The sequence below is a fragment of the Macaca fascicularis genome, chromosome 1, assembly GCF_037993035.2.
Source record: "Macaca fascicularis isolate 582-1 chromosome 1, T2T-MFA8v1.1".
In the NCBI taxonomy this organism is placed as follows: Eukaryota; Metazoa; Chordata; class Mammalia; order Primates; family Cercopithecidae; genus Macaca; species Macaca fascicularis.
Genome location: NC_088375.1, coordinates 202612671 through 202736876, shown reverse-complemented (window position 1 = coordinate 202736876; position 124206 = coordinate 202612671). Strand labels below are relative to the sequence as shown.

General features: G+C 49.8%; 5 protein-coding genes and 1 long non-coding RNA gene across 26 annotated transcripts; 3 read left to right on the top strand and 3 right to left on the bottom strand.

Moving 5' to 3' along the window:
• The first annotated feature begins 3650 nt into the window (after positions 1-3650).
• Positions 3651-48053, top strand: HDAC1 (histone deacetylase 1). 2 transcript variants are annotated; one of them, XM_005544105.5, is made up of 14 exons: positions 3651-3796; positions 12397-12509; positions 29077-29194; positions 37947-38021; positions 41036-41174; positions 41633-41774; positions 43170-43262; positions 45009-45117; positions 45199-45339; positions 45907-46015; positions 46109-46239; positions 46519-46671; positions 47130-47178; positions 47448-48053. In XM_005544105.5, the coding sequence occupies exons 1-14, from the start codon at positions 3748-3750 to the stop codon at positions 47473-47475; spliced, it is 1449 nt and encodes a 482-aa protein (XP_005544162.1). In that variant the 5' UTR covers positions 3651-3747; the 3' UTR covers positions 47476-48053. The 2 variants fall into 2 exon arrangements, with proteins under 2 accessions (XP_005544162.1, XP_005544163.1); XM_005544106.5 differs by lacking the exon at positions 3651-3796 and adding an exon at positions 3820-4013.
• Positions 48054-48266: 213 nt separating this feature from the next.
• On the bottom strand, positions 48267-50640 carry MARCKSL1 (MARCKS like 1). Its single transcript, XM_005544104.2, has 2 exons — positions 50354-50640; positions 48267-49523 (listed from the first exon to the last, which is right to left on the bottom strand). The coding sequence occupies exons 1-2, from the start codon at positions 50438-50440 to the stop codon at positions 49023-49025; spliced, it is 588 nt and encodes a 195-aa protein (XP_005544161.1). The 5' UTR covers positions 50441-50640; the 3' UTR covers positions 48267-49022.
• A 17374-nt stretch (positions 50641-68014) lies between these two features.
• On the top strand, positions 68015-72092 carry LOC141408448 (uncharacterized). Of its 2 annotated transcripts, XR_012423273.1 has the most exons (5): positions 68015-68079; positions 68657-68747; positions 69356-69441; positions 71648-71703; positions 71956-72092. It is a non-coding gene; the product is annotated as an uncharacterized lncRNA (long non-coding RNA). The 2 variants fall into 2 exon arrangements; XR_012423272.1 differs by lacking the exons at positions 71648-71703; positions 71956-72092 and having other exon boundaries at positions 69356-69670.
• A 5558-nt stretch (positions 72093-77650) lies between these two features.
• On the bottom strand, positions 77651-78606 carry FAM229A (family with sequence similarity 229 member A). The gene is made up of 3 exons (XM_005544102.4): positions 78331-78606; positions 78103-78249; positions 77651-77913 (listed from the first exon to the last, which is right to left on the bottom strand). Exons 1-3 carry the CDS (start codon positions 78462-78464, stop codon positions 77811-77813), a joined length of 384 nt encoding a protein of 127 aa, XP_005544159.2. The 5' UTR covers positions 78465-78606; the 3' UTR covers positions 77651-77810.
• TSSK3 (testis specific serine kinase 3) lies at positions 77885-80663 on the top strand. The gene has a single exon (XM_074013671.1). It carries the CDS (start codon positions 80034-80036, stop codon positions 80613-80615), a length of 582 nt encoding a protein of 193 aa, XP_073869772.1. The 5' UTR covers positions 77885-80033; the 3' UTR covers positions 80616-80663.
• Positions 80664-81467: 804 nt separating this feature from the next.
• BSDC1 (BSD domain containing 1) lies at positions 81468-113277 on the bottom strand. 19 transcript variants are annotated; one of them, XM_005544094.4, is made up of 11 exons: positions 112937-113277; positions 112569-112629; positions 104858-104974; positions 101936-102154; positions 98687-98741; positions 96228-96343; positions 95723-95791; positions 95478-95556; positions 93809-94288; positions 84793-84896; positions 81468-83017 (listed from the first exon to the last, which is right to left on the bottom strand). In XM_005544094.4, exons 1-11 carry the CDS (start codon positions 113041-113043, stop codon positions 82985-82987), a joined length of 1440 nt encoding a protein of 479 aa, XP_005544151.3. In that variant the 5' UTR covers positions 113044-113277; the 3' UTR covers positions 81468-82984. The 19 variants fall into 19 exon arrangements, with proteins under 19 accessions (XP_005544151.3, XP_065390283.1, XP_005544154.3 ...); XM_065534211.1 differs by having other exon boundaries at positions 101936-102103; XM_005544097.4 differs by lacking the exon at positions 112937-113277 and adding an exon at positions 112893-112926.
• Positions 113278-124206: the final 10929 nt, after the last annotated feature.

Sequence of the window (124206 nt, the reverse complement as noted above, 5' to 3'; positions counted from 1 at the left end):
CTTGTCCCCCAGGCTGGAGTGCAATGGTGCGATCTCAGCTCACTGCAACCTCTACCTCCGGGCTTCAAGGAATTCTCCTGCCTTAGCCTCCCTAGTAGCTGGGATTATAGGCGCCTGCCACCATGTCTAGCTAATTTTTATATTTTTAGTAGACATGGGGTTTCACCATGTTGGCCAGGCTGGGCCCGAACTCCTGACCTTGGGCGATCTGCCCGCCTCAGTCTCCCAAACTGCTGGGATTACAAGCTTGAGCAACCATGCCCGGCCTCTAATTTTTAAAATATGCAAACAAAGGGCCGGGTATGGGGACTCATGCCTGTAATCTCGCAGTTTGGGAGGCCGAGGTGGGCAGATCACGAGGTCAGGACATCAAGACCATCCTGGCTAACACTGTGAAACCCCATCTCTACTAAAAACACAAAAAATTAGCCGGGCATGGTGGCGGGTGCCTGTAGTCCCAGCTACTTGGGAGGCTGAGGTGGGAGAATGGCATGAACCCGGGATGGGGAGCTTGCAGTGATCCAAGATGGCGCCACTGCACTCGTCTGGGCGATAGAGCAAGATTCCGTCTTAAAAAAAAAAAAAAAAAAAAAAAAAGCCGGGCGCAGTGGCTCACGCCTGTAATCCCAGCACTTTGGGAGGCCGAGGCGGGCGGATCACAAGGTCAGGAGATCGAGACCATTCTGGCGAACACGGTGAAACCCTGTTTCTACTACAAATACAAAAAAGTAGCCGGGCGTGGTGTCGGGCGCCTGTAGTCCCAGCTACTTGAGAGGCTGAGGCGGGAGAATGGTGTGAACCCGGGAGGTGGAGGTTGCAGTGAGCCGAGATAGTGCCACTGCACTCCAGCCTGGGCAACAGAACCAGACTCCATCTCTCAAAAAAAAAAAAAAAAAAAAAAATGCAAACAAAGAGCCTCTGAGTCATAACAACATAAATCTATCACCTGACTGACCTGCTGCCACACCTCATGATCTCATCTGATCCCCACACTCCTTCTCTTTGGGATACTGTGTGCTACCATAGTGTCGGTGAATTTTGTATTCCTATCCTCCCCATTTTTATTATTTTATTTTATTTCTTTTATTTATTTGAGACAGAGTCTCACTCTGTCATCCAAGCTGGAATGCAGTGGCCTGATCTCGGCTCACTGCAACCTCCACCTCCTGATTTCAAGCGATTCTCCTGCCTCAGCCTCCTAAGTAGCTGGGACCTACAGGCGTGCACCACCACACCCAGCTAATTTTCGTATTTTTAGTAGAGACGGGGTTTCACCATGTTGGCCAGGCTGGTCTCGAACTCTTGACCTCACGTGATCTGCCTGCCTCAGCCTCCCAAAGTGCTGGGATTACAGGCGTGAGCCACAGCAGCCGGCCTCCTCCCCATTTTATAACAAGGGAAATGGAGGCCCAGAACGGTTAAGTAAACCCACCCAGGGCTAGCTGAGAATTAGCAGCAGAGAACTCGGAGTAGAATTTGTTCCCTGGCCCTTTGCTGTTTCTATTATAGAGGCAACCAGCCTTAGATTTTGTGTTACCTTATAATTAATGACTTAAATGCAGTTTCTGAGTGAGAAACACAAGTCCCAAACACTCTTTAAAGAGGCATAAAGATGTATCTTGTTTTGTTTTGTTTGAGACAAGGCCTGGCTCTATTGCCCAGGCTGGAGTGTGGTGGTGTGATCTTGGCTCACTGCAACATCTGTCTCCTGGGCTCAGGCTATCATCCCACCTCAGCCTCCTGAGTAGCTGGAACTACAGGAGCGTGCCCCCACACCCGGGTAATTTTTCTATTTTTTGTAGAGATGGGGTTTTGCCGTGTTGCCCGGGCTGGTCTTGAACTCATGAACTCAAGTGATCCACCTGCCTTGGCCTCCTAAAGTGTTGGGATTACAGACATGAGCTTGCCCTGTCTCTTGTTGAATGTAGGACCACGAGTAGGTGGCTAACTTAGTGCAATGTTTGGCATATAGGAAGCACTCATTAAATATCGACATTATTTTAGTTATTTTAATAGCCCAGCATTGCACTTTTAGGTCTTTCCGCTTTCAGTGATGATCAGTTGATAATTGATGATCTGGTGGAGTGGTCCTCAATGGGAGAGTTGGGGGCAATTTTACACTCCCTTACACCCCACTAATCTTCCCCCCAATCCAGTGGTAAAGCTATTGCACAGTACTTGGCAATGTCTAGAGACAATTTTGGTTGTCACAGCCTGCGGGGAAGGTGCTACTGGCATCTAGTGGGTAGAGGCTAAGGATGCTGCTTAATTTTTTTTTTTTTTTTTTTTTTTTTTTTTTGGAGACAAGAGTTTCGCTCTAGTTGCCCAGGCACAGAACAGCTTCCTACAAAAAAGAATTACCTGGCCCAAAATGTCATTAGCTTCCAAGCTGAGAAACCTGCTCTTCTAGGCCAGGCACCATGGCTCATGCCTGTAACATTGGGAGGCCGAGGCGGGCGGATCCTGAGCTCAGGAGTCGGAGACCACCTTGACCAACATGGAGAAACCTCGTCTCTACTAAAAATACAAAGTTAGCCGGGCGTGGTGGCGCATGCCTGTAAGGCCAGCTACTCGGGAGGCTGAGGCAGGAGAACCGCTTGAACCCAGACGCAGAGATTGCGGTGAGCCGAGATCACACAGCACAGATCACACCATTGTACTCCAGCCAGGGCAACTAAAGCGGAACTGTCCTCAGGGAAGGGAAGGGAAGGGAGGGGAGGGGAGAGGAGGGGAGGGGAAGGGAGGGGAAGAGAAGGGAAGGAAAAAGGAAAGGAAAAAGGAAAGGAAAGGAAAGGAAAGGAAAGGAAAATCTGCTCTCCTATCATAGGATAATCCCATTTCTTCCTGTCTAAAGAGACTCCTACTTAAGTCATCCTGGGTGACTGCTTCAGGGAGGTAGGTTTTGGAGTCAGAAAGGCTGGGTTCTGTCACTTTGTTACAGTGCCTCTGGTGCAAAGAAGGCATTCAAAAAACCCTGTACAGTTGAAAAATTGAATTTAATTACTTTGTGTAACTTTGAGTAATTCACAGAAATCTGAACTTCTTTATCCTGTCCTGTAAAATGGAGGTAAAAAGCCCTTGGCCGAGAGGTGTTTTGAGGAAAAACTGAAATAACATTGGTAAACTGTCGCACAGTACTTGGCACACAGCAGCCCCTCGACAAACAGCTTTCTTTCCCTTTCTTGTCAGTTTCTTCCTCTCAAAACCAGCGTGTTGCTTTTCTTTTTAATTTAATTATTTTTCTGTAGCCCTCCTTTGCGATCACAAACTCGCTTTCTAACCCAGGTTCAGCCCTTTTATTGGCTGAGTGACCTTGTGCAAGTCACTTTTCCCCTGTAGGCCTCGGTTTATTCTCCGTAAAATCAGAAAGTTGGCCTCCGATCTCCAAGCACGCTTTTCACGACCAAGTGGGACTGTTAAGTTTACGGAGCTGCTTTCCTCCCCCGGGACTGATGGTACGGTCCCCGGGCGGCTCCCCACCCATCTGTCGCAGACCTTGGTACAGGCCCAGGGGGCCCTCGGCGGCCTCTCCGGGCTGCCCTTGCCCCCTGCCGAGTTCCGGGCCCGTGTCTGCGCAAGCTGATTGGCTGGAGCGGTGCCCGGGCTGCGCGGCTATAGGTGAGCTCAGGAGGAGACGGGCGGGGCGGGCCGGAGACCCGCCCCCTCCCCCCTGGGTCGGACGCTGAGCTGAGCCGCGGGCGGGAGGGCGGACGGACCGACTGACGGTAGGGACGGGAGGCGAGCAAGATGGCGCAGACGCAGGGCACCCGGAGGAAAGTCTGTTACTACTACGACGGTGAGCACTGTCCTCGCGGCGGGGGCGGGGCCGGGCCGGGCCGAACCGGGGACCTGGAGGCTGAGGCTGGAGCGCCGATGGGAGGCTGCGGGAGGCTGAGGCGCTGGGGAGAGGCTCGGAGAGGAGGCTGCGAGGGGGAAGTCGAGGCTGAGGGAGGAGGCTGTGAGGAAAGGAGATCGAGGCTGAGATCGAGGGGATCGCGTGGGGGAACCCTGAGGTAATCTTGGTGGGAAGATTCTGAGGAAGTCTGATGTGGAGAGTTTGATGTGGAGAGTTTGAGTGGGACTCCTAGAGGGGAGGGTGCGTCCGAGGAGGGAGGCTGAATCTGATGGAGACGGCTGCAAGGATACATTTTCTTGCCGAGAACCCAAAGCTCTTCCCTGCCCCGTCTCTTCCTCATCTTTTCTGGGAGAAGAGCCCTGCACGACTGGTCGCCCGCCTCCCCTCCCCCAGCCTCTGAGCGGGGCCTGCGGTTGCTACTGCGACGTGGGGCGCCAGGGGTTGCAAGGAGAAGGATGCAACCTGTTAAAACAGGCTTCTCACTTAATCTCTCAAGCAGGTTACTGTGTTCGAGGAAGTGTTGAGGGGCTGGGGCGGTGGGAATGATCGGGTCCCAGTGACCGAAGTTCTCTCCGTGTCAGAGCTCAGAGTGTTAGAGGAGCACAGAGAATAGGCACCGAACTCCACCTGAGGAGTCAGCGAAGGAGGGGACGTCTCAGGACCTGAAGAACAGGAGTTCTTAGCCAGGCAAAGGGAAGGCAAAGATAACAGCAAGTTTCAGAGGCAAGAGAGAGGACAGCACCTTTGAAAAACAGGCATTTGACCGGGCGCGGTGGCTCACGCCTGTAATCCGAGCGCTTTGGGAGGCCAGGGCAGGCGGATCACTTGAGGTCAGGAGTTCGAGACCAGCCTGGCCAACATGGCAAAACCCTGTCTCTACAAAAATATAAAAAGTAGCTGGGCGTGGTGGCGCGCGCCTGTAATTCCAGCTACTTGGGAGGCTGAGGCAGGAGAATCCCTTGAACTTGGGAGGTGGAGGTTGCAGTGAGATGAGATCAGGCCACTGGATTCCAGCCTGGGTGACAGAGCAAGACTCTGTCTCAAAAAAAAAAAAAAAAGGGAAGAAAGAAAAGCAGGCATTTGTTTTTTTTTTTTTTTTTTTTTTTTTTTTTTTTTTTTTTTGAGACGGAGTCTCGCTCTGTCGCCCAGGCTGGAGTGCAGTGGCGCGATCTCGGCTCACTGCAAGCTCCGCCTCCCGGGTTCACGCCATTCTCCTGCCTCAGCCTCCCGAGTAGCTGGGACTACAGGCGCCCACAACCGCGCCCGGCTAATTTTTTGTATTTTTAGTAGAGACGGGGTTTCACCGTGGTCTCGATCTCCTGACCTTGTGATCCGCCCGCCTCGGCCTCCCAAAGTGCTGGGATTACAGGCGTGAGCCACCGCGCCCGGCCAAAGGCATTTGTAACAGTATGGCTGAGACATAGATTTGGGGGCCTATTGTAGAAGGTGGGGACCCGGGGCGAGGGAAGTGTTGCAAATAATGTGGTTGCTGAAGTAAATGGAGACCGACCAGGTGAGGTGGCTCACACCTGTAATCCCAGCACTTTGGGAGGCCAAGGCTGGTGGATCATCTGAGGTCAGGAGTTCGAGACCAGCCTGGCCAACATGGCGAAACCCCGTCTCTACTAAAAATACAAAATTAGCCGGGCATGGTGTCGCGCACCTGTAATCCCAGCTACTCTGGAGCCTGAGGCAGGAGAATCCCTTAGAACCCGGGAGGTGGAGGTTGCAGTGAGCCAAGATCATACCACTGCACTCCAGCTTGGACAACGGAGTGAGGCTATGTCTTAAAAAAAAAAAAATGTAAACAGGGACCAGACCATGAAGGGCTGGGCATGCTGTCCCAAGGAAGTTGGACTTTATTGAGGGCACTTGTGAATGATTCAAGTTTTATGCAGGTTAGTGACATCATCAGGTTTATACCTTAGAAATTAAAGTCATGGGCTGGGCACGGTGGCTCACACCTGTACTCCCAGCACTTTGGGAGGCTGAGGAGGGCAGATCACGAAGTCAGGAGATCGAGACCATCCTGGCTAACTTGTGAAACCCCGTCTCTACTAAAAATACAAAAAAATTAGCCGAGCGTGGTGGCGGGCGCCTATAATCCCAGCTACTTGGGAGGCTGAGGCAGGAGAATGGTGTGGATGCGGGAGGTGGAGCTTGCAGTGAGTGGAGATCATGCCACTGCACTCTATCCTGGGCGACAGAGGGAGACTCCGTCTCAAAAAAAAAAAAAAGAGAAAGAAATTAAAGTCATGGGGTCCAGGTGCAGTGGCTCACGCCTGTAATCCCAGTACTTTGGGAGGCCGAGGCAGGAGATCACTCGAGGCCAGGAGTTCAAGACCAGCCTGGCCAACGTGGTGAAACCCCGTCTCTACTAAAAATACAAAAATTACCTGGGCGTAGTGGCACGCACCTGTAATCCCAGCTACTCAGGAGGCTGAGGCAGGAGAATCACTTGAACCTGGGAGGCAGAGGTTGCAGTGAGCCAAGATTGCGCCACCGCACTCTAGCCTGGGCAACAGGGTGAGACTCGATCTCAAAAAAATAAAAAAATTAGCCAGGTGTGGTGGCACATGCCTGTAGTCCCAGCTACTCAGGAGGCTGAGGCATAAGAATTGTTTGAACCTGGGAGGCGGAGGTTGCAGTGAGCTGAGTTCTCACCACTGCACTCCATCCTGAGCAAAAGATAGAGACTTGGTCTCAAAAAAACAAAAACGAACAAAAAAAGAAATTCAGATTTTAGGGGTAAGGAAGAAGGCATGGATCCCAAGTTCCTGGTGTGGGCAATACATATATATATAGAGAGAGAGAGACAGTGTCTAGCTCTGTCACCCAGGCTGGAGTGCAGTGGCATGATCTTGGCTCACTGCAACTGCAACGTCCATCTCCTAGATTCAAGGGATTCTCCTGCCTCAGCCTCCTGAGTAGCCAGGATTACAGGCGTACGCCACCATGCTTGGCTAATTTTTGTATTTTTATTAGAGATGGGGTTTCACCATGTTGGCCAGGCTCGTCTCAAACTGACCTCCAGTGATCTGTCTGCCTCAGCCTCCTAAAGTGCTAGGATTACAGGCGTGAGCCACACTTCCTGGCCTCTGGTGTGGGCAATTTGATGGTGAGTGTTTGGAGGTTTGGAGAATGCCATGTCAGTTGATAACTTTTTTTTTTTTTAACTTATAGAGACGGGGTCTCAATATATTGCCCAGGCTTGTCTTGAACTCCTGGGCCTGGCCTCAAGCAATCCTGCCACCTCAGCCTCCCAGAGTGCTGGGATTACAGGCATAAGCCACTGTTTTTTGTTGTTGTTGTTTGTTTAGAAATAACTATTGATAACTGTTAAGATGTTTGGGGGACATTCAAGTAGAGGCATCCAGTAGGTAGTTTAGAAGATAGAAATTTTTTTGGTAGTCATCAGTATCTTAGTCTGTTATAACAGAACACTGTTTATAAAGAACAGAAATTGCTGGATGTGGTGGCTCATGCCTATAATCCCAGTAGTTTGGGAGGCTGGGGCAGACGGTTCTTTTGAGCCCAGGAGTTTGAGACCAGCCTGGGCAACATAGGGAGACCCCGTCTCAACAAAAAGTAAAAAAATTAGTTGGGCATGATGACATGTGCCTGTAGAGAGGCTGAAGTGGGAGGATCACTTGATCCTGGGAGGTCGACTTTGCAGTGAGCCATGATTGCACCACTGCACTCCAGCCTGGGGGACAGAGTGAGACCTTGTGACAAAAAAAAAAAAAAAAGAGAACATAAATGTATTTCTCATAGTTCTGGAGGCTGAGAAGTCCAAGGCTGGAAAGGCCAAGATCAGGGTGCCAGCATTTGGTGTCTGGTGAGGGTCTGGTCTCTACTTTCAAGATGGTGCTTTGAATTCAGTGTCTTCTTATGACGGAAGGTGGAAAGGCAAAAAAGGATGAACTCTCTGTTTTTTTAATAAGGCCATTAATGTATTAGGATGGTAGAGCCCTTAAGACCTAAACACCTCCCAAAAGGCTCCACTTCCAAACACTGTTGGCACTGGGGATTATGTTTCCAACACATGAATTTTGGGGGACACATTCAGACCATAGCAATCAGCATGTGGATAGTTATTTTATTTTATTTTATTTATTTATTTATTTATTTATTTATTTATTGTAGAGATGTTGTCTCGCCATGTTGTCCGGGCTGGCCTTGAACTCCTGGGCTCAGGTGATCCTCCCATCTCAACCTCCCAAAGTGCTGGGATTATAGGCATGAGCCACCATTCCTGGCTGGTAGCAATTTTAATTATAGTAAATGTAGTCCTAAAGGATGCAGTCACCCAAGAAGTTATATAGAATTCCAGGGTGGAATTCTAAGGAAGTGGATTGAGGAAAAGTTTAGTGCCCCTCATGCTGTGTACTCCCTCACCATACTATTTGTCACTGTGTAGCGGAATTGCCCATTTACTTGGTCATATTTCTTGTAGGCAGGAGGCTCTTTAGAGAAAGGGGCCATGCCTTGTTTACCTCTGTATCCCCAGCACCAAAAACAATGCCTAGCTCATGGTAGGTTCTCAATAAATATGTGTTGATTAAATGTATAACGATATAGAGTGAGGGGCCAGAGAGGTAAGTGAAGCAGAAAGTACCGGGTTACAGAAGCTAAAGAAGGGAGGGATTGGGCAAGTGTTGGCAGCAATTGGGGCAGAAGCTAGATTGTGGTAGATTGCAGTACATGGATGGCTAGATGAAGAGGAGAGATTGGGTTGAACCCTTTTTTTGGAGACAGGGTCTCACTCTGTCACTCAGGCTGGAGTGCAGTGGCACGATCTCAGCTCACTCTTCCAAGTAGCTGGAACCACAGGTGTGCACCCTTTTTGTATTTTTTGTTTAGAAGACAAACGGTTGTCTTTTGTTTAGAGACAGGATTTCACCATGTTGCCCAGGCTGGTCTCAAACTCTTGAGCTCAAGTGATCTGCCCGCCTCGGCCTCCCGAAGTGCTGGGTTTACAGGCGTGAGCTACCATGCCCAGCTGGTTGAACCCTTTCAAAGGGAAGCTTGTGTGAGGTAGGGAGAGAGGATTATTGATAAGGGAGATGTAGTGGCTAAAAGTTGAGCATATTGAAATAATTCTTACAGAAAAGAGCCAGAAGAGAGGGAGAGGGTGAAGATACAGGAAAGGGACTAGTAGTGATGGAGTTTCCTGAGGAGACCAGGGGAAATGGAAACCGGAGCCCAGGTAGAGACACCAACCTTCAACAAAATCCTTTGTGATGCGAGGGTAAATGGCAAGGAAAAGTTCAAATGGAGGTAAGTTTGAAGAGGAGAAGATAAGGAGAAAGTTGAGGGAGTTCTCAAGGTGAGGAAAGAGAATATTCCTTTTCCTGAGGGTGGGGAAGGGCAGTTGGTAGATTAGGAATCTTGAAGAGAGGAGATTTAAATAGCTGTTGCAAAAGTTGGGGGCTAGGGAAAGAAATTTGAAAGGATTGCTGGGCAGTGATGAGAATCATTTTGAGGCTGGAACCTGTGATTTTTGTAGTCATATCATTTTGCACAGTTTTATGATAACATTTTATGATAACATTCTCAGTTTAAAAGAAGAAAAAAATGGGCCAGGCATGGTGGCTCACACCTGTAATCCCAGTAGTTTGGGTGGCCAAGGAGGAAGGATCACTTCAGGCCAGGAGTTCAAGACCAGCCTAGGCAACAAAATGAGACATCCCCCCCAGCTCTACAAAACAACACAAAAAAATAAGCTGGGTGTGGTGACACGTGCCTGTAATTTCAGCTACTTGGGAGGTTGAGGTGGGAGACTGAGGCAGGTGGATGGTTTGAGCCCAGGTGGAGCCTGCAGTGACCCCAATAATGGTGCCACTGCACTCAGCCTGAGTGACAAAGCAAGACCCTGCCTCAAAAAAGAAAAAGAAGAAAAGGTAGAAAGACCTCAGTCTTTAGATAAGGGAATAGACTTCTTTTTTTATTTTATTTTATTTTATTTTTTATTATACTTTAAGTTCTAGGGTACATGTGCACAATGTGCAGGTTTGTTACATATGTATACATGTGCCATATTGGTGTGCTGCACCCATTAACTCATCATTTACATTAGGTGTATCTCCTAATGCTCTCTCTCCCCCCTCCCCGCCACTTTTTTTTTTGAGACAGAATCTTGCTCTGTTGCCCAGGCTGGAGTGCAGTGGCATGATCTCGGCTCTCTGCAAGCTCCACTTCCAGGGTTCATGCCATTCTCCTGCCTCAGCCTCGCAAGAAGCTGGGACTGAAGGTGTGCGCCACCACACCTGGCTAATTTTTTGTATTTTTAGTAGAGACCGGTTTCACCGTGTTAGTCAGGATGGTCTTGATCTCCTTACCTCGTGATCCGCCCATCTCGGCCTCCCAAAGTGCTGGGATTACAGGCTGAGCCACCATGCCCGGCTGGGAATAGACATCTTACTCGAGAAACCGAGTTTTGCAGTGAGGTCATTACTTTGGGACTCAGATTTGGCTCTGCCATTGAGAAGCTTTGCAATACTAGGCAAGTCACCTTACATTTCAGATTACTCTCCTATAAAATCAAAATGATAGGAGTTCCTATTATGAGAACAATGATGGGAAAGCTCTTTAAGAGTTTAAAGTATGGCTGGCGCCAGGCTCACGTCTGTAATCCCAGCACTTTGAGAGGCCAAGGTGGGTGGATCATTTGAGGTCAGGAGTTTGAGACCAGCCTGGCCAACATGGTGAAACCCTGACTCTACTAAAAGTACAAAACTTAGGCGTGGTGGCACATGCCTGTAATCCCAGCTACTCAGGAGGCTGAGGCAGGAGAATTGTTTGAACCCGGCAGGCAGTGAGCCTGAGATCGCACCACTGAACTCTAGCCTGGGTGACAGAGTGAGACTCTGTCTCCAAAAATAAAAATAAAAATTAAGTCGTACCTAAATAAAAAGGACAATTTCTTTTAAAGTCTCTCAGCAACCTGATTAAGATATAGAGATATGTCTTTATTTTAATTATAGTAAATTTAGTCATGAAGGATGCAGTCACTCAAGAAGTTATATAGAAGAGGATCCAGGGTGGAATTCTAAGGAAGTGGACAGTACCCCTCATGCTCCGTACCACCCTGTCATAGCATTTGTCAATGTGTATAGGAATACACACAGCACGGTTGGCAAACTAATTAAAAACTTAGGAAAAGGATGGTTGGCCTGCACTATTGGAGGCTCACATCTGTAATTCCAGCACTTTAGAAGGCTAATCAGGAGTTTGAAACCAGCCTGGGCAACAAAGCAAGATGCCATCTCTACAAACAAGCAAACAAACAAAAACATCAAACAAACAAACAAAAAAACGTAAAAAGAAAAGGATGGTGTCTCAGAGCCCCACCCTGACTACCCTCACCTCAGGTACTCCCTTACCCTTCTGGATAAGGTATCTTAGTCCTCCAGGTCTGAGCCTTGACTGGATGCAGGCTTGATAGGCAAGGGAGTTGCTAGGGATCAAGGCTCATGCCTTTTTTTCACTGGGTGGCGAAAGCTCTGCCTCAAGCTAATAAACCTCTAAGGAGAGATCTTTGGGTGTATAGTTCACTTGATTTTGCAACAGTGTTCAAGGAACTTTCTACCAGGTAGATTTATAGGGCCCTCTAGATTAAGTGCAAACTAAAGTAGGTACCTGAGAAACCCAGTGTAGGGCCGGGCACAGTGGCTCATGCCTGTACTCCCAGCACTTTGGGAGGCTGAGGCGGGTGGATCACAAGGTCAGGAGATCGAGACCATCCTGGCTAACACAGTGAAACCCTGTCTCTACTAAAAAAAAAATGCAAAAAATTAGCCGGGCGTGGTGGAGGGCGCCTGTAGTGTCAACTACTTGGGAGGCTGAGCCAGGAGAATGGCATGAACCCAGGAGGCAGAGCCTGCAGTGAGCCGATATTGTGCCACTGCGCCCCAGCCTGGGCAACAGAGTGAGACTGTCTAAAAAAAAAAAAAGAAAAAAAAAAAAGAAAAAGAAACCCAATGTAGCTTTTAGCATATTGGATTTGGAGTCAGAAGAGTGGGCTCCAGATCATTCATTAGCTGTGTGATCTTGAGCAGGCACTTAACTTCTCTGAGACTCAATTCAATTCATTGAATCTTTATTGAGCCTCTGTGATATACAAGGCATATTAATCCTTGCCTTCAAGGGGTACCCAGTCTTGTGGATATAGTCATGTAAATAATTCAGATATAAAATAATCCTAGCACTTTCGGAGGCTGAGGTGGGAGGATCACTTGAGGTGAGGAGTTTGAGACCAGCCTGGCCAACATGGTGAAATCCCACCTCTACTAAAATACAAAAATTAGCTGGGTTTGGTGGCACGCACCTGTAATCCCAGCAATTTAGGAGGCTGAGGCAGGACAATTGCTTGAACCTGGGAGGCGGAGGTTGCAGAGAGCTGCCGAGATAGCACCATTGCACTCCAGCCTGGGTACAGAGCGAGACTCCATCTCAAAAAAAAGAAAAAAAAAATTCCTGGGTTCTCCTGGGAGTGTATGTCTAACCGTTTCGTGAAGCTGTCACTGTCTCTTCTTCAGGGGATGTTGGAAATTACTACTACGGACAAGGCCACCCAATGAAGCCTCACCGAATCCGCATGACTCATAATTTGCTGCTCAACTATGGTCTCTACCGAAAAATGGAAATCTATGTGAGTTACCATATGTGCTATTATTCCCTAACTGCATCTGCTCTGGTTCCCTATATGCCATTCATTATCTCATTTTCTCCACCACTCATTTACATGTTGACTGCTGTTACAAGGCAGGTACAATAAATGATAAAGATTTTTGGCTGGGCATGGTGGCTTACGCCTGTAATCACAGCACTTCAGGAGGTGGAGGCAGGAGGATCACTTGAACCTAGGAGTCCTAGGCCAGCCTGGGCAACATAGGGAAATCCTGTCTCTACAACAAAATTTGGCCATGGTGGCGTGTGCCTGTGGTCTCAGGTACTTGGGAGGCTGAGGTGGGAAGACTGCTTGAGCCTGGGAGGTCGAGGCTGCAGTGAGCTATGATTGCACCACTGCATTTCAGCCTGGGGGACAGAGCAAGACTCTGTCTTAAAAAAAAAGCTAGGCTGGGCATGGTGGCTTACGCCTGTAATCCCAGCACTTTGGGAGGCCGAGGTCAGGAGATTGAGACCATCCTGGCTAACACGGTGAAACCCTGTCTCTACTAAAAATACAAAAAATTAGCCGGGCATGGTGGCGGGCGCCTGTAGTCCCAGCTGCTCGGGAGGCTGAAGCAGGATAATGGTGTGAACCCATGAGGCAGAGCTTGCAGTGAGCTGAGATCGCACCACTGCACTCCAGCCTGGGTGACAGAGCGAGACTCCATCTCAAAAACAAAACAAAACAAAAAAACAAAGCCAGGTGCAGTGGCTCATGCCTGTCATACTAGCACTTTGGGAGGCCGAGATGGGCAGATTGCTTGAGCCCAGGAGTTCGAGACCAACTTGGTCAACATGGCAAGACCTCGTCTTTACAAAAAAGTAGCCGGGCATGGTAGCAAGTGCCTGTGGTCCCGGCTACTTAGGAGGCTGAGGTGGGAGGATCATTTTGAGCCTGGGAAGCAGAGGTTACAGTGATCCGTGATTGTACTACTGTGCTCCAGCCTGAGAGACAGAGTGAGACCCTGTCTCAAAAAACCTGTAATCCCAGCACTTTGGGAGGCCGATCTTCGAGTTTTTAAAGAGATGCTGGAAATCCAGATTATTATGTAAAATCTCCCAAGAAACCTTGTCTCTACAAAAAATACAAAAAAAAAATTAGCTGGCATGCTGGCCTGCACCTGTAGTCCCAGCTATCTGGAAGGCTGAGGTCGGAGGATCACTTGAGCCTGGGAGGTCAAGGCTGTGGTGAGCCGTAATTGCACCACTGCACTCCAGCCCAGGTGACAGAATGAGATTTTGTCTCAAAAAAAAAAGTTAACCCAGAGTTTTTGCTTTTTGGTTTTTATTTGAAGCATGTATTCAATCCAAACACATTGGCCGGGCGCGGTGGCTCAAGCCTGTAATCCCAGCACTTTGGGAGGCCAAGACGGGCGGATCACGAGGTCAGGAGATCGAGACCATCCTGGCTAACACAATGAAACCCCGTCTCCACTAAAAATACAAAAAAATTAGCCGGGCGTGGTGGCGGCGCCTGTAGTCCCAGCTACTCGGGAGGCTGAAGCAGGAGAATGGCGGGAACCCGGGAGGCGGAGCTTGCAGTGAGCCGAGATCGCGCCACTGCACTCCAGCCTAGGCGACAGAGCGAGACTCCGCCTCAAAAAAAAAAAAAAAAAACAAACACATTAGTACATCTGTAGACCAAATAGGTCCAATGGTTCCCAGTTTTAACCTCTCTGGAGACAGTGAGGAGGAACAAGTGAAGGGTTTTTAGTGAAAGAGGGATAGGAACAGGCATGCATTTTAGAAGCAGAGAGGCTAGGTGAGTGGCTGTTACAAGAGTCCAAATGAGAAAATAAAGAGGGACTAGGGTTGCATGTTGCCTTACAGCATAAGAATCTGTGGTTAAAAAGTCTGTTTCTACAGCTTGAGTAATCTAATAACAGTGGTATTTTTGTCACCCATTCCAGAGACTGAAAGAAGATTAGTGTTCTTTCCTAGATGGCCTTGTCATGTCTCTGGAGCCAGTGGAGGCAACTGGGGAAGCAAGGAAGGAAAGTAGAAGAGTAGACAGACCTTGGGACTACAGAGCTTTTTTAGGTGTGAAGGCAGCTGGGAATGAAAAACAGAAAAGGCAGAAGATATTTTTAGGTACTCTAGGGAGCAGACTATCTCTGCTCCCTAGAGCTCTGCTCCCTGCAGGCTGGAGTGCAGTGGGGTGATCATAGCTCACTACAGCCCTGAACTCCTGGGCTCAAGTTATCTTCCCACCTCAGCCTCCCAAGTAGCTAGGACTACAGGCAGGCACCACCATGCCTGTTTTTTTTTTTTTTTTTTTTTTTTGAGACAGGGTCTCACTTTGTCACCCAGGCTGGAGTGCAGTGGTGCGATCTCAGCTCACTGCAACCTCTGCTTTCTGGGCTCAGGTGATTCTCCAGCCTCAGCTTGCCAAGTAGCTGGATTTAAAGGTGTAAGCCACCATGCCTGGCTAATTTTTTGGTAGAAATGGGGTTTTACCATTTTGCCCAGGCTGATCTTGAATTCCTGAACTCAAAGCAATCCGCCTGCCTTGGCCTCCCAAAGTGCTGGGATTATAGGCGTGAGCCACCATACCCAGCCTCTCTCGGCTAATTCAAAAAAATTTTTTTGTTGAAACAGGGTCTTGCTGTTTTGCCCAGGCTGGCGTCAAACCCCTGGCCTCAAGAGATCTTCCTACTTTAATCTCCCAAAGTGCTGAGACTTTAAGCATCAGCCACCATGCCTGTATTCTTTTTAAAAAATTATAAAAATGATTTTTATTTTTTACCTGCAGTTCCAAGCACAGTATGTTTTAGTTTTATATGTTTGATTGTTATATAGATGGAGCCATACCGTATTTATTATGTGACTTTCTTATTTTTGCTAAATATGTTCTTGAGACTCACCCATGTTGATACATGTAGCTGTATTTATTTATTTATTTATCTATTTATTATTATTATTATTATTATTTTTTTTTTTTTTTTTTTTTTTGAGACGGAGTCTCGCTGTGTCTCCCAGGCTGGAGTGCAGTGGCGTGATCTCGGCTCACTGCAAGCTCCGCCTCCCGGGTTCATGCCATTCTCCCGCCTCAGCCTCCCGAGTAGCTGAGACTACAGGCGCCCGCCACCACGCCCGGCTAGTTTTTTGTAGTTTTTTAGTAGAGACGGGGTTTCACCGTGTTAGCCAGGATAGTCTCGATCTCCTGACCTCGTGATCCACCCGCCTCGGCCTCCCAAAGTGCTGGGATTACAGGCTTGAGCCACCGCGCCCGGCCTATTATTATTTTTTGAGACAGAGTCTCGCTCTGTTGCCCAGGCTGGAGTGCAGTGGTGCGATCTCGGCTCACTGCAAGCTCCACCTCCTGGGTTCACACCATTCTCCTGCCTCAGCCTCCCCAGTAGCTGGGACTACAGGTGTCTGCCACCATGCCTGGCTAATTTTTTCTATTTTTTAGTAGAGACGGGGTTTCACTGTGTTAGCCAGGATGGTCTCGATCTCCTGACCTCGTGATCCGCCCACCTCGGCCTCTGAAAGTGTTGGGATTACAGGCGTGAGCCACCGCGCCTGGCTGCTGTATTTATTTTTACTGAATTTCATTGAAATAAATGTATTTTAGTCTGTTATCTCATTGATGGGCATTTGATTTGCTTCTGGGGTTTGACTATTGCAAATACTGCTGCTATGAACTTTCTTGAACATGTCTCTTGATGCATATATGCTAAAGTTTCACTAAAGGATATACTAGGAGTAGAATTGGATCAGGACATATGCAAATACTCACCTGTATTAGATAAAGCCAAAATAGTTTCCAGTTGCCAGCTATGTAAGAATTGCAGTTGCTCTGAGTCCTTGCCAAAACTTGATTTTGTCAGATTTCAATTTTGTTGCTAATTTAGGTAGACATGAAATGGTATCTTACTATTATTTTAATTTGTATTCCCCAATTCCTATTCAACCGTTTTGCCCATTTTCCTATTTGGTTGTCTTTTTTTTTTTTTTTTTTGACACAGTGTCTCACTCTGGCACTCAGGCTGCAGTGCAGCAGTGCGATCTCGATCTCGGCTCACCGCGTCCTCTGCCTCCCAGGCTCAAGCCATCTTTCCATCTCAGCCTTCTGAGTAGCTGGGACCACGGGTGCATGCCACCACACTCGGCTAATTTTTGTATGTTTGTAGAGATGGGGTTTTGCTGTGTTAACCAGGTTGGTCTCAAACTCCTGGGCTCAAGTGATCTGCCCACCTTGGCTTCCCAAAGTGCTGAGATTACAGGCATGAGCCACAGTGCCTGACCCATTTCTTTTATATATTAAATGTCCATTTTTACTTATTCATTGCATATATACTCATCAGGCACCTATTTTGTGCCAGGCAGTATGTGTGTGTCTGGCTTTGGGCTCTCTGTTCGGTTGACTTGGTCTGCTTATTGACCCATATGCCAATACCACAGTGGCTTAATTACTTAATTTATATTATAGTAAGTCTTGTTATGTGGTAGCACAGTTCTCCCACTTTGTTCTTCTGAAAAAGTGATTTGGCTATTTGCCCTTTCACTTTGTTTTTCTTTTTCTCGCTCTTTTTTTTTTTGAGACAGAGTTTTGCTCTTGTTGCCCAGGCTGGAGTGCAATGGTGCAATCTCAGCTCACTGCAATCTCTACCTGCCGAGCAGCTGGGATTACAGGAATGCGCCACCATAGCCAGCTAATTTTGTATTTTTAGTAGAGATGGGATTTCTCCATATTGGTCAGGCTGGTCTCGAACTCCCAACCTCAGGTGATCCGCCCACCTTGGCCTTGCAAATTTTGGGATTACAGGTGTGAGCCATGGCACCCAGCCTCTTTTTCTCTCTTTTAGAGACAGTGTTTTATTCTGTTGCCTGGGCTAGAGTACAGTGGCACAGTCATAGCTCATTGCAGCCTCAACCTCCTGGACTCAAGTAATCCTCCCTCCTCAGCCTCCTGAGTAGCACTTCTTTTTAATTTAATTGTGATTTTGATATGCGTTTCACTAATTCACCAAGGTCTATTTAGAGCTGATTCTGTTGTTTGTTTTGTTTCTGTAGGATCCTGGACTGTGTTTCCTGTGTATTTTGTGATTTTGGACTGTGGGGTAATGCAGTAGCCCACTCTTATCTGAGCGGGGATACTTTCTAGTACCCCCAGTAGATGCCTGAAACCATGGATAGTACTGTACCCTATATATGTTATATTTTTTCCTGTACATATATACCTCTGATAAAGCTTAATTTTTAAATTAGGTAGAGTAAGAAATTAACAACAATAATAATAAACTAGGACAATTATAACAATAAACTGTTTGCAGTTTCATGCATAGAAGATTCATTCCTGGCCAGGCGTGGTGGCTCATGCCTATAATCCCAGTGCTTTGGGAGGCCAAAGCCAGTGGATCACCTGAGGTCAGGAGTTCGAGATCACCTTGACTAACATGGTGAAACCCTGTCTCTACTAAAAATACAAAATTAGCCAGATGTGGTGTCGCATGCCTGTAATCCCAGCTACTCAGGAGGCTGAGACAGGAGAATCATTTGAACCTGGGAGGCAGAGGTTGCAGTGAGCTGAGATCGCACCATTGCACTCTAGCTGGGGCAATGAGAAACTCCTTCCCAAAAATAAAAAAAAAGAAGATTCATTCCTACTGTAGATCTTAGCTCTTAGCAACTTCAGCACAGGATTTTTTTCTTTCCTTACTGTATTAAGAACTTCAACCCTTTCATATAAAGGAAGCACAGCACAGCTTCTCTTTGGCATATTGCCAACATCACTACTCTTGTACTTTGGGGCCATTATTAAGTAAAACAAGGGTTTCTTGAACAGAAACACTGCGATACCTTGATAACTGACCTGATTACTGAGAGATCTACTAAGTGACTCACAGGTGGGTAGTATACAGCGTGGATATGCCAGATAAAGGGATGATTCACACCCAGGGGACAGACCTGGATGTTACAGAATTTCATCATGAATGGCTCACAATTTGAAACTTATGAATTGTTTATTTCTGGCATTTTTCATGTAATATTTTTGGACAGTGATTGTGTGTCACTGGAACTGTAGAAACCACAACTGAGGATAAGAGGGCACTGCTGTATTCTTTGGAACTTTTTTTTTTTTTTTTTTTTGAGACAGAGTCTCGCTCTGTCACCCAGGCTGGAGTGCATTGGCGCGATCTCCACTCACTGCAAGCTCCGCCTCCCAGGTTCAAGCCATTCTCCTGCCTCAGCCTCCCATATAGCTGGGACTACAGGCGCCCACCACCGCGCCCGGCTAATTTTTGTATTTTTTTAGTAGAGACGGGGTTTCACCGTGTTAGCCAGGATGGTCTCGATCTCCTGACCTCGTGATCCACCCGTCTCGGCCTCCCAAAATGCTGGGATTACAGGCATGAGCCACCGCGCCTGGCCTCTTTGGAACTTTGAGTCCTGGGATGAAGATGGGTTGTTAGAAGGTGATTTGCTTTTACTTTGTAAAAGAGGTGGCATTTGAGATGAGCTCTTTCCTTCAGAGATTTGGGATAAGGGACGAATTTCAGATAATAGGAAGAACATGAGCACAAACACTGTTGAAAAGCTCTATAGCTCTCTAGGTCTTTGTTTTTTTTTTTTTTTTTTTTTTTTTGAGACGGAGTCTCGCGCTGTCACCCAGGCTGGAGTGCAGTGGCCGGATCTCAGCTCACTGCAAGCTCCGCCTCCCGGGTTCAGGCCATTCTCCTGCCTCCGCCTCCCGAGTAGCTGGGACTACAGGCGTCCGCCACCTCGGCCGGCTAGTTTTTTGTATTTTTTAGTAGAGACGGGGTTTCACCGTGTTAACCAGGATGGTCTCGATCTCCTGACCTCGTGATCCGCCCGTCTCGGCCTCCCAAAGTGCTGGGATTACAGGCTTGAGCCACCGCGCCCGGCCATCTCTCTAGGTCTTAAGGAGGAGTTGTTTGGAGTATAATATTTGTGAAAGAGAGTGGGGCAATTACATTGGGAAGGGAACCATGTGAAATTTCTTGATTGCTATATCAAAGAACTTAGAATCTTTACTTCGTCAACAGGGTGTCATTGAATGAGAGCAGTACATTAACATTTTAAGATTTTTGTGATACCAGTATGGAAGATGGAAGCTGATAAGGCTGGATAGAAATAGGACCAATTAGGAGGCCAAAAATACTCCAAGTGAGATTTAATTTATGTATGGGTTTTGTTTTTTTTTTTTTTTTCTTTTTACTTATTTATTTTTTTTTTGAGACGGAGTCTCGCTCTGTCGCCCAGGCTGGAGCTCAGTGGCACAATCTCAGCTCACTGTAAGCTCTGCCTTCCAGGTTCACGCCATTCTCCTGCCTCAGCCTCCCGAGTAGCTAGGACTACAGGCGCCCGCCACCATGCCTGGCTAATTTTTTGTATTTTTATATTTTTGTATTTTTAGTAGAGACGAGGTTTCACCGTGTTAGCCAGGATGGTCTCGTGATCCGCCTGCCCCGGACTCCCAGGCGTGAGCCGTGGCGCCCGACCTGTTTTATATTTTGAGATAGGGTGTTGCTCTGTCATCCAGGCTGGAGTGCAGTGATGTGATCACAGCTCACTGCAGCCTCACCCTCCTGGGCTCAAGTGATCCTCCCACCTCAGTCTCCTGAGTAGCTGGGACTACACTGTGTGCTACTATACCTGGCTAATTTTCATATTTTTTATAGAGATGGGATTTCCCCTTGTTGTGTAAGCTGGTCTCAAAGTGCTGGGCCCAAGCAGTCTGCCCCTCTTGGCCTCCCAAAGTGTTAGGATTGTAGGCATGAGCCACCACACCCAGCCAAGAGTTAACTGGTTAGGTCAACAGTTACTCATTGAGCAGCTGCTGTATGTCAGGCACCATGCTTGTTGCTTCAAATAAAGGTAGAACCTGCTCCTGGCCTCCCAGAGTAGACCAAGCAAACATGCAATTTCTATGCAGTTTGGTGAGTGAAATGATAAGGGAAGTACAGGCTTCTCAGGGTAACATTTCAGAGAGTTACTTAACTGAGATTCTGAGAGGTCAAGGACAGCTTTTTGGGGGAATTGGCTTTTCTTCTCTCTCTCTCTTTCTCTCTCTCTCTCTTTTATTTTAAGAGACAGCCTTAGGCCGGGTGTGGTGGCTCAAGCCTATAATCCCAGCACTTTGGGAGGCCGAGACGGGCGGATCACAAGGTCAGGAGATCGAGACCATCCTTGCTAACCCGGTGAAACCGCGTCTCTACTAAAAAAATACAAAAAAACTAGCCGGGCGAGGTGGCGGGCGCCTGTAGTCCCAGCTGCTCGGGAGGCTGAGGCAGGAGAATGGCGTGAACCTGGGAGGCGGAGCTTGCAGTGAGCTGAGATCTGGCCACTGCACTCCAGCCTAGGCGACAGAGCGAGACTCCGTCTCAAAAAAAAAAAAAAAAAGAGACAGCCTTGGCCGGGTGTGGTGGCTCACGCCTGCAATCCCAGCACTTCGGGAGGCCGAGGCAGGCAGATCACTTGAGGTCAGGAGTTCAAGACCAACCTGGCCAACATGGTGAAACCCTGTTTCTACTAAAAATACAAAAATTAGCTGGGCATGGTGGTGGATGCCTGTAATCCCAACTACTCGGGAGGCTGAGGCAGGAAAGTCGCTTGAACCTGGGTGGCGGAGACTGCAGTGAGCTGAGGTTGCACCACTGTACTCCAGCCTGGGCAACAGAGCGAGTCTAAAAAAAAAAAAAAAAAAAAGCCTTGCTTTGTTGCCAAGGATGGAATGCAGTGGCTATTCCTAGGTGAGATTATAATGCACTATAGCCTCAAACTCCTGTGCTCAAGTGATTCTCCTGCCTCAGCCTCCCAAGTAGTTGAGACTACAAGTGTGTGCCTGGGTTGACTTTTAATTGCAATCTAGAGGTTGAGTAGAGGGTGTGAAGAGAACAGTGTTCTAGGTCATAGCATGTATAAAGGCCTAAAGGTGAGAGAGATGGCCCTTGGGGAACTGCAAGCAAAATGGTGCTTGGCAGATTGGCACAGTGAATGAGATCAATTCAGCCTCTCAAACATGTTTTATTTAACTCACAAAGTATTTTAAGGGCTTTACGTTAGTGACCAACCTTTAAAAAATGAAATCTGTCCAGAAAGGATCTGGCAGTTGGGCTCAAATTCCCTCATGGCAGTCATCAGCTAGAGCTATGTAAATAAAGGCTGTCCTCTGCTCACCAGTGTTTTGTTTGTGTTTGTTTTAAGCACCAAGTTAGTTAGCTAAACTGACTGGCCCTTATGAGTGCTTTGAGTTTGGTGTTCCCTGGGATAGAGCACAAAATATTTAGGGGAGTGCAAGTAGGGTGAGCAGGCAGATTATTCTGGTTTTCCAAGCCAGGTTAAAGAGTTTGAACTTGATATTTTGAGTAATGAAGCCATTGAAGTGTTTTTAGAGGGGAGTGACGTGATTCAGTTTGCATTTTAAGACTGATAACTCTATAACAGGCACAGTGACACATGCTCGTAATCCCAGCTACTAGCAAGGGTGAGGCAAGAGGATCACTTGAGCCCAGGAGTTCAAGACCAGCCTGGGCAACATAGGGAGATCCTGTCTCTAAATAAAAAAGAAAAAGACAGGCCGGGCATGGTGGCTCACGCCTGTAATCCCAGCATTTTGGGAGGCTGAGGCGGGTGGATCACCTGGGGTCAGCAGTTTGAGACCAACCTGGCCAACATCCCCATCTCTACTAAAAAATACAAAAATTAGCCGGGTGTGATGGCGGGCGCCTGTAATCCCAGCTACTTGGGAGGCTGAAGCAAGAGAATTGCTTGAACCTTGGAGGCGGAGGTTGCAGTGAGCCAAGATCGTGCTGTTGCACTCCAGCTGGGTGACAAGAGTGAAACTTGGTGATACAAAGAAAAAAAAGGCCAGGCGCGGTGCCTCACGCCTGTAATCCCAGCACTTTGGGAGGCCGAGATGGGCGGATCACAAGGTCAGGAGATCGAGACCATCCTGACTAACATGGTGAAACCCCGTCTCTACTAAAAATACAAAAAAATTAGCCAGGCGTGGTGGCGGGTGCCTGTAGTCCCAGCTATTGGGGAGGCTGAGGCAGGAGAATGGCGTGAACCCAGGAGGCGGAGCTTGCAGTGAGCCGAGATCGCGCCACTGCACTCCAGCCTGGGTGACAGAGAGAGACTCTGCCTCAAAAAAAGAAAAAAAAAGAGAGAGAGAGAGAGAGAGAGAGAAAGGGGGAGAGGGAGAGAGAGGGAGAGAAAGAGAGAAAGAAAAAGAAGGAAAGAAAAAGAAAGAGAAAGAAAGAAGGAAGGAAAGAGAGAAAAGAAGGAAGGAAAAGAAAGAAAAGAGAAAAGAAAGACAGACAGAAAAGTCTGCCTGTAGTATTGAGCATAAATTAACAATGGTTAAGAGGGAGGCTAGGATACCAGTTAGGAGATTGTTGCCAGAATCCAAGTCAAAAAAAAATGGTAGCCCCGAAATGGAAGTGGACAGATTTGACAGATAATACATTGGTGGTAGTTTCAAGAGAAGCTGAATGTAGTGGATGAAAAAAGAAGAATCAAAGATGTTACCCCAGACCGGGCGTGGTGGCTCATGCCTGTAATCCTGGTACTTTGGGAGGCCGAGGCCGGCAGATCACCTGAGGTCAGGAGCTTGAGACTAGCCTGGCCAACATGGTGAAACCCTATCTCTACTAAAAATACAAAAATTAGCTGGGCGTGGTGGCGGGCACCTGTAATCCCAGCTGCTTAGGAGGCTGAGACAGGAGAATCGCTGAACCTGGGCAGCAGAAGTTGCAATGAACCGAGATCATGCCATTACACTCCAGCCTAGGCGACAGAATGAGACTGTCTCAAAAAACAAAACAAAACAAAAACAAACAAACAAAAAAACCAAAGGTGATGCCCTGGCTTCGATCTTGAACAGCTAGGTGGTTGGTGCTGAGAATAGGAAACCTGGGAAAGAGGGGCATAGGAAAAATAGGGTAGTAGATGCAATCAAGATTATGGAGGCACGAGAGAGACTGGCAATGGATTGAAATGGGAAAGCAAAAGAGGGCAGAGTTTAAAATGACACTTAGGTTTTCAGCCTGAGTAGACAGTTGGTATCATTAACAGAAATAGTGAAAGAGAACTTCTGGAAGTTAAGTGGAATTTGAGTGCTTCTAGGCTCTCAACAACAAATTGTTCAGTCCAGTTGAATTTGAAGTGCCTTTAGGATTTGTGGGTGGAGCAGACTGAGAAGCTATTGGACGTATGAATCTGGAGCTCAGAACTAAGATCAAAATGGAGTTTGTGCAGTCATCTGTGTAGAAGGGATAGCCAGACCAGAGTTTTGATGACATTAGGAAGAGGGTAAAGGGCTTAGTATAGTAAAAACAACTTGGTATTTGGAGCCAAGTCTTTTTTCTTTCACTGTAGGTGTTTTGGTTTGCCTTTTTAGAGATAGGGTCTCACTGTTTGCCCAGGCTGGTCTTGAACTCCTGGGCTCAAGTGATCCTTACATCTTAGACTCCTGAGCAGCTGGGACTACGGTGCATGCCACTGCACCTGGCTTCTCTATGGCTGTTTTTGATAAAACAGTATCTGTCGTTCAGTCTTGTATGCTGCATTAAATTAAGTGAGGATTAAATGAGAGTCAAAGTACCTGGAGCCAGATCTCTGGATTCCTTCCAGTTTACCAGCTGTGTAACCCCAGGCAAATTACTTAACCTCTCTCTTTTGTAGTTTCCTCCCTGTGAAATAAGGATAATAATAGTATGAATTTTTTTTTTTTTTTTTTTTTTTTTTTTTGTGATGGAATTTCACTCTGTTGCCCAGAATGCAGTGGTGTGATCTCGGCTCACTGCAACCTCTGCCTCCTGGATTCAAGCGATTCTCTGCCTCAGCCTCCCGAGTAGCTGCGATTACAGGCGCCTGCCACCAGGCTCGGCTAATTTTTTGTATTTTTATTAGAGATGGGGTTTCACCATGTTGGTCAAGACTGGTCTCGAACTCCTGACCTCAAGTGATCTGCCCCGCTCAGCCTCTCAAAGTGCTGGGATTACAGGCATGAGCTATTGTGCCCGGCTGGGAACTTTTTTTTGTTTGTTTTTTGTTTTATCAGATGGATTCTCACTCTGTCGCCCAGGCTAGAGTGCAGTGGCACCATCTTGGCTCACTGCAACCTCTGCCTCCCAGGTTCAAGCAGTTCTCTGCCTCAGCCTCCTGAGTAGTTGGGATTATAGGTGCATGCCACCATGCCCGGCTAATTTTTGTATTTTCAGTAGAGACGGAGTTTCACCATCTTGGCCAGGTTGGTCTTGAACTCCTGACCTCTTGATCCACCCTCCTCAGCCTCCCAAAGTTCTGGGATCACAGATGTGAGCCTCTGTGCCCGGCCAAACTTTTTTTTTTTTGAGACAGAGTCATGCTCTGTTGCTCAGGCTGGAGTGCAGTGGCACGATCTGGGCTCACTGCAACCTCTGCTTCCTGAGTTCAAGTGATTCTCATACTGCAGCCTCCCGAGTAGCTGGAATTACAGGCGCCTGCCACTGTGCCCGGCTAATTTTTGTATTTTTTGTAGAGATGGGATTTTGTCATGTTGGCCAGGCTGGTTTCAAACTCCTGGCCTCGGCCGGGCGCGGTGGCTCAAGCCTGTAATCCCAGCACTTTGGGAGGCCGAGACGGGCGGATCACGAGGTCAGGAGATCAAGACCATCCTGGTTAACACGGTGAAACCCCGTCTCTACTAAAAAATACAAAAAATTAGCCGGGCGCGGTGGTGGGCGCCTGTAGTCCCAGCTACTCGGGAGGCTGAGGCAGGAGAATGGCGTGAACCCGGGAGGCGGAGCTTGCAGTGAGCTGAGATCTGGCCACAGCACTCCAGCCCGGGCGACAGAGCGAGACTCTGTCTCAAAAACAAAAACAAAAACAAAAACAAACTCCTGGCCTCAAGCAATCCTCCCACCTCGGCCTCCCAAAATGCTGGGATTATAGGCGTGAGCCAACGTACCTGGCCATGAACTTTAAAAGGTGTTTTTTTTGTTTTTTGTTTTTCAAAGATGGGGTCTTGGGAGTCTGAACCTATTCTGGCTAGGAGAGGTTGCCCGATAATTTATTTTATTTATGTATTTTTTTGAGCTGGAGTCTCGCTTTGTTGCCCAGGCTGGAATGCAGTAGCATGATCTCAGCTCACCGCAGCTTCTGCCTCTGAGTTCAAGCAATTCTTCTGCCTCAGCCTCCTGAGTAGCTGGGATTCCAGGCACCCGCCACCACTCCCAGCTAATTTTTGTATTTTTAGTGGAGATGGTGTTTCACTATGTTGGCCAGGGTGGTCTCAAACTCCTGGCCTCAGGTAATCTGCCCACCTCAGCCTCCCAAAGTGCTGGGATTACAGGTGTGAGCCACTGTGCCTGGCCCTGATAATTATTTTAAAAAAGAGAAAAAGACAGGGTCTCACTATGTTGTCCAGGCTAGCCTTGAAGTCCTAGGCTCAAGTGATCCTCCAGGGCTTAGATCTTTAAAAGGTTGTTGTGAGAATCATATGAGGTAGTATTTAAAGTGTCTGAAAGAGTGACTGTCATAGAGGAAACAATAAATGTTGGCTGTGTATTAAAAATGCTTTATAAACTACAGAAAATATGGCAGGTTCTCAAATAACATCACTTCGCTCAGCATCATTTAATTACAACGTTGAGGAGAAAAATAACTGATATCTGGCGTGGCCACTATCTGTGTGGTGTTTGCACATTCTCCCCTTGTCTGTGTAGGTTTTCTCCGGGTACTCCAGTTTTCTGCCACATCCCAAAGATGTGCATGTGAGGTGAGTTGCCATGTTTTCATGGTCCTAGTCTGAGCAAGTGTGGATATGGGTGTGAGTGCACCCTGTGATGGAATGGCATCGTGTCCAAGGTTGGTTCCTTGTGCTGAGCTGCAGGGACAGGCTCTGGCCACCCTTGGAAATGAATGATTGAATTCAAATTATTGTCAAATAAAAATTCGTAAAGTAGATAATAATCATACAGATGCACAACAATAAAAGATGTGATACAGAAACACTCAGTGAGCCAGCCTGCCATATTTATTATTGTTCGTTTTTGAATTGCATGATGGTAGAAGGTTCTCCTTGCAATTTTCACTTTGCATACATTTATTTATTTATTTATTTTTATTTATTTTTTTTTGAGACGGAGTCTTGCTCTGTCGCCCAAGCTGGAGTGCAGTGGCGCAATCTCGGCTCACTGCAAGCTCCGCCTCCCGGGTTCACGCCATTCTCCTGCCTCAGCCTCCCGAGTAGCTGGGACTACAGGCGCCCGCCACTGCGCCCGGCTAATTTTTTGTATTTTTAGTAGAGACGGGGTTTCACCATGGTCTCGATCTCCTGACCTTGTGATCCGCCCGCCTCGGCCTTCCAAAGTGCTGGGATTACAGGCGTGAGCCACCGCGCCCGGCCTGCATACATTTATTATGTGATTTAACCCACCACCACCACAACCACCATCACTCACTGATGCACCAAAAATTGGGTAAATAATAATGTATATATTTTTTGAGACGGGGTCTTGCTCTGTTGCCCAGGCTGTAGTGCAGTGGCAAGATTATAGCTGACTGCAGCCTCGACTTCCCTGTGCTCAGATGATCCACCTTAGCCTCTTGAGTAGCTGGGACTATAGGCAAGTACCACCACATCCGGCTAATTTTTTATATTTTTGTAGAGACAGGGTTCACCATGTTGTCCAGACTGGTCTCAAACTCCTGGGTTCAAGTGATCCACCTGCCTCAGCCTCCCGAAGTGCTGGGATTTTAAGCATGAGCCACTGCACCCAGCCCAATAATCATCTTCCTTATTTTTATAAATCTTTCTTAAATATAGGGATAGTTCACATTTATTTCAGTATTTAATGTTTGAAGTGTTTTGGGTCTTTATTTAGAATTTTAGTGATGTTTTTGTGACAGAAATATGCTGTAGGAGCTTAAATTCTTGTTTATATCAATTATCCTGTGGTAAAATTGGTTTCTTAATACATTATTTTGCCTACAGTCACAATTTCCAGGAACCTGTGGATAACATTAAGTGAGGACTTTTGTTGTATTGGTAATTAGAGAGGCAGAGGGTCATCTCTGAAGAAGACCTACCTTTAAGGGATGGGAGGAAAAGAAGAGAATTTTAAAAAGAGGGAAGGAGGAATCAGAATGTTGGGATAACCAGGAAATTATCTTGTCAAGAAAGTGGCAAGGGGAGGATGTGATAAAAATTGTTGATGTGATGACTTATAAAGGATTTCCCATCTGTTTCAGTTGTCATTAGATACCCTTTTTTCATGAACTCTTGGAGCCATTTTGTCCATAATTTTATGATACATATATATACATATTTATTTTTAATTTTTGAGAGGGAGTTTCGCTCTTGTTGCCCAGGATAGAGTACAGTGGCGCAATCTCAGCTTGCTGCAACCTCCACCTCCTGGGTTCAAGCGATTTTCCTGTCTCAGCCTCCTGAGTAGTTGGGATTACAGGTGCATGTCACCACGCCCAGCTAATTTTTGTGTTTTTTGTAGAGACCAGGTTTCATTATATTGGTCAGGCTGGTCTTGAACTCCTAACCTCAGGTGATCTGCCCGCCTCAGCCTCCCAAAGTGCTGGGATTATAGGCATGAGCCACCACACCCAGCCAGTTTTATATAATATTTAATAATAAAAAGTAATAATTTTGTAGGCCGAGCACGGTGGCTCACGCCTGTAATCCAGCACTTTGGGAGGCTGAGGCCGGCGGATCACCTGAGGTCAGCAGTTCGAGACCAGCCTGACCAACATGGCAAAACCCTGTCTCTACCAAAACTACAAAAATTAGCTGGCTTGGTAGTGGGCACCTGTAATCCCAACTACTCGGGAGGCTGAGGCAGGAGAATCTCTTGAACCCGGGAGGCGAAGGTTGCAATGAGCCGAGATCGCGCCATTGCACTCCAGCCTGGGTGACAGATTGAGACTCTGCCTCAAAAAAAAAAAAACAAAAAAAGAAAACAGAAAAAAAAAGGCCTGGCGTGGAGGCTCATGCCCGTAATCCCAGAACTTTGGGAGGCCGAGGCGGGCAGATCGCGAGGTCAGGAGATCGAGACCATCCCGGCTAACACTGTGAAACTCCGTCTCTACTAAAAATACAAGGCGGAGCTTGCAGTCAGCCGAGATTGTCCCAGTGCACTCTAGCCTGGGCAACAGAGTGAGACTCCGTATAAAATAAATAAATAAATAAATAAATAAATAAATAATAATAATAATTTTGTGAAGCACCTTACAGTTTACAAAGAGATTTAACAACCTCTTCCGATTCTCTTAACTTCCCTGTGTGGTCCATGTTGTCCCTGTTTAATAAATGAGGAAATGGAGGTTCAAGAGATAGTAACTTGCCTAAGCAACAGAGCTTGAGTTACTCTAGGCCTTCTGATACTCTGTCTCCTTTGGTAATCTTGTTTGCCTAGTTATCTTGTAAATCTCTTGAGGCCTGAATCTAATCAGTTATTTCTTTTTATTCTTTATAGCACCTAGCTCCGTGCTGCGCAGGAAATAGAAATATTCAAACTAGATTGAGTGGACTGGCCGTGGTCAAAAATAACTTGCCCTTTCTCCCTTCTGCCCTCTAGCGCCCTCACAAAGCCAATGCTGAGGAGATGACCAAGTACCATAGTGACGACTACATTAAATTCTTGCGCTCCATCCGTCCAGATAACATGTCGGAGTACAGCAAGCAGATGCAGAGATGTAAGTCCATTCTTTTCCTCCACACTCCCAAGCCCCCAGTTGCATCTTACTTTCCACTGCAGAGGCCCGCTCTGCTGTCCTGGCACCTCCCATTCAGTGGACACCAGATTTCCCCTACCTCCTAAAGGTGCCAGAGTGCTTTTTCCCCTCAAGTCGGGTTTTTCATGTTTCCTGATTTGTGAACAATAGAGGTAGTACTTTTTCTGGTTATGTTCACAACACTGTCCCAAGAGTACTGTAATTATTGTAGTGGAAAAAGCACTGACCTGGGACGGAGAGACAGTAGATACAGTAAAATTTAACTCTAACTCTCAGCTGACTGGGCAAGTCACTTCTCAGATTTTTGTAAAGTGGACTGGGCCACGTGATCTCTGATTTCTGTCCAACTGTAACTGTTTTAACTTAGTGGGTATTGATTGAGAATTTAGAGGCCACTCAGGACAGATTCTAGAACAAAACTATCATACCTGACTTCCCCCTTGTGTTATTTTAGAAATTATCTCTTAGCACCTAAGACTTCATATAGTGTAACAGCATTGACCAGAAGAAGTTTTGATTAATTTATGACAGCTTAGATTGAAGTGTCAGAAAATATGCGGCACTTGTTTATTGCTGCTGACCACAAGGTAGTCTTATTCCCAAGGAAGAAAGGTATTTATAACTATTATTATAACTAATAATAACTGTACAGTGGTATTGATGACAGAACCACAGAGACCTTCCTTGAAGCATTAAGCTTCTTTGCTACTGACAACTCCAGGAGCTGCCAGCTGCTGTGAGTGAGGTGTTTGCTCTGAATTGCAGGGTCTTATTTCCCTCCAAGATGAGGCAAATTCATGCCTTTCCTGTAGATGGCTTTAGAGGTTTCCATAACCCATTTAGGCCAAGGATCAGGCTCTATTCTCAGCAGAGTGGGCTGTCACTAGAGAAGCAGCTTGCTATTAAAGTAAGAAAATAAGCTTTCATGTCTTAGTTTGAATCTTTGGTCTCCTGGCCCCTCTGGTGTTATTTCCCTGCCCCCTCCTTTTTTTTTTTTTTTTTTTTCCTGAGACAGAGTTTCACTCTTGTTGCCCAGGCTGGAGTGCAATGGGGCGATCTCTGCTCACCACAACCTCCGCCTCCCGGATTCAAGTGATTATCCTGCCTCAGCTTCCCGAGTAGCTGGGATTACAGGGATGTGCCACCACACCCGGCTAATTTTGTATTTTTAGGTTTCTCCATGTTAGTCAGGCTGGTCTCGAACTCCTAACCTCAGGTGATCCACCGGCTTTGGCTTCCCAAAGTGCTGGGATTATAGGCGTGAGCCACCGTGCCCGACCTGTTTTCCCTCTTTAAGAGGAAGACAGGACAGGCACAGCGGTTCATGCCTGTAATCCTAGCACTTTGGAAGCCCAAGGTGGGAGGATTGCTTGAGCCCAGCCAGGAGTTTGAGACCAGCCTGGGCAATATAGTGAGACCCCCATCTCTACAAAAAAATTAAAAAATTAGCTGGGCATGGTGGTGCACACCTGTGGTCCCAGCTACTCGGGAGGCTGAGGAGGGAGGATCTTTTGAGCCTGGAAGGTCGAGGCTGCAGTGAGCCGTGATTGTACTACTACACTCTAGCCTGGGCAACAGAGTGAGACCAAAAAAAAAAAAAAAAGACATTAGTGCCTATTTCCTAGTGAAGGATGAGGGGATAAGTGAAGATAATGTATTTATTTATTTATTTATTTATTTTATTTATTTTTTTTTTTGAGACGGAGTCTCGCTCTGTCGCCCAGGCTGGAGTGCGGTGGCCGGATCTCAGCTCACTGCAAGCTCCGCCTCTCGGGTTCACGCCATTCTCCTGCCTCAGCCTCCCGAGTAGCTGGGACTACAGGCGCCCGCCACCTCGCCCGGCTAGTTTTTTGTAGTTTTTTAGTAGAGACGGGGTTTCACTGTGTTCACCAGGATGGTCTCGATCTCCTGACCTCGTGATCCACCCGTCTCGGCCTCCCAAAGTGCTGGGATTACAGGCTTGAGCCACCGCGCCCGGCCAGATAATGTATTTAAAGTATCTACCCTCAATGAATTGCTTTTGATATCTTGCTGTTGCATAATTGCTTTTGCTATTATGACTTACTATTTTTATTATTTACAAACTCATCAAGGCAGACAAAATACTATGCCCTTAGGAGTGTGCAGGTTCTGCTCTGGTGCTCCAATTTTTCTGAATCCAGCATTCTAAAGTTGTACATTAAAAATTCAGTCTGGCTGGGCATGGTGGCTCACACCTATAATCCCAGCACTTTGGGAGGCCAAGGCAGGCAGATCACCTGGGGTCGGGAGTTTGAGACCAGCCTGGCCAACATAGTGAAACCCCATCTCTACTAAAAATACAAAAATTAGCTTGGTTTGGTGGTACATGCCTGTAATCCCAGCTACTCAGGAGGCGGAGGCAGGAGAATTGTTTGAACCCAGGAGGCAGAGGTTGCAGTGAGCTGAGATCGTGCCACTGCACTCCGGCCTGGGTGACAGAGCGGGACTCCATCTCAAAAAAAAAAATTTGGTCTGGGCACCTATAGTCCCAACTACTCAGGAGGCTGAAGCAGGAAGATTGCTTGAGCCCAGGAGTTCAAGGCTAGTTTGGGCAATATAGTGAGACCTGATCTCTAAAAAAAAATTTTTTTCTAATTAAAATAATTAGGTCTTGGATTTTTCTGTCATCAGAAATGGGGGGTAGGAAGAATAAGCCTCTCTAAGGACTTCAGAGTACCTCACTGAGTTGATTCATAGGGTTATGGAGGGTCAGAGTAGACAAAGACTTTAGATGTCACTTAACATAGTGCTTTATAACCTGCGGTATCTACGAAGACAGTAATGAGCTCTTTTTAAAAAAAGAATTATTTTTATTTTTATTCTTGTTTTTAGAGATAGTTTATCATCCAGGGTAAGTACAGTGGCAAGATCATAGCTCACTGCAGCCTCAAATTCCTCTTTTTTTTTTTTTTTTTTTTTTTTTGAGACGGAGTCTTGCTTTGTCGCCCAGGCTGGAGTGCAGTGGCGCGATCTCGGCTCACTGCAAGCTCTGCCTCCCAGGTTCACGCCATTCTCCTGCCTCAGCCTCCAAGTAGCTGGGACTACAGGTGCGCACCACCATGCCCAGCTAATTTTTTGTATTTTTAGTAGAGATGGGGTTTCACCGTGTTAGCCAGGATGGTCTCGATCTCCTGACCTCGTGATCTGCCCACCTCGGCCTCCCAAAGTGCTGGGATTACAGGCGTGAGCCACCGCGCCTGGCCTCAAATTCCTCTTACTCCTTAACTTGCCCTTCCTTAGAATATGTACCAATATCTAACCTAGGCGCTGGATGTAGTAGAATGCACCTGTAATGCCAGTGCAGGAGGGATAGCTTGAGGCCAGGAGTTCAAGACCAGCCTGGGCAGCATAGTGAGACCCCCATCTCTTTAAAAAAAAAAAAAGTAAAAAATTAGTTGGGCATGGTGGCACATGCCTGTGATTCTGGCTACTCAGGAGCCTGAGGCAGGAGGATCCCTTGAGCCTAGTTCAAGCCTGCATTGAGGTATGGTCTCATTTCGCCACCACACTCCAGCCTGGGCAACGTGGCAAGAACTTGTCTCGATTAAAAAAAACACACATGGCCAGGTGCGGTGGCTCATGCCTGTAATCCCAGCACTTTGGGAGGCCGAGGTGGGCGGATCACGGGGTCAGGAGATGGAGACCATCCTGGCTAACACGGTGAAACCCTGTCTCTACTAAAAAAAATACAAAAAATTAGCCGGGAGTGGTGGCAGGTGCTTGTGGTCCCAGGTACTCGGGAGGCTGAGGCAGCAGAATGGCGTGAACCTGACAGGCGGATCTTGCCATGAGCTGAGATCGCGCCACTGCACTCCAGCCTGGGTGACAGAGCGAGACTCCTTCTCAAAAAACAAAAACAAACAATCCAAAAAATAAACCACACACACACACACACAAAAACATCCCACACACCTAACCTAGGAAGTTATGCTTGTGATAAGATCGAGTAAGTCAGGTTTTCTTGCTTGTGGCTGAAATGTAATAAACCCTTTCTGGTCACCTTGAGAGCCTTGACCAGAAGTTCTGACCTAGTATTTAGCAAGTGAAAATGGGAACACAAATAAATGCACTTAGGGGGCTTATGGTGAAAACATGATAAAAGGGATTGGTAAAAAATTAGGAGACATTCTCATCCATTTTACAGACATGTAAACTTTCCCAGTCACACAGCAAGGTGATGATAGACTGCAGAATGGAACTCTAGGCCCCCAATTCTGGAGTTTTAAAAAATATAGTGTATATAAAATATTTTAGACACACAGGCCAGGCAAGGTAGCTCATGCCTGTAATCCCAGCACTTTGGGAGGCTGAGACAGGTGGATCACTTGAGGCCAGGAGTTTGAGACCAGCCTGGCCAGCATGGCGAAACCCTGTCTCTACCAAAAGTACAAAAATTAGCCATGTGTGGTGGCGTGTGTGCCTGTAATCCCAGCTACTCAGGAGGCTGAGGCATGAGAATTGTTTGAACCTGGAAGGCAGAGGTTGCAGTGAGCCAAGATCGCACCACTGCACTTCAGCCTGGGCGACAGAGCAAGACTCCATCTCAAAGGAAAAAAAAAACAAAAAAAACCAAACATATTTTAGACACACACAAAAAGCATAAAAAATAATATAATACACTTTGGGAGGTCAAGGTGAGCGGATCAGGAGATGGAGACCATCCTGGCTAACACGGTGAAACCCCGTCTCTACTAAAAATACAAAAAATTAGCTGGGCGTGGTGGCAGGCGCCTGTAGTCCCAGCTATTCGGGAGGCTGAGGCGGGAGAATGGCGTCAACCCAGGAGGCGGAGCTTGCAGTGAGCCGGGATGGTGCCACCGCACTCCATCCTGGGCGACAGAGTGAGACCCCGTCTCAAAATAAATAAATAAATAAATAATAATATAACGAACATCGGCTGGGCGCAGTGGCTCACGCCCAGCACTTTGGGAGGCTGAGGCGGATGGATCACGAGATCAGGAGATCGAGACCACCCTGGCTAACACGGTGACACCCCATCTCTACTAAAAATACAAAAAATTAGCCGGGCGTGATGGTGGGTGCCTGTAGTCCCAGCTACTCGGGAGGCTGAGGCAGGAGAATGGCATGAACCCGGGAGGCGGAGCTTGCAGTGAGCTGAGATCCCGCCACTGCACTCCAGCCTGGGCAACAAAGCCAGACTCTGTCTCAAAAAAATAAAAATAAAATAATAATAATAATATAATGAACATCCATGTGCCCACTACCCAGCCTGAGAAAGAAAACATTATTAATACAGTTGATGCCCCCTTGGGCATCTTTCCTTGATCACATACCCTTTCTCTCCCACTCCCCCAGCCCCCCACCCCATTACCAGCACTGCCAAGGTATAAGCACTATCCTGAGGTTAGTGTTTAATCCCCACACCTCTTTCTACAGTGAGCATTTGACTGCCTTCTCTGCCTCCACCTCTCACCCAGTATTGCTTCCCTTTAGTCTAAAACTAGCCTGAGCATGAGAAAAGTGTATATAGTGGAAAGAGAGAAACCCATAGAAAAGTCCTCCCTAGCCTCACAGATTAGCTCACATGAGTATCTGCTCTTCCATTTGCCCCCTTTCCATCTCTAATCACATAGTTTATTGACTGGGAATAAATGGGCTGGTCATTTCAGCCACATGTTGGTTTGGGGCCTGAAGAAAAATATTTTTTTTTCTCACCTCCAAAACACCCATTCCTTCCCATGGAGGCTCCATATCCCAAATAAGAGTATAAACAAAGCTTTGGAAACCCTGTGCAGGAGGAAGTGGCCAGAGAGGGAAATCAGTCGCCAATGGATAAACAGCTGGGGCCCAGGGACCAAAGTTCTTATTTACACAGTCTCCCAGCGTTTACCCAGGAAGTGAGGAAATGACCCACCCGCTGCACACTCCCTCATGCAGCCACGCTTCTGCAGAGCACCAGATCTTGGCACCCTCCAAGTTTAGGGCAGAACCAGAGCTGGTAACTCTTGTAGTCATTGTAGATCTTGAGCTTCAACTGTGTCTTGAGAGTTTACCAGCACGGTCCAAACTGGGCTCTTCTGCTGTCACCCCAGGGCTGCTCCTTCCTCTGCTTTTGGAATTCTTGTCAGTAACAGTGGGTACAGTAGAAGGCTGGGCAAGAGAATAAGTATGCAGGCCCATACTTCCTGCCTCTGACTTCCTGTAGCTCATCGATGTCTCAGCAGTTACTTTTTTTGTTTTTGAGACGGAGTCTCACCCTGTCGCCCAGGCTGGAGTGCAGGGGTACGATCTCGGCTCACTGCAACTTCCGCGTTTTGGGTTCAAGTGATTCTCCTGCCTCAGCCTCCCAAGTAGCTGGGATTACAAGCTCATGCCTGGCTCATTTTTGTATTTTTAGTAGAGATGGGGTTTTGTCATGTTGGCCAGGCTGGTCTCGAACTCCTGACCTCAAGTGATCCACCCACCTTGGCCTCCCAAAGTGCTGGGATTACAGGCATGAGCCACCACACCCGGCTGGCAGTTACCTTTTCTGTAAGAGGTTTGGAGCTATAAAGTTCCTCTAGGTCTGAGTCTACAAGCTCCAGGTGTGCTTTCCTTCCTGTTTTCATTTCATTTGCCTTGTTGTTTGCATATGTTTCCACATTATGTACTACTTGGTACTTTTACCCCATTAGGCTCAAAATAACTTTACTCCAGTTGTCACTGTGAATGTAACAGTAAGACACTGGACTATGGGAGTCAAGACACCGGGACCCTGATTCTGGTTCTGCTACTGCCTGGTTTTATAACCTTGGGCAAATCACTTAACTGCTCGGTATCTGTTCCTCCGCGCAGTGGGGTTGATATCTGTCTTGTCCAGCTCATAGAGTTGTGAGGATCACATGAGGTTGTATATGTGAAAGGACTTAGAAAAGGGCCAGGATATATTTTCACAGGCTTTTTTTTTTTTTTTTTTTTTTTTTTTTTTTTTGAGACGGAGTCTCACGCTGTCGCCCAGGTTTGAGTGCAGTGGGGCGATCTCGGCTCACTGCAAGCTCCACCTCCTGGGTTCACGCCATTCTCCTGCCTCAGCCTCCTGAGTAGCTGGGACTACAGGCGCCCGCCACCGCGCCCGGCTAATTTTTTGTATTTTTAGTAGAGACGGGGTTTCACTGTGGTCTCGATCTCCTGACCTTGTGATCCGCCCGCCTCGGCCTCCCAAAGTACTGGGATTACAGGCGTGAGCCACCGCGCCCGGCCTTTCACAGGCTTTTAAGACAGACAAACCAGCTGGGCGCGGCGGCTCACGCCTGTAATCCCAGCACTTTGGGAGGCCGAGGCGGGTGGATCACAGGATCAGTAGTTCGAGACCAGCCTGGCCAACATGCGAAACCCCGTCTCTACTAAGAATGCGGAAATCAGCCAGGCGTGGTGGGGGTAGGTGCCTGTAATCCCAGTTACTCCGGAGGCTGAGGCAGGAGAATCGCTTGAAACTTGAGGGCAGAGATTGAAGTGAGCCAAGATTGCGTCACTGCACTCCAGCCTGGGTAACAAGAGCGAGACTCTGTCTCAAAAACAAAACAAAACAGACAAACCAAAGCTTGAGGCTTGCATACTGCTTCTGCCATTTACTAACAGTTCACCTCTCTGAACCTGTTTCCCTACTTTTTTTCTTTTTTTTTTTTTTTTTTTTTGAGACAGGGTTTCTGTCTCGCCCAGGCTGGAGTGCAGTTGCGTGATCTCAGCTCACTGCAACCTGTGCCTCCTGGGTTCAAGCGGTTCTTGTGCCTCAGCCTCCCAAGTAGCCGGGATTACAGGCACCTGCCTCCACACCTGGCTAATTGTTATGTTTTTGGTAGAGATGGGGTTTCGCCATGTTGCCCAGGCTGGTCTCGAACTCCCGGCCTCAAGTGATCCTCCTGCCTCAGCCTCCCAAAGTACTGGGATTACAGGTGTGAGCCACTGTGCCAGGCCCTGTCTCCCTACTTATAAGATGGGACCAAATCTTACCTCAGAAGCTTGTGTGAAGATGGATGATCTCGGGTATTTAACGCATGTAGCGCAGTGTCTGACGCATTGTAAGTGCCCAGTGAACAATGTTCTCTGAGTCTCTGTTCTTGCCCCTTGTTTGTCAGCAGGCGTGAGGTCCAGAGGGTAAATTTTTCTCCCTCCAGAAATGAACCAACATTTTCCAAGTTGCTAACTGCTTCTCCATATTAGATTTATGTTAATTTTCTGACCAGTGGGTGAGTTTGGGATATCAGTACTGCTTGTTACAGATAATGGGCTCAGACCAGGTGTGCACATGCCTATTGGGAGGCTAAGGCAGGAAGACTGCATGAGACCCAGGGAACATAATGAGACTCTGTCTCTACAAAAAAACAAAAAAAATTAGCCGGGTATAGTGACATGCACCTGTATGTAGTCCAAAGTACTTAGGAGACTGAGGTGGAAGGATTTCTGGAGCCCAGGAGGTTAAGATCAAGGCTACTGCACGTGAACCATGTTTGCACCACTGCACTCCAGCCTGGGCAACAGAGCAAGCCCCTGGCTCTAAAAAAGAAAAAAATAATGATGGACTAAAGCGCAAAGATGTTAAACAACTTGATGCAGTCATATAGCCACTAAGTAGTAGAGCCTGGACTAGAACCCACACCTCCTGAATTTAAAGTCTATGTTTTTTTCCATCAGCTCATAAATATGTAAACTAAAGGAAATTGTGGAAACTAACCTTTTGCTTATTTCTTTCAAGTCAACGTTGGTGAGGACTGTCCAGTATTCGACGGCCTGTTTGAGTTCTGTCAGTTGTCTACTGGTGGTTCTGTGGGTAAGGAATATTCATCCTCCCCCCAGGGGTAGACTGGGTTGTTCTAGTGAGGTCTGCCTTTTAGGCTGCTATCCCAGTTGGCTGATCTGAAACCATGTAGATTGGTCCTGTGGTTTTTACTTAAGTCTCTAAAGTGGCTGGTGTAATGTCTCACACCTGTAATCCCAGCACTTTGAGAGGCTGAGGAGGAGGATTGCTTGAGGTCAGGAATTCAAGACCAGCCTGGGCAACGTAGTGAGACCCTCGTGTCTACAGAAAAATAAAGTAAAAACAATTAGCTGGGCATGGTGGCTTGTGCCTGTAGTCCCAGCTACTCAGGAGGCTGAGGCTTAAACCCAGTAGGTTGAGGCTGCAGTGAGTCGTGGTCACACCACTACACTCTAGCCTGGGCAACAGAGCAAGACTCTGTCTCCAAAAAAAAAAAAAAAGTTTAAAAAGTCTCTAAAATGTCCTTCTGGTTCAGTCCCAGCCCAAGTTCAATCTCTGACATGGTACTGACAGGTGTCCTTGACTGTCCTCTCCTACTAAGAGATCTTATGTACAGGAGTTCCCTGCAGACCTCCTGGGGTTGTTAAGATGCTGTATGTAAAAGCAATTTGTGAACTGCAAAGTGCTATAAAAATGGAAGTGTCATCATCTGTGAATCTGTCCTATGAAAAAGTATGGTCATTACCTTTAGAGGTCAGAAATACTCCCCACGTGTCTCCCACTTCCATTTGCAACTTTTGGGTTATCTCCAGGATGACTCCCTTTCTTAAATATTTATTTCCCTGTGATCCCCCACCAATATAATCATTGTGTCCACCCCCGCTGCCCGGCCAGTATAATCGCAGAAAACAAAGAAGTGCACAGAAAAAAACACAGTCACCCATAGTCCCAGGGTTGGTGGATAACCTCTGTCACCATGTTGGTGTTTGGCCATTCTTTGGTGTGTGTGTTTATATCTGTATAACACATATACAACATCTACATTTTACAAAAGTAGGTTATATACATATCACATATATATGGTTTTATGCCTGCATTTCCTACTTAACGAAATTGTCTGTAGTTTTCTACAGCTTGCTTTCTTGTGGCTCTATGATTATTCCATGTTGTGGATTTACTTGAGTTGATCTAATCTGTCCCTCTTCTTGATAATTTGGATCTATCTATGCTTTTATTGCTGTTAAAATCAACACTGCAGCCGGACACGGTGGCTCACGCCTGTAATCTCAATCCTTTGGGAGGCCGAGGCAGGTGGATCACCTGAGGTCAGGAGTTTGAGACCAGCCTGGCCAACATAGTGAAACCCCATCTCTACTAAAAAATACAAAAATTAGCCAGGCGTGGTGGCGCACGCCTATAATCCCAGCTACTTGGGAGGCTGAGGCAGGAGAATTGCTTGAACCTGGGAGGTGGAGGTTGCAGTGAGCCGAGATCGCGCCACTGCACTTTAGCCTGAGTGACAGAGTGAGACTCCATCTCAAAAAACAACAACAAAAAATTAACACTGCCGGCCGGGCGCGGTGGCTCAAGCCTGTAATCCCAGCACTTTGGGAGGCCGAGACGGGTGGATCATGAGGTCAGGAGATCGAGACCATCCTGGATAACATGGTGAAACCCCGTCTCTACTAAGAAATACAAAAAACTAGCCGGGCGAGGTGGCGGGCGCTGTAGTCCCAGCTACTCGGGAGGCTGAGGCCGGAGAATGGCATGAACCCGGGAGGCAGAGCTTGCAGTGAGCTGAGATCCGGCCACTGCACTCCAGCCTGGGCTACAGAGCGAGACTCCGTCTCAAAAAAAAAAAAAAAAAATTAACACTGCCACAAATGCACTTGCACACATGAGTGTGTATTTCTCTTTTACTTCTTCTGGGGCCTATTTGTGCTAATGCTTTTTTTTTTTTTTTTTTTTTTTGAGACGGAGTCTCGCTCTGTCACCCAGGCTGGAGCAAGGTGCCCGGATCTCAGCTCACTGCAAGCTCCGCCTTCCGGGTTCCCGCCATTCTCCTGCCTCAGCCTCCCGAGTAGCTGGGACTACAGGCGCCCGCCACCTCGCCCGGCTAGTTTTTTGTCTTTTTTTGGTAGAGACGGGGTTTCACCGTGTTAGCCAGGATGGTCTTGATCTCCTGACCTCGTGATCCGCCCGTCTTGGCCTCCCAAAGTGCTGGGATTACAAGCTTGAGCCACCGCGCCCGGCCGTGCTAGTGCTTTTTGACCTAGTGTATCGGCACTATCTTTGGTCATTTTTTTTTCTTCCTTTCTTTCTTTCTTTTTTTTTTTTTGAAGTAGAGTCTCCCTCTGTCACCCAGGCTGGAGTGCAGTGGCGTGATCTTGGCTCACTGCAACCTCCGCTTCCTGGGTTCAAGCGATTCTTCTGCCTCAGCCTCCCCAAGTAGCTGGGACTACAGGTGTGTACCACCACGCCCAGCTAATTTTTTTTTTGTATTTTTAGTAGAGACAGGGTTTCACCATGTTGGCCAGGCTGGTCTTGAACTCTTGACCTCAGGTGATCTGCCCACCTCGGCCTCCCAAAGTTCTGGGATTACAGGCGTGAGCCACCGCACGTAGCCTATCTTTGGTATTTTTTCAAAGTTCCTTGACCATGAGCCATAGTAAGAAATAAATTTACACATGCAATCCAGGATACATATAACACATATGCATGCATGCACACACTCACTCACTCTGAAGCCAGTTTTACAAAAGAGCAGTTACCTTTACTGTTACTCTGATATTTTTTTCTATGCTATTTCATTAAAAATATATATATACTAATAATGATGCACTAAATCAATTTTAAGGCCTGCTAATGGGTTACTACCCTCAGTTTGGAAAATAGTATTTTAAGAGTAGCCAGTGTCATGTTTATTTCCTGCTGGAGTAGGGTGGGAGGGAGGGGACTAATCTATGAATTGTACAATACAGCTGTTGAATAGGCAGGTCTTAACCTCTCACTTGGTTCCCTGGGCTTCTTGGAAGAAGGGGAGAGTGGCTTAGTAACCAGCTTATGTTCTCTCTTCCCATGCCCAGCAAGTGCTGTGAAACTTAATAAGCAGCAGACGGACATCGCTGTGAATTGGGCTGGGGGCCTGCACCATGCAAAGAAGTCTGAGGCATCTGGCTTCTGTTACGTCAATGATATCGTCTTGGCCATCCTGGAACTGCTAAAGTATGCCTGCCTGGCCTTGTCTCTTGGAAGAGCACCTTAGGCCAGGTTCCCATTTCCCTTTCCCCCTGGGCTTGCCTCCCTAGTTTGCTTTTCCTACCGATGTGCTGGCTAGGATGTGCTCGGTGAGTGTCTCTGGCCATCATCTCCTTGATGGGGTCTTGGTTTGAACTGAGCCACGGCATGATCAGGGGCAGGTGCTGCTCAGATCCTGCCTCCAGAGTGTCCCTGTGTGGCTGGAGTTGACCCTGGCTGTAGAGTAGGAAGATCGGACTTGGTCGGCTTGGTCAGGCCTCTGGAGACACCTGGCCGCTCTTCCACCTTCCTTCAGCCAGTTTCCACGTCTCTGGTGCTTAGAGATACCTGAGGGAGGCAGCCAGCCCGGTAAGCTGGGACCTGGCGCCCTTGGCGCGTCCCATCCCCAAAGAGCCCCCAGACCCCTGACCCCCTTCTGACCCTAGGTATCACCAGAGGGTGCTGTATATTGACATTGATATTCACCATGGCGACGGCGTGGAAGAGGCCTTCTATACCACAGACCGGGTCATGACTGTGTCCTTTCATAAGTATGGAGAGTACTTCCCAGGAACTGGGGACCTGCGGGTGAGAACGCCCTTTAGGAGCCAACCAGCTCACCCTCAGCTGGCAGCTCTACTTCTCTGTCCTATCTCATGCCACTAAAAACTGCTTCCTGCCTCTTCTGCCATTCAGAATACCATGTCCCAATCTGAAGCTCTTGCCCTGATCTCTTTCCCTTCTTTATTCTGGAGGAAGGGAATGATGGGACATAAAGGGCCAGAGAAAGGAGAAGGGGTCTCCTGACTCACTGTACTTTCCTCTTGGCCACAGCTAGGTTGCATCACACTATTCTTGTGTCTCATAAGCCTTGAGTTCGGGGGTAGGAATTGGGACTCTGAAGGACATCTCAGGTGTTCTTAATGTTTTTGGGTCACTTTCCCGTTTAGCCTTTTGACTGAAAACTATGGACTCTCTCTCCAGAAAAGTACTTGAGATCTTACATCTGATATAGAATAGGTAATAGACAAGTCCCCTTACTGAAGCCCATCCATGAACCTTAGGATAAGAATCCTTGGAAGCTACTTCCTTGAACTGTTCCATCTGCTTCTGTTAGCATGAATGTGGTGAAATCAGCTGCTTTGCCATGCCCAGTGGCCCTTGGGTAAAAAAGTGGCACTAATTCAGTTGTTTGCCATGGCAAGCGTTAGAATAAACGAGCATTCACTTTTGTTGTTGTTGTTGTGAGACAGTCTCTCCCTGTCACCCAGGCTGGAGTGCAGTGGCATGATCTCGGCTCACTGCAGCCTCCGCCTCCCGCCTCCACGCGATCTTGTGCCTCAGCCTCCGAATAGCTGGGATTTAGCTGGGATTATAGGTGTGTGTCACTCTGCCCGGCTAATTTTTGTATTTTTAGTAGAGATGGGGTTTCGCCATGTTGGCCAGACTGGTCTTGAATTCCTGACCTCAAGTTATTCACCCACCTCGGCCTCCCAAAGTGCTAGACTTACAGGCGCATTCACTATTTTGAGGTTACTGGGAAGGACTTTCTGACCTCTCTCCTTCCCTCCACAACACCCTAGAGAGGGAGCATGGGGGAAGAGGAGTGAGCATTAGAGCCCTCTGGAGTGGAAAGGGTTGTCAAGGATGGGTGTTATTTCTGTGACCCACCTGCCAGCCAGCTCTAACCCAATCCCAAGGTAGAAATCTTGTGCTATAGGGTAGGATATTCAATCTCTGGTCCCATCAACAGCTCGCAGCCTGGGTGTAGGCTGAACGCTATGTCCAGAGATGATTTGTCAGTGAAGTTAGATTTGCCAGTGAAGAGAATGGTACTAGCAAGATACCCCTGTTCTGCCTTGGCCCACATCATGGGCCTAGCTTGTCTCTCTTAGAACATCTTCCTTTATCCCTCCAGCCCCCATCCTTGACCTTCCTTCAAGCTTCATCCTTCAGTTTTACTTTAATGTCCTTCTTAATTAGGATATCGGGGCTGGAAAAGGCAAGTATTATGCTGTTAACTACCCGCTCCGAGACGGGATTGATGACGAGTCCTATGAGGCCATTTTCAAGCCGGTAAGTGGCTTTATCCACCCCTTGGGCTACAAACAGGGGATTGGTCGGCGGTTGGGGGGAGCAAAGCACCGCCACCATACCTCAGGAATCTCTCCTTACTAAAGCTGGTGGGGAGATAGAAGTGTTTGAACCCTGGATTTTTGTGTGTTCAGTTAGGGGAACAGACACCCATATTTGTTGTTTCCTTCTATGGGTCAGGTCTTCTGCTGGATACAAATATATCTAGACACGATCTTTGCCCTCATGGACTACAGTGGGGAAGGCAGGCACATACCTAGTAGTCTGTGATTAGTACTGTTTTTATATCTGTTTCTTTGGGCTACTGGGAGATTATTGTGTTCTTTTGGTTAGTGGTATGTCTCCTTGGTTTTTCGTGTTCCTCATTGCCTTACATTGATGTCTGCACATTTGAAGAAGTAAGGACTTACCCTAGTCTTTGCAGACTGGCTTTGTCTGGGAAAGCCCTTCACCAGTCAGCCCATCCAGAGATTCTGGAAAGGCTGTCTGGCATGTTCCATGGGCAGGCTGGCCTAGTGCCTGTGTTTCTGAGGGCTGATCAGAGGAATGAAAGACGAACTACTGCCTGGGCTGGCAGGAGGGTAGCCGGGGATGATTTCACAGAGATGCTGATGTTTAAGTTGGACTTTGAAAAACGAGGAGGTGCCCATGTGAAGAAAGAGGTGATGGCAGTAAGGGTGGCATTTAGTGGAAGGAACAGCACCAGCAGAAGTGCAGAGGTACCAGTGTGGCAGCATGTAGGCCAGTGTGGTATATGGGAGGAATGCTGAAGGAGGTGGTGGGAAGTATATGCTGGGCTCAGTATTTCAAAGGGAGCCTTGAATGCCATGCCGAGGAGTTAAATCTTCACTTATAAACAATAAGAAACTGGTTTTTTTGTTTTTTTTTTTTGTTTTTTTTTTTTTTTGAGGCGGAGTCTCGCTCTGTCGTCCGGGCTGGAGTGCAGTGGCCGGATCTCAGCTCACTGCAAGCTCCGCCTCCTGGGTTTACGCCATTCTCCTGCCTCAGCCTCCCAAGTAACTGGGACTACAGGCACCCGCCATCTTGCCCGGCTAGTTTTTTGTATTTTTTAGTAGAGACGGGGTTTCACCGTGTTCGCCAGGATGGTCTCGATCTCCTGACCTCGTGATCCACCCGTCTCGGCCTCCCAAAGTGCTGGGATTACAGGCTTGAGCCACCGCGCCCGGCCAATAAGAAACTGTTTAACCTGATAAGGTCAGGTAGTCATTCAGCAAACGCTGACTACCTACTACGTGCCTAGTATTTAATAAGGGCTACAGAAGTGGGAGTGTGGTCTCGGTCTCAGTAATATTAGACTCTGCTTGTGAGAATAAGATAAACTAAAAGTGCTTGCTCATAATGTAAGGCTCCAAGTCTGTAAAACCGAATGAGTAGAGTAGATGCAGCTAAGGGTCAGGAAGGCTTCCTGAAGGAAGTGGCACTAGAGCTTGGGCAATAGAAGAAGAGATATAGGGAGTTGACAGGGAGGCCATTCTAGGTTCAGTGTTACTAGAGTTAGAAGGGTCTTAGAGAACTTTTCAAATTGGAAAACTGAAATCCCAAGTGGGGAAGCAAGAGCTTCAGCCTGGCACTCCCTTTTCTCTCCCACGTAGCATGAGGGAGAGTGGAAAGGTAGGAGTGGGTGGGAAAGTGTTGCACCCACCCTTTCCACCCCAAGCCTCCTATTGCTTTCTTGAGGTTGGTGGTGACCAGGATGTATCATTTTAGGTCATGTCCAAAGTAATGGAGATGTTCCAACCTAGCGCGGTGGTCTTACAGTGTGGCTCAGACTCCCTGTCTGGGGATCGGTTAGGTTGCTTCAATCTAACCATCAAAGGTGAGACCAGGTAGCACAAGGATGGGTGGGCGGGGTCCTGCTTGGTGCTCCTGTAACTCAGCACCCCTTCTCCCACCAAAGGGCACGCCAAGTGTGTGGAATTTGTCAAGAGCTTTAACCTGCCTATGCTGATGCTGGGAGGTGGTGGTTACACCATTCGTAATGTTGCCCGGTGCTGGACATACGAGACAGCTGTGGCCCTGGATACGGAGATCCCTAATGGTAATAGCTGCAGGGCCAGGTTTGGCTGGGCTGGGTGGGAGCTGGAGCTCATCTGTCCTTAAGTTTATAACCCCTTCCCCGTTGGTCATATGACCACTGTTCTTCTGATACTAGTCACTGAGTCCCCTGCATGTCCTCTTGTGATCAGCAGACCATAACCATCACTTTTTCCCTAGTCCTTTTTAGCTCTGTCCCCTCTCCCTTCTGCTTTTGGTCTGGACAAAGTTCTCAGTGGTAATTTACAGCTTTGGAATTTCTGCTCTGTAGAGTAACTGGAGTAGTGAGTGAAGGGAGCGTTCATAATGAGCATGGGCTCAAGTGTCCTAAACCAGGAACATGGACCTTCTCCTAGCGACATATACACCACTGGTATAGACATAGAGTGATGTTAACAAGATGGAAATCCCATAGGTACCCGTGTCTCACCGTGTCTTGGAGGCATTCTCCTCTGTTTGACAGATGGATCAAGGGCCCAGAGAAACCTACAAATGCTTTAGGGTGCTTACGTGCAAATGGTTCAGGTGCGGTGGCCAGGTCTCTTAACGGTCTTCTCCCTGCCCCAATCAGAGCTTCCATACAACGACTACTTTGAATACTTTGGACCGGATTTCAAGCTCCACATCAGTCCTTCCAATATGACTAACCAGAACACGAATGAGTACCTGGAGAAGATCAAGTGAGTATATCCTCCAGCCACCCCTTGGTTGAACATTCCTGACTTTGGTTTGTCCCTGACCAGAGCCCTGCTACTCTCTCCCACTGGCCACAGACAGCGGCTGTTTGAGAACCTTAGAATGCTGCCGCATGCACCTGGGGTCCAAATGCAGGCGATTCCTGAGGACGCCATCCCTGAGGAGAGTGGCGATGAGGACGAAGAAGACCCTGACAAGCGCATCTCGAGTAAGACCTAGACGCAGAGCCCTATGCCTTCCACTCAGTAGGCAGCCCCCACTTCCACCACCATTCCTGGCTGCACACTCTCCAAGCTCCCCACCTTGGAGAAATCTGTTTCCAGTTCCAGTGCCTGTAGGAACAGGTTAGGGAGCCTGAGCTCCTCCCTCTTCTCTGGTTCCCTTTCCCTTGGTGTCTCTTGGAGGGCCTGCAGGGAAGCACTGGGCATAGATGCTGAGCTAGATCGGCACCCGCCTGCTCTCACCCATGCTTCCCACTCCCTCCCAGTCTGCTCCTCCGACAAACGAATTGCCTGTGAGGAAGAGTTCTCCGATTCTGAAGAGGAGGGAGAGGGGGGCCGCAAGAACTCTTCCAACTTCAAAAAAGCCAAGAGAGTCAAAACAGAGGATGAAAAAGAGAAAGACCCAGAGGAGAAGAAAGGTGGGTTTGGGTTCAGCCGGGACTTGGGTCTTGAGCCTGAGAGGATGAATCTATGTAGGGCAGTGGGAGGAGGGAGTGACTCAGGCCCTGCCAGCTCCTGTGGGGCTCTTCCTCAGTTCCTTGAGCCTTTCAGTGTCTCCCAGAAGTGGCAGGGCCCACAAAACAACGAACCTCTACTGGCCAAGCACGGCTCTCACATACCACCCAAGCCCTTTTCCCAGCACTGCACCCCAGTTTCCCAGGGGGCTGCCTCCGCCCACCAGATTCTGGCTGTAGCAGGCTGGGAAACCGGTCCAACCTGTTCTCTACAGGGCTCACTGGGAAGACCAGGGATGGGCTTTTCTCTCTTTTATGTCCAGTGAGCGTAGTGTTGGGGAAGGGGTCTCAGGGTAAATGAAGACCTCACGGGTCTTTCCAGAGGTGCTGCCCTTAGCCATCCCTGTACTCTTGTGTTCTAGAAGTCACAGAAGAGGAGAAAACCAAGGAGGAAAAGCCAGAAGCCAAAGGGTGAGGAACGAGCTGCCTGCAGCCATCTCCCTGGCATTGGAGCACCAGCCCCTTTGTCCCACTACTCTGAAGAAAGGCACAGGGACAGCTGGTCCAGCTTACAAAGGCCTCTTTCAGGGACCAGTCTGTCCAGCTCTGCAGTTCTAGGCAGAGCTAGGAGCCCCAGCCCCCAGTAGTCACCTGGGATCCTGTGGAAGTCACTGTGTCTGCACTTTTGCCCCGAGGCTCTGGGCTGGGTCATCTCATGCCAGTCTCTGCTCTCTCCACAGGGTCAAGGAGGAGGTCAAGTTGGCCTGAACAGACCTCTCCAGCTCTGGCTCCCTGCTGAGTCCCTCACCTTTCTCCCCCAACCCCTCAGATTTTATATTTTCTATTTCTCTGTGTATTTATATAAAAATTTATTAAATATAAATATCCCCAGGGACAGAAACCAAGGCCCTGAGCCCAGGGCAGCTGTGCTGGGTGAACTCTTCCAGGGGCCACGTTGCCACCCATTCTTCCCCAGTTCTTAACCTTGAACCATAAAGGGTGCCAGGTCTGGGTCAAAGGGATGCTTTTATGCAACCGTAAGACAAAATCCTGAAATGCGAAGTGCCTGCTTAGTAGCTTTGGAAAGGTGCCCTTATTGAATATTCTAGAAGGGGTGGCTGGGTCTTCAAGGATCTCCTGTTCTTTTCAGGCTCCTAAGGTAACATCAGCCATTTTTAGATTGGTTCTGTTTTCATACCTTCCCACTGGCCTCAAGTGAGCCAAGAAACACTGCCTGCCCCGTCTTCTCCTAATTCTGCAGGTGGAGGTTGCTAGTCTAGTTTCCTTTTTGAGATACTATTTTCATTTTTGTGAGCCTCTTTGTAATAAAATGGTACATTTCTATATCCTCCTGAGCTTGTTTCCTACGTGTCATTGGGTTGGTTTCAACTCTTACTTCCCTGCCCTTCTGGTGTCCATGAGTATTGGGGCAACCCCCTGAACAAGAAAACCCCATAAACTTACCTGCCTGCCTTAACTCCTCCCTTGAGGTTTGAGGTGAACTACTTTCCACCAATCTTCTCACCCTACCCCCAGAAGACCACTCATTAAAGCACCACTAAAGGGACGACATTTATTCCTTTTCCAAATGTTACAGTAAAACCAGGTGGAAGAGAATGGTTTTAGCAGTTAGAAAAAAAAAAAAAGTACAAATCTGGGGTTTGGCCATTAAAAGTTATTTACAACAATGGGAGAAAAAAAGACAACAAGAAGTTGTTTCACATTACAGACCTCCCCCCACCCCAAAGCCTAATACTTGCTTACCAAGTCAAAAAAGAGACACAGTTGATTCACAAGCTGGAGGTTTGAACTTGAGTAAGACATTTATAAAAACCTAGACGGGGCAGTGTCCTCCCCAGCCCAGGTGCCACTAGGCACAGCACAAGAGACTAAAAACAACAGGGGGAAGGCTGGACACTCAAGGTTTGGGAGTATAAGCACCCCACTTCTGGCTCAGGGATTTGGGCAGTAGGATAAACAAAACCTACTTGGAAAAGAATTGGGGAAGAAAACCAACAACTGCCTTATGCAGGGGTGGGGACAGGGAAGGAGGTAGGGCTAGGGACAGGAGCATTTCACATCACTAACCTAACTTGGGAAGCTGTAAGGGACCATCTTCAACTGGCCTTAGAACCAGATGGCTGATGGGAGAATCCACAGGAGGGAGAGGAGGAAAGGGAACGTGGCTGGGAGGAGGCAATAGCCCCTTCCTTTCTGGGCACAGGAAGGCAGCCAGGGCACCAGGTCCAGGCAGTGACCTCACAAGGACAGCACAGTTTTTGCAGCTTAGAGATCACCCACCTGCCCCCACCTAGCTACTCATTCTGCTCAGCGCTGGCTGGTGTAGGGCCACTCTCCGGCCCCGAGGGAGTGGATGGCTCTGTAGCCTGGGGCCCTGCCTCTTCTTCTGAGGCCGCACTAGCCTCTGCCCCCTTGGCCTGGGGTTCCTGGCTCTCAGGGGTGGCTGCGGCCTTCCCTTCCTGGGCAGTGCCCTCGTCGCTGCAGGCACCGATCTCCCCCTGCTCCTGCTCTTCCTCTGTGGGTGAGGAGGCAGAAGAATCACCCCCACCCTCCTTCCGATTTCTCTTGAAGGACAGGCCGCTCAATTTGAAAGGCTTCTTGAAAGAGAATTTCTTCTTCTTCTTGGGGGTCTCCTTGGGGGGGACCTCCCCCTTGGCCTCAGCACCCTGGCTAGGGGGTGCTGGCTCGATGGCATCGCCAGTGGCCCCGGCTGCCTCATCTGTTCCGTTCACGGGGGGCGACTCCCCTTCACCCTTGGGGGATAAGTCTCCATTGCTTTTCACGTGGCCATTCTCCTGCAGGGCAGAGGGGACAGCAATGAGGGCAGGGGCTCCCCCTCCCCCAGCCCGCTTCTGATCCCTTCTAGAGGAGGGGGTCCCCGATTCGATTCTACTGCAACCCGAAAGTATGGCCCAGGATCCCGTCAAACACCTCCCTCTCGCCCCTCACGGGCGCGCGGGCATCGAGCGCGCAGAGGCCGCGACCGGCAGGAGGCGCTGGGGTCCCGTGGCCCCCACCCCCGTCCCCCGGGGCGCGCTCTCTATTCCGCGCGGAACCGCTCCGGATCTGCTGTGCGGATCCCGGGCAGGCGGGCGAGCCGTTCCAGGCGACATTGGGCGGGAAGCCGCCCCGGGGCGCTGTCTCTCTGCACCTGGACGGCCTATTTTCCCAGCCTCCCGGAGGCTTTGTGTAAACGGCCCCCACCCACCCCAGGCTCTCCCACATCTCGGCTCCCCCTTAAAAAAAAAAAGACCATGGGCCACCGAGGTCGGGTCTGCGGGTGGAGTGCGCTCCCCGCCGGGCCCCAGCTCCGCGGCCCCTGGGCGCCCCCTTGGCGTGGCCCAGCAGCGCCTTTGTTCCCCGCGCGGCACTCGGGGCGGCCGGGGGGCAGCGCCGGGGGCCGGGGCCGTGAACAAAGAACGCGGCGGGGCCCGGCCGGCGCCCCCTCCCCGCCCCTCCCCTCGCTTCGCCCGCGGGGGCTGCGGCGCCGAGAACAAAGGGACCGGGCGGGGGAGGGGGCGCCGCGTGTCCCGGGCCGGACAAAGCGCGCGGCCCCGGCCCCGGGCCCTAGAGGGGGCGAGGTGCGAGAGGAGGGGCTGGGGCCGGCCGCGCCAAGCGTACCCACCTGGCCGTTGGCCTTCGCGGGGGAAGCGCCTGCTGCCTCCTCGGCGGTCACGTCGCCCCGGGGAGCCTTGGAGCTCTGGCTGCCCATGATGGGGGTCTGCTGGGGGGCGCTCGGAGCCGCCCCGGGCTCGCGCCGCAGGGGATAGTACGGCGGGGTTGGCCCGGCCGGCGGAGGGGTGGGGCTGGCGCCCGAGGGGGAGGGGTGCCGGGGGAAGCCGAGCTGCACCTCCGCTCCGCGGCCGACCCGCTAGCCGCACCCGCCGCCGCTCCGCTCCGCGCCAGAATGCCGCCCGCCGCCCGCCGAGCTCCCTATATATAAGCGCCCGAAGCTCGGGGCGGGGCCGGACATTTAAATGCGCGCCCAATCGAGGGGCGGAGGCGGGGTCGGCTCGCAGGCCCCACTTGCGCAGCAGGCGACGCTGGCGGTCGGGTACCCCCCACCCCTCCCGAATCCCAGGGGCAGGTAGAGTCCGGTGTGGGCAGGAGCGAGGCCGGTCCTTCCGCGAGCTGGGCGGGTCGGGTCGGGTCGGGGTGGGGCTGGGGGCCTAGAGGAAGGGGACGGGCAGTCATTCCTTCTTCTCCGCTCCACCTCTTAGGTGGGCGCCCCGGCAGCCTGGAGCGGCCCCCAACGCCTTGGTCCTGCAGCCGCTGTCAGTCTCCCCGCTTGAACCCTTCGAAGGGCTCACACGACCAGACCCGTCAGATGACTGGTCCTGAATTATATACTCTAGAAAATGTGGTCATAGAAGCCGCAGGGCCACTGCGCTGGGCTCGGCACCCGCTCCGGCCTGGAGAGCGGTCAGAGGTCCCACCCACGTCCCTGCCTGCCTGCCGTGGCCAGCCGTGGAGCAGAGGGCTGTGACTTGCCTTGGGGTCACTCTGGTCAGACTAGTGAGGACTTTCCCTCATTCTTCCTTTCAGTCCCTTGGTGGCCAGTCATTCTGAGTGGGGACAGACAGATTTGCCTTCAGCCCCTCCCACCCTCAGCTGGGACGCACTGCAAAGTCCCACGTGGGGTATTTTGTGACCTTGAAGGGCATCTCCATCCCCGTTGAAAGGCCAAGGCTTAGCGGCATTGACAACCTGTCTGGCCTGCTCTGGTCTTTCCTCTTTACCTCGACACACAACTCTGCTCCCCTACATCAGGGTGCCCCAGGCCGGCAGAGAAACCCCAGCCGGGGACTCAAACCTCAAAACACCCCAGTTTCTGAAGGGGAGGGATAGGATGCCACCAAGGGTCCCTCCAAGAGACAGCCCCTTGAGGACAGCCCTCAAAGCTGCCCAGCCCAGCTTCCCACCCTGCCTGAGAGCAAGGGAGCCTGGAGGCAGGATGGGGGTGGCTGGAGACTCCCTAGCTCTGGTCCTCTGCCACCTCTCCTTCCGCTGGCCTGGATAGGCTGGTGGGAACCCCAGAGTCCTGGGCGGCCCTGGATGTCTGTGTCCAGCTGCCAGCCCTCAGCCCCCAGGAGGAAAGGGATGGGGGCTGGAAGGAAGCAAAGTGTTGCAAATGCAAGGCTGTGTCCCAGCCAGCTCAGCAAGTCCCTCCCCTCCCTCCTACGGTGAAGCCTCCTGGGAGGCCTGAGGCTGTGAAGTGTGGAGACACCCCAGGGCCTGAGAACTTGGGAACTCCCCAGAGATCTGACCAACAAAGGGGCGGGGAGGGCTGAGGTGGCTTCTACATTCTGCACTCACTCCTGTATCCTCCATCCCCACCCCCACCCTGAGACTACAGAATACCCTCAGCTATCTCAGGTTCACTCGCCCTCCACCCCCCACCCCATTTCACAGACTGGGACACTGAGGTTCAGGAAGAGAAAGTGACATGCCCAAGGGCACACAGCAGCTACCAGTAGCTGAGGGTGAGAAAAGGTTTGGAGAGATTTGATAACATGGGCCAAGGGCTGTAAGGAATCCCCTGGCAGAATGTTCTGTTGAGATCTGGGGCTGCCTGGTCAGAGTGGGAGGCAAGGGCTACTTCTGGGACAGTGAGAGGCACCGTGCCCCCACCGCAGCTCATTGAAAGTACCGTGACTTCTCCACAGCTTGCCACTAAGGGACGGATGTCATGACCTGCTCTCTGTCTCAGCCACAATAGGGAACCCACAATGCTGCCAGGCGCTGCCTGCACCAGCTGGCTGGGCTCAGATGGAGGGAGGGTGTGTGAGTCTTGGAGGGGTTGGGGTCAGAGGTTAAGAGCAGAACCTAAGGCTTCTGATCTCCAGGCACTGCCTGGCGGGGATGAGAGGCAAATATTCCCAAGGATCCCAGGAGTAGCATCGAGGAGCATCAGGGTGAAAGACCCTGGGTCCCCAGAGCCCCAGAGGGAGCCTGGTCCCCGGGGGAGGCCCTGCATCCCCACCAGACATCCCAGGAGGCTGGGGAGGGGGCGCCTGGGAGCCTGATCCCTCAGCAAATCCAGGTCCCAGCAGAATCTGACTTCTGGAAGAGGCAAGAGGTTTAGGATGCTTTAGGGTGGGGGTGGGAGGGTACAGCAGCCCCATGGCCTCCTCGGTCCACACTGCAGCTCCTTCCTCCCCAGCTGCTGCCAACCCAGACAATGCGCCCATTGTTCTGTGTCTCCGGGAGCCTGTGTGCAACTGCGTGTATCTGTTTCTCTCTGTGGATGACTGTGTGTATTGCTCTGTGTCTGTGTGTGTGAGACTTTCTGGCTGTGTGTGTGTGTGCGCGTGTGCCCAGGTGTGCACGTTTGTGGTTGCATGCGTCTGGATCTTTGTTTGGCCCTGTATATTCAAGGGTGAAGGAGAGAGCCTGGTGATCCTGGTAACTGAGACTTGCTGAGTATGTACCTGCCCTTCCTTGAGACTTGGTGACTGTGTCTGACTGGGTGTGAAACTGTGAGTGTGTGGCTGTATGAGAGGATATCGATGGGCCGGGTGTGGTGGCTCTCGCCTGTAATCCCAGTGCTTTGGGAGGCTGGGGCGGGAAGATTGCTGAAGCCCAGAGTTCGGGAATATCTGAGTGTGTGGAGCAAAGAGCGGCTCCTTTATGTCTGGGTGAGTGTTCCTGAGGGGGGCTGTGTGTGCCTCAGTGTGTCATTGAGGCTGTGGCTGTGGTGGTTAGAACATCTGAGGTGTGGGCATTTGCCAGGATGGAGTGACAGGGAAAGGAGGAATGGGAAGGACAGGGTAACTCTGAAATGGATGGGGGAAGGGAAGCTGTAGAGACCAGAGACCCCGCGTTCACACAACTCCTCATCTGTCCCAGTTCTCCTAGTAAGGGCTGTGGCCCTGGCCCTGGCCCTGTCCTGAGATGCTCCCGGCCCCACCACGAATCAGGCAGGGACAGCAGAAGATGAATTTCCCTGGCAGGAAACCTGGGACCTCTAGAGAGATGCAGAGCAGGGCTGAAGATGGGAGGGGGCAGCGGAAACCAGTGCCCCATGAAGGAGGTTGGGGGGGCTACTTTGACGCCTGTGAGGCCCCAGAGCCTTGTGTTGAGGACTGGATTAGATGCCAGGGGAGGTGTGAATGGGCAATAAGTAGTCAGAGATGGAGGCGTGGGCCTTCCTAGCGGAGGGACCGGCATATGTAAAGGCCTCGAGATGGGAAGTGACATCATCAGAGGTTCCAACGGAGGCCCTAGGGAACGGCGACTTGGCACAGCCCCAGTCCCCATCTCCTAGGGAGCATCAGCTGGACCTGAGACCTCAGTTCTTGCCCCAGGTTGGCCTCTTCTTGCTGTCACCATCAGCCAGTCCTCTCTCTTTGGCCTCCGTTGCTTATCTGTACAGTGAGAGGTTGGGCTCTGTGACTCATAGTTGCAGATACTGACTGGAGTTCCTCCTTCTGCTCACACTTAGACGTCAAGAGTAAGTGGTGAGTCAGGCAGGGTCCCAGCCCTCAGGGGTTTCCCATGAGGGGAGGGAGAGAAGAGACAGGCCATATCTTAGGGAGAAGAAAGCCAGACCTAGCATTAGATGAAGGACCTGTGGGCTGCCTGGAGGAAGAAGAGCATGGAGAAGAGCTCAGAGCAGGACAAAGTGGGAACAGGAGTGGTAGGTGTGAGGGTGCAGAGGGAGGCAGAGGCCTTTTCTGGAGCAAGGTTTGGGAGGTGGGATCCCTAGGATTTGTTAACTGGCTGGGTGCAGGGACCAGATGCTGATGCCGCCCACTTTTCTGTTTGGGGTGACAGTGGGTGAAGTGGACCCGTCAACTGAGATAGGCCATCAAAGGGAAAAAGAACGTGGGAGGGAGTTGCTGAATCTAGTCCTGTTACATTTGCGATGTCCAAGGAAGATTCAGGGGGATGTCCAGAAGGCAGCCTGAAGTCTATATACTTCACGTAGACATGTGATCACATTTCCTGAGCCAAAGGCTAGAGCCTAAAGGCTGGCTAGTGACCTTACAGGGACAACAGACAGAAGGTTTTAAGTCAGGACTGACCCCTGAAAATCTAGGCCTCTGATTACTGCCAATAAGAGGGTAATGGCAGCCAAGTCATGCATAGGACGCCCAGGAGGTGCCTGGGTGGCAGGAGCACCGCATTGGTGGGCAGCAGCAGGAGAGGGCTCCGGGAAAAAGCCAGCAGCAGACTAGGGGCAGGAGAAAGCCCAGAGTGCAGACCAATGGGAAGAATCTTTAAAAGGCGGGAAGGGGGCAGGGTGCATCCCAGCACTTTGGGAGGCCAACGTGGGCAGATCACTTGAGGCCAGGAGTTCAAGACCAGGCTGCCCAACATGATGAAACCCCACCTCTATCAAAAAATACAAAAATTAGCTGAGTGTGGTGGTGCGTGCCTGTAGTCCTAGCTACTCGGGAGGCTGAGGCTCGAGAATTGCTTGAACCTGGGAGGCAGAGGTTGCAGTGAGCAGAGATTGTGCCATTGCACTCTAGCCTGGGTGACAGAATGAGAATCTGTCTAAAAAAAAAAAAAAAAAAAAAGGGAAAAGGCAGGAATAGGGACAGGGTGCAGTGGCTCACACGTGTAATTCCAGCACTTTGGGAGGCCAAGGCAGGAGGATTGCTTGAGCCCAGAAGTCTAAGACCAGCCTGGGGTGTAACACAGCAAGACCTCATCTCTACAAAAAATAAGATAGGCCAGGTACAGTGCCTCATGTCTGTAATCCCAGCACTTTGGGAGGCTGAGGCATGCAGATCACTTGAGGCCAGGAGTTCAAGACCAGCCATGGCCAATATAGTAAATCCCTGTCTCTACTAAAAATACAAAAATTACCCGGGTGTGGTGGTGTGTGCCTGTAATCCCAGCTACTTGGGAGGCTGGAGGATGGCAGGGTGGTGGAGGTTGCAGTGAGCTGAGTTTGCGCCACTGCACTCCAGTGTGGGCAACAGAGTGAGACTGTCTCAAAAATAAGTAAGTAAAAAGTAAATGTTTTTTTTTGTTTTTTTTTTTTTGAGACGGAGTCTTGCTTTGTCACCCAGGCTAGAGTGCAGTGGCCAGATCTCAGCTCACTGCAAGCTCCGCCTCCCAGGTTCACGCCATTCTCCTGGCTCAGCCTCCCGCGTAGCTGGGACTACAGGCGCCCGCCACCTCGCCCGGCTAGTTTTTTGTATGTTTTAGTAGAGACGGCGTTTCACCATGTTAGCCAGGATGGTCTCGATCTCCTGACCTCGTGATCCGCCCGTCTCGGCCTCCCAAAGTGCTGGGATTACAGGCTTGAGCCACCGCGCCCGACCTAAAAGTAAATGTTTTTAAAGGCAGGAAGAACAGAGAGTAATCACCATCATTGCTGCCGGCGTTGATTGCGTGCCTGTTGTATGGCAAGCCTTGTGCTGACTGCTTTCCATATGTTCCCTCTGACCCTGTGAGATGTGTCCCACCACTGTCCCCATTTCCAGAGCAGGAAACAAGGCCAGGACTAGGGGAAGGTGGTTTTTAAGAGCTCTGAGGCGTGTGTGGTGCTAGGGTCAGCTGGAGGCTTCCAGAGAGAGTTCTGAGCTCCAGGCTGAGAGGAGATGCCAGAGGTGCTGGCGAGGAAAGCCAAGGCAGCGGCAGAGTCTGCCCCAGGGGCTGGACACTGCAGAACCAGCGCTACTTCTCATGCGCCTGGGCTCCCTGGCTCCCGGCTTGGTTGTCAGCAAGACCCAGGTGTGCTGTGTCCCTGCCAGTGACAGGCCTTGAACCCTGCTCTGGATACGGGGACACCTCAGGGGCCCTTCACTGGGAGCTGCCATCCAGACAGTGACCAAGTCATAAGGACAGGGATTTCGAAAGTTCCCTTTCAGAATTCTAGGCCACCCAGACCTTTCATTTCTCCCTTCCCCTCCTGCTTCCCCTGGCTGTGTGTGTGTGCGCGTGTGCACACGTGCACACGCATGTGTATGTGTGGTGGTTGCATAGACTGGATGAGGCCCAGCCACTATCTGATAGAGCTGTCTCTCTGGGGCTCAGTTTCCCCAATAGCAAAGAAGCCTGTAATTCCAGCTTGCCTGCTGACCTCCCCCAGGCTTGATGAGGTCACCAGAAATTCAACCCAGTTTATCTGGGCTGCCCGGAGCCTACCCTCTCCCCCTTCTCCTCACCTCTTCCTGACTTTCAGTTTCTTTACAGATCCTGGGTACCTCTGGGAAAGGAGTGGCCAAATCAGTGGAATGCGGGTTGCTTACAACTTTCCAACCAAAATTCCCCACTTAGGGGAAGTCCCTTCAAAAGAGAAACTGGGCCGGGCATGGTGGCTCATGCTTGTAATCCCAGCATTTTGGGAGGCTGAAGCAGGCAGATCACCTGAGGTCAGGAGTTTGAGACCAGCTTGTCCAACATGGTGAAACCTCGTCTCTGCTAAAAATACAAAATTAGCTGGGCATGGTGGCATGTTCCTGTAATCTCAGCTACTCGGGAGGCTAAGGCAGGAGAATCGCTTGAACCCGGGAGGCAGAGGTTGCAGTGAGCCAAGATCACTCCATTGCACTCCAGCCTGGGCGACAAGAGCAAAACTCCGTCTCAAAACAACAACATCAAAAAGAGAAACGGAAACTCCCTCCTAGCCTAGTCCCCAATCCCACCCCTTTCTACATCACCCCAACCCCACCCCACTATCTCTCCTATTCTGCCTCTGCCCCCAGATGATCCGAGCCCACACTACTGCTGCCTTCCAGCTTTGCAGCCCTAGACAGGTCCCTTCCCCTTCCTAGCCCCACTCGCCCACTCGAAAATGAAGACACTGGGAACCGCTTCAGGTGGTTGTGAGGTTGGGTGAGGTATTCTTGTGTTGAGGTGGTGTTCATGGTAAAGAGCTGGCTCCATTGCCACTGTGTGACTTTAAACCCTCTCTGAGCCTCAGTATCCTCATCTATAAAATGGGAATGATAGGCTGGGCGCAGTGGCTGACGCCTGTAATCCCAGCACTTTGGGAGGCCGAGGTGGGCGGATGACAAGGTCAGGAGATCGAGACCATCCTGGCTAACATGGTGAAACCCCGTCTCTACTAAAAATACAAAAAAATTAGCTGGGCATCGTGGTGGGTGCCTGTAGTCCCAGCTACTCGGGAGGCTGAGGCAGGAGAATGGCGTGAACCTGGGAGGCGGAGCTTGCAGTGAGCCGAGATCGTGCCACTGCACTCCAGCCTGGGCGACAGAGCGAGACTCCGTCTCAAAAAAAAAAAAAAAAAAAGAAATGAGAATGATAATAGTACTCATTCTGTGGGGTTATTGTGAAATAAATGAATTGGAAGCATCAAGGAAAGACCTTAAAACAGAGTATCCTGGCGCGGTTGCTCACACCTGTAATCCCAGCACTTTGGGAGGCCGAGGCGGGCACATCACCTGAGGTCAAGAGATCGAGATCATCCTGCCCAACAAACCTCATCTCTACTAAAAATACAAAAATTGGCCGGGCGCGGTGGCTCAAGCCTGTAATCCCAGCACTTTGGGAGGCCGAGGCGGGCGGATCATAAGGTCAGGAGATCGAGACCACAGTGAAACCCCGTCTCTACTAAAAATACAAAAAATTAGCCGGGCCCGGTGGCGGGCGCCTGTAGTCCCAGCTACTCAGGAGGCTGAGGCAGGAGAATGGCGGGAACCCGGGAGGCGGAGCTTGCAGTGAGCCGAGATCGCGCCACTGCACTCCAGCCTGGGCGACAGAGCGAGACTCCGTCTCAAAAAAAAAAAAAAAAAAATACAAAAATTAGCTGGGCATGATGGCACGTACCTGTGATCCCAGCTACTCCGGAGGCTGGGGCAGGAGAATCGCTTAAACCTGAAAGGCAGATGTTGCAGTGAGTCGAGATCCTACCACTGTACTCCAACCTGGTGATAGAGGGAGACTCTGTCTCAAAAAACAAAACAAAACACACACACACACACACACCACAAAACCCGCGCATTTGAGGTGCAGACCACACTGGAAGATTTCAATAATGTTCCTCAGGGCTGTTACATAAAATTCCGGGGCAGGCGCCAGACACAAACTTGGTGCCCAACAGTTTTCCATTCTTGTCTTCTCTCTCTCCTCTCTTTCTGCCCTGGGGAGGGGAGCTGGGAGCCTAGGATTGCCCTGAATCAGCCCTGTGGCCCCTTCATCATCTTTCCTCTGGGGCAGGTGGTGAAGGCACTGACTGGGCTGTCCCAACGATGGGAATTGTTCAGGGGGGAATGTATTTGGCTTCAATAAATTTCCTTATTTCCTATCTTCTCTCCCTCTTTTTTTTTTTTTTTTTTTTTTTTTAACAGAGTCTTGCTCTGTCACCCAGGCTCGCGTGCAGTGGTGCCGTCATAGCTCATTGCAGCCTCAACTTCCCTGGGCTCAGGTGATCCTCTCACCTCAGCCTCCCAAGTAGCTGGGACTACAGGTACACACCATCATGCCCAGCTTTTTTTTTTTTTTTTTCCATAGAGACAGGCCTCGCCATGTTGCCCAAGCTGGCCTTAGAACTCCAGGACTCAAGTGATCCTCCTACTTCGGCCTCCCAAAGTGTTGGGATTACAGGCGTGAGCCACTGGCCTCAGTTAATTTCTTAATGAGAAAGGAATGTGCCTCTTTCTCAGAATCCTGAAGATTCTCTCCCTTTCCTTTTGCACCCCGTAAGTGTCCTCCTGGGACCTCCTTTTAGTACCTTTTTCCAGAGAAATATACTGTGGAGCGGCCCCCCACCTGCACCCAAACACATACTTCATCTTTCTGTCCCCTCCCAGCCCCTCCTTAAATTCCCCTTCTCTCTCTCTCTCTCTCTCTTTTTTTTTTTTTTTTTTTTTTTTGAGACAGAGTCTTGCTCTGGCACCCAGGCTGGAGTGCAATGGTGTGATATCAGCTCACTGCAACCTCCGCCTCCCAGGTTCAAGTGATTCTCCAGCCTCAGCTTCCCAAGCAGCTGGGATTACAGGTGCCTGCCATCATTCCCAGCTAATTTTTGTATTTTTAGTAGAGATGGGGTTTTACCATGCTGGCCAGGCTGGTCTTGAACTCCTGACCTCAGGCGATCCACCTGCCTCAGCCTCCCAAAGTGCTGGGATTACAGGCGTGAGCCACCGTGCCCGGCCTAAATTCCCCTTCTCTTCTGCTTACTCAGAGAGGTCTCATATCCCTGGCTACCCTTCCCCAGTGCCTCAGCTCTCACCACTGTTGCATTGGGGAATATGCCAGGAATATAACACATGCTTTTGGGGGGACACATTCAAGTCATAGCAATCCACTCGGCCTGCCGAGCTTCAACTCGACTGGCTTCTCAGTTCCTCTGAGTGCTGAGTTCTGTCCTGCCTCAGGGCCTTTGAACATGCTGTTTCCTCTGCCCAGCATTCCTCTCTGCTTTCTGAATTTCTACTCTTCTCTTTTTTTTTTTTTTTTTTTTGAGATGGAGTCTCACTGTGTCACCCAGGCTAGAGTGCGGTGGCACAATCTTGGCTCACTGCAACCTCTGCCTCCCGGGTTCAAGCAATTCTCCTGCCTCAACCTCCCGAGTAGCTGGGATTACAGGCACCCGCCACTATGCTCAGCTAATTTTTGTATGTTTAGTAGAGACGGGGTTTCACCATGTTAGCCAGGCTGGTCTTGAACTTCTGACCTCAAGTGATCCGCCCACCTCAGCCTCCCAAAATGCTGGGATTACAGGTGTAAGCCACTGTTCCCAGCCTACTCTTCTTTTAAAACCCAGATCAAACCACTCCCAAGGAGCTTTCCAGAGTCCCCAGGAGGAAGGACTGGCTCTTCCCACCACAGACGCCATTGCTCTGGGCTTTGGGCTCAGCACCTCTCACACCTTACTTACGTCCTCCACTGCCCAAGCCAGGAACCTGGACTGATCTCAGCTCATTGCTCCTCTCCATTCCGCACTGCGGAAGACCCTTCGTTCAACTGGGCTGGGCTATGTCATCTGCTTCTCACTGATCTCTCTGCCAACCAGTCCTGCCCCTCCAGACATTCTCCACTGTCTCAGGGTCACTTTCTTTTTTTTTTTTTTTTTTTTTGAGACGGAGTCTCGCTCTGTCACCCAGGCTGGAGTGCAGTGGCCGGATCTCAGCTCACTGCAAGCTCCGCCTCCCGGGTTCACGCCATTCTCCTGCCTCAGCCTCCGGAGTAGCTGGGACTACAGGCGCCCGCCACCGCGCCCGGCTAGTTTTTTGTATTTTTTAGTAGAGACGGGGTTTCACCGTGTTAGCCAGGATGGTCTCGATCTCCTGACCTCGTGATCCGCCCATCTCGGCCTCCCAAAGTGCTGGGATTACAGGCTTGAGCCACCGCGCCCGGCCTCAGGGTCACTTTCTAATAGAGGGTGCTCAGCAGCTATTTGTTGACAGACAAAGTAAACGACAGGAGGAATGAATGAAGGCGTGACAGAAATGTAAAAACAAATGTGCTCTCCTTGGATTTTAACCGTTCAGTGGTTCCCTATTGCTCTCAGGACCAAGCCCGAGCCTTACATTTAAGGTATTTGCTATCTGAGCCCCACAACACACTCTGGGCTTCTGGCCAGGCCATAACCTTGCTCTCCTTCCTGCCTTAGCACAGGCAGTCCCCTCTGCCTGGCTGTCTTTCCCTGCTATTGCAGTAATCGAGGCCAGAGATGATGGGGCCTGAACTCAGTGCGGAAGGGAGAGTTGGCCAGCACCCATGTGTCTTGAGCTCAGTGTTCTCCCTGCTCTCAGTGCTGGCGCTTAAGAGGGTAGCCTTGGAGTTGAAGTTCCAGTGCCTATTAGAGGGCCCATGGAGACATCAGGCTGGCAGTTAGTGGATATATGAGTCTGGACTACAGAGGAGAAGCCCCATAGTTTGGGGTGATCCCAAATTTGAAGCCAAAGGGCTCAACGGGATCCATTAGAGAGAAAGAGTGGCTCAAGAAAGGAAGGCAGAGTCAGGCTGGGTGCGGTGGCTCACGCCTGCAATCCCAGCACTTTGGAAGGCTGAGTCGGGAGGATTGCTTGAGCCCAGGAGTTCGAGACCAGCCTGGGCAACGTAGCGTGATCCCCATCTCTAAAAGAAACAAAAAAAAAAGAAGGCAGAAGACATTTAGACTCCCACTGGGGATCAGCTGATGACCAGTGAGCCAGGAGCAGGGGTGTCCTCAAGGCTGGGGGAAGAAACGCCTTCCGGAAGGAGTGAGTGATCCACCATGTTAAATACCGCTGAAAGGCAGAGGAAAGGAGGGAAAGGAGCACGGGGGACATTCAGGAGCAGCAGCCGCAGGACTCAGGGAAGGACTCAGTGTGGGATTGGGGAGGTCGGAGGGCTGAGGGGGACCGCAGGTCTGGCTTGGGAAAATGGGCGGAAGGGTGTGCCAAGTGCCATGGAGGAAGCCTGAGGAAGAGCAGCGGCGTGTGCGTGGAAACAGAGGGGTCGGTTTGGGCCAGGCGAAACTGAGGTGGCTTTGGGATGTCATTAGATCTATGGCCTGGAGAGAGAAGTCTGTGTTGGAGAGAGAGAAAAAATGAGACCCCCAACCACCCTCTCTCTCTCTCTCTCTTTTCTCTCTCCCGTATCTATGAGCTCATCTATATGCTACTCTGAAGTCTCTATCTCCAGCCTAGATCTCTGTCCAGAACTCCCAGTGAACTTGGAGGTCACCCTGGATGTCCCATAGGGACCTGTAAAACAGACAAACAGGCCCCAGTGGACACAGATCAGAGAGGACAGAGTTGGAGGCAGGAAACCCAGGGAAAAGTCAATTGGACTCGTCCAGACAAAGGACAAAGGCAATGGTGGCCTGAACTAGGCGAGGGAAGAGGGTAGAGGAGGAGAAGATGAAGTCTAGAGACATTCTGAGAGCAGAGAGCCCCAGAGATAGGGACTAGGTTCTGTGTGAAGGGAGAGGGGCTGGAGGAGGGAGGGACATGGTTGCTGCTCCAGAGAGCTGGGCATGGGGCTGCCCTGGAGAGCTGGGCATGGGGCTGCCCTGAGCTGGCCTTGTTTGAGGAGGAGCCCACCTGGCTGCCAATCTCACCTGTTTATTTGACTGAGAGCCCCGCAGAGGGCAGGGGATGGGTCATAAGGTTTTTTGTTTGTTTGTTTTGTTTTGTTTTGACGGACTTTTGCTCTTGTTGCCCAGGCTGGATTGAGGTGGTGTGATCTTGGCTCACCGCAACCTCTGCCTCCTGGGTTCAAGTGATTCTGCCTCAACCTCCCAAGTAGCTGGGATTACAGGTGCCCGACACCACACCCGGCTAATTTTTGTACTTTTAGTAAAGACAGAGTTTTGCCATGTTGGCCAGACTGGTCTCAAACTCCTGACCTCAGGCCATCTGCCTGCCTCGGCCTCCCAAAGTACTGGGATCATAGGCATGAGCCACCGCGTCCAGCCCATAGGGGGGTCTTATGTGGGTGGGGGAGGGGGGCTCCTGTTGAGCAGTGAGTGGATAAGTCAGGGCAGCTCTTCCTCTAGTCATCAGCAACCTCTGCCAGACCTTTGCACGGAGGCTTGGGGGGAACCCCTCCAGGCCACAGTCCTGGACAGGACCTGGGACAGTGGGTAAGAGAGGGTGCAAGGACAGCTAGGCCTCGGACCTAACTGAGGGCCGGGGACCAATCGCCAGGCCGCGTCCCTCCCCTGCTTTATTTATTTATTTGTTTATTTATTTATTTATTACTTTTTTGAGACAGAGTCTCGCTCTATCGCCCAGGCTGGAATGCAGTGGCGTGATCTTGGCTCATTACAACCCCTACCTCCTGGGTTCAAGTGATTCTCCTGCCTCAGCCTCCCGAGTAGCTGGAATTACAAGTGCATGCCACCACGCCCAGCTATTTTGTATTTTTAGTAGAGACGGGGTTTCACCGTGTTGGCCAGGCTGTCTCGAACTCCTGACCTCAAGAGATCCACCCACCCCGGCCTCCCAAAATGCTGGGATTACAGGCATGAGCCACCGCACCCAGCCCCTCCCCTGCTTTAAACGTGTTCATGGCTCCCTGTTTCTGCCTGGATAACCCCTTGTACTGGCTTTCAAGGTCTTTGAAGCGATGCCCTAACTGGCCTCATTTTAGGGAGAGCCCGCTTGGCTGCCAGTCTCACAAATCCCCAAACCTTTCTGCACGCTGCCCCCTCTGCCTGGAATGCGGCTCCCCGGGCATGCCAACCCCAGTGCCCGCCCACCTGTCAAGATCCAGCTCCAGGGACCCCTCCAGAAGACTTTCCTGACCCACTGTGCCCCAAACTAATGTCACCCTCCTGTGACACTGTACTCAGCTGGTGCATGTCTCCTCTTTCCGTGGCACTTTGAGAGTCAGGAGAGTAGGAACCAGGCCTCTTTCATCCAGTCTCCTCCCTGGGAGCTCACGGTTGGGGTGGGCACGGTGGAAGGTCAAGGGGTGATGGCAGAGGCTCTCCCAGCCCTGTAGGTTTGGCCAACTCAGTGTGTGTCAATGGGAAAAACCGAGATCATCCCCTCAAAGTAGAGAGAGCCAGAGTGAGGCCACGGCGATTTTATTTGGAGAATGAAGGGCAGAACCATAGAGATCTCAGGAAGGAGGGCAAAGGTAACTCATTGTCATCCACAGAGAGGGGACTCAGGATCACGCTGCGCATCCAGGCCGTCTTCCCTCTTAGCCCAGCCTTGGCACAAGTCGGCCCCAGGATCATCGTGCGATGGAGACTGAAGCCTGTCTCCCCAAGTCCCTGAAAAACACATCTGTGACACTCTTCCTGAATCCCAGGGCACAGGGAGTGTGGCTGAGCATGCCAGACTGCCTGGGCTCAAATCCTGTCCTGCCATGAACTGCCTGGGTGTCTTTGGACAAGTCATTTGACAGCTCTGAGCCTCCGCCTCCTCATCTGAGGATAATGGGAATAATGAGGGTACCCACCTCATGGGGATGTGATGAGGCTTAAAGAAGAAAATGCATGCAAAGTTTTAGCACAGTACCTGGCAGTGAGTAAATGTGCAATAATATTAATTATTACTATTTTATCAAGAGGCCTGGAATCTGGTCCCAGTTCTGCCACTGTTTTCTTCCCTAGGCCTGCCTGAGTTTCCATCTATAAAGTAGGTGTTAATTGATTAAATGAGATAATGGATGCCAAAGAAGCTTCTGAGATGAGTGATTATTTCTGCCCTTTGAAGTTCACTTCCCCGAAGCTGCAGGGTGTTGTCACCCCCACTCTGTCAGGTCTTTACTGGGCTCTCCGTCTAGGCAGGACCCGTTGCTGAAGGGCCAGCCCATCTCCTCCCTTCTGCCCACAAGGCAGAATGAGAGGAAAAGGCTGGGGTTGCCTCAGCAGGGACTGTGGTTAGACAGGACGAAGAACTTCCTTCCGGACTGCAGGATGCTGCCCTGGGAAGGAGCCAGAGGTCGTGGGACTCTTGCCGTTTGGGGGGAGGAGTTGCTTCCAGGAGAATGGCAAGGCCAAGCCAGTTAAGCCAGAGTTAGCCAGTGGGGTGATTCTACTGGGCAGTGACCTCACTTCCAGAGACGCTGATGGGGCCCTGTTTAAACTGGCCCCAGGGCTCCCAGGATCACAGAGACGACAGACAAAAAAGACACAGAAACACGATTCTCCAGGCACAGACAGCCAGAGGCAGTGGTTACCAACCAAGAGACTATACTGTTCCCTCCACCCAGAACACTCTTGCCAGGCTCTGGAAGCGGCTGACCGTCTTTCCTAGCCTCGTTTAAGACTTGCTTCCTCAGAAGTGACCTCCCGACAACGCATGCATTCTTTCAGCATTTGCTGTGCCCCAGCTATGTGTTAGGCACTGTTCTAGACCTGTGAACAACACTAAGTCCCAGCTGGGTGCGGTGGCTCATGCCTGTAATCCCAGCACTTTGGGAAGCTGAGGCAGGCGGATCATGAGGTCAGGAGATTGAAACCATCCTGGCTAACACGGTGAAACCCCATCTCTACTAAAAATACAAAAAAATAGCCGGGCGTGGTGGCGGGCGCCTGTAGTCCCAGCTACTCTGGAGGCTGAGGCAGGAGATTGGCATGAACCCAGGAGGCGGAGCTTGCAGTGAGCTGAGATCGTGCCACTGCACTCCAGCCTGGGCGACAGAGCGAGACTCCGTCTCAAAAAAAAAAAAAGACCAAGTCCCTGTCCATCCCATATCAAGTAGCACCTGACCCAGCCCTGTTCTTCTCAAACATAACACACTGTTTCTCTCTTCAGTTTATGGCCTGTCTCCCCACCAGAATGTATGTTCCATGAGGGCAGGGACCTCAACTGTTTGCTTCACCAGTGTAAACCCAGTGATTAACTCAGTGTATAAACCTGTCACAAACCACTAAAATAGGCCCTTGATAAATACTTGTCTTGTTTTTGTTTTTTTTTTTTTGAGACAAGGTCTGCTCTATTGCCCAGGCTGGAGTGCAGTGGTGCGCTCTTGGCTCACTGCAACCTCTGCCTCCTGGGCTCAAGTGATCCTCCCACCTCAGCTGGGAGTAGCTGGGACTACAGGTGCATGCCACCATGCCTGGCTAATTTTTCGTACTTTTAATAGAGACGGGGTTTCGCCATGTTGCCCAGGCTGGTCTAGAACTTCTGGCCTCAAGCAATCTGCCCCCGTCAGCCTCCCAAAGTGCTGGGATTACAGGCGTGAGCCACCACGCCTGGCCAAGCCCTTGATAAATATTTGTGGACTAAATATACACAGATATCAGAGGCAGAACACACAGAAACAGAACCACGCTCAGAGGCGGTACAGACTTTCAGAGATGCACTGAAATGTGAACACAGACACACAGGATGATTGCCACGACAGGGCCCTTCAAACTGACGGAGCCTCCCTTCCTTGCCTCCAGGCCCAGGGCTGGAGTGACCTTTGCCCTGGGGCTGACCCAGCTGGGGCCCACCCAAGTGCACCACTTTCCTGGTCCCCAACTCCTTGCACCGGGCACAGAGTTGGTATTACGTTTGGGGAGTCCTGTTTGGGGCTCCTCTACTTTTTTGGGGCATCTTCTGACGAACATAAATTTCAACATAGTCAAATTTGTCAATCTTTTTTTTTTTTTTTTTTTTGAGACGGAGTCTCGCTCTGTCGCCCAGGCTGGAGTGCAGTGGCCGGATCTCGGCTCACTGCAAGCTCCGCCTCCCGGGTTTACGCCATTCTCCTGCCTCAGCCTCCCCAGTAGCTGGGACTACAGGCGCCCGCCACCTCGCCCGGCTAGTTTTTTGTATTTTTTAGTAGAGATGGGGTTTCACCGTGTTAGCCAGGATGGTCTCGATCTCCTGACCTCGTGATCCGCCCGTCTCGGCCTCCCAAAGTGCTGGGATTACAGGCTTGAGCCACCGCGCGTATGTTTGTGTCGGCCCAAGAAGGGCAGGGAAAAATAACCCTGCAAAGACCACGCCCTGCACTCGGGGCCCCCACAGTGCCCTGGAGCCTCGCAGGCCGAGGCTGAGGCTGGCCGACCTCGTGCTCGGGCCTCGCCCCTCCCCACGCCTCTAGCTAGGCCCCGCCCAGACCCGCCCCTCCACGAGGCCCCGCCCACCGACCTCGCCCCCTGTGGCCCCGCCCCTCACCGGCTCTCACGGGTGCAAGGGAACTAGATGTCTCTTCCTTTTGCCCAGAAAATAGTAGTTAATATTCTGCCATCGGTGCTTCCACCTGGAGGGAGGGGAAATCGGGAAGACAGGGTGGGGGCAAGGCTCCCCGCCCTCTGGGTCTGCGTCTACTCCGCCTAGTCCCGCCCCTTCCTTCCGCTCCCGGTAGCCCTCAGGCCCCGCCCTTCCCACCCAGTTCCGCCCCCTCCCCTCGCTCCCAGGCCCCGATCCTCGGCTCTGGGGATCCTCCCCTTCCTTAGACCGCGCCCCTTCGCATAGGCCCCGCACCCGTCTGCTCCCCGGACCCTCGCCCCGCCCTTCCCGGCGCACTCACGTGAGTCTCGGGCGCGCGCCGTAGCAGCTTGGCCAGCGCGCTGAGGGCACGTCGGCCAGGCCGGTGGCCCCGGGCAGCAGTAACAGGTTGCGTGCGGGCCAGCGCCAGGCGGCACCCGGAGGGTGGCGGCGCTGCGGGCTCAGCCAGTAGTCGCCCAGGCTGCGGCGGGCGGCGGGCGCCGGCAAGACCGGGCCCCGGCTGCCCCAGAAACACAACTCCTTGTCCAGGCGGTGCGGGGCCGTGGCCCGGGGCCGCCTGCGGGGGAGATGGGACAGCGATCACCCCAGGAGAACACGACAGGCGGGGAGAAGGGAGCTGCCTCGGATCGGACGAGGCAGGGCACGGCCCGGGGTCACTCCTGGTCGATTTAGAAGGACGTGGAAAGGGACTGGAGGCCCCCACTGGCGCCTTCCCAAGGACCTGGGTGCCTCCTTCTCCAGCTGCCAGACCAGGGTGCTTTATCCCGCCGGCGCCTTCCCTCGGGCCCCCTCACCGGGACAGAAGAAAATTCACCACGAAGTGAGCAGTCTCGGTGAATAGCATGGTGTCCGGCCGGTCTGGCCCGACTGCGGCCTCTTTAATACCTGCCTGGGCGTGGAGGGGGAGTCCTGAAAACCCATAGTCCCCCGGGGCCTGGCTGTTTTTAGCAGAAGGCCAGGAGGCGTCAGCTGGCAGAGGGGGTGGGGGCAGAGCTGGTCTCTCTCATGAGGTCTAGTCTGGTCTGCCCCCACTAGTCGCTTCAGTGGGAGGGGGCTGGTCACCAGATCTCCAGGTTCCCCAGAGACACTCCTCCCCAGGTCCAAGGACAGAAGTGCAAGGACAGGCAGAGGCAGCAGGAGGGGCCAGGGGCAGGAAGGTCAGCTGCCCATTGGAGAAACCCTTCCTTATCCCACCCAGGGCTTCCAGCCCCTGCTCACACACTTTTTTTTGAGACAGGATCTCACTTTGTCATCCAGGCTGGAGTGCAGTGGGGTGATCACAGCTCACTGCAGCCTCGACCTCCTGGGCTCCAATGATCCTCCTGCCTCAGCCCCCCAAGTAACTGGTCTACAGGCACTCACCACCACATCTGGCTAATTTTTTGTATTTTTTGTAGATACAGGGTTTCACTATGTTGCCAAGGCTGGTGTCGAACTCCTGAGCTCAAGTGAATCACCGGCCTTGGCCTCTCAAGTCTAGGATTACAGGTGAGCCTTTTTTTCTTTTCTTTTTTTTTTTTTGAGACGGTCTCAACTCTGTCACCCAGGCTGGAGTGCAGTGGCACAATCACTGCTCACTGCATCTTCGACCTCCCAGGGCTAACCTTCCTGCTGATGCAGGAAGATTGCTGGGATTGCAGCAGCTGGGACCACAGGCCTGCGCAACCAAGTTCAGCTAATTTTTTGTGGTTTTTTTTTTGTAGAGACAGTTTTGCCATGTTGTCTAGGCTGGTCTCAAACTCCTGGGATCAAGCAATCTGCCCGCCTCCCAATCAGCTTCCCCAAAGTGCTGGGATTGCAGGCATGAGCCGCCACTCCTGGCTGGCCTCACACACTCCTGATGGTGTGCTCAGGCACATCTCACACCTCAAAGGGCCTCCTCTTCTCCCAGGCTTAGGCGCACCCTGACCCGCTCCCCATGGCTTTCATAGGTGCCTTTTCCCTAATTCTATGCATGCTTAAATGTCAGCTCTTCAGCCAACTCTAGTTCAGGAGGCTGCTGGGGCTCTAGGATTCCCTAAACTGTCAGCAAAGTCCTGATACTTTCCTTCCCCAAAACTGAAGTCTTTGATCTGTTTAACCCTCTCTTTTTGCAGAAGAAGAAACTGAGGTTCACAATGGGGCAGTGAAAAGCCAAAAGTAAAACCTAAGCTTTCTACAACTCTGCCTGCTCCTACAAAAGGTGATACAACCCTTCTGTGTGTCCTTGTCTAGCTCAGGGCATGGGGTTCAGGGCTTAGAGCCCAGGCTGGGCCCTGCTCCTCCCTGACCCCTGGGGATCCTAAGGAACATGCTGGCCCAGCTCCCTTTCCCACACTGCCAGTTTGGGCTATTTCCCCACCAGTGACTCACACTGGCTGCCGGGGAGAGTGGGCAGCTGTTCTGAGCCCCCAGAGCCCAGTACAGGCCCTGACTTGCCCCCCAAGTTGTACAGCCATATTTGGGAATTTAATCTGTTTTTCCTCCTTGGGGACTCTCCTTCCCTTAATCCCTTCCTTTTTTTCCCTGTCTTCAACCATTTTTCCATATCTTCAGCCTCACCCTCCCTGATGGCTTCTTCCCACAGGCAGACAAACAGGCTCTAGTCTTTTCATATGTTTGAAAAAAAGAAAGCCCTCCCTCAGCTCCACATCCTTCTCCAGCTCCCCTCTGCAGCCAACATTCTTGAAGGAGTTGTATACACACGTTGTTTCCACTTCCTCACTCAGCCCCTGCAATCTGGCTTCCTCCCCTACCATTCCACAGGAACAGCCTGCCAAGGTCACCACTGACCTCCTTGTTGCTAAATCCAAGGGATGCTTATAAGTCTTTATCTGCCTTGACCCCTTAGCAGTGGCCAGCTTTGACACAAATACTTCTTCCTCTTTGAGATACTTTTAGGCCCTTGTATTTCTGGACACTGTGCACTTTTGATTTTCTTGCTATCTTATGGGTTGCTGCCACATGGCAAATTTCTTATCCTTTGCTCACTGCCTAATCATGGTTGTTCCCAGACCTGCTACAGTCTGTCCCCGGGGAGTCTCATCAACTCCCATGCCTTCAGCGTCCAGCCCATGTCAGAAACTCATTTCTCTTTCTCAGTCCAGCCCTCTCCCCCACCCCACACCTGCCTTCTGGACCCCTCCTGCTGGATGTCCCATCTCTCAGGAAACAGGCTGCATACCTGCCCTCCCTCCATGTCCCCCAGCTTAGCCATCTCCCAGTTGTCTGAACCTGAAATCTGGACTTGGTTCTAGATTCTGTCCTCTCTCACCCCCCTTTTTTTTTTTTTTTTGAGACAGAGTCTTGCTCTGTTGCCTAGGCTGGAGTGCAGTGGTGCAGTCTTGGCTCCCTGCAACCTCTGCCTCCTGGGTTCAAGCAATTCTCCTGCCTCAGCTTCCCGAGTAGCTGGGACTACAGGCGTGCATCACCATGCCTGGCTAATTTTTATATTTTTAGTAGAGACGGGGTTTCATCATGTTGGCCAGGCTGGTCTTGAACTCCTGACCTCACGATCCACCCTCCTCGGCCTCCCAAAGTGCTGGGATGATAGGCGTGAGCCACTGTGCCCAGCTTTTCTCACCCTTTTCATCCTTAAGCAGCTATGAAATCCTGTCCTTTCAGGACATACCTAAAATCCCATCGCTTCTCTCCATTTCCACCAACACCTGAGCCAAGGGCCCATCACCTTTCACCAGAGAGGCTGCAGCAGCCTGCTGACCTGTCTCCCTGCTGCCACTCTCAATCCCCTATGTGGTCTGTTCCTATAGGGCAGCCGGGTGTGTCTTCCCAAAATAGGAATATGTCTCCCTGCACCATGTCTTTAGCATCAAGTTCACCCAACCCATGGCCCATGCCAACCCCAGTGTTGGGGCGTTCCTCAGTCTTTGCCTGGGTAACAGCTTCTCATCCTTCAGTTCAAGCGTCCGTTCCTCATGAGAGCCATTTCCAACCTCCCAGCCAGGCAGGTGGCTCTACTCTTTCTTCTCCTCATAGCACCAAGGCCTCTCCTCTGTGGACATCACAAGCAGTCATTCACAAACTAGTCTAATCTGCAGATTCCTGAGCCCTCCTGTTCTACACCCTGGGGATGTCAGGAGGAGGACGGTCCAGCCCCTGGCCCCTGGGATGACAGGCGTGAGCTGAGATCAGGAATAGATACGGACACTGAAGGCAACACAGTGGCCATGCAGGCCCTAGGGATGGGGGACTGATGGGTGGTCAGGGGAGCCGCCTTTGAGGGCAATCTGCAGGGTCAGGGGAAGCTATTCCAGGCAGAAGGGACAGTGTGCTTAAGGTGGGAGGAATGTTTTGTGATGATTTGGATGTGAAGAAGCCATTGATGAGGTTTAGATAGGAAACTGACCCAGCTGCATTTGTGGTCTTTATAAAATAATTCTGGATTGGAGGAATCAAGCGAGGAAGAAAGGAGGGAAACCCGGCAGGGAGCTGCGGGAATAATCAGGTAAGTATTAAGGGGGACCTGACTCAGGGCAGTGGCAGTGGATTTGGGGCAGACTGAACTGTGGTTGCCTGTACTGGAGTCAGGGAAGAGGGAGGGAATGAGAATGATTCTAGTCCCCTACCCTTACGGTGGGTGGGAGAGGGCAGTGGGAGCTGGACCATCCATATCCCCGTGGTGACCAGGCTGTTCTACCTGCAGTCCTTCATCCATCCTTTGTATTTTTTTTTCTTTTCTTTTTTTTTTTTGAGTCAGTCTCGCTTTGCCGCCCAGGCTGGAGTGCAGTGGCATGATCTCAGCTCACTGTGACACCCACCTTCCAGGTTCAAGCGATCCTCCTGCCTCAGCCTCCTGAGTAGCTGGGATTACAAGCACATGCCACCATGCCTAGCTAATTTTTGTATTTTTAGTAGAGACGGGGTTTCACCATGTTGGTCAGGCTGGTCTTGAACTCCTGACCTTGTAATATGCCTGCCTCAGCCTCCCAAAGTGCTGGGATTACAGGTGTGAGCCACCGCGCCTGGCCGTCTTTTTTTCTTATATTCATGCAGTGACATGATCTCGGCTCACTGCAGCCTTGACCGTCCAGGCTCAAGCGATTCTCCTCTCACCCACCTGAGTAGCTGTGACTACAGGCACATGCTACCACACCCAGCTAATATTTTTGTATTTGTAGAGACACTATGTTGTCCAGGCTGGTCTTGAACCCCTGTGCTCAAAAGATCCACCTGCCTCAGCCTCTCAGAGTGCTGGGATTACAGGTGTGAGCTACCGCACTGGCCTCATCCTTTTTCTTTTCTTTCTTCTTTCCTTCCTTTCCCTTTCCTTTTTCCCTCCCTCCCTCTCTTTCCTTCCTATCTTCCTTCCCTTCATCTGTCTTCCTTCCTTCCTCTCTTTCTTTCTTTCTCTTTCTCCTTCCTTCCTTCCTTCCTTCCTTCCTTTCTTTCTCTCTCTCTCTCTCTCTCTCTCTCTTCTCTCTCTCTCTCTTCTCTCTCTCTCTCTTCTCTCTCTCTCTCTTTTTCTTTTTGAGACAGAGTCTCACTCTGTTGCCCAGCCTGGAGTGCAGTGGCATGATCTTGGCTCACGGCAACCTCTACCTCCTAAACTCAGGTGATCCTCCCGCCTCAGCCTCCCAAGTAGTTGGGACTACAGGCATGTGCCACCACACTTGGCAATTTTTTTTTTTTTGGTAGAGACAGGGTTTTGCCATGTTGCCCAGGCTGGTCTCAATCTCCTGACCTCAAGAGGTCTGCCCATCTCAGCCTCCCAAAGTGCTGGGATTACAGGCGTAAGCCACCATGCCTGGGCACCCCATCCTTTTTCTTAGGGGAGCAGATGGAGGCCCCTAAGAAGTAGAAGGCTGCTGGCCGGGCGCGGTGGCTCAAGCCTGTAATCCCAGCACTTTGGGAGGCCGAGACGGGCGGATCACTAGGTCAGGAGATCGAGACCATCCTGGCGAACACGGTGAAACCCCGTCTCTACTAAAAAATACAAAAAACTAGCCGGGCGAGGCGGCGGGCGCCTGTAGTCCCAGCTACTCGGGAGGCTGAGGCAGGAGAATGGCGTAAACCCGGGGGGCGGAGCTTGCAGTGAGCTGAGATCCGGCCACTGCACTCCAGCCCGGGCGACAGAGCCAGACTCCGTCTCAAAAAAAAAAAAAAAAAAAAAAGAAGTAGAAGGCTGCTAATAAGGCCTAGGACTAGGCAGAGGGGAGGAGAAGGGGAAGCTGGGTCCGAGTCCCGATGTGATGAGGTTTCAGGGAAAGTGGCATCTGGGGTTTCCTCAGAGCCTGGAAATTCCACTGTTTCCGGCTCCACTCTGAGACCCCCAAATCCTGAGATGCTCAAACCCTGGGGCCCAGTCCTTACAAGTCCTGGGGGCCCTCTAGGGGATGTGAGTCTGTATCAGGAGGTCCACAATCCCCTGACAAGTCCCAAGGTGGTGAGTAGGATCCTTGACTGTCCCTAATGCCAATGTGCACTTCGGGTGAGGCAGACCCCACGCCTGTTCCCTGCATGATCCCATGTCATCCTCATGTAATCCTTGGAGGCACATAGCTTATTTATCCCCATGCCACCTATGAGACTTCAAGGGGTTAAGGAACTTGCTCAAATTTGCACGGCTAGGGTGAGGCAGAGTGAGGATTTGAACCAAGGTTTGACTGACATCAGAGTCTGTGCTTTTAACTCCTGTGCTATATTAAGTCTGGCGACCCCCCTGGTTGATTGGCTCAGTAAGAGGAGGAGGATTTGTGGGGGATTTGCTTGTGGTTGGGGTGGCTGTCCCCCTCTCATATCAAGCGATGGGAAAGGGTAGCACTGACGTCAATTATTGCCATGGTGATACAGCAACCCTTTCCCTGCTGTCTCCATGGTAACCTGGGGGGTCCATCTGTACTTCGCCCCCTCCTTCTAAAAGGGGGTCCCTTAGGGAGGGGCTGGCTAATAAGGTGTCTGAGAAAGAAGTCAGGGAAGGCAGTGATTCGAGCATCCCCCTTTGCCTGGCCCCTCCCCATTCCTCAGGCCCAGAGAGTAAGGCTGGGATCTACATTGGGTTCTGCACTGGGGTCTGGGGACAGATGTACCCTTTAGGGTAAGGGAGGCAGCTCTGTCTTTGCTACCTGGGGATTCCCCTGGAAATTCCCCTGCCCCCAATCCCCCCACCAAGTTCTTAGGCTCCTGAACAGAACTGCTAAGAAGTTGGCAGAGAGAGACAAGAGGGTTTCCTCAGCCCTCTTCAGGGCTGGACATCACCCAACCCCTGGGGACAGTGTCTTTGGCTGTCTGGCTCTCTGCTGCCCCTTGAAGCCAATGGTAGGAGCAGCAGCCATAGCAGTCTCTCTTGCTTATCAAGTGGTAGCTGTGGCAGTGATTCTTGCGTGGTGCTATACATACAGGTCCTTGCTGAAACTTTCCACCAGGTGTCAATTAACCCCACTTTACAGATTTGAAGATGGAGGCTTAGAGGGGCTAAGTAACTAGCTCAAGATTGCACAGTTAGAAAAACAGAGTCAGGGCCGGGCACGGTGGCTCACGCCTGTAATCCCAGCACTTTGGGAGGCCGAGGTGGGCGGATCACGAGGTCAGGAGATCAAGACCATCCTGGCTAACACGGTGAAACCCTGTCTCTACTAAAAAATACAAAAAAAAAAAAAAAAAAACAGAGTCAGGACCTGAACTCAGCACTAGTTTTGGCCAGTGGCTTTTCCAGTGAGAAGGAGGAAGAAGAAACAGAGACCAGGATGGAAGAGAAGAGAAACAGGAGAGTGAAGTGACCCAGCTAGGAACCTGTCATACTCTGCCTGCCTGCAGAACAAAATTCAGACTCCTTCACCTGGTATGCAAAGGTCTCCTTGATCCAGCTTCTCTTCTGTTAACCCATTCCTGGATCCCCTGCATTCTACGCTCTGAAAGGGAAAATGATGTCAAATTCAGGCCTGGATTCTCAGTACCAGCCATGGCCCAGGAAGGTGTTGACGAAAATTGATGAACTGAGTTTCTTGAACTTGTCCTTCACTTTCCTGCCTCCAGGCCTTTACCCACAATGCTTCCTCCCCAAAGGGAGTGCCCTTCCCCTTGCTCATGGACATTCTAGAGCTAACTAGTCCCACTGGCAAGGACTGCGTCTAGAATCTTTGTGTCCTTCACAAATCAGGCATGTGGGACGTGGCAGTAACTGGTTCTAAATTTTTTTTTTTTTTTTGAGACGCAGTCTCACTCTGTCACCCAGGCTGGAGTGCAGTGGCGCGATCTCGTCTAACTGCAAGCTCCACCTCCCAGGTTCACACCATTCTCCTGCCTCAGCCTCCCGAGTAGCTGGGACTACAGGCTTCTGCCACCATGCCTGGCTATTTTTTTTGTATTTTTAGTAGAGATGGGTTTCACCATGTTATCCAGGATGGTCTCGATCTCTCGACCTTATGATTCACTCGCCTCGGCCTCGCAAAGTGCTAGGATTACAGGTGTGAGCCACCGCACCCGTTCTAATTTTTTTTAGAGTCAGCATCTCACTCTGTTGCTCTGGCTGGAGTGCAGTGGTGTGAACTTGGCTCATTGCAGCCTCAAACTCCTGGGCTTAAGCAATCCTCCTGCCTCAGGCTCCCCAGTAGCTAGGACTACAGGCACATGTCATCATACCTGGTTTTTGGGTTTTGTTTCGTTTTTAGAGATGGGATCCTGCTGTTTTCCATGCTGGTCTTGAACTCCTGGGCTTAAGTGATCCTTGTGCCTCAGCCTCCCAAAGTGCTGGGATTACAAGCCTGAGCCACCATGCCTGGCCTATTTTTTTTTTTTTTTTTTTAGGAAAGGAAGGTTGAGAAGACAGGAGAAAGGCAGTGGGAGAGATGGGGGAAAAAAAAAAGGAAGAATGAGAAGGATTCACTATTTGGGGGCTGGTAGAGTCCAAAGAGACCAGCTGATGCCTTTTTTTTTTTTTTTTAATTAAAAAAAAAACAGTGAGGAAATAGGCCCTTTTAATAAGCCTCCTACATGGGGACTGCCTGGGACAGCATTTTATGTGGAAACTGAGAAGGGTATCCCTTTTGGGTGACTGTGGAATTCTAAGGTGCTGTAGGGAGAGTCTGGACTTCTCTACCCCATGAGGATTAGATACGGGTGTTGAATTAATTGTCCTTAGATCTCAGGGTACAGGAGACTGAACCTAACCTTTAGGTTACACTCCCTCCATACAAAATTGGAAAGCAGAATATACGGGCTCATTAAAGCAAAATTGGAAAGTAGAAAATAGTTGCTTAAATACTACCACTTCCGGGCAGGCTTCCTGTCATGGGCCCCTCCGAGGGTAGATCTTAGGGCATGTGGTCTGAGGATGCCAAGGAGTGTGCTAGTGTCACTTCTCATTGGGGGAACTGAGTCTCAAAGGCTCAGTTCACTCATCTGTAAAATAGGAAGTTAAACCAACTTCTTTCTTTCTCTTTCTTTTTTTTCTTTTTTTTGATAGAGTCTTGCTCTGTTGCCCAGGCTGGAGTGCAGAGGCATGATCTTAGCTCACTGCAACCTCTGCCTTCTGGGTTCAAGTGATTCTCCTGCCTCAGCCTCCCGAGTGGCTAGGATTACAGGTGTGTACCACCACACCCAGCTAATTTTTATATCTTTAGTAGAGATGGGGTGTCACCATGTTGGCCAGGCTGGTCTCAAACTCCTGACCTCGTGATCCACCTGCCTTGGCCTCCCAAAGTGCTGGGATTACAGGCGTCAGCCAGCATGACCGGCAAGCCAAGGTTTTTCAAATGGCCTCTCCCCCAATCTTTTTATGATCCCTTGTGTCCTAGGAGAAACCAAGTCTCAGGATGGACTAGGGCAGCTCCAAACCCTTCCAACAAGGAAGGCCCTAGGCGCCTAGGACCGCAAAGAGCAAGTCCCAGAACCATCTTCTCGCTGGAGAGGATTAAAATGGGCCTGGTGGGGCGTCTGTAGTCTCAGCTACTCGGGAGGCTGAGGCAGGAGAATTGTTTGAACCTGGGAGGCGGAGGTTGCAGTGAGCAGAGATCGCGCCATTGCACTCCAGCCTGGGAAACAGCGAGACTTCGTCTCAAAAAAAAATATATAATAATAAATAAATAAATAAATAAATAAATAAATAAATAAATAATGGGCCTGGTGTGGGTGGCCACTGGCTGTATTCTATGTTACTTGTCGGCCCACCTCTCCCTCCTGTCCCCCACTTCTGTGGGTCACCGGGGTCCAGCACAGTGATGTGAATTTCACCAGAGAACTAGGAGAGGGTTAGAGAGATCTCGGACAAGGGCAGGGCCCCAGGGGAAAGGCTGCCCAGCAAAAAATGGGAGGAGCGAAGTGGCATAGGTTGAAAGGTGGAAGGGCGGGCCCCTGGGGCTGTGTCCAAGCGAGGAGGCCGCGGAAGGGCAAGTGTTATTGGACTGGACAGAGCAGCTGGTGGGCCCGACGGATAGACATACACTGCCAGCCCGGAGTGGAAAGAACAGTTTATGCTGTGCTTTATTAAAATGTGCATCATTTATTTTAAAATGTGCATCATTGTCTCGTGCTCGGCGCATGCGACCTCAGCGTGGTGGCCCGCGGGGGGGCCTCGTTCCCGCCCAGCTCCCGCGGAGCCGCAGGGAGCAGGCGCACTCACGTGGCGCGGGCCCGGGGGCTCCCGCCCATGGCCAGGTAGACGTCGATGGGCACGTGCAGCAGCGTCAGGCAGTGGCATCCGGGGCAGCGACGAAGCGGCCTGGGGAAAGCGGGGCGCGACAGGGGGCGCTGAGGCGGGGGCCCGGCCCATCCTGTAGGGCACATCCAGGGAGTGCACCTGGGTCCCCGGGGGTCCGGATGTGGATGCGGGGACCTGACTGCTGGGGGCGCCAAGTGGGACCGAGGGCGGGGCCGCGGGACGGGCGGAGGGGGTTGGCGCGGGCCTCACCTGACCGGGTTGTGCTCCGTCGCTACCGCCTCCGGGCTGTCCTGGGACTCGGGGGAGGCGGCAAGGCCACGGGAGTCTCCGGCCTCAATGGGGAATCTCCGACCCTGCGGGGGCTCCTGGGCGCTCATGTCCAGGCCCCGGGGCGCTCTGCGCGGGGAGTGGCGGTCAGGCCTCTCCCGGGCAGCCGGGCGCCGCCGCCTCGCGCCCGCCCCCTGGGCCGTCGCTCACCTCCCGGAGGCTGAGACCGGTCCCAGGCTGGAAGCAGCTGCCCGAGCCCTGGCCGCGGGAGAACGCTCCGGTCCAGGCGGAGCCGGGCAGGTCTCTGCGGCGGGCCCGGACCCGGGCGTCGAGGAGGGCATCATTGTGACCCGGGCCGCGGCGCGCTGACCTCACAGAACCCGTTCCTCCCACTGGAGAACCCCCAACGGCGCCCCCGGCCGCCCCTGGCACTCAGCGCGGGCCGGAACCGGGGACTGGAGGGATCTGGCCATGGCGCCTGGAGACGGGGTAGCGCAGACCCCAGCCACCCGATGGGGGCGCAGCAGGCCAGGGCAACCCGCCGCGAGGCGGCGTCCACGCCAAGGAGCCGAGCCTTCCCGGCCCACACAGACGCCGAGGAGCGCCCTCCCAGACGGGGCTACGACTCAGTGCCTGGCGCGGGGGCGGGCTCGGCGGTGACTTAATCCGGGCTGGGTTTGGTGGTGGTAGTGAGGGCAGGTAGGGGCACTGCCCATTTTGGCCAAGGGTCACACAGCATTTACATCACAATTGCGCCGGAGCTTAAAAATGTCTGGCCCTCTCCCTCCCCACCACCCGCGGCTGTGTCCAGACAATGTTCTAACGCTGGGGGCGGCTGCGGATGAAGTCCTTGGGGAGAAAAGGAGCAGGCCAAAGGCGATGGTGGAGTAGAGCTGCCTCGCAGAGGCAGCATGAGCTGAGAGGGTGATAGGAAGGAGGCGCTAGACAGGATGGAGGACTTTCTGCTCTCCAATGGGTACCAGCTGGGCAAGACCATTGGGGAAGGGACCTACTCAAAAGTCAAAGAAGCATTTTCCAAAAAACACCAAAGAAAAGTGGCAATTAAAGTTATAGACAAGATGGGAGGGCCAGAAGGTGAGCTGGGGCCCCTTTGGAGGGAAGGAGGGCTGGCTGAAGGCGGTGGGTGCTTCCTCCTGTTGAAAAGATCATTCGATCACTCCCTGCGCCCACTGGCCTGGAACCAAGCAAGCCGGATGGCAGCTCTGGAGTGGGTCAGTGGGTAACAGAGGGATTCTGGGAGTCCAGGAACATTACACCCCCCAAAATGCAAGATTAAAGTGGCATGAGGTAAAGGATCCTCAGAGGCAAAAGCTGAGCCAGGCTTTCCTTTCCGGCAGAGGTACAGAGACTGGCAGAGGCCACAGCCAGGGCTAGTAGAGAACAGGGGCTGGTGCCAAGGCCTGTGGAGATGGGAAAAAGGAAGACAGGGCTCATGGAAAGAACTATGGGGTCAGGGGACAGCGGCGGGAGGAGCTGGCTCACCAGCCTGTGGACAAATCAGGCCTGCTAATTTGTGATTCTGTGGCTTTGTCTAAAAGCACCTAAAGCACCTTGATATCCAGTCTCACAGACTGCTCAACAGTCCACGAGGCTGGTGGGAGTGGTTCTTTTTTGAATGATACACTAATGACAAAAATAATAGAAGTAAACATTCTTTGCAATGTCCAAGCAGCTAGACACATTTAAGACCATTAAGGGAGCCAAGAAATAAGACCCAGACAAAGTGGGCAGAAGTTGGAAGGCAGGAGACAGGTGTGAGGAGGTGGGCCTTTCTGATCTGCCAGCCCATCTCTCCTCCCCTTACTTCCTCAGAGTTTATCCAGAGATTCCTGCCTCGGGAGCTCCAAATTGTCCGTACCCTGGAACACAAGAACATCATCCAGGTGTATGAGATGCTGGAGTCTGCCGACGGGAAAATCTGCCTGGTGATGGAGCTGGCTGAGGGAGGGGATGTCTTTGACTGCGTGCTGAATGGGGGGCCATTGCCTGAGAGCCGGGCCAAGGCCCTCTTCCGTCAGATGGTTGAGGCCATCCGCTACTGCCATGGCTGTGGTGTGGCCCACCGGGACCTCAAATGTGAGAACGCCTTGTTGCAGGGCTTCAACCTGAAGCTGACTGACTTTGGCTTTGCCAAGGTGTTGCCCAAGTCGCGCCGGGAGCTGAGCCAGACCTTCTGCGGCAGCACAGCCTATGCCGCCCCTGAGGTGCTGCAGGGCATTCCCCATGATAGCAAGAAAGGTGATGTCTGGAGCATGGGTGTGGTCCTGTATGTCATGCTCTGTGCCAGCCTACCTTTTGACGACACAGACATCCCCAAGATGCTGTGGCAGCAGCAGAAGGGGGTGTCCTTCCCCACTCATCTGAGCATCTCGGCCGATTGCCAGGACCTGCTCAAGAGGCTCCTGGAACCCGACATGATCCTCCGGCCTTCAATTGAAGAAGTTAGTTGGCATCCATGGCTAGCAAGCACTTGATAAAAGCAATGGCAAGTGCTCCCCAATAAAGTAGGGGGAGAAAGCAAACCCAAAAATCCGCTTCTAAAATGGTGATATATATTTTACGCCTTAAGTTTACTTATCCTAAAACTTACATCTACCGGAGCCTTACTACCACTCTTCCCTTTTAGAGATCTTCATGGAATCAAAGGGCCTCATTCAGACTTGCTTTTTTTTTTTTTTTTTCCTCCTTGCTCTGTCGCCCAGGCTGGAGTGCAGTGGCACGATTCCAGCTCACTGCAACTCTGCTTCTCAGGTTCAAGCGTTTCTCCTGCCTCAGCCTCCCTAGTAGCTGGGATTACAGGCACCTACCACCACACCTGGCTATTTCTGTATTTTTAGCAGAGATGGGGTTTCATCATGTTGGCCAGGCTGGTCTCGAACTCCTGACCTTAAGTGGAGGCCTGCCTTCGCCTCCCAAAGTGCTGGGATTACAGGCGTGAGCCACCAATGCCTGGTCTGACAAGTGATTTTCATACTAAAGTTAATTAAAATAGACCCCAGAATCATATACAAACAGGGGGAAGAGAGGAGAAAAACGACCAAGAACAACTGAAGCCATTGTTGTTGCAACTTCCTTTCCAAAGAAAAGCAGAGGTGTCGGGAGTGCAGAGATGGCCTCCCGACTCCTTGTCCCAGTGAGAGGCCTGTGGAGAGCCCTGTCCCTTTCTCATCACAAAGGCAAAGCTGAATCTGGGATGAGGACAAGTGATGTCCTCTGGACCCAGGCTATCCCTCTACCCTGTTTCTGGCTCCAAGTGGGAAGCCAGTCCTGCCCTGGCCCAGTGCAGCTGCCAAGGGGACGAAAACAGACCCCAGACACCTTCCAGCTTTGGTTGAATCACTTTAATGCTGTTAACGGCAAGTCTGTAAAAGGTTCAGGACAAAGTTCTTTTTTCTTTCTTTTTTAATTATAAAACTAACAGCTGTTAGAATCTTTTTTTTTTTTTTTTTCCTTTTTTCTTTTCCCAGCTACAAAATACTCTGGGGAGATGCATTATAATTTAAAATATATAATATTGCACAAACAACCAAAAAGTTAATTAAACTAAAGAAATAATTACAAAGAGAAAAACCCCATCCCGTCAAAAAAAAGATTCAGCATTCTCTCCAACCCACCCCCTCACTGAAGGTTTGAAGTAGAAGTGACCCCACTCTCTCGGTGTCCCTGACCACGATCCCTTTCACTCGCTGGTGAGCACACCAGATTAGGTACAAGAATCATCAGAGCAGCATCGTGAAGCACCAGGCTCTCCAGAGATTCCTGCAGCCCCTCATTCCCCCCAGAGGTGCAGCTTTACCAGACTGGAGGGTGAGAGTGCAAAGGCTGGGTCTGTCTTCAGGGAGAAGAGCTTTTGCAGAAGCCTGATGAGAGTTTCAAGTTCACCCCCAGGATAGCCCTTCCAGAAGCAGAAGGGCTGAGGCGGAGAAGCTAGGCTTACCAGAGTTGTAAGTACTCGGCTATGATCACCGCTCTGTACCGCTGGTAGCTGTTTTGTGTCCTAAGCTACAGGGGAGTTGAGGTGGGTAGCTGGTTGGACAAGGTATCCTGCCAGGCAACACACAGAAGGGCCTCAAGTGGCCCCCTCCCTTCTTGGGAAGGGGAAGAAATGCAAGAGTGAACTCCTGCAGGTGGCACAGCTGGGCTAAGGACTTGGGTGCATCTGACATGAAGAAGCCCTGGGAAGGCATAGGGACAGACCAGCGTGGGCTGGAGGAAAGGAAGGAGGTGGGTCAGGGTTTGGTCTCTGGATTCTGAACCCCAAAGGAGCCTTTCCAGGAATGGAAAATGCCTGGGAAGGGGAGATTCCCAAGAGAGGAGAGGCAAATTTCCCAGAGGTAAGTGCATCTTACCCACTGGGATAGGAACCAAAATGTGTCTGCTGTCCCTGTTTAGCCAAGGGTAGGTGGCGAGGCCCTCCCTGCCTGCTTATGGTGGACAGTGTGTGTTGTCTCGGCTTCCTCCGAGAGACTGGTGGTTTAGCTTCTGTCTACACAGGCGGAAGGGCTAGAACTATCCCTTGGGACTTCCCAGCAGGAGTCCTCAGGAACAGTGGGTGTTCGGCAGAAAAACACAGGCTCTTCTGGTGACGGGGGATAGGTTTCCTCTCCCTCGGGTCATCCTATTGTTGGCACAAGTCAGAGTTCCTGGCCGGGATTTAGAGAGCCCCTTTCCAGGCATGAGCAGAGGCCCAGAGGGCCAGCAGGGAGCCACCAGAATCTGTGCCCAGAGCTCTGGTTGGCAAAGGAGATTTGGGGGGACATTCTCAGAGTCTTCCAGGGCTGGGCTGAGACGAACGAGGGAGGCGAGAGATGCCATGGGTGGGGAGCTGCTCCCTCTGGCTCCCTTACTCCCAGTCCTCCCACTCTACATCTTCCAGCTGCAAATGGGAGGGGGTAATGGAGATCACAAACACAGTTACTCCTGAGTCAGGCCCAGACCTAACCTCCCCTTGCTGAGCAGAGCCACCTCCTATCCCCTACCCTAGGCCATACTCTGCCCCCTACTGAGAGTGAATCCCTAGTCTTAAGGAATGTGTCTGAGGGGCAGAGCTGCCCTCTGCTTGAGGGGTGGGCCTGCTGCTCTGATTATTTCAGACCTAAAGGAAATGCTTCCGCCAACCAACACCAGACACCACAAGGTGATGGCTGCCTACAGGAACCAAGTCAGCCCCAGTCCTTTAAGGAGAACTTGCCTCCTGCTGAGCAGATAATGCCATGGCTCTGAGATGCAGATAACTTAGGAGGCCTGAGCAGATACTTGGCCTTGGTCACAAAAGAACAGTGTAATCAAGGGCAAGTTACTTAGCCTTTGGGTGAATGGGGGCCACTCTCCGAGTGGCACTATGGTTAAAAACAGAGGTGGCAATGGCCTACAGGTGCCCACTAGGTCTTCACTAGGGGCACCAACACCCTAATTCCCAGCTCAAGTCTCCCCACAGAACCTTTTCTTGCTTTGTTCCTACTCTTGGCCTGCTGTCGGCTAAGCCCTGGTATAAGAGGTTCTAGAATGCTCAGGTGTATTGCAATCAGGTTTTAAAGGGGGCTGCAAAGACACAAAAAGCCAGCAAGCCCCTGTGGCCTGACAGGGCACTATAGGCCTTCTCTGTCCTGAGTATAGTGAGGTAGTCACAAGTGCAAAATACTCCTGTAGATAAAATACTCCTGTAGATAAAATACTCCCCCAAGGTTTCAGTTTCCCGTCATGAAAAAGGAGGCCCTTCACAGGTCTCTCTAATCTGTCCACCTCTTTCTAACAGGCTCATGAGTTACACAATGGAAGGACTCATGTGGTTCTTATGTGACAGTGGAAGTAATGCTGACATGAATCAGATATCTGGGCTGCAGCCTCAGTCCTGTCATTAATTAGCTGGGAGAGCTTTGGACTGTTCCAGCCTCTGAATCTAAATGAGCCACTTTTGATTCTGAGAGGTAGTGAAGAATAACAGTACTAAGGCCTCTTTGAGCTGAATAACTGGAATGGGTTTTGTGGGGTTTATCACTAATGTCTCCTGAGTGCCACCATGTCTCAGGCACTAGCCCTAAGGTGTCTACATGGATCACCTCATTAGAGCTTATAAGCCAGGTCTTATAATAATCAATTCCATATTTTAGATGAGGAACCAGGGGCTTAGGTTAAGTAACTTGCCCTTGATCACACTGGTCTTTTGTCTCCAAGGCCAAGTATATACTCAGGCCTCATACCTGGGGACCACAACTCAGAAGGTCAGGTAGGGTTTGATGTCTTTTTTTTTTTCAAAAATAGAAATGGGGTCTCACTATATTGGCCAGGCTGATCTTGAACTCCTGGCCTCAAGCAATCCTCCCACCTTGGCCTCCCAAAGTGTTGGGATTACAGGCGTGAGCCACCGCGCCCAGCACGGCATCTGTTTTCTTAAGCAGTTTCTCAGGCAATTTTAATACAGAGCTAATGTCAAGAACTCTCCCCTCTATCTACCCTGGAACTGAGGGGAAGTGGAGCCTACCGATGACCACTGTTGTGGATCTGAGCAGGAAGCTCCAGCTCCTTTCCCACAACCTATCACCTCAGACAGGAGCAGTGACCCTCCTGAGGGGACAGCTGGGCTGGCTGGGGAGAGTTCTCACAGCCAGGACCATTAGGCTCACGTCCCTCTGACCCACCAGGCCCACTCACCTCCCCAGAGGCATCCACTTTGGAAAGTGCCATCTGCACTTCCTCTTCGGTCATGTCCAAGTCAAAGTCTTTCTCCCAGTCCTCACTGATGTCTGTGCTTGAGCCTGGAACCACGAGCCACAGTGTGAAAAGCAGGAGGAGGCAGGGAAGGGACACTTGAAGAGGGTGTAGCTGGGGAGATAGCATGCTTTAAAAGGGTCTCACAAATACACAAGTCTTTACATTCTGTGTTCACTCTGGCACAGCAATCCCACTTTTTTGTTTTGTTTTGTTTTCTTAGATGGAGTCTCGCTCTGTCGCCCAGGCTGGAGTGCAGTGGTGCGATCTTGGCCCACTGCAACCTCCGCTTCCCAGGTTCAAGCGATTCTCCTGCCTCAGCCTCCCAAGTAGCTGGGACTACAGGAGCATGACCCCATGCCCAGCTAATTTTTGTATTTTTAGTAGAGACAGGGTTTCACCATGTTGGCCAGGCTGGTTTCAAACTCCTGACCTCAATGATCCGCCTGCCTCGGCCTCCCAAACTGCTGCAATAACAGGCGTGAGCCATGGCGCCTCGTCCCCACTTTTAAGAATCTATTCTAAGGAAAAATCCTGGATTCAGTCAGGAAGTTAGCAAAGAGTGTTCACTGCAGTGCTGTCATAGTGACGGAAACCTAGAAACAATCTGAAAGTCCACTGACAGGGAATTAGACAAGTAAATAGTGAGTTACATGATGGAACACTATAGGCTGTCAGAGGTTAGGCTGGAGAAGAACTTCACATCCATGCCAAACAGCCTTAAACTATTACCTCAGAAAAAGCAGGCTACTAAAGAGTGGAGAAGCACTGTGGCTCAGAGGCTCCAAGAGTCACAGAAATCTTCCAGAGGAAATACACAGTGAACTGAGACCTTGTCTCTAGAAAAAAATTTTAAAATTAGCCAGGCATGGTAGTGCACACCTGAGGAGTCCCAGCTACTCAGGAGGCTGAGGTGTGATGATCACTTGAGCCCAGTTCAAGGCTGCAGTGAGCTATGATCATGCCACTGGTGACAGTGCAAAACCCTGTCTCTAAACAAAACAAAAACCTCCCCTCAAACCCAAAACAGTGAACCTCTTCCTCCTCACTCCATTCTGCCCATACTAATCCTGTTCCTCCAGAAACACACCAGGCGCATTCCCAACTTAGGGCTTTTGCATGGGCTGTTCCCTGCACCTGGAACTCATCTCCTCAGATACCCACAAGACCAACTTGTCACCTCCTTCACGCCATTGCTCAAATCTCACCTTCTAGATGTGGTCTACACTGACCATCCTAAAGAGCAACCGATCATCACCCTCACTCTGTTCTAGTTGTTGTTGTTGTTGTTGTTTGAGACAGAGTCTCGCTCTGTCATCCAGGCTGGAGTGTAGTGGCACAATCTCAGCTCACTGCAACCTCTGCCTCCTGGGTTCAAGAGATTCTCTTGCCTCAGCCTCCTGAATAGCTGGGATTACAAAGACACCTGCTACCACGTCCAGCTAATTTTTGTATTTATTTATTTTTGAAACAGTCTCACTCTGTCGCCTAGGCTAGAGTGCAGTGGTGCGATCCTGGCTCACTGCAACCTCCGCCTCGCAGGTTCAAGTGATTCTCCTGCCTCAGCCTCCTGAGTAGCTGAGATTACAGGTGCGCACCACCATGTCTGGCTAACTTTTGTATCTTTAGTAGAAACAGGGTTTCACCATGTTTGCCAGGCTGGTCTCAAACTCCTGACCTTAGCTGATCCGCCCGCTTCGACCTCCCAAAGTATTGGGATTATAGACGAGAGCCACCACGCCTGGCTCTGGATTGATCTTTTTTCCATTGTAGTGATCACTTCTAACATATTACATAATCAGACTTAATATGTTTATTGTCTATTAATAGAGGAGTTAGAGTATGAGCCCTATGAGGGCAGGGATCTTTTGTTTTGTTCTCTTATGTATTTCAAGTTCTTAGAACACATAGTTGGCACTCAGTAGTCACAGACCCTTTCTGTAAACCAGGGGTTGGCAAACTATGGCCCATGGATCAAATCCAGCCATGTCACATCATTTGTTTACATACTGTCTATGGCTGCTTTCATGCTACAAGAGCGGAGATCAGTAATTTCAACTGCATGGCCCAAAAAGCCTAAAATATTTATGGTCTGGTCCTACACAGAAAAAGTTTACCACCCCCTGCTCTATGTGATTCTGATGCCTGTCTGTACTATTTGACGATCATTGCTCTAAACATTCATATTTGGCTATGACTTCTTATAGGCAATATTAAAAGTCTATATATAAAAGTTATTAAGAAGCAAACTACACAAATAGTTCCTTTCAATAAAGCATGTACAGTATCATTCCAGCTTTAAAATGTGCCCACAGGCCAGGCGTGGTGGCTCAAACCTGTAATCCCAGCACTTTGGGAGGCCGAGACAGGCGGATCACAAGGTCAGGAGATTGAGACCATCCTGGCTAACTCGGTGAAACCCCGTCTCTACTAAAAAATACAAAAAACTAGCCAGGCGAGGTGGCGGGCGCCTGTAGTCCCAGCTATTTGGGAGGCTGAGGCAGGAGAATGGCATAAACCCGGGAGGCAGAGCTTGCAGTGAGCTGAGATCTCGCCACTGCACTCCAGCCTGGGTGACAGAGCGAGACTCCATCTCAAAAAAAAAAAAAAAAAAAAAAAGCCCACAAATGTATGTACACATGCAGAAGAGATGAGCAAGATATCCAAATACACTAGCAAAGTTATCTCTAGGTGATGAGGTCATGGGGTGATTTTTCTTAATTTTTTTCCAAAAATGAACACATATTACTTTGTGATCTTTTTTTTTTTCTTTTTGAGACGGAGTCTTGCTCTGTCGCCCAGGCTGGAGTACAGTGGCACGATCTCGGCTCACTGCAAGCTCTGCCTCCTGGGTTCACACCATTCTCCTGCCTCAGCCTCCCGAGTAGCTGGGACTACAGGTGCCCACCACCACGCCTGGCTAATTTAGAGACGGCATTTCACTGTGTTAGCCAGGATGGTCTTGATCTCCTGACCTCGTGATCAGCCCACCTTGGCTTCCCAAAGTGCTGGGATTACAGGCGTGAGCCACTATGCCCGGCCTGTAATCTTTTTTTTAAGTACCTTTAAAAAGAGTGGGTCCCTCATCCTCCAATGGCATGACCAGTAAACATCTTCATTTCTTCTTCTCTGACTACTCCTCACCAGATGCCTCAGCACTGAGACCTACCCCTCAGCCCCGCTCCCACATTCCTTATATGGTTTCCTGTATCATCCTCTCTTCCAGCCAGAGCATGGTCTCTGGGGCCAGGCAGACCTGGGTTGAATACCTACTCCTTCACTGTGTAGTCTTGGGCAAATTATTGTGGGCTTCAGTCTATTTATAAAATATGGATAAAAGCACCCTCTGCAAAGAACCACTGGAGAAGCTTATTAGAATGCAGACTTCTACCCTGTCCACCCCCGATCCCAACAAAGACTCAGCAGGTCTAGCTGGTGGCTGGGAAGGCTGCATTGTAAGTTGTAAGCAGGTACCTGTGTGATTCTGTGTAGACCTGGGCCTGTAGTTTGAGAAACAATGGTGTTAGAATTAGAGCTATGCATATAAAGTGCCTATTACGTATATATACATGGCTATGTAATGAATGGTGCTGCCTTTCTTCTAAGGGCCTTGTCTCAGAGTTAAGTCATTCTGTACAAGGTACCTCAGCAAGTCAGGGCAGCCAAGACCCAGTTCTTCTGACTCTGCACCTACATCTCTCTGTGCCTTCAGGACACTTAAGTGACATTCATCTGGCTGTCACCACAGGCTTCCTGTGGGTTAGCCAGACTCTTGGTTGCTTCCTCACTTCAGGACTTTGTCTGTGGCCATGACAGCTTTCCCTAACCTCAGGCTGCCCTCTAGGGACTTGAAACCGTCTCTTCAGGCTTAAATGCTACAGCAGACCCTTTCAGGGGTAAAGAACAGAGTATCCACTAACATTTCTGGAATATTCCACATCTACCTCTTGGGTGGGTATTAATAGTCCCTGTATACAGATAACGAAATGAAGGCTTCAGGTGGCACAGGGAGATGTGAAGCTGGGCTCTCTCTGCCATGTGCCTCCTTCCACCGTCCTGTCCTATCACATAAGGAGAGCACTAAGACCTCCATCACAATGTGCACCTGGCAGAGAGCTGACCTGTGCTACAACTGAAGACTTCAGGATGGAGTTCTACTGGTTTGGTTTTGAAAATGGAAGTTTTCAGGTGATTGCTAACTTTGTAGTGCTGTCACTCACAGCTCATTTTATTCTGTTTAATTGGCCCTCTGCTTCCCCAGTTAAGAAACAGAGGCAATACTGCTCTTAGGTTACACAGTCAGTCATGAAGTAAGGTCTTAACATCTAGGCTCCTTCCAGGCCATGAGCCTGCCCCAACCTCTCGCCCCTTCCTGTGCAGAAAGAAATCCAGTCTCTCAGAACAGACGAATCCTGTGACAAAATGTAGGTGGGAAGCAGCTCTGCAATGACAGGAATCACCCTGGGACCCAGTAAAACCCTTTGGCTAGGGCACCCTAAGAGACTCTGCTGAACCGAGACCAAGCCTTATATCACCCTAGGACGTGGGCCCAAGAGGAAAAAGGAGTTACTTTGTCTCCAAGCCCCCTTTCTTCCTTTTAAGATTTATTTCCTCTACTCTGTTCCCACTGTTCCAGCCTGGTCCAAGACTCTGGCTGCCTCCCACCTGACTACAGTTGTTTCTGGTGGGTCTTCTGTAGCACATCCTCAGCCTCTCCTTTCACAGGCCCCGAGGGCAGTAGAGGCAGCATAGCAGAGTGGTTAAGAGCTTATGTTTACTTCTCCTATAATTTCATTTCCATCCAGTCTCCAACCACTACTAATTTTTTCTGATTAGCCTTTGTAGCCCAATTCCAAATGAAACCTATAATTTGTAACCCTCCAACTGTTTCACTATCCCTCATTCTCTCCCTTACTCAGCTCATATTCTATAAGCCATCATTCTTATCACTTCTTGCATATACTTTCTTTTCTTTCCTTTTTATTTTTTTGAGACAGGGTCTCAGCTCTGTCAGCCAGGCTGGAGGGCAGTTTAGCGATCTCAACTCACTACAGCCTCAACCTCCCCACTCAGGTGATTCTCCCACCTCAGCCTCCCAAGTAGCTATGACTACAGGCATGTGCCACCACATCTGGCTAACTTTTTGTATTTTCTGTAGAGATGGGGTTTCACCACAATGCCAGGGCTGGTCTTGAACTCCTGGGCTCAAGCAATCCATCTGCCTCAGCCTCCCTTAAGTACTGCAATTATAGGCATGAGCCACCAGGCCCAGCGGACTTTCTTCTTTTCATCCACTGATTTTACCTGGCTAAACTTGAACCTAATTAGATCCAAGTCCCCATCTGCTCTGTTCCTGCACCTAAGCAACTGAATGTGACTGAACAAAAATACAACAGGTTGATGGTCTCACTTAAAATCTACAATCACAAGGGCCCTGGGACCATCCACCCAGCAAACCTATTATACCTGTCAGGCCCATCACCTACTCTTCCCTCTCCTACAGGACTATTTCATACTCTCTGAAATATTTATTGGGTGTGACTGATCTCAGGTTCCTACCACTAGAAAAATAGGAAAAAGTACACAGATCTCACAGGGCTTTTTTTTTTTTTTTGAGACGGAGTCTTGCTCTGTCGCCCAGGCTGGAGTGCAGTGGCCGGATCTCAGCTCACTGCAAGCTCCGCCTCCCAGGTTTACACTATTCTCCTGCCTCAGCCTCCCTAGTAGCTGGGACTACAGGCGCCCGCCACCAGGCCTGGCTAGTTTTTTGTATTTTTTAGTAGAGACGGGGTTTCACTTTGTTCGCCAAGATGGTCTCGATGATCTGACCTCGTGATCCACCTGTCTCGGCCTCCCAAAGTGCTGGGATTACAGGCTTGAGCCACCGCGCCCGGCCCTCACAGGGCTTTTGTAAGGATTGAGTAACATGCATATCAAGTGCTTAGCACAGAGCTAGACACACAGAAAGTGCTCAGAGAATGTTACCTCTATTATCGTTTCCCCAAAGCAGGGCTCTACTTAAATTTCTGCTCTGATTGAGGATCTATCATGAAACAATTATCCCGTCTATAGAGGAGCAAACAAAGGCTTACAGAAGATTAGTAATCTTTCTGAAGTCACATGGCTTATGAACAAAGTTGGGATTTGAACCCAGAACTGTCTGAACTCCAGAACCCACACCCTTAGCATCCATGCTCTGCTGCTTTATGGCCCCAAGGCCAACCTTCTGAATCCAGCTTAAGGTTTTAAATTCCGAAGTTCTATTTCTGAGTCAACCCACTCACCCTTCTTGTACCTCCTTCTCCTGGGAGAGAATACAGAAGAGTGGGTTTAGGTCACCACCCCTTAAACATGCCCCATGACCTTTGCTAGCTGGTCCTTGTAGGACCCCTCATCTTAGACTACCACTCCCCTGCACCTGCCCCAAACTCGTCAACTCTCCTATACAAGGCTTGACTCCTTGGCGAAGCAACACAGATGTCCAGAGATTCATTCTTTCTCTGAACTCCTCCAGTACCAGACTGGCCCATCCTGCTTTATGCTCCCTCACAAAGACTGCGGCTTCTGCCCCTCTCCCACTCAGTGTCTCATAAAGAACAGGAAGGAGCTTGGGCCGGGCGCGGTGGTTCACGCCTGTAATCCCAGCACTTTGGGAGGCCAAGGTGGGCAGATCACAAGGTCAGGAGATCAAGACCATCCTGGCTAACACAATGAAACCCTGTCTCTACTAAAAATACAAAAAATTAGCTGGGTGTGGCAGCATGTGCCTGTAGTCCCAGCTACTCGGGAGGCTGAGGCAGGAGAATGGAGTGAACACGGTAGGCGGAGGCTGCAGTGAGCGAGACTGCGCCACTGCACTCCAGCCTGGGCGACACAAGTGAGACTCCGCCTCAAAAAAAAAAAAACAAAACCAGGTAGGAGCCCAATGGATTACCTCACTGATCAGTCAGAAGGGAGGCACTGGGTTGGAGACTGGAAACTCCATGGTTTCCATCAGGGAATAGGTTAGAGGTGAGGTGGGGTTCATTTCCCATCCACTGTGGCAAACCAGTCCCTTCCTGGGCCAGCAGGCCAGGCCTTACCTGCCGGGCAAGCTTTGTGGCTGTGGCTGGTGCTGTGTTAGCAAAGACAGGAGGATGCGTGTGTGAAGTGTGCAGGTGGTGGGGGGACTGGGAGGGGGGCGGTTCTTAGTGATAATCAGCCATACCTGAAGTGGTATTTTGGATGTGGTAAAAAGGCTGACACCAAGGCTATCCTTGTCCTTTAATTCCTGCAGTTACAGAGGTTGCTCTTTGACATAAACTCAGAGTCTCCAGTCTAAAATTCCATTATACAGATAAGAAACTAAAGCTCCATTACTCAAGCTGGGTCACTGTAAGTTCATGGATGTTCATTTTTTTTTTTTTTTTTTTTTTGAGACGGAGTCTCGCTTTGTCGCCCAGGCTGGAGTGCAGTGGCCGGATCTCAGCTCACTGCAAGCTCCGCCTCCCGGGTTCCCGCCATTCTCCTGCCTCAGCCTCCCGAGTAGCTGGGACTACAGGCGCCCGCCACCACGCCCGGCTAGTTTTTTGTATTTTTTTTAGTAGAGACGGGGTTTCACCATATTAGCCAGGATGGTCTCGATCTCCTGACCTCGTGATCCGCCCGTCTCGGCCTCCCAAAGTGCTGGGATTACAGGCTTGAGCCACCGTGCCCGGCCGGATGTTCATTTTATTCTTCTTTAAACTGCACGTATGAGTTTTGTTTATATATTTCATAATAATAAAGGCCTGGGGAAGCTGAATGACTTTCCTAAGGCTACACAGGACGAAGACCCTTTAACATCAATGTCACTGGGATTTCCAAGCCAGGGTAAGGTTAAATTGTCCAAAAAGATAGAAATTGGCACAGTGTGCTAGTTAAGGGCACGGGCTTGGAGTCAGACAGCCCTGGGTCTGAATCTGGGCCTCCTGGCCATGTGAACTTGGGCATTACCTAACCTAATATTTTTGGGTCTCATTTTTTTCATCTGTAAAATGAGGACAGTAATACTGAGAAATTAAGTGCCATATAACATATGTAGCATGGGATCTAGCATCAAACTTGTTTTGTTGACTCTTAAGATGCCAACAATTTAAGATGCATTCTTATTTCAGAGATTAATGTGCAACTTAGAATGAAACATGTGGCCGGGCGCAGTGGCTCAAGCCTGTAATCCCAGCATTTGGGAGGCCGAGCCGGGCGGATCACGAGCTCAGGAGATCGAGACCATCCTGGCCTACATGGTGAAACCCCGTCTCTACTAAAAAATACAAAAAACTAGCTGGGCGAGGAGGCGGGCGCCTGTAGTCCCAGCTACTCGGGAGGCTGAGGCAGGAGAATGGCGTCAACTCGGGAGGCAGAGCTTGCAGTGAGCTGAGATCCGGGCGCCGCGCTCCAGCCTGGGTGACAGAGCGAGACTCCGTCTCAAAAAAAAAAAAAAAAAAAAAAAAAAAGAATGAAACATGTTAGCAAATAGTCAATATATAGCAGCTGTCATCACTATTGGAAATGAAAAAAATCTGCTCATAGTATCCTAAAAAGGGACAAGGAGACAAATCTGCCTTGGGAGGTGGCCCTGACCCCACACAACAATGGGCTTAGACCTCCAGACCTACCTTTTTTTTTTTTTTTTTTTTTTTAATTTTATTTTTTGAGATGGAGTTTCGCTCTTCTTGCCTAGGCTGGAGTGCAATGGCGCAATCTCGGCTCACTGCAACCTCTGCCTCCTGGCTTCAAGCGATTCTCCTGACCCGGACTCCCCAGTAGCTAGGATTACAGGCATGTGCCACCATGCCTAGCTAATTTTGTACTTAGAGACAGGGTTTCTCCATGTCGGTTAGGCTGGTCTCAAACTCCCAACCTCAGGTGATTCGCCCACCTCGGCCTCCCAAAGTGCTGGGATTACAGGCATGAGGCACCACTCCCAGCCCAGACCTACCTTTCTTTCCATTGTTGGAGGGTGTAGACTTCCCACTGTCCGAGTTCAGCTCAAACACCCGTAAGTCTGTGGGAGCCTCCTCCCTCAGAGTCTCTACTCTGGCTGGAGGCCTGGGTTCTGGGCCGCTGGGGTGGCCAGCAGGGGTTAGGGGCTTGGAGTGAATAGGGGGCGGGGGTCCAGTCTCGCCCACATCCACAACCAGGCCCTGTTCCTCCAAAGATGCCTCTAGCAGCTTTTGGGACAGGTCCTTGGGCAGCACTGGTGCCTCAGGTGCAGCGGCTGGGTTGGCAATCTGTGTCACGAGGGAGATGCTCTCGCTGCTCTCTGATGGAGTCACCTCGGCTGGGGGCTCAACTGAGGTCACCAGATTCTCTTCACAGGGGCTCTGGGGGCCAGGTCCTCCTTCAGGGAATGTAGAAGTTTTGGTCACAGGAACCTCTGCCTCTTTTGGAGATGTGAGTGAAATGCCCATGAGCTCCTCTGTAGAGAGAGAAAGGGAGGGGCAAGAGGGAAATGTACCCTGGCCAGCCCTAAGACAACCTTGGGGCCGGGCGCGGTGGCTCACGCCTGTAATCCCAGCACTGTGGGAACGAGGTGGGTGGATCACCTGAGGTCAGGAGTTTTTGAGACCAGCCTGGCCAACATGGTGAAACCCTGTCTCTACTAAAAATACAAAAATATTAGCTGAGTGTGGTGGCACATGCCTGTAATCCCAGCTACTCGGGAGGCTGAGGCAAGAGAATCGCTTAAACCCAGGAGGCGGTGGTTGCAATGGGCCGAGATTGCACCACTGCACTCCAGTCTGGACGACAGAGCAAGACTGTCTCAAAACGAAAAAAAAAAAAAAAAAGACTCAATAGTGTCATTTAGCTCTCCCCTTTGCCATCACAATGCTTCTGCAGACACTCCCTGCTAGTCAAAAGTCCTGCTCAGCCCTGGGGCCTAATGCCTGGTGGGCTTCCAGCAATGCAGTTCAAGGGGCTGTTATGGATTAGAAAGCCAAGGCTCAGAAGTGAGTCAGTTTTGGGTTCAGGTTGGGCTCTGCTACATCCTAGGTATATGATTGGGCAAGTCACCTAACTTTTACTCTTAACTTACTTTTATCCTTAAGAGGGGTAATAGGGTGGTGGTAAGGACTCTGTGTAAAGCTCTTAGTGCAGCCTCGACATATGGTGTAAACACTTAAGAAATGCATTAATATTATATCATCCAGAAGGCTCCAACGTGCTGTTATAAACTGAGCTACAGGTAGAGGATGCTCAGCTCCCTCCCTAACTCAGTGGTTCCCAAACCAGCCTGTGCATTAATATTACCAGGGAGCTTGTTTAAAATACATGTCTGGCTGCTTCTTTACAGTCTTCTTTAGAAGGTGGGGAAGGGAATCTGGATTTTCAAGAAGCTCCCCAGTGACTAGGCGGCAGCTGGTTCATGGGCTGGCAGGGGAATCTACACCAACTGACACATGGGATTTCTGTAGCTAAATCGGAATTCCACTAGCCTTGTTCAGTATCTCCTTGTTAGCTCCGCCTATCCTCAGCACATACAATGTGCTCGTTCCCTACTCTTGCCTGATGGGCGCCAAGTCTCTCCAGGCTTCAGAAAGCATGGCCCAGCCCAGAGTGTCCCACACAGATGTGTCACTTGCCCTTCACCTCTCAACGCCTCGTACCTTCCTCCTCCTCCCAGCCAGGTTCTTCAGAGATGCTCTGTTCCGCCCGCTGCTTCAGGGCGTCCCTCCGGGCCTGCTCCTGAATGTGAGGGAGCAGATGGACACAGGAAGTCAGGGCACCCTCTTCCCAGATCCTGGTCCTGATCCCACAACTCTTGGCACCCTGTATCCCTTTCTTCTCTCAATAAATCCAGCCTGCTTCCCCCAGGGTTGAGTGGGGACCTCCCCAGGCTAGACCAGCGTACCTGCTCTAGCTGATGGACTTTATAGAAATACCGATGCCAGAATTCTGAATGGGAAACAGCTGCTGGAACCTGGAGGGAGGGGAAAATGGAGGTGAGACTTTGGGAGTATTTGTGTGGGGTCTGTGTCCCCACCCTTATCAGTCTATTCCCAGCAAGTCTGGATATCAGACCCAGTAAGTGGCTTAGCAGTGATAGAGCACTTCCACCCTGACCAAAGTTTCGGCCAGACCCACCTTCCTAGTCCGGGTTGGCCAAGGAGGGAGAAAAGAACTCCCATCAGGCTTTGCTGGCCCTTTCATTTCTCACCATTCTCTGACTGCCAGAAGCCTGGCAAACCAGCTTCTCCCATGTGAGTTCTTGGCTCAGGATATGGCTGGTCTGGCTCTATGGAGCCTCCCAGTGCTCTCCGAGCCAGATGACGCCACAGTGACTCTGAACATGTCCCTCCCACCTCCCAACACCTCAAGCCTGGAGCTGGCTGAGGCCCTGCAGACTGGGCCCTCACCATCTTGGTGTAGAGGGCCCGGATAGAGGGGCTGCCTACAAGGAGCTCTGAGATCTCCCCCTTCTTCTCCTCCAAGCAGAACTGGGAAAGCCAGGCGTCAAACAATTCCGGGGGCCCTGCAGAGGGACAGATGCTGACAGTCAGTTCCCTTGGTCTGGGGAAAGAACACTGGGCCTACAGAATATACCTAAGCTGGACATGGAAAATGAAGAAAGCTTGTGTGTTCAAAGCCACTTAGCCAAGGGTAGGGGGTCAGGCAGGGTGAAGGGGCGGGTGTGCACCTGAGTGATCTCCAGAAGGGGCTGCAGTCTCCATGTTCTCATATCCCTGCTCGCTTTTTAGCCCATGGCACCTGGCTACTGAATCTCCTCGTCTCTGAAACAGCTGCTCTTAGGTCACATGACCCCAGCTGCCAGAGCCAACATCTATTTCTCTGTCTTCCCTCTTGTGACCATCTCTGACTCTGGGGGCCATTGCCTTCCTCCCGAAGCCCTCGTCTCTCCTGGTTTCTCACTCCTTTGTTATTTTCCTCCACTTCTCTGGTTGGTCCATTTGAGTCTCTGTGGGTTTTTTGTTTTCCTTTCCTTTCCATCTCTCTCTGGCTTTTTTTTCCCCCAAAATAATTGCCACTAAACCATAAGTTTCAACCTCATCCTCCCACTGTGTCTCTCTTTGCAGCCCAGGCTACTCTCTTGGCCCCAGATCCAGAGTTCCAAGTACCCCCGATACTTCTACCTGCAAACACACCATGCGCTCATTTTCCTTCCCACCTGATTATCTGACAGGGTTATCCAATCTGGGGGCCATCCTATCTCCTCCCTTATCCAATCACTCTAGATCACACTTCCTCAGTTGTCTCCTTTTTATTTTTTAAGAGATAGAGTCTTGCTCTGTCACCAGACTGGAGTGCAGTGACACAACTGTGGCTCACTGCAACCTTGAATTTCTGGGCCCAAGTGATCCTCCTGCCTCAACCTTCCGAATAGCTGAGGCTACAGGCACACCATCACGCCTGGCTAACTTGTGTCTTTTATATGCACACTGTCCTCTCCATGCCACCTGACTCTTCCTAGGTTTTGGCCTTACCTCTGACACGGGATTCCTACCTAGCCTCCTAACTGGTCTTCCTGTCTTCTGTCTTTCTATTTCATTCTTTACAATGCTGCCCCAAGGGCTGCTTTACAAAATGCAAACTCTGATCACCCCAGGCCTCAAAAACTTTCACTGGTTCTCTATGGGAGGCCTTTTTAAGCTGGAGTCCAAGATGGGCTTCAAAGGGTCAAAGAATTCCCATATTGCACAAAAAGTTTTGTGGAGAGAGGGCTTGTCATTTTCAATAGATTTTTAAAGGCCTTTGTGACTAAAGAGAGGTCTAGAGCTACTACTGTGAGCCTTTTAGGCCAAAATTCCAACTGCCTGGTCTGTCACACCAAGCCCTTCACAATCTGGCTCCCATGAGCTGCTCTCATTGCCTTCACTTCCTCATACGCACCCTTTAACCTAGCGTTACTAAAAGGTGGGGTGCTCCCTGCTTTCCCTCCCAGCAATCTTTGCCTGAATGCCCTTCCCCACTTCTCATAGTGGAGCTAACTGACGTCTCATTTAACCTTAAAACTCCAACTCCGTCCAGGTGTGGTGGCTCATGCCTGTAATCCCTGCACTTTGGGAGGCCGAGGCGGGTGGATCACCTGAGGTCAGGAGTTCGAGACCAGCCTAACCAATGTAGTGAAACCCCGTCTCTACTAAAATTACAAAAATCAGCCGGACACAGTGGCAGGTGCCTGTAAGCCCAGCTACTCGGGACGCTGAGTCAAAAGAACTGCTAGAACCCGGGAGGTAGAGGTTGCAGTGAGCCGAGATCGCGCCACTGCACTCCAGCCTGGGCGACAAAGTGAGACTCCATCTCAAAAACAAACAAACAAAACCCAACTCCAGCATCACTTGCTTGGTTCCCAGACCAGGAAAGGTGCCATTCCTCTGGGCTCCCACTGTCCCGCTGCTCTGTAGAAGCAGTCATGCTGCTCTCTAGTATTTCTACTTTATTCACTGTTTCTGCTTTCTCCCTCTTAACCGCTAGTTCCTGGAGGGCTGGACTAGGTGGAGGCTTTGGCTCATTTCTGATCTCCAGTTTCCATCATGGGGTTTGCTGCATGGCAGGGGCTTAGCCAACACAAGCTGAAGAGAAGGCAAGTGGGGCAGCAGGGCTGGGAGGGAGGCTGAGCTAAGGATGAGGGATGAGAGGGGCCAAGTCCCTACAGGGTGGGCAGGACAGCTCAAGTTCAGGAAAGAAAAGAGAACATCAACCCAATCCACACGGTATAAGGTACACACTAGTCTCACTCTGGTCCCCCTACATAGCGGGTGCCTGGCCTCTGCTACCTGAGACAAACAGGGCCTACAACCAGACCCCCTTAGTCTACTTGCCCTACAAGCCCACCCCCTCACTGCTACCCTCTCACCATCTGGTTCATTGCAGTAGGTTGCTGGGTCCGACTGCAGGCTATAGAGGCGAGCCTGTAAGAAACAGAGAAGAGGAAACAGAAATCCTGAGATGCTGGGCATAGAAAGCACCCTTTCTCTGCCAGGATACTCAGTCAACCACAACCCAGCTTCTCCCCTGTTGGCTGGGATACCTCCAGGGCACTTGTTAATTAGCACTGTGGCACGGAGAGTGGAGCACTAGGCTGGGCATCCAAAACTGGGGTTCCCAGAAAAATGGCCTTTCACCCAGTATTCTACCCCAGGAGCTAAGAAAATACAGCACAAGCAGGCTACAAAATTATTTGTAAAATGCTTTGTAGTAGTGAAATTTGAAAAATGTTAGTGCCCATATATTAATAAAGTCAAAATTTAGGGATAAATTTTAAAATAACACAATTTCCCTCCAATTAAAACCATTCAAGAATTTATTAATTGTGTAGCCAGTCTCTACCAAGTTATGTTCTCACTGGGACCACAGGGTGGCAAACTTAGCTGGCAAAGACGAAGTCCGCCTTTCTTCCTCAGTATTACAGGAAGCATGGGCTGTCGGTAAGTGGATTTGGTGACAATTCACTGTCATTATGGCTCAAAATCTTATCAAACATTTTCACAATTCCACTCACATGTTCACTAAGTGGTGGTGCTAATACTAGTGCTTGTTGATACATACTTGAAAAATCAGTACTTTTGGAACAGAAGTTCAACATGGGCCGGGTGCGGTAGCTCACGCCTGTAATCCCAGCACTCTGGGAGGCCGAGGTGGGTGGATTGCTGGAGATCTGGAGTTCAAAACCAGCCTGGCCAACGTGGTGAAGCCCCGTCTCTACTAAAAATGCAAAAATTAGCCGGGCATGGTGGTGCATGCCTGTAATCCCAGCTACTCAGGACGCTGAGGCAGGAGAATCACTTGAACCCAGGAGGTGGAGGTTGCAGTGAGCCAAGATCACTCCACTGCACTCCAGTCTGGGTGACAGACAGAGACGCCGTCTCAAAAAAAAAAAAAAAGTTCAATGTGATAAAATGCTACAAAGCCAGCCTAGGCAACATGGGGAAATCCTGTTTCTACAAGTATAAAAATTAGCTGGGCATGGTGATGTGTGCTTGCAGTCCCAGCTGCTCAGGAGGCTGAGGTGGGAGGAGCACCTTAGGAGATGGAGGCTGCCGTGAACTGTGATCGCACCACTGCACTCCAGCCTGGGGGACAGAGTGAGACCCTATTTCAAAAGAACAAACTACAAAGAGGGCCCCCAGTTGCCATGACATTATATTGTAAATTTAGAAGAAAACTCTCCATGAAATAGAAAACACAATGTGGCCAGGCGTGGTGGCTTATGCCTGTAATCTCAGTACTTCAGGGGGCTGAGGGAGGAGGATCACTTGGGCTCAGGGGTTTGAGACCAGCCTGGGCAGAATAGGGAAACCTCGTCTCTACAAAAAAAAAAAAAAAAAAATGCCGGGCGTGGTAGTGCATGCCTGTGGTCCCTGCTACTACAGATACTAGGTAGGTTAAGGTGGGAGGAACACTTGAGCCCAGGAAGTTGAAGCTGCAGTGAGCTGGGATCATGCCACTGCACTCTAGCCTGAGTGACAGAGTGAGACCGTCTCAAAAAAAAAAAGAAGAAGAAAAGAAAATGCGAAAACACAGCAAAAATACACTACCGTGGCTGTTGCTTTAAGTGCTCTGAAGACACCTCTCTCCCTTTACCTATACATATATTACTAGAAATTAGTTTAAATAACCCAAATGTGGAGATTATGCCTCTAAAAATGCTCTCCACAGCGTTCCTTATTATGCTTGAAAGCTGAAAGGAATCCAAATATGCAACATGAAGGAAATAATGGAATAATTAATGCTATTTTCACTTGCAAGAATTTAAAGACATTAAAAATTATGGCTGGCTGGGCACAGTGGCTCACGCCTGTAATCCTAGCACTTTGGGAGACCAAAGTGGGAGAGTCACTTGAGCCCAGGCATTTGAGACCAGCCTGGGCAACATAACGAGACCCTGTTTCTACCAAAAAAAATTTTTTTTAATTAGTTGGATGTGGTGGTTTACGCCGGTGGTCCCAGCTACTCAGGAGACTGATGTGGAAGGACACTTGAGCCTGGAAAGTCGAGGCTGCAATGAGCCGTGACTGCACCACTGAGCCCCAGAGAGAGCTTGGGTGACAGAGTGAGACCCTGTCTCATTAAAAAAAACAAAACAGGGCCGGGCGCGGTGGCTCAAAGCTGTAATCCCAGCACTTTGGGAGGCCGAGAGAGGTGGATCACAAGGTCAGGAGATGGAGACCATCTTGGCTAACATGGTGAAACCCCGTCTCTACTAAAAAATATAAAAAACTAGCCGGGCGAGGTGGCAGGCGCCTGTAGTCCCAGCTACTCAGGAGGCTGAGGCAGGAGAATGGCATAAATCCGGGAGGCAGAGCTTGCAGTGAGCTGAGATCCGGCCACTGCACTCCAGCCTGGGCAACAGAGCGAGACTCCGTCTCAAAAAAACAACAACAACAACAACAACAACAAAAAAGGTGATTAGAGGCTGGGCGCGGTGGCTCAAGCCTGTAATCCCAGCACTTTGGGAGGCCGAGACGGGCGAATCACGAGGTCAGGAGATCGAGACCATCCTGGCTAACACGGTGAAACCCCGTCTCTACTAAAAAATACAAAAAAACTAGCCGGGCGAGGTGGCGGGCGCCTGTAGTCCCAGCTACTCGGGAGGCTGAGGCAGGAGAATGGCGTAAACCCGGGAGGCGGAGCTTGCAGTGAGCTGAGATCCGGCCACTGTACTCCAGCCTGGAGGACAGAGCCAGACTCCGTCTCAAAAAAAAAAAAAAAAAAAAAAAAAAAAAAAAAAAAAAAAAAAAAAAAAGGTGATTAGGAAAGATGCTACGTTTGTTGGTTTTTTAAAAGCAGGTTACAAAACCGCATGTATAAAATGTCTTTTTTGTTCAAAAGAAAAAACCAAACTATCTTTACCTATGTTTAAAAACAAAAACAAATGTAAGGTTATATACCAATAAGAAATCAGGGGTTCTCTTTCGGTGATGCAATTATGAGTTTAAAAATAATTAACTTGTCCTTGCTTACTGGTATTTTTGGATTTACTATTAATAATATAGCCATATTGATTTTTTGGCCTGAACATGGGTTGCTTTTGTGAGTACAGGTTGTAAGTTAAAGCCCAGGTTACAGATGTTAGGCATCTGTAGGGGAGACTGTCAGTGAATACCTTGGTGCCATCATAGGGCTCAGCTGTGCCAGATGGTGTGCCCATCAGGGTGATGACATCGCAGTCGATGGTTTTGTCTGGTGAGGGGGCAAAGGTGTCTGAGATCACCCCTAGGAAGTCAGACAACCCTTTCTTCATCTTCTCCGTTGCTCCTGAGGAGCCTTCCGTCTGTATAGAGAATGGGCAGAGGAAGCAAGCGCCCCGGCAACAGGCTGCAATCTGGGGTATGGGGGTAAAACATTGGGGCAAAGGTGTATCGTGTGTTGGGGGACCAGGGAGGTGCTCACGACTCTTCACCCATCTTTGGGGCTGGAGAAGGAGTAGGAGGAAGCAAGGGTCCTCCATCCCCCAAGTGGGTCTGCAGAACAGGGCCATGGTAGGCCTGCGTAGATCAGAGTAAAGATCTTTGATTGGCTGTTTCATCAAAATTTCAAGGCCAGTCAGGCTGGTCAAAACTTGGCCAGAGAAGGTCCATACCATAGACATATCAGTGGGGAAGAGGGCCTATGGGTAGAGTGGTGGAAGGGGTACTAGCTTTGGAGTTAGACAAAGCTAGTTTGAATCCTTGCTCTACCACTTGTTGGTCATGAAACCAAAACCCTTTCTGAATCCGAGTTTCCTTATTGTAAAATGGGGACAAGTATACATCCTTCATAGGGTTACCATGAAGATTAAAAGATAGGGCATGGACAATGCCTGGCACACAGCATACGCTTAATAAACTGCGGCACTGTAATATTGCAATTTCATCATCATTATTGCTCAGGAAGTAGAATACTTCGTACAAAAGGCTGGAAACATATGGGCAGGATTAGAACAGATAGCCTTGCCTTGCCTGGGACTAATTGAGGGTCACTATACAGACCACACTGGTCAGAATGCCTTCCAGCAGGCAGGGATAGGGTGCTGAGAACAGGGTCTAAAAACCTCGTGGAAAATTATACTTACTCTTGATTAAGCTGCCGAAGCATTTTAAACCTATAACCTATCATAGTGCCTGGCACATATTGTTACAGGTAACAATATTTGTTGAATTAAAAAAATGAATAAATGAATGAAATAAACAAGTGATATCTCTGCTATTGGCTAGACTTATACAGTTCAGCAGGGTTACAACTTGTCATTCATGCTCATCAGTAGCTGTGGTTAGAATGGAGACAGTATTTTACAAGAGGATTCAGCAAAATAAGCTTGACTAAAAAATTCCAAAACTCATTTTTCATAACATGAGTAATTAATTACAAGATAATTGATTCAGCTGGTGATCAAATTAAGAAGCTGCAATTTGTTCCAATGCTAAAGGGAAAATTGTAATATAAAAAACAGTATGCTTTACCTCACTGGAAACTTCAGAACTTTGCAGGGATATCTTTGACCACAATTTTTCCTTCTCACACTGACTTTAGAATCTAACCTCCATCTTGTAAGAGGTTTCCACTGTACATTTCTGATTAATAAAAACAGTATTGGGGGAGGGGGACAAGGATTGAAAAACTACCTATGGGGTACTAGCTGGTGATGGGTTCATTAAAAGCCCAAACCTCAGTATATACACAATATTCCCATGTAACAAACCTGTGCACGTATCCCCTGAATCTAAAACCAGAAAACAACAAACAAGCCAGGCACGGTGCCTCACACCTGTAATCCCAGCACTTCAGGAGGCCAAAGCAGGTGGATCGCTTAAGCTTAGGAGTTTGAGACCAGCCTGGGCAACAGAGTGAAACCCTGTCTCTACAAAAAATACAAAAATGAGCTGGGTGTGGTGGCATGCACCTGTGGTCCCAGCTATTCAGGAGGCTGAGGTAGGAGGATCACTTGAGCCGGGGAGGCAAAGGTTGCAGTGAGCTGAGATCATGCCACTGCACTCCAGCCTGGGTGACAGAGTGAGACTCCATCTCAAAACAACAGCAACCACCAACAAAAAACAGGACCAGTAAGAAAATAAGTTGGTACAACATTTCTGGAGGGCAGTTTTGAGTATAGTAAAAGGCTTAAACTAATCACTCTGTGATACCTTCCACAATTATATTATAAAGCAAATATTATGGCACTGGGCAAAGGTTTAGCAGAATGTTTACTGTAGCTCTGTGTACAATACTGGAAAAAACTGAAATAGGAAAGCAGCAACTGGTTAAATCCACATAGTGGAATACCATGCCACTTATTACACTCTAGAACAAGGTTTGCAATTTAAGTAAAAAAACAGGGGCCGGGTGCTATGGCTCATGCCTGTAATCCCAGCACTTTGGGAGGCCGAGGCAGGCGGATCACGAGGTCAGGAGATCGAGACCATCCTGGCTAACATGGTGAAACCCTGTCTCTACTAAAAAATACAAAAAATTAGCCGGGCGTTGTGGCAGGCACCTGTAGTCCCAGCTACTTGGGAGGCTGAGGCAGGAGAATAGCGTGAACCCAGGAGGCGAAGCTTGCAGTGAGCCGAGATGGTGCCACTACACTCCAGCCTGGGCGCCAAATGGAGACTCTGTCTCAAAAAAAAAAAAAAAGGTTACAAAACATGGTATTCAGTTGACCCCTGTTTTGAAAAAGAAGTCTACATCAGGGATACACCCCCAAAATATTAACAGTAGTTATCTTTGGGAGATGGAGTTATGGATGTCTCTAGGTCTTTCTCTTGCTTTCTTCCTTTCTTCATTCTTTTCTTTTACTTGCCTGTATTTTCTAAATTGTCAACATGAAAGACTTTGCTAATGGAAAGCATTTGCTAAAACAATACAGAAGTGGGAAAACTAATTATTACTTAAAATATGCAGCTTGTTTGGTTGCCAGACACAATTCTTTCAAAATGGGAGGAAAAATAATCACTTAACGGTAGAAAAAAATAATCACTTAACGGTTGGGAACCCAGGACAGGGCAGGTTGCGAGGGGCAGTTACTTGGGAGCATTTGGGTGGTACTCACAGCCAGCTTCTCCTTGACCACGCTGGCCGTGGCTGCGATGGTACAGGCCGTGTCATGCTGCACCACCTGGGTAAACTCTGTCAGGTCCCGCTTCATGAACTCCAAGGCTTCAGAGGACTGTGGGAAGACAGAGAGGGATGCCAGGGCCAGCTGGCCCCACCACCCCTTGTTCCTGTTCCCTGTGCTTCTTCAGTACCAGACAGACACATGGAAATCTCAAATGGCAGGGGAGCTTGGGCTCAGAAACAAAGCTCATTTGTCCCAATTCCATGATCTGGGATTACCTGACAGCAGAGAGTGCAGGAGAATTTCCTGCTACTCTGAGCATGAAGACTGAGTCTCAGCCTAGGCACTCACAAGCTATGTGGCCATGAGTAAGTCTCATCTAGTCCTCAGTTTTCTCCTATAAAATGAGGGAGGCGATCTAGACCAGAGATTCTCAAGCACAAACTGGAAAAGAGGGGGCACAGTCAGTCTGAAAACAATACTGGCTTTGATTAATTGCTTTGATATGCTTTAAATCATGATATTCATATTAAGTTTCAAATAACATGAAAAAAAGGTACATGACTTTTTTTTCCCCCTTGAGACGGAGTTTCCCTCCTGTTGCCCAGGCTGGAGTGCAATGGCACCATCTCGGCTCATCGCAACCTCCACCTCCGGGGTTCAAGCAATTCTTCTGCCTCAGCCTCCGAGTAGCTGAGATTACAGGCAGCGCCACCACGCCCAGATAATTTTGTATTTTTAGTAGAGATGGGGTTTCTCCATGTTGGTCAGGCTGGTCTCGAACTCCCAACCTCAGGTGATCTGCCCACCTTGGCCTCCCAAAGTGTTGGGATTATAGTCGTGAGCCACCCAGCCTAAGGCATGTGATTTTTTTATCAAAGAAAAGTGTTTCTATTTTTACTTTTTTTGTTACAGGGAAATTAAGTTGAAATATGAGGCAGTAGGTGAAGTTATTTGCCTTCAGGTTTAAGAATTAGTAATTACTAATTGTATTAGTAACAGCAATAGCTTGGAAAGCTGTTTTATGAGTAATTCTTAACAATTTAGTATCAGTAAAAAGGCATGTGATTTTTACATTCAACAAAGGAGGAAGCGGTCAAGATAACAACTGGATCAGATTATCTTGAAGGCCTTCTTGGTTCTACCATCCCAAGGTTCTATTCATATACAAAGCTCCTTCGGGCAGAACTCATATTTGCTCCTGCTAAACCAATCTGCTTCTCCGTCTGCACCCAGACCTCACTGGAGAAAGCAGGCCCTCAGCTCACTTCTAGGTCTTGCCCTGTCTTGCTTCACTCACCAACTCGAGGATGCCTTCCTGGAGTATCTCAGTGGCCACTCCCCCTGCAAGCCCTGTCATTTTACACGGGGATAATCACCTGCATTTTTAAAAGCATGTTTTTGAGTGCTCCTGTGGTTTATTCTTCTGGGAAGGGCCTGCCCACTTTTCATTAGCTTGGGAAGTTTCTGAATGGGACAGTCTCACGTATCAGCTACAGGCTTCTCTGGGGGTGGTAATCATGCCTCCATATTGATTTAGGACTCCTTAATTGGGGGTGGAGGGGGTAATTTACTTATTTACTTTTATTAAAATTAAAAAAAATATTTCTTTTTTTTTTTTTTTTTTTTTTTTTTTTTTGAGACGGAGTCTCGCTCTGTCACCCAGGCTGGAGTGCAGTGGCCGGATCTCAGCTCACTGCAAGCTCCGCCTCCCGGGTTCACGCCATTCTCCTGTCTCAGCCTCCCGAGTAGCTGGGACTACAGGCGCCCGCCACCTCGCCCGGCTAAGTTTTTGTATTTTTAGTAGAGATGGGGTTTCACTGTGTTACCCAGGATGGTCTCGATCTCCTGACCTCGTGATCCGCCCGTCTCGGCCTCCCAAAGTGCTGGGATTACAGGCTTGAGCCACCGCGCCCGGCCTAAAAAAAATATTTCACGGCACCATGAAATTGTGCCCCGGGTCATTTACCGATTCACTCTTTCTACCCACACTGCCACCACCTTAGTCCAGGCCAACTTTTTCTTTTATCTGGATTCCTCCCAGGTTGTCTCAGCTACCTTTACTTCATTCTCCTTCTGACACCCAGTGGGTGCTTTGTCTGTTAGGGCAGACCCTGCTGCTTTACACTCTTTAAGTTTACACACTATCATAAGAGCAAGTTGAAAATCCACGTTTACTTACAAGGCCTATATAACTTGGCCTCTGGCTGATTGGTATCCCCTACCACCGTGCCCTTCACTGAGCTCCAGCTGGCCTTCCTCAAGATTCTAAAATGCCCTAGCATCTGCCCTGCCTCAGGGTATCTGAACACATTGTTTCCTCTCCCTGATACAGAGTTCTAACTCTTCAAAACAAGCAAGCTGCAAACACAATGAAGGAACCCTCTTATCTGGAAAACTACTGCTCATCCTTAAAGTCTATGCTCCATTTCCCTAGAGGGCCTTCCCTGCTGCCTCTTCAGACTCAGATGGCTTTCCCTGCTTTATCTCTTCTTTTTTTTTTTTTTGGAGACGGAGTTTCCCTCTGTTACCCAGGCTGGAGTGCAGTGGTGCGATCTCGGCTCACTGCAACCTCCGCCTCCTGGGTTCAAGCCATTCTCCTGCCTCAGCCTCCCAAGTGCTGGGACTACAGGCGCTTGCCACCTCGGGGAGGCATGATTACCACCCCCCAGAGAAGCCTGTAGCTGATATGTGAGACTGTCCCATTCAGAAACTTCCCAAGCTAATGAAAAGTGGGCAGGCCCTTCCCAGAAGAATAAACCACAGGAGCACTCAAAATGGTCCCATAATAGTGCTGATGTGCCCGGCTAATTTTTTGTATTTTTAGTAGAGATGGGGTTTCACCATGTTAGCCAGGATGGTCTCGATCTCCTGACCTTGTGATTCGCCCACCTCGGCCTCCCAATTTATCTCTTCTTTAACATAGAACATACTTTAGACTTATGATGACCTGTTCAATGTCTGTCTTCCTGGATAAACTGTGAGTTCTGTGAATACAGGTCCTATGTGTTTTGTTCCCTGATGGTTCCCCAGTATCTGACACAGAGCATACAGTAGGTGCTCAAAAAAGTCTGCTTGTTAAATTTACAAGGACCACTGAAATTTCAGTTATGTAACCACTTGTGTGACTAAATGATTGTCTTCCCACTAATTGTGAGCTCTGAGCAAACATGAACAGATGTTGCCCTCAAGCAGGTCACAGTATACTGGGGAAAATAGTCCCACGATAGTGCTGATGTGCAAGGGCAGAGCAGTAGCCGCTGTACTATGTGGAGGTTGGGAAGATGTGGTGACCGGAGGCCTGAAATGGGCCCTTAAAGAATGAACAGGAGTTGATTAAGAAGTATTGATGTGGGCCAGGTGTGGTGGCTGACGCCTGTAATCCCAGCACTTTGGGAAGACGAGGCAGGAATATTGCTTGAGCCCAGGAATTTGAGACCAGTTTGGGCACCATGGCAAAACTGTCTCCACAATATATATATACAAAAAATTAGCCAGGGGTGGTGGCACGCACCTGTAGTCCCAGCTACCCAGGAGGCTTAGGTGGGAGAATCACCTGAGCCCGGGTGGTTGAGGCTGCAGTGGTGGGCTGTGATCACGCCACTGCACTCCAGCCTGGGTAACAGAGTGAGACCTTGTCTCAAAAAAAAACAAAAGGAACAGGAGTCAGCTAAGAAGTGTTGACATGGGGTTTACTGACATCCACAAGCATTATAGTCCTGACGGACATAAAATGTGAAGCAAGAGTGGTGAGGGATAAAGCTGGAGAGGTTGCCAAGGGCAACCAGGGAGGGCCTGGTCAGCCCTAGGATGATAAGGAGCCACCAAAGGTTTGAAGTGGGTGGGATATGAGATTTGCCTTTTCACTAAATTACTCCAGTGACTGGAATGGAGCAAAGGTCCAGAGGTGAGAAGATTAGAAGAGGAAGGAAGACCAGTCAGGAGGCTGCTGCAATAATCCAGGAAAGAAAAGAGAAAAATATGAGTAAGGACAATGCTAGTAAAGACAGAGAGGATGAGACTGGTTCAAGAGATAGGAGGCAGAAGAACGTGGATTTGGTGACTGAACAGGTATACTGACTGAGGGCTAGAAAAGAATCATGGAAGTGCCATAGGCTGCTAAAATAGGTGACTGGGTAGATGCAGTACTACCAGCGAAGTGAGAAAATCCTGGACGAGGAGCAGTTCTAGAGAGAAGGTGGTAACAATGACTTTGGGCACGCAGAACTTGAGATAACTGTGGGCTGTCTAGGATAGCTGTCCAGCAATAGCCATCCTCAAACACTAAAGCTGGCCGGGCATGATGGCTCATGCCTATAGTCTCAGCACTTTGGGAGACCAAGGTGGGCAGATTGCTTGAGCCCAGGAGTTTGAGACCAGCCTGGGTAACATGGCGATATCTTATCTCTACAAAAAAATACAAAAATTAGTTGGGCGTGGTGGTACACGCCTATAGTCCCAGCTACCTGGGGGCCTGAGGCGGGAGGATTGCTTGAATCCAGGAAGTGGAGGTTACAGAGAACCACGTTTGCATCACAGCACTTCAGCTTGGGTGACAAAGCGAGGGCCCGTCTCAAAACAAAACAAAACACAACATTAAAGTTCAGGGAAAAGGTCTAAGAGTCGCCCTAACAGAAAAGTGGAGAAGGTGACCCAGGACGAGTTTGGAAAGTGGACAGAGCAACGGGCTGAGGATAAGTGTCCTCAGACACCACCTGTAGGGGGCAAGCAGAGGAAGAGGAACTCATGAAACAGTTAGAAAAGCAACGTCTGGAGATGTGGAGACTTAAGAATCATGTCACAAAATCCAAGAGAGTAGTGTTTCAAGAGAGGGAGTGATCACTAGTGTCAAATGCAGCAGAAAGGTCCAGGAAGATAAGGGCTGAAAACCACCCACTGGATTTGGCAAGCAGTAGGTGAAGCTGAGTGTGAGTAAAGATAAGCTTATAGGTGGTGGCTCTGAGGGTGGGGAGGGAGTTAAAGATCCTGTTTGTTGACCTGAAGTTTCAAAAAGTAGATGAGGTTGTCTCCTGGAAGTGAAAGGGATAAAGTGGCTGAATAGGGGACCCGAGGGAAGAGTTAGGTTTTGGGAAAGTTTCTGAAGTTAAGGGGAAGAAAAGCAAATTGGAGACTGAAGAGTATGTGGGCCCAGATGAGGTTGGCGAATCCGTGATGGAACCAAAAAGCATTTGGTGCCTTTCTCTTTTTAATTTTTTTCTTTCTGGTAAGTATGCAGAGCAACGATGTGTCTTTCTCTATCAACGTGTATGCACAAGTATTTGTGTCAGTCATATTGCTCTTGACAACACACAGGAGGAGGTAAGGAGCAGAGGAAAGCAGATGACAGCACCATCTCATAGCTGTAGTCTTCAGGGCAATGTATTCTAAGGAGTGTTGAGAAGTGAGTGGTCCAAATGGAGCCAGAATGGGACATAAATATAGGAAAGCACCAAAAGACCAAGAAAAAAAATGGAAGGAAAAACGAACTGGGGGTGGTATCTGAGAGGTTTTCCCATCAGCCTGGCACCTAATAACAGCTAACACTTATACGGCACTTACTATATGCTAGGTACTGTTTTTAGTGTTTTACATTTAACCATCACCACAATCTCATCAGGTAGGTATTGTTAGTATTCCCATTATATAGATGAGGAACTGAGGCCTAGAGAGGTTAAAAACTTCCCCAAGAGGCCAGGTGTGGTGGCTCACGCCTGTAATCCTAGCACTTTGGGAGGCCGAGGCAGGCGGATCACCTGAGGTCAGGAGCTGGAGACCAGCCTGGCCAGCGTGGTGAAACCCTGTCTCTACTGAAAATACAAAAATTAGCTGGGCATGGTGGCGCACGCCTATAATCCCAGCTACTCAAGAGGCCGAGGCAGGAGAATCACTTGAACTTGGGAGGCAGAAGTTGCAGAGCCGAGATTGAACCACTGCACTCCAGCCTGGGTAACAGAGCCAGACTCAAAAGCAAACAAACAAACAAAAAACAAACAACACTTGCCCAAGTACATATAAGTAAGAAAGTAAAAAAAAAGGGAAATTAAGTCTTTTCTTTCCAAAAAGACTCCCACCTCCACCCCCCCCCCCAGCTTTTAACTGGGAATTCAAAGAAGGAAGACGGAAGGTTGGCCAACTATCTATCTTTCACAAGTTGTGGTAAGACCAATCTTGAGAGAAACACAAGAGGCCCTCATGCAACATCTGCTGAATGAATGTCAGACTTTCCTGCCAGGAAATTACCCAACAGGAAACATGCTACTTTCTGGTCTTTTCTATCAAATGTTAGGGTGCAGTCTTCTCTCTTAGTCCTCATCAACAACATAAACAGCTCAGGGCATTCTCAGATTTCCTGGGCTATTGCTGAGAGGCTGTCCAGGAGTACCCAGGATAGGGGAGGAACAAAAACACTCCCAGATGTCTGGGTGTGGTGGCTCACGCCTGTAATCCCAGCACTGTGGGAGGCTGAGGTGGGTGGATCACCTGAGGTGAGGAGTTCCAGACCAGCCTGGCCAACATGGTGAAACCCTGTCTCTACTAAAAATACAAAAATTAGCCAGGAGTAGTGGCACACGCCTCTGATCCCAGCTACTTGGGAGGCTGAGGCACAAGAATCGCTTGAACCTGGGAGACAGAGGTTGCAGTGAGCTGAGACTGTACCTGTGCACTCCAGCCTAGGCGAGAGTAAGACTCTGTCTCAAAACAAAACAAAAATACTCCCAGAGTAGGGGACTTATTTAGGTGAGGTCAGAAGCTTCCTGGAGTTGGCCCTGAGGCAGGACTTACCCCAATTGCTTGAGGTAAACAGTAATCAACTTTTCCCACAATTCAGTTGGGCTGATTTTGACAAATAAGCATGAAATGAAACAGGAATACACATTGGCAAATTACCTACTGGCACAGCCAAATATCACTCATCCCACAGAGATTGTTCAGCAAGAAGGCCTTCCACTCTCTGGTGACTAATCTCTCTCTCTATCGCCTGTTGCATAGCCCTTACTTAGAACTCATCAGGTACCAGTGTGTATGGCTCATGCTCATCTCTGGCTTGGGTTCTTGCTTTTCATCCTGTCTAGGCAGGGTTGGCCTTAATAAGGTTCCTTCTCCAAAAGGCCTTCTCTGGTGAGTTACTGACTACCGAGAATAGACAAGGAGCCTCAGTACTTTCCTTTCACAGAACTTACCACAACGGTAACTAAACAACTGTTTGGCTACTCGGTTAATGGCTGTCTCCCCACTAGACTGTGAGCTTTGTAAGGCCCAGGATTACATGTGTCTGGCTGAAGTCTGTATCCTCAAGACCTATTAGAGCGCTGGTTGTCGCATATACTCTAATACCTGAATGAGTATACGAGTAAGTTTTTTTTTATTGCTAGAATCTTTTCCTTCAAGACCTGTATCAAATGTTCTCTTTCACGAAGAAACTGAATTTCCTGAACTGAAATAAATTGCTCTTTCCTATGGATTCCTACAAAACGTTCGTTAACTCCAGCCTTTAAAACCATCTTTATTTCACTGTGGGTAGTATCACACTGGTTTGCGTCGAGGTCTGTCTTGCCGTGGACCGGTAGAGGCTAAAAGAAAGGCCCGGGTCAGCCTCATCCTTAAGACTTAACGCCCGCAAAAGTTGGGCGGGGCTGGTTGGACCAGGTTGCACTGAGGCGGCGCAGGGCCCTGGTGAGGGAAGAAGGGCACGGGCCCGGCTTACCTTCTCTTTGACTGCTTGGTAGCTCTGCTGCAGCCAGCTCCGCCACCATCCCACGTCCTCCCTGTGGAAGAGAGACACATCTGGCAGTACCGCGGTGCGATTCCTGCCCGCCCAAGGATCCGGTCTGTTTCCCCCTCAAATGTACCCCGCGGGCCGAGGCTTCGCAGACCGCTTCCCCACCCCCTCAGAGTGCGACTCCACTCTGCCCTTTCAGATCAGTCCACGCCCGCGCTGATCTCATGTTCCCCACCGGGACTCTTGCCCAGCACCCCAACCCTGGGAGAATTCAGGCCCCAACGCCTAGGAGCAAAACGACGGGCTCACCCTTCCGCCATCTTGCCTGCATGACATCACCACTATTTACTGACCTTTGACTTCCGACACGGCACCGCCCCCTCAAGGACCGCCCCGAGGCGCTCGGCCCAATCCTTGCGCCGGCACCGCCCTCAGCCCAATCCCTTCCCTGCTCCATCATTAGGTCCCGCCTCCCTTAACTCTCCAGTCTCTGTCCAGTCTCTGTCCCGAGTTCTGCCTCAAACTCCGCCCCTGAACTCTCAGTTCAATCGTCATTCCGTGCTGTCCTCAGGCTCCACCTCCACCAAAGTTGATTCTGTCGCTGTCCGCAAACGTCCGGTACGGTGGCCTCTATGGACGATGATCAGCCGACCAGCTGGACGGCGATCAGCCGACCAGCTGGACGGCGGAGAGCTGGGAGCAGAGGGGAGGAGGAGAGATAGCTCGAACGTCAGGATCCCAGAGCGCAGGGTTAGCACCGCCCCCCTTTGTGAAACCAGCTGCGTCGAGGCTGCTTTGTGTCTCTTCAGGCTAATTCAATAAGCCCATACTGCGGGGCTCTGGCCCAGAGTTTGGAGGAATGTGAAGAATTCAGAGACGACTTAGATGCAACCTTTGGAGGGCTCCCGGGTTAATGGGAGACAGACACACATTCAGTAATCCAACTTTTGGTGGCCCGGCTCAGAACAATGCCAGTTGGAGGTGGTCTGGAGAAATCCAGAGACAGCCTGCATTGAGTTCCACTGCGTTTGGAACGGAGAGTCCACAGCCCACATACTTTGGACCTTAGCTAAGGTCAACCCCTCCACATGTGCGGTAGATCCCGTCGCCTCTTGTTTGCTTAAGGACATAGATCTAGTAATCCCCCCTTCATCTCATTTCCCTCTGATGACTGCATTATCCTTGTCATCATCCGTACTGCTGTTTCTCCCATCTCAAAGGCAAACAAAAACCAGCCCTCTCTAGATCCCTCACGGTTTCCCTACTCCCCTTTACAGCAAAAGCGTTGCCTACTCATAGTCTCCAACTCCCCTCTCCTCCCATTCTCTCTTGAACTCACTGCAGTTAGGATTTTACCTCTCAGACAATCCTTTGAAATAACTTTCTTTTATTTATTTGTTTCTTTTATTTTATTTATTTTATATTTATTTATTTGGTAGCTCTGCTTCAGCCAGCTCCACCGCCATCCCACGTCCTCCCTGTGGAAGACAGACATATCTATTTTATTTTATTTTATTTCGTTTCATTTTATTTTACTTTATTTTGAGTCAGAGTCTTGCTCTGTCACCGGGGCTGGAGTGTAGTGGTGTGATCTCAGCTCACTGCAACCTCTGCCTCCCGGGTTCAAGCGATTCTCCTGCCTCAGCCTCCCAAGTAGCTGGGATTATAGGGGCCCACCACCACGCCCGACTAATTTTTGTATTTTTAGTAGAGATGGGGTTTCACCATGTTGGCTGGCTAGTCTCGAACTCCTGACTTCAGGTGGTATGCCTGCCTCGGCCTCCCAAAGTGCTGGGATTATAGGCATGAAGCACTGCGCCCAGCTTGACATAACTTTCTTAAGGTCACCAAGAGGAGTGGCCAATTTTCAGTTCTTATTTTACATCCACATCTTATTTGACACAGTTGACCACTTTCTTCATTTGGCTTCCAGGACATCATTCCCTCTTGACTTTCTTCCCCATTCATTGGCATCTCCTCAGTATTCTTTGCTGTTTTCTCACCACCTTCTTGTTGCTGGAATGGGACATTCCCTGGGAGAGGGCTCAGCCCTTGGTGTCCTCCTTTTTGATGTTTATAGTCATTCCCCAGATGTTCTCATAAAGTCTCATTATTTTATTTATTTTTGTTGAGATGGAGTCTCACTCTGTTGCCCAGGCTGGACTGCAGTGGCACAATCTTGGCTCACTGCAACCTCTGCCTCCTGGGTTCAAGCGATTCTCCTGCCTCAGCCTCCCAAGTAGCTGGGATTACAGGTGCCCACCACCACGCCCGGCTAATTTTGTATTTTTAGTAGAGACAGGGTTTCACCATGTTGGCCAGGCTGGTCTTGAACTCCTAGCCTCTGGTGATCCACCTCCCTCAGCCTCCCACAGTGCTGGGAGTACAGTGGAGTGCAAGAGCCACTGCGCCTGGCCCATTTTATTTTATTTTTAAGACAGGATCTTACTCTGTTGCCATATTAGTCCGTTTTCACACTGCTGATAAAGATATACCTGAGACTGGGCAATTTACAAAAGTTTTCCTGGACTCGTGGTTCCACGTGGCCAGGGAGACCTCACAATCATGGAGGAAGGTAAAAGGCATGTCTCACATGGTGGCAGACAAGAGAAGAGAACTTGTGCAGGGAAACTCCTGATTTTAAAACCATCAGATCTCGTGAGAACCATTCACTATTACAAGAACAGTATGGGAAAGACCTGCCCCTACCATGATTCAATCATCTCTCACTGGGTCCCTTCCGTAACACGTGGGAATTATGGGAGCTACAAGATGAGATTTGGGTGGGAACACAGAGCTAAACCATGTCAGTTGCCCAGGCTGGAGTGCAGTGGCACGATCATGGCTCACTGCAGCCTTGACTTCCTGGACTCAAGCAATCCTCCTGCCTCAGTCTCCTGAGTAGCTGGGACTACAGGCATGCACCATCAAGCCCAGCTATTATTATCATTTTCTTAAATAGAGATGAAGTCTCCCTGTGTTGCCTTACTTTTAATTTTTCTTTAGCAATGCCTCACTATGTTGCCCAGGCTGGTCTTGAACTCCTGGTCTCTAGTGATCTGCCCACCTTGGCCTCCCAAAGTGCTGAGATTACAGGCGTGAGCCATCTTATAAATCTCATACTTTTAAATGCCACGTATATGCTGATAGCTCTCAAATTTTCTCTCCAACCGATACATTTTCTCTGAACATCAGGCTCATTTTGTCTATTTGGATGTGTAATAGGTGTATTATATTTAACATGTCCCAAAACAAACTCCTGATTTATCCACCTCATCTTCCTGCAAACTTTCCCACATTTGTAAATGGAAACCTCATTATTCCAGTTGCTCAAGCCAAAAACCTAGGAGTCATCCTTGCTTTCTCTCTTTCATATCCCAAACTAATCCTATCAGCAAATCCAGTTGGCTCTGCCTTTCAAACAAAACCACAATCTAGTGACTTCTCACCACCTCCACTGTTACTATGTAGATACAAGCTACCATAATCAATCTCATGGTTAATTACAAGAGCCTCTTGGCCGGGCGCGGTGGCTCAAGCCTGTAATCCCAGCACTTTGGGAGGCCGAGACGGGTGGATCACGAGGTCAGGAGATCGAGACCATCCTGGCTAACACGGTGAAACCCCGTCTCTACTAACAAATACAAAAAAACTAGCCGGGTGAGGTGGCAGGTGCCTGTAGTCCCAGCTACTCGGGAGGCTGAGGCAGGAGAATGGCGTAAAAGCTGAGATCCGGCCACTGCACTCCAGCCCAGGCGACAGAGCGAGACTCCGTCTCAAAAAAAAAAAAAAAAAAAAAAAGAGCCTCTTAACAAATATTTCTGCATCCACTCTTGCCTTCCTTAAGTCTAGTCTTCATTTGCCTGAAAATAATCTTTTAAAAGACATAAGTCGGCCGGGCACGGTGGCTCAAGCCTGTAATCCCAACACTTTGGGAGGCCGAGATGGGTGGATCACGAGGTCAGGAGATCGAGACCATCCTGGCTAACATAGTGAAACCCCGTCTCTACTAAAAAAATACAAAAAACTAGCCAGCTGAGGTGGCAGGTGCCTGTAGTGCCAGCTACTCGGGAGGCTGAGGCAGGAGAATGGCGTGAACCTGGGAGGCAGAGCTTGCAGTGAGCTGAGATCTGGCCACTGCACTCCAGCCTGGGCGACAGAGCAAGACTCCGTCTCAAAAAAAAAAAAAAAAAAAAAGACCTAAGTCACTGGGAATGCAAAATGGTGCAACTGGTATGGAACACAGTGTGCCATTTCCTCAAAAAAATTAAACAGAATTACCATATGATCCAGCACTTCCACTTCTGAGTATATACCCAAAAGAATAAAAGGCAAGTACTCAAACAGATATTTGGTGGTGTTTTGTTTGTTTGTTTTAGATGGAGTTTCGCTCTTGTTGCCCAGGCTGGAGTGCAATGGCACGATCCCAGCTCACCTCAACCTCTGCCTCCTGGGTTCAAGCAATTCTCCTGCCTTAGCCTCCCCAGTAGCTGAAACTATAAGCGCGTGCCACCACACTGAGCTAATTTTATTTATTTATTTATTTTGAGACCGAATTTTGCTCTTGTCACCCAGGCTGGAGTGACAAGCAATCTCGGCTCACTGCAACCTCCACCTCCCAGGTTCAAGTGATTCTCCTGCCTCAGCCTCCCAAGTAGCTGGGATTACAGGTACCCACCACCATGCCCAGCTAATTTTTGTATTTTTAGTAGAGACAGGTTTTCACCATGTTAGTCAGGCTGGTCTTGAACTCCTGACCTCAGGCGATCCACCCACTTGTGTTGTGAAGATGATGTGATCAAATGATTGAATACTACTGTTAACAGGTCTAATGATGCCATTGAGGTGAGCACTTTATACAGTGTATCCTCCTAAAAGCTCAATGAGGTAGGAACTAGTTGTAATCTACATTTTATAAATGAAGAAGGTGACCAGGCATGGTGACTCATGTAATCCCAGCATTTTTTGGGAGACTGAGAGGGAAGGATTGCTTGAGCCCAGAAGTTTGAGACCAGTCTAGGCAACATAATGAGACCCAATCTCTATTATTATTATTATTATTATTATTATTATTATTATTATTTTGAGACAGTCTCACTCGGTCACCCAGGCTGGAGTGCAGTGGCGCGATCTTGGCTTACTGCGACCTCAGCCTCCCAGGTTCAAGCAATTCTCCTGCCTCAGCCTCCCGAGTAGCTGGGATTATAGGCATGCTTCACCACACCCAGCTAATTTTTGTATTTTTAGTAGAGACAGGGTTTCCCCATGTTGGCCAGGCTGGTCTTGAACTGCTGACCTCAGGAGATATGCCTGCCTCGGCCTCCCGAAGTGCTGGGATTACAGGCATGAGCCACTGTGCCCGGCCTCTATTAATTTTTTTTTAATAAAAATGAAAAAACTAAGATTCAGAGGTATAGGGTGACTTTCTCAAGGTGACACTGCTAGGAAATGGCAGAACTCGGATTTGAACCCAAGGCTGTCTAATAAAATCAAGCTTCTGTGCATTTCATGCTAGTCTTAACTTCTTCCAACCTTATGCCCTGCTTGCTTACCCAGATGATAGCTGCAGGCATCCTGTTCTTCATTATCTTCACCTTATCTCATTCCTCACCCCCAGGCCCAGCAGGGTGCTTGCCCATGATGTCCCTAGTGACTGTGGATTCAGTGGGATCCTTTGCTTGGGTTTCTTTGGTTTTCCTTATCTGTTCACTCCAGTACCTTGACCCTCGGCTCCTTTCACTGGCGTAACCTCTGGCATCAAACATATTCATCCTTTTTTTTTTTTTTTTCTTTGGAGGCAGGTCTCACTCTGTCACCCTGGCTGGACTACAGTGGCATGATCATGGCTCACTGCAGCCTCAACCTTCTAGGCTTAAGTGATCCTCCTGCCTCAGCCTCCTGAGTAGCTGGGACCACAGGCGTGTGCCACCATGCCTAATTTAATTTAATTTTTTTTTTTTTTTTTGTAGAGATGGAGTCTTGCTATGTTGCCTAGGCTGGTCTATGCACCCCTGGGATCTAGCAATCCATCTGCTTTGGCCTTCCAAAGTGTTGGGATTACAGGCATAAGCCACTGTGCCTGGCCAATGTCTTCATTCTTAATGTTGGGATACTAATTCTGGTTGTTGTGATGACTAAAGAAAATAAGTAAAACACCGAGCACATTGCAAGGCATAAAGTCCTCATGCGGGGATTATGATTGTCTTACCTCCTTACCCCTGTCCTCAGAGCCTAAGACAATGCTAGGCGCTGGTAGAGGGCTAATGGGCATCTGTTGAGTTAAACAGTATATTGAAAGAACACTGGATTGGGAGTCAGCAGAGCTGGATTTTAATACTGGTTAATGGGCAGTTGTCACTGTTTCTCTCTGAAATTCAGTTTTTTCACTGTCCTTGGGGCCTCTACAGTCTCTTGTAGCTCTTAGGCAAAGTATGAATGCAGGTAAATCCCTCACCCTCAGACCCTCCTTTGACCCAAATCCCCCATCTGACACTGCTAGACCGCTTTTGGCAGATGATTTTTTTTCCTACTCCCCCCACCCACCCGTTAGAACTGGCAGGTGATTCTTATCCCAGGATCCTGGCTTTTGCTCCGAGGGAGCTCTGACACCCAGGTGCCACCAGATGGTGCTGTGGACTCATTCTTCATGGGAAGCTGGCTCCCCGGCTCCCCATCTCCCTGCCTCCTAGGAGAGGCCTTCTGGCTCCTCTGGACAGGGTGGGGTTCCTCCGTGGAAGACTCCTAGGCCTGGGATAATCCTGGGAGGTGACTCAAGCCTTTCAGAAATTTCCAAGGCCCAAGCCCGCCCTTGGTTTGGCTGTGCAGATTCCAGCACAGAGTTGGCAGAAGGACGGACTGCGTGATTTGTAGAACCCAGTGTAAAATGAAAATGCCTAAATTGCTGATGTAGGCAGCACAGGGAATGCCTAAAAGCCCATGGAATGGTTCTAGTTCAGCCCTCTAGAGCTGACTGTTAACATTTCAGGAATTTTGGACAGGTGTGGTGGCTCACGCCTGTAGTCTCAGCTGCCTGGGAGGCTGAGGCAGCAGGATCACTTTAGCCTGAGAGGCAGAGGTTGCAGTGAGCAGGGATGGAGCCACTGCACCACTCCACTCTGGGTGACAGAGGGAGACCCTGTCTCAAAAAAAAAAAAGGAATTTTAAGAGCTGGTTGTTGAACATGGCCATTATTTAATTAAATGTTATAAACTTACCATTAAATAAGTTATAGAGTTGGGTGTGGTGGCTCACACCTATAATCGCAACTTTTCAGGCAGCTGAAGCTGGACGATCTCTTGAGTCCAGGAGTTCAAGGTTACAGCGAGGTATGATTACTCCATTGTACTCCAGCCTGGGTGCTGGGTGACAGAGCGAGAGCTCATTTCTTTTTTTTTTTTTTTTTTTGAGACGGCATCTTGCTCTGTCGCCCAGGCTGGAGTGCAGTGGCACGATCTCGGCTCACTGCAAGCTCCACCTCCCAGGTTCACGCCATTCTCCTGCCTCAGCCTCCTGAGTAGCTGGGACTACAGGCACCTGCCACCACGCCCGGCTAATTTTTTGTGTTTTTTAGTAGAGACGGGGTTTCACCGTGTTAACCAGGATGGTCTCCATCTCCTGATCTCATGATCCGCCTGCCTCGGCCTCCCAAGGTGCTGGGATTACAGGCGTGAACCACCGTGCCCAGCCACGAGAGCTCATTTCTTTTTTTTTTTTTTTTTGAGACGGAGTCATGCTCTGTCGCCCAGGCTGGAGTGCAGTGGCCGGATCTCAGCTCACTGCAAGCTCCGCCTCCCGGGTTCACGCTATTCTCCTGCCTCAGCCTCCCGAGTAGCTGGGACTACAGGCGCCCGCCACTTCGCCTGGCTAGTTTTTTGTATTTTTTAGTAGAGACGGGGTTTCACCGTGTTAGCCAGGATGGTCTCGATCTCCTGACCTCATGATCCGCCCATCTCGGCCTCCCAAAGTGCTGGGATTACAGGCTTGAGCCACCGCGCCCGACTGAGAGCTCATTTCTAAAAAATAAATAAATAAAATAAAAACAAAGGTAATAAATAACCCAAACTCATCACTGTGTAATTACTTTTATATATTTCACTATCATTTATGCTCACTTTTTTTTGGCTGGGTATAGGGGACTTTATTGACGGTACATGACAAAGTGGGATCTCATAGTCCTCTCCCATTCTTCAGGGAGCCTGGCGTGGAAACTGTGTTCAGGATGGGGAGATTCTCAGTGTCGTGGGGGACTGAGTTTGGCAGGGATTCCCCAGCAGCTGAGGGCCTCTCTTCCTCTCGTGCTGTCACTGGGGCTAGTGGTTCAGAGGGCTCTTACTCCTTGGAAGCCATGTAGACCATAAGGTATATGTTCTGTTGCTGTAGCCAAATTCATTGTCATATCAGGAAGTGAGCTTGACAAAGCGGTCACTGAGGACAATGCCATTCCCAGGATCTAAGGTGAAAAAGGTGGGTGTCTCTGTTAAAGTTGGAGGAGACAACCTATTGCTCAATGTAGCTCAGGAGGCCCTTGAGGGGGGCCTGTGATGCCAGCTTCACCACCTTCTTGATGTTATCATATTTGGCAGCTCTCTCCAGATGGCAGATCAGGTCCACAACCCACATGTTGGCAATGGAGACATGGAAGGCCATGCCAGAGAGCTTTCTGTTAAGCTCAGGGATGGCCTTGCCCACAGCCTTGGCAGAGTGGGTAAATGCAGGGATGATGTCCTGGAGAGTCTTGTGGCCATCATGCCACAGTTTCCCAGAGAGGCCATCCGCAATCTTCTGGGTGGCAATGTTGGCACCAACTGTGGCCATGAGTCCCTCCATGATGCCAAAGTTGTCATGGATGACCTTGGGCAGGATAGCTAAGCAGTTGGCAGTACAGGAAGCATTGCTGACAATCACGAGGTTGTTTTCATACTTCTCAAGGTTCACGCCCATCATAAACATGGGGACATCAACAGAGAGGGCAGAGATGACCCCTTTGGTTGCACCCTCTAAGTGAGCCCCAGTGTTCTCCAAGGCAGTGAAGAGGCCAGTGGACTTCACAACATAACCAGCATCAGGACCAGCCCATTTGATTTTGATAGGATTTTGTTCCTGGAAGATGGTGATGGGATTTCCACTGATGACAAACTTCTCGTTCTCAGCCTTGATGGTGCCATGGAACTTGTCATGGGTGGAATCATACTGGAACATGTAGACCATGGAGTTGACCTGAATGAAGTGGTCATTGATGGTGACACTATCCACTTTGCTAGAGTTAAAAGCAGCCCTGGTAAACAGGCTTCCAATATGGTCCGATCTGTTTACTCTGGCCTTCACTCACACCATGATGTCTCAAGGCTGCTGCTGGTGCTACACGAGAAGATGTGTCTGTATGTCGTATGGAAAGAGCAGAGGGCTCATCTGTACTCCTGAATTAACTTACATTTATTGTATCTATATGGTGAAAATACTATATAATAGTGTACTTTTTTTTTTTTTTTTGAGACGGAGTTTCACTTTTGTTGCCCAGGCTGGAGTGCAGCGGCAGTATCTCGTTTCACTGCAACCTCTGCTTCCTGGGTTCAAGCGATTCTTTTCCTCCACCTCCCAAGTAGATGGGGTTACAGGCACACACCACCATGCCTGGCTAATTTTTTGTATTTTTAGTAGAGATGGGATTTCACCTGTTGGTCAGGCTGGTCTTGAACTCCTGACCCCAAGTGATCCACCCGCCTCGGCCTCCCGAAGTGCTGGGATTACAGGCATGAGCCACCACGCCTAATAGTGTACTATTTATGGTATCTCTCCTCAACTCTGCATTCAGTGATGTCACATTGGCAGCTTAAAATTGATGAAGGTGGGAGTGTTTAATCATTAAAATCCACAAACACTACAAATCATGCCCCTTCTTCCCTCAAGCCAGTTGTTAAACTTTTACCAGAATACCCGGGTCCTGATTGTACTCCTAATGTCCTATGTGATTTTGAGCAAAGCCCTGTTTTCCCCAGACTCTTATGTATTTATGTATCACTTTATAATAGACAAAAGGGCAGCATCTTTGTGTGCTAGGCGCTGTTGTCTCATAGAATTCTTAGAACTACCCCAGGGGTAGAATATTGTAGTCCAGGCCGGGCGCAGTGGCTCACGCCTGTAATCCCAGCACTTTGGGAGGCCGAGACGGGCGGATCACGAGGTCAGGAGATCGAGACCATCCTGGCTAACACGGTGAAACCCCGTCTCTACTAAAAAATACAAAAAACTAGCCAGGCGAGGTGGCGGGCGCCTATAGTCCCAGCTACTCGGGAGGCTGAGGCAGGAGAATGGCGTGAACCCGGGAGGCGGAGCTTGCAGTGAGCCGAGATCCGGCCACTGCACTCCAGCCTGGGTGACAGAGCGAGACTCCGTCTCAAAAAAAAAAAAAAAAAGAATATTGTAGTCCAAAGAGCAAAGAAGAACTTTGCTCCAGGGTGGCTCTGTTACCAGAATTCCCAAAAGATGGCACTGTGGACTGGCACACTGTCTTTCAGTGCCATGTTCTCCACATTGGTTAAAGGATAACAATTACATACATATGATATATATAATATAATATATAATATACATATGGCATATAATATAATATATAATATACATATGATATATAATATACATATGGCATATATAATATAAATATAGTATACATATGGTATATATAATATATAACATATGGCATGTATAATATAAACATAGTATACATATGGTATATATAGTATATATTATTTACATATGGTATCTATAGTATAATATATATTATTTACATACGATATATAATATTTGCATATTATATATAATACATATTATGTATATATTATATATAGTTTTTGAGATGGAGTTTTGCCCTTGTTGCCCAGGCTGGAGTGCATGGTGCGATCTCGACTCACCGCAACCTCCACCTCCTGGGTTCAAGCGACTCTCCTGCCTCAGCCTCCCAAGTAGCTGGGATTACAGGCATGCGCCATTACACTTGGCAGTGTATATGTATTTTAAGATGGGGTCTCACTCTGTCTTCCAGGCTGGAGTGCAGTGGCACGATCTCGGCTCAATGCAACCTCTGCCTCCTGGGCTCAAGCCACCCTCCCACTTCAGCCTCCCAAGTAGCTGGGACCACAGGCACACGCCACCATGTCTGGCTAATTTTTGTATTTTTATAGATACGGGGTTTTGCCATGTTGCCTAGGCTGATCTTGAACTCCTGGACTCAAGCAGTCCACCGGCCTCAGCCTCCCAAAGTGCTAGGCTTATAGGCGTAAGCCACCGCGTTTGGTCAATAATAATATTCTTTTGGGCACCTCCAGCGTTGCTTTTGGGACTCACACATCATAAGCCTCCTTCTTGGCTATTTCTGGAAGTGGGGAAAGATCTAGCTCCCTCTGGCTTCTGTATAAGGGAGGTGGGAGGCGGGAAGTGGAATATTCTTCTTACTACAATAGTGAGGGTTTTTCCCAAAAGGGAGACTGGGCTTGGATGCAGATAACCCGAACATCAACTGTCCTGTTCCCCATTTGCTGCCAAACACATACACTCTGTGTTTTGAACTTAGACTTGCTTCCCAATTAGTATAAAGTAACTACCACTTCTGTAATTAAAAACATTGTTT

Bases quoted from the DNA above. Each gene is read 5' to 3' on its own strand.
- HDAC1 (XM_005544105.5), top strand. From the start codon at position 3,748: ATGGCGCAGACGCAGGGCACCCGGAGGAAAGTCTGTTACTACTACGAC. The intron at 46,240-46,518 runs GTAAGACCTAGA...ACTCCCTCCCAG, and splicing joins CCCTGACAAGCGCATCTCGA to TCTGCTCCTCCGACAAACGA. The intron at 47,179-47,447 runs GTGAGGAACGAG...CTCTCTCCACAG, and splicing joins GAAAAGCCAGAAGCCAAAGG to GGTCAAGGAGGAGGTCAAGT.
- MARCKSL1 (XM_005544104.2), bottom strand. From the start codon at position 50,440: ATGGGCAGCCAGAGCTCCAAGGCTCCCCGGGGCGACGTGACCGCCGAG. The intron at 49,524-50,353 runs GTGGGTACGCTT...TCTGCCCTGCAG, and splicing joins CCGCGAAGGCCAACGGCCAG to GAGAATGGCCACGTGAAAAG.
- FAM229A (XM_005544102.4), bottom strand. From the start codon at position 78,464: ATGATGCCCTCCTCGACGCCCGGGTCCGGGCCCGCCGCAGAGACCTGC. The intron at 78,250-78,330 runs GTGAGCGACGGC...CTCCCCGCGCAG, and splicing joins CCGGTCTCAGCCTCCGGGAG to AGCGCCCCGGGGCCTGGACA. The intron at 77,914-78,102 runs GTGAGGCCCGCG...CGCTTTCCCCAG, and splicing joins ACGGAGCACAACCCGGTCAG to GCCGCTTCGTCGCTGCCCCG.
- TSSK3 (XM_074013671.1), top strand. From the start codon at position 80,034: ATGCTGGAGTCTGCCGACGGGAAAATCTGCCTGGTGATGGAGCTGGCT.
- BSDC1 (XM_005544092.4), bottom strand. From the start codon at position 113,043: ATGATGGAGCAGGGAAGGGATTGGGCTGAGGGCGGTGCCGGCGCAAGG. The intron at 112,630-112,936 runs GTCAGTAAATAG...TCTCTTCCACAG, and splicing joins TGCCGTGTCGGAAGTCAAAG to GGAGGACGTGGGATGGTGGC. The intron at 95,792-96,227 runs GTGAGGGCCCAG...CCCTCCCTCCAG, and splicing joins GGGCCCTCTACACCAAGATG to GTTCCAGCAGCTGTTTCCCA.